The sequence below is a fragment of the Scyliorhinus torazame genome, chromosome 6 (assembly GCF_047496885.1).
Source record: "Scyliorhinus torazame isolate Kashiwa2021f chromosome 6, sScyTor2.1, whole genome shotgun sequence".
Classification (NCBI taxonomy): Eukaryota; Metazoa; Chordata; class Chondrichthyes; order Carcharhiniformes; family Scyliorhinidae; genus Scyliorhinus; species Scyliorhinus torazame.
In genome coordinates, this window is record NC_092712.1 from 241574414 (window position 1) to 241718592 (window position 144179).

General features: G+C 46.5%; 1 protein-coding gene and 1 long non-coding RNA gene across 2 annotated transcripts; both read left to right on the forward strand.

Annotated features, from left to right (window-relative positions):
• Positions 1-353: 353 nt before the first annotated feature.
• LOC140425792 (uncharacterized) lies at positions 354-2929 on the forward strand. Its single transcript, XR_011948010.1, has 3 exons — positions 354-431; positions 519-543; positions 2867-2929. It is a non-coding gene; the product is annotated as an uncharacterized lncRNA (long non-coding RNA).
• A 106-nt stretch (positions 2930-3035) lies between these two features.
• Positions 3036-114974, forward strand: LOC140425793 (synaptonemal complex protein 2-like). The gene is made up of 9 exons (XM_072510209.1): positions 3036-3120; positions 37626-37660; positions 43375-43514; positions 45116-45168; positions 68146-68191; positions 91993-92097; positions 93112-93172; positions 103376-103435; positions 114896-114974. The coding sequence occupies exons 1-8, from the start codon at positions 3053-3055 to the stop codon at positions 103402-103404; spliced, it is 537 nt and encodes a 178-aa protein (XP_072366310.1). The 5' UTR covers positions 3036-3052; the 3' UTR covers positions 103405-103435; positions 114896-114974.
• Positions 114975-144179: the final 29205 nt, after the last annotated feature.

The following is a 144179-nucleotide window of genomic DNA, read 5'->3' on the forward strand; positions in this document are numbered from 1 at the left end:
ACACCTCCCTAGGACCAGTGGTCCAGATAACGGAAACCCTCCCTCCTACACCAGCTGTTTAGCCACGTGTTTAGCTGCTCTATCTTCCTATTTCTAGCCTCACTGGCACGTGGCACAGGGAGTAATCCCGAGATTACAACCCTAGAGGTCCTGTCTTCTCGATCACTTAATCATCTACCCTCTAATACAGATCACTCATTCAGCTGAGGATTCTCTGCAATATGTTAGTGTTTGAGAATGTTCATCGGAAATGTAACTTCTTTATAATTGCCATAAACCTAGAAGTTTTGATTCCTAAATAAATAAAGCCTGTTAACTTATTTTACATGCTGCTATGGTTTGAGCGGGCTACGGAGTTTCTGAAAACTGCAGAACTGAAATCCAATGAAGCACTTATGGTTCTCGTTGAAGATATTTTTGATACTGTATTGGTAAGTGCACATTTTGTGGTAATGAAACTGAATTTTCATATTGCATCTTGAAATTTGTGCACTTATTCCATTTTTTTTAATTTTTAGGCTATAGGCAAATGCAGTAGCGAAGGTAAGATTATTCAGCACATTGGGGAATCATCAAAATTGTACAAAAGTAAACTGTGAAGGTTAGAAATCAGGATTAAAAACAGTGTTGTAACAGTTGGTCTTTTCAGATGGTCGATGTTCCATCAGAACTGAAAGGTGCTGTTACATTATAGAACGTAGAACAATACAGCGCAGTACAGGCCCTTCGGCCCACGATGTTGCACCGAAACAAAAGCCATCTAACCTACACTATGCCATTATCATCCATATGTTTATCCAATAAACTTTTAAATGCCCTCAATGTTGGCGAGTTCACTACTGTAGCAGGTAGGGCATTCCACGGCCTCACTACTCTTTGCGTAAAGAACCTACCTCTGACCTCTGTCCTATATCTGTTACCCCTCAGTTTAAAGTTATGTCCCCTCGTGCCAGCCATATCCACCCGCGGGAGAAGGCTCTCACTGTCCACCCTATCCAACCCCCTGATCATTTTGTATGCCTCTATTAAGTCTCCTCTTAACCTTCTTAACCTTATTATCTGTTACTATACACGCTAAGTGGAATTTTCTCAATTTTTGTTCATTTGCTTGTTTATAGTGCTCTATATCAGAACATCTTGATTACATTTTGGTATTTTATGAAATGTGAATGGAAAAGAAAATCAGTGGAAAAATGTACTTTTTTATTATTCAGATATTTGTACTTTTATGTGGGACTTGAAAATTGAAGTTGACTTGGAATGTATTTTGTCAGCTTCGTCCAGTACTAAAGTCTTGCTTCTCAATGTGGGTTCAAGCTTTTCCAAAGAATTCAACCAGTAATCCAAGTCAGCACTTCAGTGCAGTATTATTAGGGAAGTGCTGAACAGTTTTTTTCAGATGAAACATTAAAGCTTTGTCCTTTCATGCAAAGAGGATCCATAAGATACACATGAGATTTTGAGTCCTGGAGAAAATGTATCCCTTATCCTACGTCACAATTAACTGATCACTTATTTTCTTGTTGTTTGCCCAGGTCTGGTGTATAAATAGTCCACTTGCAGATAAGAACTCTACTTAGAAACATAAGGAGGCCATTTGGCCCATCAAATCAGCACCAACCCTCTGAAACAGGACCCTCTTGGGCCCACTCCCCTGCCCTATCCCCATAATCTCACCTAGTCTGTGGGAGGAAACTGGAGGACCCAGAGGAAACCCACGCAGACATGGAGAAAGTGCAAACTCCACACTGACAGTCACCCAAGGCTGGAATTGAATCCGAGTCTCAAAAAGATTGGTGAAAGAAGCTATGTAAAAGTAACATTTTAATTAGACTTAGTCTACCAGTTTTTCTAAATGCAGAAGATGATCTGTTTAAGAAGAATGAACTTTTATTGTAGTCCTGTGAACTGTGCGGTTGATACGGAGTAACATTTGGACAAACCATTTGTGTTCCATACTTTCGGTATTTTTGTAATTCCTAGTTTTTTTTATTATCTAGTAAAGCTTTTGATGAGAGCAATAATTATAAATGAGTATATATTTAGAAAGAATATCTTTTTTGGAATTCATTTCTCCCTAAGCCTTAAGTAAAATCTAAAATCATGGGGTTGATTTTTATCTCTAGACATGTCACAATATGTGGACATTGTAAAGCACAAAAGGTTAATGTAATGTTACTACTCTAGTCATTAGATGGCGCGATAGAGCAACCATATAAATATCACCTGCCTCCTTGACGTCTGGAAGATAGAGGAGAGAGTGGAAGAGAGCAAGACAGTAGTTGTGATATAGTTGAACTAATAATATAATTGATTGTGAAGATGTGTAGTGTAATCTTTACTTAACTAATTCTTTAGTAATATGTTTTAATCCAATTTAGTGTAGTGTAATAAATTAGCTTTTGTTTATTAAATGCAACTTGCTGTTCTTTGTTAGCACTACAACCATCCTGAAAGAACAAAAACAAAGGACACAACAGACAGGATATTGGTGTCTAGGAGTTCTTGAGTAGTAGTGTGCCCAATAAAGGAAGCCAGGTTTGCTTGAATGGTTGGATTTCAATTAATTTATTTTAAATATTTGTCTATCTGCTGGGGTGGAAATGTCCCAGGTCTGACAGGCCTTCAGAGTTAGTGAAGATAAATTATTGGGGGAGGCTGGTAAGTGGTCTGTCAATTTCAACTTTCCCAAAGGTTAGTAAAATTGAGAATATTAATCGTCATGTGTGAGAGCTATGATGGCACGTTAACTGAGCTATCCTGATCTGGAAACACTCAAACGTCCTTTAAGAGCCACCGGATAATTGGAAACATAAAATGTGACCTCTTCAAATGATCTATTGTCATTTGATTTTCTTGTAAATAGGGAGAATTCAACTTATGGATACATTTGTGTTACAATTGGGCCATGGAGTGTCTGACTTTCGTCTTAAAATTTCTATACGGCTAGAGGTAAGAATTCCACCATTCAGGTAATCATCTTCCAGTAAACTGTAAAGAAAATGACTTGTTGTTTCTCTATCCTATTTAGGCTGTAAGAACCTTCAATTCGATGCTTGACATCATCTCCCGTGAAGGGAAAATCAAATTTCACTTGTCTGAGGAAGCATATAGTCTAATGTAAGTTTAAAACACATGCATATTAATTTTAAAGTTTCTATAAATATCACAGTTACTCATTTGGTAAGGCACTTGCTTCTCAGAAGATTATGGATTCCAACCCCATTTTAAGACCCAAGCAAAGAAGCTTAGAATTCAGTGAAGTACTGGGTACGGTAATCTCTTCAATATGATACTAAGTTGTCATTTAGCTGTGGATGATTTCAGAGCACCAATTGAAGATCATTGTTCTGGCTAATATTTCCCCCTCCATGCATAGCAAGAGGATTTGCGTACAACAATAGAGATGTTTTACTGCAATTGTAGAGGGCATTGGTGAGATCGTATCTGGACTATTGTGTGCAGTTTTGGTGTCCTTATCTGAGGAAGGATGTTACTGCCATGGAGGGAGTGCAGCGAAGGTTTACCAGGCTGAACTCGGATGGTAGAACTAAGTAGAGTTAGGATTATTCATTGCAATCCAGAAGAATGAGAGGAGATTGTTGTATTACTGGCTCTAATATGTATCGTTACAGCTGTTGATGCTGATGGTCTGGTGATGTGATCCTGAAGAAACCCTGAGTCTTCAACTTAAGCAAACTAATTAATTTAAAGTAATAATTGATTATATCCGAGTTCGACACTCTACAGCACTGTCTCTAGAAATCAAGTAATTAAATATGATTGAATTAACTGATTCACAACTATAAATACTAACTATACTGAGCTATCCAAATACACAACTGCTTACTAAACACTCCTGGGTAGGAACGGACCAAGATCCTTTAGGAGCTGCTAATACTGGATCTTGTAATACCCTCTAGTGGTAGTGTTACAGCTAGATGTTCTAATTAACTCTTTAGTTATCTACACATACACATCATTACAGGGATCTCACAGAAACTTATAAAATTCTAACAGGATTAGACAGAAAGAATGTTCCTTATTGTGTGAGAGTCCAGAAATAGGGGTCATAGTTGGAGGATAAGAGGCGAGGAGAAATTTCTTCACCCAGAGAGAGGTGAATCTGAAATTCACTTCCACAAAGTAGTGCAATTTCAAGAAGGAATTAGATTTGGCTTTTGGGGCAAAAGGGATCAAGAGATATGGGGGGAAAGTGGGATCAGAATATTGAACTTGATCAGGCTCAAAGGGCTGAATGGCCTTCTCGTTCTATATTCTTTGTATGTTTCTATGGAACCCATGACTACCAAGAAACAAATTAACTCGTTATTCATTTGCTGCTTTAGATCTTGCTGTAACCTTGTCTATATTATTAAAAAGTACTGGTAGTGTAGCATTTTAGAGTATCACATATGAATGTTTGTATGTTCAATCTTTTTGCAAAAATGTTGGTCTCTGAATGAAATGAAATGAAAGAATGAAAATCGCTTATTGTCACAAGTAGGCTTCAAATGAAGTTACTGTGAAAAGCCCCTCGTCAACACATTCCGGCGCCTGTTCGGGGAGGCTGTTACGGGAATTGAACCGTGCTGCTGGCCTGCCTTGGTCTGCTTTCAAAGCCAGCGATTTAGCCCTGTGCTAAACAGTGCCTCTGGAACCAAAGTTCTAGAATAACAAGGTGACCTTGAGGGGAATTGATGGGGTGAATACAGAAAGGGGCTTTTCTTCTCATGGAGAAGTCTAAAACTAAGGGACATAGTTTAAGAATAAAAGGTCTCCATTTTCACACCGATGAAGAGAAGTTTATCTCTGCAGGCCGATATGAATTTCTAATGTGCAGAAAATAGTGGAGGATTTATCAAAGCTTAGTTAGAATAGTTTTTTTTAATGGGTAAGGGTAGGTTATGGGGAACGGACAGGACAGTGGAGTGGAGACCACAACCATTATCTTATTGAATGGTGGTGCAGACTTGAATTGCCAAATGGCCCACGTTCTATGTTCCTATGTAACATCTAAAGTGGTTATAAAAATTTTTAAAATCATATTTAGACCAGTCTTTAAATTTTTTTTAATGAGATGTCGCTGGCAAAAAGAATATTTGCTGCCCATCACTTCCCTAAAGAAGATGTTGCTGAGCTACCATGTAGGTACACACATCATACTGTTGGGGAGTCAATTCAGGTTTGTTGATCCAAAAACAGTGCAGGAATGGCTATTAAATTCTGAGTCTGAGCAGTGTGTAGCTTTTTTGGGAACTTGCTGGTGATGGTGTTTCCATGTGCCAGCTCCCTTGTCCTTCTAGGTGATTGTGGTAGCGAGCCCTCTAAGTCCATATGACTGGCTTGAGGCCTATCGTGTGAGAATGATGAGCCAAACCGACCAAGAGGGGAAAAAGCGCAGGGACCTAGGAGCAGGGGTCCGAGAAGTGTGGACACGGGAGTCGTAGAGTGAAGACTTGTTTAAAGACTCAGTGCTTGTGCATAGCTAACCTTTTTTCATTTTTATCAATAAAACCCCTTTTGGTTATATAAGTATCCTCCGCAGTAGTCGAGCCACCATATTGACGATAGCGTAAATTGGACAATGATCGCAACACCTCAGTAGTCTCAGAATTCAAGGGGGAATATCTTAGAAAATAGCAGAGAAAACAGAAAGCGTCAAAGGAATTGAAAAACAGTGAGTGAAAAACAATACCCATGATTGGGTCATTTCAACCCCAGATCCCACATTATACTAAGCTGTAAGTTCAATTCAGCTGTCATCCACCCAGAAGATTCTATCACAGCTTTCGCTGGCAGTCTCCGCCAAATAACCAAACATTGCGAATTCAGCACAGCATGGAGTGATGTTCTGCACGATCGCTCAGTATGCAGTATAAACAACATTAGTGTGCAAATTAAATTACTGGCTGAGACAAAGATTTCCCTAGATAAGGCGATCAAAATAGCCTGGGAAATGCGCTGAGAAGGGTGTGTCAGTGCTTCAAAATGTGCAAGAGGGCAAGATACGGCTGCACCGCGTGCCGCCAGATCGACAGGCAGAGAAGAATATAGGAGCAGGATTTTAGTCTCCAGCCAGGAAGGGGAATGGGTTGTCAACTTTGAAATTACGATGAATGCCACCGATGCGGGGGAGATTACCCCCAAGAAGCGGATCATTTTATTTGTTTTCGGTGCAATAGGAAGGGCCACATTCCGACATGTTGCTGCGCCAGGCAGAGCAAGCCAAATATTTTTTTTAAACTCTCCAGTGAATAAAGTGGAGAAGAACTCCGATGAAGATTCAGAAACATACAGGCTGAATGTGGTGAAAGTGAGTAAAATAACCCCAATGGAAAAGGTCCTAAGCATGAATGTCGACGCTGGCGTGTCGGCCATGGTAATGGACAAACATGCATTCAAATATCTTCGAGAAGAGAGTTCAGCCTTTGACCTAAGTATAACGCCAAGTTGGCGACTTATACAGGAGAGAACGTGAAGATTTTGGGGACACTGTAGCACAGTGGGCGGCAGGGCAGCACAGTGGGTAGCATTGTTGCTTCACACCACCAGGGTCCAGGGTTTGATTCCCGGCTTGGGTCACTGTCTGTGTGGAGTCTGCCTGTTCTCAGTGTCTGCCTGGGTTTCACTTGTCCAAGCAAGTCCCACTTGCCCAAATTTGGCCCATATACCTCTATACACACCCTGCCCGTGTAACTGCCTAACTAGTTATAGGCCAGGGTTTAGAGAATCCCAAAGTGTACCATGGAGTTCACCTGACCCACAACTTTTAATCGATTGTGGTATGGGGAGCACACGGCCCACTCTACAGGTATGGTACAGCAGAAAATGGACCAGTGGTTTTTAAAACAAAACCATGTTTATTCTATGAACTCAAGTTAACCTTTTTAAAACAACCAGTGAATATCTTAGCAACCATTAATTCAAATACACCCCCCAAAGAATAAAACACTAAGTAATCTGTATGCTGTTCTTTTAACATCCAAAAACTTAACAAACCTCTAAACAGGGGCACATCAGGGTTTACATTCAATACTGAAATCATTTATAATTCTGAATTCACCAAATGATTAAGATAATCTTTGGATGGCAGACTTCAGATGCAGCTCCCTGAAAAACACAGACACCCAAGCTCTCCTCAAACTGAAACTAAAAAGCAGAAGTGGAGCTCAGCTCCACCCACACTCTGACATCACTGTAGTAACATGAGCAGGTACATTTCTTAAAACACCCATTTCTTAAAGGGTACTCTCGCGTGACAAACTGCTTTTTTAAAGGAAAAAATTGTATCTGCCTTGACCACTGCCTCTGACAGTCTGTTCCAGATGCTCACCACCCTCTGTGAAGAAATCTCTCCTCTGGTCTCTTTTTTGTATCTCTCTCCTTTCACCTTCAACCGATACTCTCTAGTTCTAGACTCCTCCACCTTTGAGAAAAGATGTCGACTATCTACCTTGTCTATGCTCCTAATTATTTTATCGACTGCTATAAGATCACCCCTAAGCCTCCTACAATCCAAGGGTTGGCAAGTGGTACCATACGCAATTGCCCTCCGCCCACTCCCTCCACCCTCCCATGGCGGTCCACCCCTGCGGAGGGTCCCCCTCCACTCACTGAGGGTCCCCCACCACCTGCCGAGTCAAGCGCCCCTAGGTTTGCCTGTGAGCTACTGACCACCTCAGATCCTCACAGAAGCCCTTCCGGCAGGTTCACGTTTTACAAAAGGAGCGCTAATCGGTGCTGGGGAGGCCGCTGAATGAAGGGAGGCTCTTGGGGTTGCTCTTGTTAATTGTATGGAAATAGGACTAGAGTGGTTTCTCACCACGCTACGGTGAAATCCCAATTTTGTCTACGGGAATGGGGCGGGCCGTTTGGAGCCTGGAGTGGTTCTCGTTTTTGGCCCCTCCCATTATTCACCGGCCTTGTTTCGCTCGGATGAGAGCGCAACGAGGTTGGAGAATCTCGCCACCTATGACATTTTCTTTGGCCACTTGACTCATTGGGCGAGATTCTCCATTCTCTTCCATTACCCCCTCCACTGCAAGTGAGAATGGAGAATTTGAGGTTCCAGCTAAAATTCCATTCACTTTCAGCGGGACTGGCGAATCTCAGCCGCGAACAAAGATGAGGGTTTTTGGCGCTTGTCTCTTCACAATTTACTTTCTTTCTTCATATCAACTGCAAATTTGCCTACAATATAATTGATCCATTCATCCAAGTCATGGGAATCGAACCCTGGACCTTGGTGGTGTGAAGCAACAATGCTACCCACTGTGCTGCGAGTATTGGCAGGCAGAGAGATCTGAGCATGCATGTCCACCGATCACCACTGAAAGTAGCAACGCATGTGGATAAGGTGGTCAAGAAGACATACGGCATGCTGGCCTTCATCGGTCGGAGCATTGAATATAAAAATTGGCAAGTCAGTTGCAGCTGTACAGGACCTTTGTTAGGCCTCATTTGGAATGTTGCACATGATTCTGGTCACCACGCTACCAGCAGGATGTGGAAGCTTTGGAGAGGGTTCAGAAGCGGTTTTTTAGGATGTTGCCTGATATGGAGGGCATTAGCTATGAGAAGAGGTTAGATATACTCGATCTGATCTCACTGGAACGACGGAGGTCGAGAGGCGATAGAGGTCTAGAAGATTGAGGGGCATGGACAGAGCGGAGAGTCCGATGCTCTTTTCCTAAGGTAGGGAGGGTCGAGTACGAGGGAACATGATTAAGTGCGTAGGAGAAAGCTTAGAACAGATGTGTGAGGCATTTTTTTTTTATTTTTTTTTTATTTTTTATTTTTTTTTAACACTGGGTGCTAAATATATGGATGGCACTGCCTGGGGATGTGGGGGGAGCAGGTATGATAGCAGCATTTAAGGGGCATCTAGACAAATATATGAATAGAGTGGGAATGGAAGGATGCGGACTCCATAAGTGCAGAAGGTTTTAGTTTAGGCAGGTACAATGGTTGACGCAGGCTTGGAGGGCCGAAGGGCCTGTTTCCTGTGCTGCTTTGTTCTTAGTAATATAGATTGTTCATAGTTGAGGAACCAACACTGTGGCACTCCAACTTGAAAGTAATCCATTTATCCTGCCCTTGTTAGTCATTCCTCTGGAATCTGAATATATCACATCTGATGTTTCCCCTTTATCCAGACATTGACTGCTTCCCCCTTTATTCTCCCGTCCGCTGCTTCCCCCTTTATATCCACCCATCGGCTGCTTCCCCCTTTGCATCCCCCCGTCCGCTGCTTCCCCCTTTGCATCCCTCCGTCCGCTGCTTCCCCCTTTGCATCCCCCCGTCCGCTGCTTCCCCCTTTGCCTCCCCCCGTCCGCTGCTTCTCCCTTTGCATCCACCCGTCCGCTGCTTCTCCCTTTGCATCCACCCGTCCGCTGCTTCCCCCTTTACATCCACCCGTCCGCTGCTTCCCCCTTTACATCCACCCGTCCGCTGCTTCCCCTTTACATCCACCCGTCCGCTGCTTCCCCCTTTGCCTCCCCCCGTCCGCTGCTTCCCCCTTTGCATCCACCCATCCGCTGCTTCCATATTTAAAGTGCATGAGGTTACGGGTAGTGTGCAGAGATGGATAGAAAGCTTGTTGACGGGGGAAAAAGCAAAAAGTTGGAATATATGGTTCTGTTTCTGATTGGTAGGCACTGACTAGTGGGGTACTGCAGGGATCTCTGCTCGGACCCCAGCTGTTCACATTATATATTAATGGCAAGTGAGCTAACTATTAACTCCAAATTTACAGATGATACAAAGTTGGGTAGGAGGGTGAGCTGTGAGGAGGATGCAGAGATGCAGTGGGGATTCAATTCCTGTACCTGCCTCTCCGAAAAGGCGCCAGAATGTGGTGACTAGAGGCTTTTCACAGTAACTTCATTGAAGCCTACTTGTGACAATATATTATTTATTATTATGTGGGTACTCATTACCACAAAAAGCAGCTGAGGCAAAAACAGATGGAGTTAGTTATAGCTCTCTGGGCTCAGGGGATATAGGGGAAAGGCAGGTCCAGTGTATTGAACTTGACCTACACTGGGCATGATCAGAATGAGCATGCTCGAAGGGCCAAATGGCTTCCTACTGAAAATGAAATGTAAATCGCTTATTGTCACGAGTAGGCTTCAATTAAGTTACTGTGAAAAGCCCCTAGTCACCACATTCCGGCGCCTGTTCGGGGAGGCTGGTACGGGAATCGAACCGTGCTGCTGGCCTGCCTTAGTCTGCTTTCAAAGCCAGCGATTTAGCCCAGTGTGCTAAACTAGCCCCTGCTTCCTCTTTAGCCCCACATCCACTGCTTCCCCTTTTTCCTAGCAGTAGACACGTCCTCTCCATGTCCGCCTTATCCAGGCCTCTCCTGCAAGTTTCAATAAGATCCCCCCTTATCCATTTTTTATTAAATATTTTTATTAAGATATTTGAAAATGTTTATAAAAATAACATTAACAATGACCTCAACATGGTATAATCATTTCTCCCCCCCATCCCAATCTTCACACAACCCAACCATAAGACAAGAATCTTCTCCCTCCCCCCTTGGAATACTGCATCTGCTGACATTTTAATTTTCCCGAGAAAGTCGACGAATGGCTGCCACCTCTGGGTGAACCCGACCATTGACCCTCTTGAGGTGAACTTTATCTTCTCGAGACTGAGCAACCCAGCTATGTCACTAACCCAGGTCTCTACACTCGTGGGCTTTGAGTCCCTCCACATTAACAAGATCCGTCTCCGGGCTACCAGGGAGGCAAAGACCAAGACATTGGCCTCTCTTGCCCCCTGAACTCCCGACTCTTCCGACACTCCAAAGATCGCTACATCTGGACTCTGCACCACCCGTGTGTTTAGCACCGTGGACATTGCCTTAGCAAAACCCTGCCAAAACCCTCTAAGCTTCGGGCATGCCCAAAATATGTGGACATGATTTTCTGGGCTTCCCGCGCACCTAGCACACGTATCCTACCATCTACCCCGGAAAACTTACTCATCCTAGCCGCTGTAATGTGTGCCTGGCGGACTTCCTTAAATTGTATCAGACTAAGCCTGGCACATGGTGAGGATGTATTAACCCTGCTTGGGGCATCCGCCCATAGCCCCGCTTCTATCTCTCCTCCGAGCTCGTCCTCCCACTTGCCCTTAAGCTCCTTCACCGGAGTTTCCTCCCCCTCTGAAAGCTCCTGGTAAATATCTGGAACCTTCCCCTCTCCTACCCAGGTACTGGAGATTACTCTGTCCTGTATCCTCCGTGGCTGCAGCAGCGGAAAGGCCGGAACCTGCTTTCTCAGGAAGTCTCGCACCCATTCCCTGCTGGCAATTCAAATTTATCCTCCAAAGCTTTCAAGCTGGGGAAGCTCCTGTCTATAAATAGATCCCCCATCCTTCTAATTCCTGCCCTTTGCCAACTCTGGAACCCACCATCCAGCCTACCTGGTACAAACTGAATGATTATTATAAATCGGGGTCCACACCGATGCTCCCTCCACTCTCCTTTATCTCCTCCATTGCCCCCAGATTCTCAAAGCCGCCACCACCACCGGACTTGTGCAGTATCAGGTTGGCGAGAACAGAAGAGGTGCCGTTATCAGTGCTCCCAAACTGGTGTCTTTGCATGACGCCGCCTCCATCCGCTCCCATGCCGACCGACCCTCCCTCACGACCCACTTCCTAATCATGGCTATATTAGCCGCCCAGTAGTAATTGCAGAAGTTCAGCAGCGCCAACCCACCCTCCCCCGACTGCACACCAGCAACACTTTCTTCACTTTTACCCGCCCCCACACAGCCCAAAATAATCTTATTCACCTGCTTGGTAAAGGCCTTTGGGATGAAAATGGGGAGGCACTGAAAGACAAACAGAAATCTGGGGAGGACTGTCATTTTCACGGTCTGTACCCTCCCGGCCAGTGATAACGGGAGCATATCCCATCTCTTAAAGCCCCTTTCCATTTGTTCTACCAGCCGGGATAGGCTTAATTTGTGCAGTGCCTCCCATTCCCGGGCCACCTGGATTCCCAGATACCGAAAGCTCTTTCCTATCATTCTAAGCAGCAGCTCTTCCAGTCTCGTCTCTTGCCTGGATAGCGAACATCTCGCTTTTCCCCATGTTCAATTTATACCCCGAAAATTAGCAAATTACCCGAGGATCCGCATAACTTCCTCATCCCCTCCCATGGGTCTGAAATATACAAGAGCAGGTCATCTGCGTAAAGAGAGACCCGGTGTTCCACCCCCCCCCCCCCCACCCAAACCAACCCTTTCCAGTTCCCTTAACGCCATGGCCAATGGCTCTATGGCCTGAGCAAACAGTAACAGGGAGAGGGGGCCTCGTCCCTTGGTGTAGTTTAAAATACCCCGACCTCCGCCAGTTCGTACGCACACTCGCTACTGGTGCCTGATAGAGCAACCGAACCCAGTCAATAAAGCCCTCACCAAACCCAAACCTTCCCAGCACCTCCCACAGGTAATTCCACTCCACCCGATCAAAAGCCTTCTCTGCATCCATCGATACCTCCACCTCCCCTCCTTCTGAGGGCATCATAATAACATTTAACAGCCTTCGAACGTTGGCCTTGAATTGCCTGCCCTTTACTAATCCCATCTGGTCTTCCCCTGTCACCCCCGGAACACAGTCCTCTATCCTTGTGGCCAGTATCTTAGCCAGCAGTTTGGCGTCCACATTCAGTAGAGAAATTGGCCTGCGTGACCCGCCTTGCTCCGGATCCTTCTCCTGTTTCAGGATCAATGAAATCGAGACCTGCAACATTGTTGGGGGGAGGACTGACTTCTCTCTTGCTTCATTAAATGTCCTCACCAGCAGTGGGCTCAATATCTCTGAGAACTTCTCATAGAATTCCACCGGGTAGCCGTCAGGTGCTGGGGCCTTGCCCAACTCCATGCCCTCCAGCCCCTCGATTATTATCTCAATTCGGGCTCCCAGCCCTTCCACCAGATCCTCATCTACCCTCGGATCCAAAAACTGCCTCATCCCCTCCACCCCAGCCGGGGGTTCAGACTCCTATAATTTACTACAGAAGTCCTTAAACACCTCGTTCACCCCCGCTAGGTCCAGGACAGTATTCCCGCCTCTACTCTTTACTTTACCTATCTCCCTGGCCGCCTCTTTTCCTGAGCTGGTGCGCCAACATTCTGCTTGCCTTTTCCCCGTACTCCTAAATCACCCCCCTTGCCTTCCTCAACTGTTCCACTCCTTTCCCTGTGGTCAACAGGCCAAACTCCGCCTGTAACCTCCGCCACTCCCTCAGTCGCCCTGCGTCTGGGGCCTCGGAGTGTCTCCTGTCCACCTGGAGTATCTCCTCCACTAACCTGTCCCTCCCCCCCCCTCAGCCCGTTCCGCCTTTTCTTTGTGGGCCCGTATCGAGATTAATTACCCTCTGACTACTGCCTTCAAGGCTTCCCAAACCGTCGCTGCAGAGACATCCTCCGTATCATTTGTTTCCAGGTAGTTCTGGATGGATTTGTTAACTCGCCCACAGATCGCTTCGTCTGCTAACAACCCCACATCCAGTCTCCACAACGGGCGTTGTCCTCTCTCCACACTACCCCGTAGACCCACCCAATGCAGGGCATGATCCGACACTGCGATTGCCGACTACTCCGTATCCACCACCCCCGGTATTAGCGCCCTGCTCAGAACAAAAAGTTGATGCGAGAGTATACCTTGTGGACATGTGAGAAAAAGGAAAACTCCTTCGCCCTTGGCCGTGCAAACCTCTATTGGTCTATTTTCTCCCCCCCCCCCCCCCCCCCCCCCCCTCCCCCCCCCTCCCCCCCCTGTCTGTTCCATAAACTCCTTCAATTCCTTTCCCGTGGCCGGCCTCCTCCCTGTCCTGGATTTTGACCGGTCCAATTCTGAATCAATGATGTGTTAAAGTCTCCCCCATGATCAGGTTATGTGGCTCTAAGTCTGGGATCTTACCTAACACCCGCCTCATAAATTCCACATCATCCCAATTCAGAGCATATATGTTCATGAGTACCACCCGCACCCCCTCCAGCTTCCCACTCACCATTATGTACCTACCCCCCCTTGTCTGACGTGATTCCGCCTGCCTCGAATGCCACTCGTTTGTTGATCAAGATCGCTACCCCTCCTGGTCTTTGAGCCCAGCCCCGAGTGGAGTACTTGGCTAACCCACCACTTTCTCAATCTAGTTTGCTCTATAACCTTTAGGTGTGTCTCTTGTAACGTTGCCACGTCCGCCTTCAGCCCCCTCAAATGCGCAAACAGGCGAGCCCTCTTGATCGGCCCATTCAGCCCTCTGAACACCATGGAACACCATGTAATCAGCCTGTTCGGGGGGCTGCCAGCCCCCCCCTTGCCAACTGGCCATCACCCATTTTAGGCCAGCCTCTAGCTCGCGCCCTCTGCCTCCTCGAGCCCCCGCCCCCCCCTCGGGCATTCGCTGTTCCCGACTTCCCATTTGTGCCCTAGTAACAGTTCCTCCCCTGTCAGCAAAGCAGCTTTTTCTCTTCTCTTTCCACCCCCCCCCCCCCCCCCCCCCCCCCCCCCCCACCCAGGTTGCTGCTGCTGCTGACCTCCACCGAACATACCTTGAGAAAGTCGAGGAACGGTTGCCACCGCCCGAGAATCCCTGCAAGGACCCTCTCAAGGCAAACTTTATCTTCTCCAACCTAAGAAACCCTGCCATGTCGTTGACCCAAGCCTCTACGCTTGGGGGCTTCGCGTCCCTCCACATTAACAAGAGCCTTCTCCAGGAGGCTACCAAGGAGGCAATGACCAGAACTCCGGCCACTTTTGATTCCTGCACTCCTGGATCATCCGATACCCCAAATATCGCTATCCCCCAGCTCGGTTTGACCAGAGTATCCAAGACCTTGGACATAGCCATTGCGAAGCCTATCCAAAATTCCGTAAGTGCTGGGCACGCCCAGAACATATGGGCGTGGTTTGCTGGGCTCCCCGAACACCTCGCACACCTGTCCTCCACCCCAATGCACCCTGTGCACCACTTTAAACTGGATCAGGCTGAGCCATGCGCAAGATGAGGAGGAATTGACCCTGCCCAGGGTGTCAGCACACAGGCCCTCATCCAGCTCCTCCCACTTGCCCTTCAGCTCCTCCACCAAGGCTTCCTCCACCTCCTGCAGCTCCTGGTATATCTCTGATATCTTACCCTCCCCGCCCCGACCCACACGCCTGAAACCACCCTGTCCTGCATCCTCCGGGCAGGCAGCAGCGGGAATGCCCCACCTGCATTCTCATGAACGCCTGAACCTGCATATACCTGAAGGCATTTCCTGGAGGTAACCCAAATTTCTCCTCCAGCACCCTTAGACTGGCAAAAGTCCCATCGGTGAATAAATCTCCCATCCTTTTAATTGCTACCTGGTGCCAGCTTAGGAACCTACCATCTATCCTACCTGGAACAAACCTATGGTTGTCCCATATTGGAGCCGAGACTGAGGCCTCTACCTCCTCCCTATGCCGTCTCCACTGCCCCCAAATCCTCAATGTCGCCGCCACCACCGGGCTCATGGTATTCCGCGTCGGCCGCCCCCTCTCCCTCCATTACCCACTTCCAAATCATAGACACATTCGCTGCCCAGTAATAAGGCAGAGGTTCGGCAGCGCCAACCCCCCCTCCCCCGACTGCGCTCCAAGAACAGCCTCTTAACCCTCGGTCTTATTTGCCCACACAAATCCCATGTGCTCCTGTTTACCTGCTTAAAGAAGGCCTTGGGGATGAGAATAGGCAGGCACTGAAAGACAAACCGGAATCTGGGGAGGACCGTCATCTTAATGGACTGCACCCTACCCACCAGGGAGAGTGGCAACATGTCCCACCTCCTGAAGTCCTCCTCCATCTGGTCCACCAGCCGTGCCAGATTGAGCTTATGCAGGACCCCCTGAGGTACCCTCAATAATGATGCTTAGAGATTAAACTGTAAAGAAGGCTTTATTAGGCTAATAACTATGCTACAGATTTGGACGAGAGCTGACTGCTATACAGACCATGAGGCAGGCCTTTATGTATGGCTCCCAGATGGGCGGAGCCAGAGGCGGAGTCCCCAGGGTTCCAAGCCTGGTCTTAAAGGGAACATCACCTTACATGATGATAAGGCAGTAACCGTTCATCACACCCCCCAACTCTTAGCCACCTGGATACCCAAATACCGAAAACTCCTCTCCACCATCTTGAGTGGTAGCTCCTCCAACCTCTTTTCCTGGCCCCTCGCATGCACCACAAACAGCTCGCTCTTCCCCACGTTAAGCTTGTAGCCTGAGAAGTCCTCAAACTCCCTAAGTGTCTGCATGACCTCCCCCATCCCCTCCACAGGATCCGCAATGTACAGCAGCAGGTCATCCGCATCTAGTGAGACACGGTGCTCCCCCCCCCCCCCCCCCCCCGAACCAACCCCCTCCAGTTTCTGGACTCCCTCAACGCCACGGCCAGCGGTTCAATCGCCAGGGCAAAAAGCAGGGGGGACAACGGGCACCCCTGCCTCGTTCCACGGTACAACCTAAAATACCCTGACCGCAGCCGGTTCGTCGATACACACTCCACCGGGGCCTGGTACAGCAATTTAACCCACCCTATGAACTTCTCCCCGAACCCAAATCTGCCTAACACCTCCCACAGGTACTCTCACTCCACCATGTCAAAGGCCTTCTCCGCGTCCATTGCCGCTCCCACTCATATTCAGGAGCTTCCGCACGTTCGTGTTCAGCTGCCTGCCCTTCACAAACCCTGTCTGGTCCTCATTTATCACTCCCGGGACACAATCCTCAATCCTGGTGGCCAAAACCTTTGCGAACAGCTTGGCATCCACATTGAGGAGTGAAATCGGCTTATAAGAGCCACACTGCAGAGGGTCCTTATAGTGAGGATAAGCGAGATCAAAGCCTGCGACATCGTCGGGGGAAGGATTCCCTTTTCCTTCGTCTCATTAAAGGTTCTCGGCAACAACGGGCCCAACAGCTCCGAGAACTTCCTGTAGAACTCAACCGGGAGCCGATCCGGCCCCGGGGCCTTGCCCGCCTGCATACTCCCCAACCCCTTAACTAGCTCCTCCATCTCGATCGGGGCCCCCAAACCCTCTACCCGCCCTTCCTCCACCCTTGGGAACCTCAGTTGGTCCAGGAACTGCCGCATCCCCCTCCGGGGGTTCTAACTTGTACAATTTACCATAAAAGTCCCTAAAGACCTTGTTTATTTTAGCTGGACTCCGCTCCGTGTTCCTCCCTCTCTCTCTGACTCTCCCAATCCCCCTAGCCACCTCCCTCCCCCGCAGCTGATGAGTCAACCTCCGACTTGCCTTCTCCCCATACTCATACACTGTTCCCTGTACCCTCCTCCACAAGGCCTCAGCTTTTCCTGTGGTCAGCAAGTCAAACTCTGTTTGGAGGCTCCGGTGCTCCCTCAGCAGCCCCTCTTTGGGGGATTCTGCATATCTCCTATCCACCCTCCGAATCTCTCCCTCTCCATCCTTTCCCTCTTCTCCCTGTGAGCCCTGATTGAAATTAGCTCCCCACCCTGACCACTGCCTTCAGCGCCTCCCAGACCACACTCATCGACACCTCCCCATTATTATTGGCCTCCACAGATCTTTGGATGCACCCCCGAACCCGCCCACAGACCTCCTTGTCCACCAGCAGTCCCACATCCATTCGCTTCGCCGCCGCCGCGCGCGCGCCCCCCCCCCCCCCAGCAAACAAGCCCACATAAAGAAAAAACATTGTCCCATCCCACTCCCCAGCATCCCCATAACATACTACAAACCATTAATATGAGTCCAATTTCTCATTTTTGATAAAGGTCCACGCCTCATCCAGCGTATCAAAATAGTGATGATGGCCCTGATACGTGACCCACAGCCGCGCTGGCAGTAACAGCCCGAACTTCACTCCCTTTCCGTGGAGAACCGCCTTGGCCCGGTTGAATCCTGCCCGCTTCTTGGCCAGCTCTGCACTCCAGTCCTGATAGATGCGGATTTTGGCATTCTTCCACCTACTGCTCTGCTCCTTCGCCCATTGCAGGACACACTCCCTGTCGGTGAAGCGGTGGAACCTCACTGGCGCACAAAGACTCCGTGAGACGAATATAGTGAAGTCGATGAGGCTTTATTAAGCGTGTCTGTTCCCCAGCAGCCCGATAGTAAACTGGCCTGCGGGGGAAGGCACCGGCTTCTTATACTTCGCCTTCAGGGCGGAGCATGAGGTCAACGGCCAACCAGGACCCGGGATCTGTCAGCCAATGACATTAGGGCTTCCAGGCCCACATGACCCCCAATACATACTACCACACTCACCACCACGGCCCTCGGCGGATCATTCGCCCTCTGCCTCCTCGCCAGGACCCTGTGTGCCCCATCAAGCTCCAGGGGCCTCGGGAAGGCTCCCGCGCCCATCAGCGTACTCAGCATCATAGCCACATACGCCCCAGCATCCGACCTCTCCCCGCCCTTGGGAGACCCAGAATCCGCAGGTTCCTCTTCCTCGACCTGTTCTCCAGGTCCTCAAACTTTTCCTGCCACTTTTTATGCAGCGCCTCGTGCACTTCCACTTTGACAGCCAGGCCCAGGATCTCATACTCATTATCAGAGGCCTTCTGCTGCACCTCCTTTATCGCCGTTCCCTGCATCTTCTGGATCTACACCAGCCTTTCAATTGACGCCTTCATAGGGGCCAACATCTCCACCTTCAATTCCGCAAAGCAGCTTCTCAAAAACTCCTGCTGCTCCTGAGACCACTGAGCCCACGCTGCCTGGTCCCTGCCCGCTGCAATCTTGCTTTTTCGCACCCGTTCTCCTCTCTTCTCTAGTGCCACTTTTTTTTGACCGCTCCGCTCCTGGTCCACTCCATGCACTGCTGGGGAACTTCACTGCTTCCTTCCCACACCGGGAATTGTCGTCCAAGTGCCGCTGGAGCTCCTTAAAAGGGCCCAAAAGTCCGTTCTCGGCGGGAGCTGCCGACCGTGCAACCTACCCAGGCATCGCCGCAACTGGAAGTCGTCAAGCTCCAGCTTCACACCTGCTCTCTCGCACGCACGCACGCACGCACACACACACTTCCGAGAGTCAGCTGACCCATGCTGACTTGATAATGCCCGCCCCTGGCACCAAACAGTCTATCTCCCCATTGTCTCTCTCTCTTCTCTCTCCCCTCCCCCCCCCCGGGCACGTGGACAAACATATTAAAAGCATCGCATTCCCCAGTAAACGAACATCAGAAAAAAAACAAGTGAGGAAACGGCCACTTTAGAAAGAAAAACACCCAGAAAACAGAACCAACCCCAATGACCATCCCCCTCTAACCAGCTCCCGGCATGACAAAGTTACCTTTAGCCGTCCAAACAGCCCCTTATTACACATAGCACTACTTCTACTTATATAGCCCAGCACAACAAATGGCCGCCACATGGCTTCTCCAAGGCTTCAGTGTCTTTTAATTTGCCACCAGACTCTTTTCTTTATTCGTGAGGGCTCTGTGCGCTCTATCCACTTCCAGGGGCCGAGGGAACGCCACATTCCCCCATCAACTTCTCCAACATGTCCGTCACATAAGTCCTCACATCCGATCCGTCACTGCCTTCAGGAAGGCCGACAATTCTAAGATTCTGCCTCCTGGACCTATTCTCCAGGTCCTCCAGCTTCTCCTGCATTCTTTTCTGGCGATCGTTCATCATCTCCACCTTGGTCTCCAACATGGTTATGTACTCCTCGTTCTCGGACACCTTTTTCTCCCCCTCCTGGATCGCTCTCCCGTGGGTCTCTTGATTCTGCACAACTTGATCAATCGAAGCCTTAATCTGGTCCAGCATGTCCTCCTTCAGCTTGGCGAAGCAATCTTCAAAAAACTCCACCAGCTGCCCCGTCGACCACTGTACCGTCTCCCCGCGGCCCTTGCTCTCCGCCATGCTTTCCCACGTTTCCGGCTGTGCTCGCGTCTTCCTTATAGGACTTTGTCTTCTCACACGGCCACTTCTGGTCCAATTCTCCATACACCGGAGGGGGATTTCTCCTCACTGTCTCGCACTTCACCGATTTATCCCATAAAATATGGAAAAAAACAGGGGAAAAGGTCCAAAAATCCGTCACAGGCGGGAGCTATCAAATGTGCGACCGACTCCTCCGTGGCTGCCATCGGAAGTTCCCCCCCCCCCCCACCCATCCTTCTAAACTCCAACACGGACAGACCCAGAATCCTCGACCAATCCTCGACCATTCCTCATACGACAAGTTCTTCATTCTAGGGATCATTCTTGTGAACCTTCTCTGGACCCTTTCCAAGGCCAGCACATCCTTCCTTAGATACGGGGCCCAGAACTGCTCACAATACTCCAAATGGGGTCAGACCAGAGCCTTATATAGCCTCAGAAGTACATCCCTGGTCTTGTATTCTAGCCCTCTCGACATGAATGCTAACATTACATTTGCAATGTTAATTGCCAACTGAACCTGCACGTCAACTTTAAGAGAATCGTGAACAAGGCCTCTCAACTCCCTTTGTGCTTCTGATTTCCTAAGTATTTCCCCATTTAGAAAATTGTTGATGCTTCCATTTCTCCTTTCGAAGTGCATAACCTCACACTTTTCCACATTGTATTCCATCTGCCACTTCAGTGCCCACTCTCCTAGCCTGTCCAAGTCCTTCTGCAGCCCACCTGCTTCTCAATACAACCTGTCCCTCTACAGATCTTTGTATCATCTGCAAACTTAGCAACAGTGCTTTCAGTTCCTTCTTCCATATCATTAATGTATATTGTGAAAAGTTGTGGTCCCAGCACAGATCCCTGAGGCACACCACTGGTCACCAGCTGCCATCCTGAAAAAGACCCTTTTACTCTCTGCCTTCTGCCAGTCAGCCAATCCTCTATCCATGCCAGGATCGTGCCCTTAACATAATCTGATCTTGACTTTTATTTAAAAGTCTCCTATACGGCAAACTTGTCAAAAGCCTTCCGGAAATCTAAATAAATCACGTCCACTGGTTCTCCTTTGTCTCACTTCCTTGTTACCTCCTCAAAGAACTCTAACAGATCTGGCGGACATGACCTCCCCTTGACGAAGCCATGCTGACTCAGTCCTACTTTACCATGCACTTCCAAGTACTCCGCGATTTCATCTTTAATAATGGACTCTAAAATCTGACCAATGACAGAAGTCGGGCTAACCGGCCTATAATTTCCTGTCTTCTGCTACCCTCCCTTCTTGTGACCGAGCCGACTAGGGAACAGGCACTTCTGGATTTGGTGATGTACAATGAAGCAGAATTGATTTGGGAACTTAAGGTGAAGGAACCCTTAGCCACTTTCCAGTCCTCTGGGACCCTTCCTGCCTCCAGTGATCCCTGAAAGATCACCACCAATTCCTTCAGAATCTCCTCGGCTATCTCTTTTAGAACCCTGGGTGTAGTCCACCCGGTCCAGGTGATTTATCCACTTTCAGACCTTTCAGTTTCCCAGAACTTTCTCCTTCGTGATGGTCACTGCACTCCCCTCTGCCTCCTGGAGCTCTGGCATCCCATTGGTGTCTTCCACTGTGAAGACTGATGTAAAGTAACTATTCTGTTCCTCTGCCATTTCTTTGTTTCCTATTATTCTCCAGCCACATTTTTCAGTGGTCCAATGTCTATTTTCGCCTCTCTTACCATTTATATATTTAAAAATACTCTTCCTATCTTTTATATTACTAGCTACCTTGCACTCATATTTCATCTTCTCTCCCCTTATTGCTTTTTTAGTTGCCCACTGCTCTCTTTTAAAGGCTACCCAATCCTCTGGCTTCCCACTAATCCTTGCCACTTTGTATGCTTTTTCTTTTGCTTTTATGCTGTCCTTGACTTCCCTCATCAGCCATGGATGCCTTGTCCTCCTTGGGTGAATTTCTGTTGTGCCTCCAGAATAACCCCAAAAAACCTCTGCCATTGCTGTTCCACTGTCTTCCCTGCTCGTCTCCTTTTCCAATCAACTCTGGTCAGCTCCTCCCTCATGTCTTTGTAGTTACCCTTATTTAATTGTAATACCGTTACATCTGATTGTAGCTTCTCTCCCTCAAATGCAGGGTAAATTCTATCATATTGTGGTCACTGCTCCCTAGGCTTCCTTCACCTTAAGTTCCCTAATCAAGTCTGCCTCATCATCAAATCCAGAATTGCCTCTTCCCTGGTAGGCTCTGTCACAAGCTGCTCCAAAAATCATTCTCTTAGACATTCCACAAATACCTTTTCTTGGGATCCACTACCAAACTGATTTTCCCAGTCCACCAGGATATTGAAGTCCCCCATGATTATTGTAATATCCCCACATTTACTGTTTCCCTTTTTCCCCACTGCTTCCCCTTTGTCCCCCACCTCTACCGCCTCCCCTTTGTCCACTGCCTCCCCACCTCCCCTTTGCCCCCACCTCCACCGCTTCGTCATGATTTTACTTTCATGAAAGCGAGCTGACTGTGCTTCACCTCCTTAGTAATGTATGTTAGCACTTTCCAATGATGGTTGTTAAGAAACCTGCTTAAAGTTTCCTGCTTTCTGTCTCCATTGTTGCTTGAAGTGAGATATTGGGCTGAATATTCTGAGGAGTCTTATGAGCGGCACGGTAGCACAGTGGGGTAGCACTGTTGCTTCACAGCTGCAGGGTTCCAGGTTCAATTCCAGCTTGGGTCACTGTCTGAGTGGAGTCTGCACGTTCTCCCTCTGTCGGTGTGGGTTTCGTCCGGGTGTTCTGGTTTCCCCTCTGTCCAAAGATGTGCAGGTAAGTTGGATTGGCAACACTAAATTGCCCATAGTGTCCAAAGGTAAGGTGGGGTTTCGGGGATAAGGTGGAGGTGTGGAATTAAGTAGGGTGCTCTTTCCAAGGGCCGGTGTAGATTCGATGGGCTGAGTGGCCTCTTTCTGCACTGTAAATTCTATGCTTTATGATCTACGAGTGACTATCACCACTCCACTTTCTCTCCCAGATTTTAGAACACCCCCACCCCCACATTTTTTTTTGTACTGCACTCGCTGCTGTTTCCAGTGAGGGGCTGGTTTAGCACAGTGGGCGAAGACAGCTGGCTTGTAATGCAGAACAAGGCCAGCAGTGCGGGTTCAATCCTCGTTGCAGCCTCCCCGAACAGGCGCCGGAATGTGGCGACTAGGGGCTTTTCACAGTAACTTAATGGTAGCCTACTTTTAGAAATGATAGAGAGATGATAATGACAATCTTTATTCGTGTCACAAGTAGGCTTACATTAACACTGCAATGAAGTTACTGTGAAAATCTCCCAGCCGCCACACTATGGTGCCTGTTCGGGTACACAGAATTCGGGAGAATTCAGAATATCCAATTCATCTAACAGCATGTCTTTCAGGATTTGTGGAAAAGGGAAGTTGCTGCGGGGGGGGGGGGGGGGGGGGGGCAGGTTTTAGGTGTTGTATCTTTGGACTAACAGTGAAAAATAAATAAATTGCTGAAGCATATGTGTTCAATGCAAGATCAACAGAGGTTTATTGAATAGGTCTTTACTATATAAGGGGTTTAGTATTAGATTTGGCAAAGGCCCGTGAAGCAGCTGATGACATCTTGGGGTGCAATTCTCTGAAAACATTTCTAAGAGTGGTAGCGAACTGCAACTGCCGTGAGCTTCCCGGCGCTTGGCCCAGTGAGACCGGCAATGCTATTCAACATTAATTGGTCCACTTAATGAGGCCTTACGGGCTTCTCGTCGCAAATGAAGGTTCACCAGTTGATTCACTGGGACCGCACTTGCTCAGCCAACCCCAGCCAGCTCACAACCCAACACTAAGATTCGGGGAGGCTGCTAGACGCCATGGAGGCCCGGAGGGATGTCCTGTTCCCCCGAGGATTCCGGAGAGTCCTTCAGGAGCTTATGTTCCAAATCACCACTGGATCTTCTAAATTCTAATGGATACATGTCCAATCTGTATAACCGTTCCTCATAAGAGAGCTTCCCATGGGTACCTTCTCTGAACTGCTTCTAAACTCTTTACTGTCTTTTCTTAAATAATGAACCAAATTTGTACATCGTTCTCTAGATGGCCATGATAAATTGCCCTTCGTGTCCAAAACAGGTTAGATGGGGTTACGGGGATAGGTTGGAAGTGTCGACTTAAATGGGCAGCTCTTTCCCAGAGCCGGTGCAGATTCGATGGGCCAAATGGCCTCCTTCGGCACTGTAAATTCTATGTGAATCTCAGGACCCATCTGGGTCCCAGCCTGATGATCCTGTGGTACAGAGATACCTGGAGTTGATGGAAACGATAGGACCAACCTCTGCGTTCAGAGGGAGATGTCACTGTCACTCCAGCAGACCATAGTCACTTGGAGGAGTCCCAGAGGCTAGGATCAGAGGAGATGGCAGCGGTAATGAGTGCCACCGATGCCAACACTGCTAGGGTGGTGACTGCAGTGGCGAGCCTGGTGCACGACGTGCACAATGATTGAAGGTGACCAAGGCGTCGGGCAGTCGGTGACGGCCATGGTCGAGGGTCTCGGCAGAATATCTGACTCACTGGGGGATGTTACCCAGTACTAGGCCGACCTTGATGAGGTTCTGTGGAACATGTCCCACTCTCAGATGGGAATGGCCGAGGTGCTGCTTGTCCCGTCTCCGCTGCGAATGGCCGCGGTGCTGCAGAGCATGTCCAGTCCCTGAGGGCGTCGACACTGATGTGGACCATGGGGAACTCGAACCAGCTGCCTTTCCATCCCAAGATGAACCCCAGGACCCTATGTGCACCAAGTGGGAGGAGGGGGTGCTGAGTGGCAACCCAAACCCATCCCATGGAGTGGCGACAGTGGCCACTAGCTCCCCTGAGTTCCACCCCTCAAATGAAGCTGCATCTCGAGGTTAGCACCTGGGACAGGTTGGCACACCTATGCCACCAACAAGTGAGCCCTGAGGATGTCCACCAGTGGCATTGCAGGCCATGGCATGAGGTAGGCAACGGGAAGCCTCCACCTCTGACGTGCATCCTGGGGAAACACTTTGACGTAGTGGTAGAGCTAGGAGGGCAAAGCACGTTGAGGATCACGGAGGGCATCGGGGAGGGGTGGGGGTAGGTAGGGGGTGGGCTGGGGGGGGGGGTGGCACCATCCGGAGTGAGGTTTGTACAACACATTAAACACCTTTTCGCAGAATCTTTATGATGCCTCTGTCACTTTCCTTTGCCCATCTCTCCAGGTATCCATCCTCCCCATGGCATTCATCCACCCTCCAGCCATGGACATGTCCCCGGAGTTGTGTCCTATCCCCTGGGTTTTCGTGTGTTGGCTGCTGTGTGTGTGGTGTTACCTCCCGCATGTTGGCTGCTGCGTGTGATGTTACCTCCTGCAGTGTTCAGGCACAGTGTCCAGGCAATCACACGAGGTGTGATTGGGATGCTAGGCATTGACTCCCACATGCTACATGACCTGCCTACTCACGGGAATCCACTTGGGTTGTGTGAAGTGCCACTTAACCAGAATTGCCAAAAGCCTTTTGGCTAAACTATTCGCCGATGGGTGATAAGGTGATGACTTATCTTGCAGTTCACACGTATTCAAGTAGTCTTCAAAATCGTGGGCTGTAAACTGTGGCCCATTATAGCTCACTATCTGCTCTAGCTTTCCAAATCTCGCAAAGATAATATTGAGTTTCTCAATGGCTTGCTCTTCAGTCATTGGCTTCATTAAGACAACCTCTGCCACTGTGCACGTCGACATGAGTATGTTCCCATTGAATAGACCAGCAAAGTCAACGAGCAGACGCTGCCATGGCATTTTTAACCACTCCTATACATGCAATGGGGACAACGGAGGGACGTTTCTTCCCCACACACACTCCTGCTTTTTCTTCTATTTGGCCATCAATTCCTGGCCACCAAAAGTAGCTTTGTGCTAATTCCTTCATTCGCCCAATGCCTGGGTTTCCTCCTTGCAACTGCTCCAAATACTACGTCGCAAGTTTGGAGGAATAATCGCTCTCATCCCCATAACAGACATCCTCCCTGTGCTGTTAATTAGAGTCTCCTGGAAATGTACAGCTTTAATTCAGGATGTTTTCCTCCCCTTGAATAACATTTCCAGTACCTTCCCCATCGCAGGATCATTTCTGGTATGTCTTTGGACTTGAGCTGCAGTTACTGGAACATTCACAATCTGGTGAACTGTCATTGGAACGTTTGCAATCTGTTAAAAGTAAAAGAATATTATCCTGACTTGGTATTTGACCAGCTGGTAATGATCATCGTGATAATGCATCCACATTGGCATGGTTTTCAGATTGGCAGTATTTGATCTTGTAGGACGGTGCAGAGAGTACCAATGACCCTTATTGGAGTCCACTTGCAGCCAACAAAGAGATACCTTTTTGTGGTCTGAAAATAGCTGTTAAGGGCTGTCAGCAATGTGAAGTATTAGAATCCCGGACCAGATCTCAACAGTTGCTCGGGCACCGGATAGAAACTCCAATATTTTATTTGTAAGATTGTGAGGAAAGGATACTTCACTCCAGCAGTGATTTCATGTGCAAATATGAAATCACTTTAATATGGTTATTAAAATAAACTTTATTCCTAAGTTTAACATCCTAAAGACACATGATTTGATTTATTGTCACGTACCGAAGTACAGTGAAAAGTGTTTTTCTGCCACCGAGGAACGTACACTGTACGTACATAGTAGACACCAGAATAATCAACAGAGAACATTGACAAACGGTACATCGACAGAACAGTGATTGGTTACAGTGTGGAGCAAGGGGCCAAACAAAGAAAATACATGAGCAAGAGCATCATAAGGCGTCGTGAATAGTGTTTTTACAGGGAACAGATCAGTCCGAGGGGGAGTTGTTGAGGAGTCTTGTAGCTGTGGGGAAGAAGCTGTTCCTATGTCTGGATGTGCGAGTCTTTAGACTTCTGTACCTTCTGCCTGGTGGAAGGGTCTGGAAGAAGGCAATGCCTGGGTGGGAGGGGGTCTCTGATAATGCTGTCTGCCTTCCTGAGGCAGCGAGAGGTGTATACAGAATCAATGTGGGGGTGGCAAGTTTGTGTGATGCCTTGGACTGAGTTCACCACTTGAACTGTGGGTAAATGCGATACCAGCTTTAACTGTTGACCCTTGCCTAGTCCTAACCAGGTGATGCACTCAGCACATGGTGAATGTCTGTGTTGCAGGCTGGGAGCTCTGTGCTCCGAGCTGGCTGCTACTATCCTGTCCCCTGTCTTTATAGTGCGTGTGCCCTCACTGGTGATTGGCTGCGGTGTTGTGTATGGTGATTGGCCCCACTGCATGTCCATCAGTGTGTGTGTGTCTGCACCATAATATACTGGTGTATATTATGACACTATGAATATGCGGCTTTATCACGCCAGTTTTTCTGGCTTGAAAGGCCACAGTTTTATGACGGAATGGGGATATAGTCCCAAAAATAGAGAATCCAGCCCAATGTCTCATCATCTACACCCCAGGGAATGTCGAAGTATTACAAGGCTGACACAGGAGCTCTTTGATCAAGTTTTATTGACATGTGCACATGGAGGGCAAAGCCAGTGGGATGTGCTGGTATTAGTCCAAATTAATCTATAGTTTGATTAACCAATAGAATTTGTAGTTTCATTCTAATCCTTCATTTGCATGTCACACACTTATCACAGTTAAGCATTCATTTTAGACCAACGAAAGGACAGTAACTCTAGCCAATAGAAAACACGGCAAATGGAACGCTTTAATCCTTCTTTTGCATACTCCTCTCCCTTCCTGACTTGGAGGTTAGGGTAGTTTACAGAAAAGCACACCCTTGTTACGGCTACTTCCATCATTCTGTCTCCACAGACTTGCGTCATTCACTAAGAACCAGGATATTATGGATTCCATTCTAACTTGTGTCCTTTGCTAAGAAACAGTACATCATGGATTCCACAGGAACCTTCTTCATATAAACAAAATTCCAGTCGCCAAAACTTCTACGATGCTCTAATTATCCCATATAGCCAAAGTATCTGTCTTTTTAACCAGGATTTTTCAAACGATTACTGCAGCAGTCATACACACACTAACCCGTACTGGGCAATATACAGATACAATACATATCTGAAATTCTTATATTCACCACAAAAGTGATGAACTTAGAGGTATTGGTAAAATTTCCGAACACAAAATCTGATACTCTGTGTCTCCTCCCATTGAGTGCAGATTCTACACTTGTTACGATGAGATGCAAAATCTATTGGTCTGTCTTCCCCCTAAAGGTAGTATAATGTGACACCACAGCTCCAACACTACGGTGAAGCATACGCGGGTAAATTGTAATGATAACTTTGGGCTTAAATGTACCAACTTTCTGACTTTTTCAGCACTTCTTGTCCTGATTGATTTGTTTTTTCACATTCTGGTATCCATTGTCATGCCTGTTTTGTGCACAACAATGTACATCGTTTAAATAGAGTTGCCAGATTTGCCATAGTAAGTAATTGATTACCTTGGGAATTACCTAAGTTGTGACATTGATTGGACATGGAGCCTCCATTATAGCTTCCATTTTTCCTGGGTCTTTATGCAGATCCTTTCTGTCAATTACGTATCTAAGGTATTGTATAGATGTCGAAGAAAATCTCACTTGTTTTCCTGATGTGAAGCTCATGCATCTGAAGTTGCTTCAGCGTAGCTTGTAAGTGTTTTAAGTGTTCTCGGTCACTTATGCCAGTTATCAATATATAATCTAGGTAATACTGTACCTCTGGTAAACCACTAAGGGTCCCATCCATTGAGCATTGAAATAGAGCTGGTGCTGATATTCCAGAAGGCTATTTTCTGCAGTGAAAAAGGAATTTGTGAGTGATAGTGGTGAGCAGATGTTGAGATTCAGCTGCCACATTCATTTGCAGATAGGCCTGTGATAGGTCAATCTTGCTGAACCTCTGTCCTTCTGCTAAACCTGCGAACAAATCTTCAATCAATCTGCGCACAGACCAGATTGATTGTTGTCTTAAAATCTCTGCAGATACGAATCATGGCATTCTGTTTCATGTCTGGTACAACTGGGGATTGCCCAGTCACTTAGTGCTGACTGGTTCTAAAACTCCTGTTTCCACATGTCTCAGTAATTCCGGTTCTGCCTTTGCATAAAGTACAACTCGAGCCTTTAGACGCGTTGGCTGATAAATTTTCATGATGATCAGGGACACTTGTACACCTTTCATGGACCCCAATGTGTCTTCAAAAACATTGTTTTGATCCCGTTTGTTTGCAGCACGGTGGCGCAGTGGGTTAACCCTGCTGCCTCACTGCGCCGAGGTCCCAGGTTCGATCCCAGTTCTGGGTCACTGTCCATGTGGAGTTTGCACATTCTCCCTGTGTTTGCATGGGTTATGCCCCCACAACCCAAAAGTGTGCAGGCTAGGTGGATTGGCCATGTTAAATTGCCTCTTAATCGGAAAAAATGAATTGGGTACTCTAAATCATTTTTTTTTAAAGTGTTTTTCCATTATTGTCTGTAAAACCAACTTTGAATCAACTAAGCTGTTGACAACACTCCAATTAGTTTAATCCTTTCCAAGTTGGAAACCTTCTTTGCACCACATGGAGTGGTACCTCTGCAGTTTGTCTACTTAGCTCAATCTTGACTGTGATGTAACTTCTCTTCAGTATAGATCCTCGAGCTCCCATCTGGTTTTAAAGGCAGATGGTAAAGTTTCCGTTCGTAGATGGTCTGCGAAATTCGGGAGACATCAACCCTGTATTAACCTCCATTTTGATATATTGCCTATTTAGTTTTGGCACTACTCAAAGTGCCATATCACTGTGGACTGAGTAAATAGCTCATCAGAATGAATTGCTTTAATTTAATTGTGGTTGTTGGTCTTTTCTTCCACGTTGAGTTTTATTAGTTGAATTTGTCTTGTTAGTTCCTTTGCATGAATTCTGTGTCTTCCTGTTCTCCAGCTCTTGAGGTATGGCCAGTACTACCACAGTTGTTACATTGGCTGTCCCTTGCTCCAGCAATCATCCTGTGAATGGCCCGTTTTTGCACAGATACACCTGTTGCTGGGTAGACATCTGGGCAGCAGCCATTTAATGGATCCTCGTGCTTGCCCTGAATTGAAAAGCCTCTCCTAACCATTGAAATAGCAATATCTAATGCAGTCTTCAGCCTTACATTATATGTTCTGTTAATTTTTTTAAAATTTAGTGTACCCAATTATTTTTTTTCCAATTAAGGGGCTGGTTTAGCACAGTACGGCTGGTTTAGCACAGTGGGCTACAACAGCTGGCTTGTAATGCACAACCAAACCAGCAGCGCGGGTTCAATTCCCATTCCAGCCTCCCCGAACAGGCGCCGGAATGTAGCGACTAGGGACTTTTCACAGTAACTTCATTGAAGCTATTATTATTATTTTTGTTTTTATTTTATTTTATTTTTTAGTGTGGCCAATCCACCTACCCTGCACATGTTTGGGTTGTGGGGGCGAAATGCACGCAGACACGGAGGAGAATGTGCAAACTCCACACGGACAGTGGGCCGGGATCAAACCTGGGTCCGCAGCACGGTAGGCGGCAGTGCTAACCACGACACCACCGTACAACCCCTATGTTCTGTTAATAATCATCTTTTGAATGGCCTCATTTTTCAAACCACACACTAAATTGTGGCCAATGAGTTACCAAATTCACACAACTCTGCAAGTCACTTGAGAGTTGTAATGAACTACTCAAAGGTTTCCCCATCTAACTGATTCCTCAGATGGAAAAAAACCTCTTCACAATAATCAAGGTCTTTGTTGCATAGTGATCTTCTAAAATATTTATCAGTTCTTGATATGTCTTATCCCCAGGTTTCTCAGGCTAAATTAGCTGAGCAAATTAACATTTTTCTTCCTTAAGGGCAGCACGGTAGCATAGTGATTAGCACAATTGCTTCACAGCTCCAGGGTCCCAGGTTCGATTCCCGGCTTGGGTCACTGTCTGTGCGGAGTCTGCACGTTCTCCCTGTGTCTGCGTGGGGTTCCTCCGGGTGCTCCGGTTTCCTCCCACAGTCCAAAGATGTGCCCATTAGGTGGATTGGCCATGCTAAATGGCCCTTAGTGTTCAAAATTGCCCTTAGTGTTGGGCGGGGTTACTGGGTAATGGGGATAGGGTGGCAGTATGCGGTTTGGTAGGGTGCTCTTTCCAAGAGCCGGTGCAGACTCGATGGGCCGAATGGCCTCCTTCTGCACTGTAAATTCTATGAAATCTATAATCTCTTATGATATATTGTTGGCTAAAATGTCATAATGGAATCTCTCTGCATATGACTTTTAGTTCTGAGTCCTCATCAAAAGAACCCATCCTGCCTAGATCTCCTGCCATTTATCTAATTACCAGGAAGCTCTCCCACTTGCTTAATTCAGTGGTTTAGTTTGTTATCGATGGATTACCGATTTGTAACACTTTGCATATATGAATTTAAGAAAATATTTTGTTCTCCGCCCACTCTTATCTCCATGTCTTGCTGTACTGCACTTGGCGAGCCCCACAGCCTGACTCCTTGGATTGCCAGTTTAAAATACTCCTACTCATTGACTACAGCTCTGCCTTTAACACCATAATCCCAGCCAAGTTCATATCAAACCTCCAAAACCCAGGACTTGGCTCCTCCCTATATTTGGCTCCAACTCCATCTACAAGTTTGCTGATAACACGACCATTGTGGGTTGGATCTCGAATGATGAATCAGAGTACAAGAGGGAGATACAGAAACCTAGTGGTGTAATGACAACAATCTCTCCCTCAATGTCAGCAAAACTAAAGAGCTGGTCATTGACTTCAGGAAACAAAGTACTGTACACACCCCTGTCTGCATTAATGGTGCCGAAGTGGAGATGGTTGATAGCTTCAAATTTCTAGGTGTGCTCATCACCAACAATCTGTCCTGGTCCACAGATGTTGACGCTACAACCGAGAAAGCACAACAGCACCTATACTTCCTCAGGCAACTAGGGAAATTCATAATGTTCACATTGACTCTTACCAGTTTTTACAGATGCACCATAGAAAGCATCCTATCTGGCTGCACTACAGCCTGGTAGGGCAATTGTTCTGCCCAAGAACATAAACTACAGAGTCGTGAACAGCCCAGTCCATGACGCAAACCCGCCTCCCATCCATTGACTCTGTCTACACCTCCCACTGCCTTGGGAAAGCGGGCAGCATAATCAAAGACCCCTCCCACCAAGGTTATTCTCTTTTCCAACCTCTTCCGTCGGGCAGGAGATAGAAAAGTCTGAGAACACACACTAATAGATTCAAAAACAACTTCTTTCCTGCTGTTACCAGACTCCTGAATGACCCTCAATGGACTGAACTGATAACTCCACGCATCTTCTCCACTGAGTAATATTACACACTATGCTTCAACCGATGCCTGTCTACGTATTTACATTGTGTATTTATGTATGTCCTATGTTTTATCATGTATGGAACGATCTGTTTGGACTGTACACAGAACAATACATTTCACTGTACCTTGGTACAAGTGACAAATCCAGATCGGTGTGCCCTTCCTTCCAATGTTTGACTCAAAAACCTTACTGGTTCTGATCCAGGTATGATTTCCAACTTCGTGTTAATCTGCTGTTTGATGGATCAGTTGAAGCTTGTACACTCCGACGATATTTCTTGGGGGGGGGGGGGGGGGGGGGGAAACATTTTCTTCTCCTCTTCAAATCTGTTCCTTGTCAGGAACTGTAACTGTCCAAAGGAAATAGGCTGCTGAAGCACATGGATTTAATGTAAGGGCAACAGAGGTTTATTGAATAGGTCATCTTCTGGTATTGGGCTAGGCAAAAGCTTGCAAAGCAGCCAATGACATCACATTTGTCATGTGCCTGTTCTTAAAGAGGCATTGCACACAATTACAATAACCTACAAATATAACAGCAGGTAAGTAATGGGGTCAGTAATCTAGTTATTCAGGAGTTAAAACTGCTTTTAATCCTTCTAACCTTTCCTGTGTTCTGCTAAGTATGTCAACCATCCAAAACCTCCAACTTTAATGTAGAATTTCAGAGGGCTCCAGATGCAGCCTCAATGAAGAGTGCAGGCGAGCATGCCAGGAGCAACACCAGGCAAATGAGGTGAAGCTACAACACAGGACTACTTGTGTGTCAAACGGCATAAGCAGCAGGTAATAGACAAGAGCTTAGTGATTCTACAATGAGTGCATCAGATCTAAGCTCTTGCAGTCCTGATAGATCCAGCTGTGAATGGTGGTGGACAATTAAACAACTCATTGGAGGAAGACGCTCCACAAGTATCACCATCCTCAATGATGGAGGTGCCCAGCACATAGATGCAAAAGGCAAAGCTGAGAAATTTACAATAATCTTCAGCCAGAAGTGCTGAGTGGGTGATCCATCTCGGCCTCCTCTGGAGATCCCCAGCATCTCAAATGTCGCTCTTCAGCCAATACGATTCACTCCACGTGATATCAAGAAATGACTGGAGGCTATGGGCTCTGATGATATTCTGGCAATTGTACTGAAGATATGTGCTCCAGGGCTTGTGGCACGACCTGCCAAGCTGCTCCAGTGCAGCTACAACATTGGCATCAATGGCTATGCCCAGGTATGTCCTATACATGTGAAACAGGACAAATCCAACCCAGCCAATTACCTCCCTATCAGTCTACTCTCCTTCAGCAAAGTGATGGAAGGAGTCATCAGCAGTCCTATCAAGCGGCACTTACTCAGCAATAACCTGCTCCCGGACTTCCGCCAGAGTCACTCTGCTCCTGACCTCATTACAGCCTTGGTTCAAAAATGGACAAAAGAGCTGAATGCCAGGGGGGCGATGAGAGTGACTACCCTTGACATCAAGGCAGCATTTGACCGAGCATGGCATTAAGGAGCCCTGACTAAACTGGAGTCAATGGGAATCGGGGGAACTCTCCACTGGTTGGAGTCATACCTGGCACAAAGAAAGATGGCTGTGGTGGTCAGCGGTCAATCATCTCTGCTCCAGGATATCACTGCAGGAGTTCCTCCGGTTAGTGTCAAAGGCCCAATCATCTTCAGCTGCTTCATCAATGACCTCCCTTCCATCATGAGGTCAGATGTGGGGATGTTCGCAGATGACTGCAAAATGTTTACCATTCACGACTCCGATAATGAAGCAGTCCATGTCCAAATGGAGCAAGACCTGACAATACGCAGGCTTGGGCTGATGAATGCCATGTTACATTCACACCACACAAGTACATGGCAATGACCATCTCCTACAAGAGAGGATCTAACCACCGCCCCTTGCCATTCAATGGCATTACCGTCGCTGAATCCCCACAATCAACATCTTGGGGGTAACCAATGATCAGAAACTGCACTGGTCTAGCCATATTAATACTGTGGCGACCAGGGCAGGTCAAAGGCTAGGAATATGACACTGTGTAACATCACCTGGCACCCCAAAGCCTATCCACCATCTACAAGGCACAAGTCAGTGTTGTAATGGGACACTCTACTGGTCTGGATGAGTGCAGCGCCAACAAAAGTCAAGAAGCTCGACATCATCCAGTACAAAGTAGCCCGCATGTTTGCTCCCGCTTCCACAAACATTCAAACTCTCCACCACTGACTAACAGTGGCAGCTGTGCGTGCCATCTACAAGATGCACTGCAGTAACTCACCAAGGTTCCTTAGTCAGCACCTTCCAAACCCACAACCACTGCCATCTAGAAGGACAAGAGTAGCAGATAGCTGGAAACCCCACCACCTGGGAGGTTCCCCTCCCAAGTCACTCACCACCCTGACTGGGAAATATATCGCCGTTCCTTCACTGTCGCTGGGGCAAAATCCTGGAACTGTCTTCCTAACAGCACTATGGATGTGCCTACACCTCTGGGACTGCATTTGTTCAAGAAGGCAGCTCACCTAACTAGGGATGGGAAATGAATGCAGGCCTAAACATTGACCACATCCCGTAAAGAAATTTAAAAAAAGACTAGTTGCCCATTGAAGTCCAAACTTGTCACGCAGTTCCTGTGTAGTCAGGGCGTGGATACTTCCAAGGGAGTTTCCCAGCTGTCCTGCAGTGTAGGTACTGTCAGCAGAACTATAAACTACTTCTATTTTGCCATTTCTTATCCTGACCCAAAATATTCTATATTTTGATCCTTTCAACCAAGATCCTTTCTCACTACAGATTGCTTTTATCCTTTATCAACAGAGCTCCCTTCCTGGCCCTTTCTTCCTGCCTTTCCAAAATTTCAAATATTCTTGAATATTTATGTTCCAACCATGATCAATTTGCAACCATGTGTCTGTAATGGCTACTATGTCACATACTTGTTTATTTATATTTGTGTTTTTAATCCATCTATCTTGTTTTGGATGCTGCCTTGGTTTGACCACCCTCCCTGCATTCTCTATTCTAGTCCACACAATCTGCAAGAGTCTCACATGTGTTGTTTAATTCCAAGGACTGAGGTTGCCACCCTCTGGATCCCCATATCTCCCTCTCTTACGGTCACACCTATGTTCCTGACCATTAACCAAATCTCAAGTAGCAAACTGAAGGATGGGACTGTTTCCTGGAATGAAGTGTCCAGGTACCACCCCCCCCCCCACACCCACACCCACACCCAATCAGCACAAATGTCCAAAGCTCAGACTCCAGTTCATCAATCTGAGCCGAAGTTCCTCAAGCTGCAAACAGTTGCTGCAGATGCAGTTGTCATGGATCAAAATATACTGAATTACATCTTTTCTCATGAGAATTACTTTCTTTGCAGTTTCAATGTTTGTGTTCAGGAATCTACAGGCCAATGGAAGAACTGTAATAGGCATATGCCGACAACTAAACTTTGTGGCAAGGTGCACCAAAGTGCAAGGGACCATTCGAGCTGAGGGAGCTAACATGAATGTAGCATTGTATGGGACAGTAGAGTTAGGGGATAGACACTGTTCTCTGCAACTGAGCATGTGGCTCCAAAAGGTCTGTCTTATGTCAGGGGTGGAGAGGAATGGGAAGAATTCAGTTGTTGCGATCCATGTGGGTCCTCAGCAGCGGTTTGTCTGCAGTACTGCAAGGTACTGGGTTTTTTTTTTGAGGAACTGCCAATGGAGAGGGGAGCATACATTTTCCCAGCAGTGTTTTTTGGTTAAGGGCCAGCATGGTAGCACAGTGGTTAGCACAGTTGCTTCACAGCTCCAGGGTCCCAGGTTCGATTCCCAGCTTGGGTCACTATCTGTGCGGAGCCTGCACGTTCTCTCCGTGTCTGTGTGGGTTTCCTCCGGGTGCTCCGGTTTCCCCTCACAGTCCAAAGATGTGCAGGCTAGGTGGATTGGCCACAATAAAATTGCCCTCCGTGTCCAAAAAGGTTAGCTGGGGTTACTGGGTTACGGGGATAGGGTGGAGGTGTGGGCTTAAGTGGGGTGCTCCTTTCAAGGGCAGATGCAGCCTTGATGGGCCGAATGGCCTCCTTCTGCACTGTAAATTCTATGATTCTGTAAATTCTATGAATGATGTCAAAGTAGTAAATGTCAAAAAGAACCTAGAGTCTTGTACGTTGATATTGATTAACAGAACAAAAAACAACAACATTCAGTTGCAGCATGGCTCTGTAATTGGCAAGCTCATTTCAATATGGATCATTATGAAGTGGGAGATTTTATTGGGCAGAATAAAAGGGTGACATAATGTATTGATATCAATTTCAATGAGGAAGAGGAGCACAAGGATCCAGATAAATGCATTACTAAAAATGTGGTCATGAGATCATTATTTAAAAGAAAAGCGAGCAAAACACATTGGGTTTTGTTTTAGAATTATAAAAAGCAGTTGGCTGGAATTCTCTGGCCGTTCGCTGGCGGTGGGATTCCTGATCCCTCCAGAGTGCACCCCTTCCCACAGGTTTCACAGTGGTGTGGAATGACTCCAATGAGAATTCCCTTTGACAGGACCGGAACAGGTTAGCTCCGATATGGAGCAATACCAACAGCATGGATTCAACTCTTGTACCGACTGAGGTTAGTCATGAAGGCCCCATCTTCTTAACCTTGCCCCCTCGCCTGAGGTGCGGTGACCCTCTAGTTAAATCATCACAAAGCAACTGTCTCCCTCAAAGGGGAGAGTTGCTTATGGTCCTCTGGGACTATGGTGACATTTACATTTTTTAATGTGATTGTTCTGGTTTTCGGTTCAATCCCTTTAAAAATCTACCCTGAAGGATATTATTTGGTGCCTTTTAACTTTATTGTGTGAAAAAGCCTTTACAGATAAACTTGAGAAAAATCCTTTTAAATGAAAATAATTCTGTTTAGAACAAATTGAAACCCATCCTGTTGCGAACTGTATGATGTACAACTGATTCTTATTTGGGCAAAAGTTTGAGTCTAAGTTAAAATGAGATTCAATTTTTATCAGTAACTTGAAATTCTTGTATCAATTACGCCAGACCCTGTTGGTGTGCAAGTCCACATTTGAAGAAAAAACATTCAGCACATGTGTTTGATGTGTCAACTTTGATGGCACGAGTGAAAATGAAGGTGTTTCTTCTGCCGAAGGCTAAATGGAGGTTGCCCAACTCTAGCCTTAATCATACCTGACACACAAGCTTTATTAATGCTGAGTCTAGATATATATTGCTTTGAAAAAATGAATAATTTTGACATTGTTTTTACAGGCTTGATTTAGCAAGAACCATTATGGAGGTTGGTGGTAAGGATAACAATTGTTTTACATATAATCTACACTGGATGTTTTGTTTAAGGAGAGCTGAGTCAGTTTTCCTCTCCCATGCTTCAGTTCGACAGACAAATTGTTTCCAGGCTTCGTTTCTTGGTCTTGAATCAGCCATAAAATAAATTGATAGCCAAATGGTAGTTCCAATTTTTAAAAAAGATTAGTTATTTTCCTCATTTAACTAATATTGGGACATATAATCCAGAAATAAAATCTACCCATAGAAGATTCCTATTGGCCTCAAAATATTAACTCTGTCTCTCCTTTTACTGATGCTGCCAGACCTTCTGAGTTTTTCCAGCATTTTGTTTTATAATAAAGTCTAGCCCTTGGGGAAACCGTCTAAGATGACACGATCCTGACTCTCTCTTTTAACGTTCACCTGTTTGAATGTTTTATAAGGCCACAAAGGAGTTGCCTTCGTCACATGGTAGATCCCAACTGGGTCTGCCTTGGCGGTGCCTAACCGGCTAGCTTTATATATACAACAGCGATAATGGGGGAACTTGTATTTTGCAAGGTTCATGTGGAAGTTAATTTTTAAAAAAAATTAATTTATGGGATGTGAGCGTCGCTGGTTAGGCCAGCATTTATTGCACATTCCTAATTGCCCTTAAGGTGGTGGTGAGTTGCCGCCTTGAACCGCTGCAGTCCTTGAGGTATAGGTAAACACACTGTGCTGTTGGGGATGAGTTCCAGAATGTTGCACCAGTGACAGTGAAGAAATGACGATATATTTCCAAGTCAGGGAGGTGAGTGACTTGGAGGGGAATTTCCAGGTGGTGAGGTTCTGCTGCTCTTGTCCTTCTAGATGGTAGTGGTCGTGGGTTTGGAAGGTGCTGTCTAAGGAAGATTGTAGTTTAGTCGGGCAGTATGGTCGGCGCGGGCTTGGAGGGCCGAAGGGCCTGTTCCTGTGCTGTACATTTCTTTGTTCTTTGTTCTTTGTTCTTTGAACCTTGGTGAGTTACTGTAGTGCATTTTGTAGATGGTACACATGGCTGCCACTGTTCATCGGTGGTGGAGGATTTGAATGTTCGTGGAAGGGGGAGCAATCAAGCAGGCTGCATTGTCTTGGATGGTGTTGAGGATTTTGAGTATTGTTGGAGCTGCACTCATCCAGGCAAGTGGAGAATATTCCATTGCACTCCTGACTTGTGCCTTGTTTATGGTGGACAGAGGGTCAGGGGGTGACTTACTCCAAGCCTTTGACCTCCCTTGGTAGCTACAGTATTAATATGGCTAGTTCAGCTCAGTGGGTATCCCCCAGGTTGCTAATTGTGGAGGATTCAGCGATGGTAATGTCATTGCATGTCAAGGGACAATGGTTAGATCCTCCCCTGTAGGAAATGGTCATTGTGTGGCGTGAATGTAAATTGACACTTATCAGCCCAAACCTGGATATTATCCAGGTCTTGCTGCAATTGTAGTTCATTATCTGAGGAGTTGCGAATGGTGCTGAACATTGTGCAGTCATCTGCAAGCATCCCCACTTCTGACCTTATGATGGAAGGGAGGTCATTGATCATAGAATTTCCAGTGCAGAAGGTGGTAACTCAGCCCATTGAGCCTACATCGTCCCCTAAAAGAGCACCTTACCCAAGCCCACACCTTCACGCTATCCCTGTAACCCAGCAACTGCACCTAGATTTTGGACACTATGGGGCAATTTAGCTGGCCAATCCACCTAAACTGCACATCTTTGGACTGTGGGAGGAAACTGGAGCACAAGGAGGAAACCCACGCATTCACATGGAGAACGTACAGACTCCGCACAGACAGTGACCCAAACCAGGTATGGAACCCGGGTCCATAATGCTGTGAAGCAGTAGTGCTAACAATTTTCTACCGTGTTGCCCCACCGCAGCTGAAGACGGTTGGGCCTAGGGCGCTACCCTGAGGAACTCCTGCAGTGATATCCTGGAGCTGAGATGACTGATTTGCAACCACAACGATCTTCCTTTGTGCCAGGTATGACTCCAACCTGTGGAGAGTTCCCCCTGATTCCCATTGACTCCAGTTTAGCTAGGGCTCCTTGATGCCATACTCAGTCAAATGCTGCCTTGACATCAAGGGCAGTCACTCTCACCTCACCTCAAAGTCCAAAGACGTGCAGGTTAGGTGGATTGGCCATGCTAAATTGCCCTTAGTGTCCAAAAAAGGTTAGGAGGGGTTATTGGGTTATGGGGATAGGGTGGAAGTGAGGCCTTAAAGTGGGTTTGTGCAGACATGATGGGCCGAATGGCCACCTCCTGCACTGTATGTATCTATGTAAAATTGAGCTCTTTTGTCCATATTTGAACCAAGGCTGTGACCAGGTCAGAAGAAGGTGGAACCCAAACTGAGCGTCCGTGAGCTGGTTATTGCTGAGTAAGCACTGTTGATAACTCCCTCCATCACTTTGCTGATGATGGAGAGTAGACTGCTTGGTTGGGTGGTAAATTTCTGGGTTGGATTTGTCCTGTTCCTTGTGAACAGGACACACCTGTTCCCACCCCTTAAGACCCTTGAGGGTTATAACAGAATCTTTCAATTTCCACCATTGCTGTAGCACCAAATAAGCTCTAACTAAAGTCACAAATGACCTCTCCAATGATTGACTAATTGTTGGTCTTGTTAGCATTCTTTGATATAGTTGACAATACCTTCCTTCTCCATGGTCTTGCAATGAAATGCCTTAACTTGGTTCAACACTTGGCTGTTGGATAGTGTCCACAGCATTTGCAGTAATTGTTCATTTTCCTGCCAAATAAATACAGCAGGCATCACTCGAAGATCAATCCTTGGGCAATCTCTTCTGCCCCACTACATGCTTGGCTTCCTGACATAAACTGATGACAGTTCCAATTCTCCACTTTGTCTTTGGTTATCAGTCTGGCACCCAATGTTTGATCTGTGATTTCATACATTAAGCAGACTGTCTTAGACCTACTGCTAATGCCACTGATGCAATCTTCTATTTAACTACTTCTGACTAAACCAGATCTGGGTGCTCCAGTGTTCTCCCACAGTCCAAAGATGTGCTGTTTAGGTGGATTGACCATGATCAGTGCTCAGGGATAGGCAGGGGATTATGGCTAGGTAGGGTGTTCTTCCGGAGGGTCGGTGCGGTCTTGATGGGGTGAGTGACCTTCCTCATCAATAGTGATTCTATCATTTTAATGCCCACACAGTTGATCTTTAATTTGCCATTCTCCAACAAATTTGGGTATTATAAAACTCTTCTGCCTATATTTCATCACACAGCCATGTTCACAGCCTGCTCATGTCTTTGCCGACCTATATTTTCTTTTGAGTCCAAGACTGTCTCCACCTTGAAAGAAAATCTACATTTTGGCTTCTCGTTCGCCTCCCAACTCGCTTACCATCCTGACTTGGAAATATATTGCCGTTCCTTCACTACAGCTGGGTAAAAATCCTGGAACTCCCTCCTGAAGATCATTGGGTGTACCTACACCTCCGAGACTGCAGTGGTCCACGATGTGGACCAATAAATGCTGGCCTGCAACCCATAAACTAATTTTTAAAAAATATTCATTTTATAGATTGACTCTTTGCCACTTATGAAAACATTCGGTAACGCCTCTTTAAATTTCCACCCTGATCCCAAACTGATGTCTGTTCTCCTGGCCTCTTATGAGTTTCCGTTTCCTTTGTGCTACCATTTGTTTCCTTTCCTAAACCCCCATCTCTTTAAGGCTATTCTGAGTTGAGTCCAAATTTAGTTTTCAGTATTGGACCATGGTATTTGGTAATTCAGTTACCATGTTCAAGTTATATATTGTTATTTTTATATTCCCATTATAAATTTCTGTGTCTTCCTTTACAATAGAAAGACACTATGTATGCCTGTAATGTTTCAATTATAGCATTCCTCCAGCAGCAGTAAGCAGGCGTAAATTTAAATGAGTAGTTTCCACCGTAAATAGGGGAATATGCACTGGGGGATCAGTGCATATTCCCCAAAACTATTTACCATCTATACTAAGACTGAAAGGACCAAATATATGGCTTGTAAATTTGCTGATGGCACCAAGGTAGATAGGAGATTAAGTTGTGAAAAGGACATATAAATTGTGCAAAGTGATCTAGTTTGGTTATGCCAGTGTGCAAAACATTGGCCGATGGAGTATAATGTGGGAAAATGTGAACTTGTCCATTTTAGCAGGAAGAATAGAAAAACATAAAATCTTAAATGGGGAGAGAGACTGTGGAAAGAGGAATTTAGGTGTGCTGGTTAATGAATCATTTAAAAGGGTTAATATTCAGGTACAGCAAGTGATTAGGAAGGCAAATGGATTGTTGGTGTTTATTGCAAGGGGAATAGAGTATAAAAGTAGGTACGTTTTGCAACAGTTGTACAGCACATTAGTGAGACAACAGATGGACTTCTCTGGTCTCCTTACTTACTTATGAAAAGATATAAATGTAAGAGAAGCTTCATTGAACTGCTTCCTAAGGGGTTATCTAACGAGGAAAGTTTGAACAGGCCAGGCCTGTATCCATTGGAGTTTAGAAGAATGAGAGATGATCTGATTCAAATGTAGAAGATCCTGAGGGGATTTAGTGGGATGGATGCCAGAGGATGTATCCATTTGTGGGAGAGACTGTCGATCCAGGGGATGTCATTTAAAAATAAGAGGTCTCCCATTTAAGATGGAATGAGAATTTTGTTTTCTCTGACTGTCGTTTGGGAAAGGAATTCCACAGACTAGAGAACAGTGGAGGCAGGGTTGTTGAACATTTTAAAGGCTGGGTTGGTTAGATAGAGTTTTGTTTAACAGGGAAGTAGAGGGGAGAGCACAACCTGATCAGACATGATCTTATCGATTGGCCTAATCCTCCTCATTTCTATGTTCAATTTGCGTCTACATCCATAGCCATTCCAGAACTTTCAAGTAGTCTGTCCCACGTGTTCTCACTGCTCTAAACCAAGGTCCCGAAGGTAGCTACTTTGCAACTAGTTATTATGGACTCTGAAGCTTCAAACTCTACCGATCCATGTAGGTCGGCGGTATTGTTCAGTGGTGTAGGTTGGTGATGCTGTTGCTGGTCAACTTCTGAGGTTTGATTCACACTGCTTGATTGCTGTCTTCCTCGTGATTGAGATATTTGTTATGCTGAATCATGAATCTAATAATTTTGCCTGCAAAGGACATCTTGAACGTATGTTATCCAAAACATTGCTTTGCTGTTTAACTCGCATATGTTCTGAAATCAGGGCTGGGATTCTCCGTTGCAAATCCACCCTGGTACCACTGCTAACAAGGGTGGAAAATTTGACACTCTGCCAAATCTCCTATTCACTGCAGCGGGACTGCAGAATCCTGCCCATGGTCTCTGAACTGAAACATCAACTCTGCTTCTCTCCACAGATGCTGTCCTAACCTGAGTATTGCCAGCGTATTTTTATTTCACATTTTCAGCATCTGCTTTTCCACATGTTGACTCACCAGGCTAGCTTTGTGGGATAAAACTACTGTAGTTTATCTCTTCAGCTCATCTCTCTAATCATAGAACCAAATCTCAACAGTTTTACGATTTAAAAAGTTCCTGTTTATCTTTTACATGTTGCAAGTTGACCAAATGTAGTCTGATTATTTTCCACTGTGATATCGCAGCATAACTTCATGTTTCACCTCGCTTTGCCATGATTTAATTGACAGAATTTCAGATATTCTTTTCTCAATTAGACTATGAAATTCAGGTTGCCATTTCTGAAGCGTTGTGCCGAATGACTGATAGAAAGACAAGAGAGGGTCTTATTTGTAAATGGTTTGATGAACCACATGCGAATGCTTTCAAAGAGATCAAAGATTCTGAATTTGAAACAGTAAGTACATTTAAATATCGATGGGAAGATTAAGAATTTGAAGAATTTTGATTGCTTGGATGTGGGGCTGGTTACTGAGCCAGTAATTTGACTGTATAAATTTAATTTTGTTCTTCCATGCAGTGTGATTCTGTGTTGCACTAGTAGCTGAAAGCATTGGTTATAAACTGCAATATGAAATATTTAAATTGTACACCTGAAAATTGGATGTGCAGAGATTCTGCTTGATTGAAGGTTGAATACCCCAAATTAAGGTTTCAAACAACTGGTGAATTTTGAAGCCAAGTTCATATTATTTTTGCTTGCAGATCTGTGGAATTCTTAGCTGAAAATAAATACAGTTTGATGAGACCTTTTTCAAGAAGCTGATGTTGGGCAGGAAAAGTTGGTGCTGCCACATCTTAACTGCTGCTGAAGCCCTAACCTATATCTTTTGATGCCTTACTTGACTATTCCATTTTTAGCTGGCATTCTATCTTCAAATCTCGAGAAATAAACTTATCCAAAATTCTGTTGCCTGTACCTTAACTTGCACCAAGTCCCATTCACCCACAGGCCTGGGGTTACTGAGTTGTATTGGCTCCTGGTTTAGCGATTCTTCAATTTTTAAAATTTGATCTGTGTTTCCAATTTCCACCATGGCCTCAGCCCTCCATGTCTTTAACCTTCTCCATCCTTCCAGCCCTCTGAGATTGACAAATCACTCCACTATTGGCATTGCCCCTTCAACTACCGAGCTTCTGGAATTTCCCCACCACCCTCCATGCTACCTGCCTCTTTATCTCCCTTTCTTCCTTTTAAGGTGCTAATTAAAACTTCCTTTTTAAAAAACCAAGTATTTGGTCATCTACCCAAAAATTCCTTTCATGACTTGCTGTCAAATCTTGTTTTAACAGCTTTGGAGTATACTAAAGATGATATGAAAATGCAAGTTTTATCAATATTGAGCATCATTAAGGCAAACTAGTTTGATTCAGAACTTGTACTGCGTGAGGAAGACAAAAATATTGTGGTAGCGAGTGTGTGGAAGTTGGGTGGCTAGAGTGATTCTATTTGTCTTTGAAATGGTGTCTCTCCAAGTAAAGGTTATTTGGGTGTTGAGGTTATGTGCTGTTGCTTGTGTACAGGATAAACATGAATACAAGATTGGTTAAACACAAGACCAGCTTTCTCCTGTGTTATAGTTTCTATGCATCTGATAACTATGCACTCTAATCTGAATTGGGCTCCTCCTTGGTTTACTAGAAGCTGCATAATCAACTGCTTTTTAAGGATTGTTGAGCCTCAATTTGCTCCCACAGGACACCCATTTCTGTACTACCATAACAAGTTTGTCCTGTTTTTTAATCTAATGTTGACAGTTTTATGTTGTACTGAATGTAATTAAAGTGCTTTATTTAGATGCAAGTGATTCCCACTCCAAACTCTAAGCATGTGTGGCTTATCTATTTTGTCACAAGACATTCTTCAACCCTGGAGCAACCATTACCATTTCACAGTCATCTTTGATTATCAGTTTTTAATGCTCCTGCTGACTTGGGATTATGTTGTCTGAAGATGATCCTTTGGTATACACAAACATATTTTCCTTTATTTTGAAGGATTGTAGAACATTTCTCAATGCATTAAATGAAAGTCTTTGCAACAAAAGAAGGTAGGATCTTTTGCATCAAACAGTTTTAAAATCTTAGCTGTGCTGAATGTATATCTTTAATTCATATGTAAACTTTAGTCTTCGTTATCATGGCTTGCAGAGTGCCAAAATAATCAACTCAACTCAACCAAAATTGGTACATGAAGGTGTTCATTGAATGTATGTGAATCATTTCTTGGGTGCAATGTGTTTCAACCTACATTCCACTTCAGGAATATACTTGACCTCTTCACAGATGCTGGCAGATCTGCTGAGTTTTCCCAGCAGTTTGTTTCTATGCCATATACGCCTACAGGCAGCACACCAGGTAGCATTTTAAAACTAGTAATCCATCCCCTCCCTGAACACTTTAATATTTCACTGCATTCAGTGCCTTGGACAAATACACATTGCACTAAATGCAGCCAGTCATATATTTTTTGGTCAACACGTGATGGTTGGACAAATTCCTCCAGAAGGTTTGTTAATGCAACAGTTGTCATCTGAGTTGTTGTCGACATGAACAACACCATCACCGCGGTGACCCCCAAGGTTACTTCGTATTTCTCACCTTCATGCTGTCTCTCTGGGACATCACCTTAAGGCAGTTTTCACATAAACACTGATGACATCCAGTTCCACCGTACTCTGCATCTCTTGATGACTCCACCAGACAGTTTATCTGACAACCAGGACTGAATGAGGAGAAAATTCCTCCAATTGAATATTGGGAAGATTGAAACCAGTGTTTTCATTCCCACTCCAAACTCTGTTCCCTCGGTGCCAACTCTATCCCTGTCCCTTGCATAACTGGCTCAGATTAAAGCAGTCTGTTTGCAAAATTGGTGTCCTATTTGATTACAAGATGAGCTTCTGATATATTTTTGCCATGACTCAGGTCATTGATTTCCACCTTCATATCATCGTCCTTCTCTCAGCTCAACTGTTGCTGAAATTCTCACTCGTGCCTTTGTTATCTCCAGACTGACTGTAGACCGGGCGGTCACGTATATGTTGGGATGACGGAGTGCAAAAGGTATGTGTCGGGAGTGACGGAGTTCTCCCGGAGGGTGGGCAGATACACAGCATGTAGAAGCTGCTCAGTTACTGTTAATGGGCATCTACTGTTGTTGGACCCTGGTCGCAAGTTACTTGTACACGAGGCGGGATTCTTCAAAATGCGGGCGTTTCACTCTGGACTTTCTTCAAGAAAGTCCAGAGTGATTCTCCTACCTGAAGGGGGCTATCAGGGCCCCAAAGTACTCCTCGCAGCTCTGCCTGCTGATACGGGGCCCTGCACTCAGTTGGGAGTCTGCGCGTGGCGGCGGCCCCACGCAACATGGCGGACTCACAACACGGAGCAGCCCCGAAAATATAGGCACCCCTGAGATCTCGCGCACCCCTGAATCGGTGGCCCCCGATCGCTGGGGCCATCCCGGAGGCCCCGCCCAGTGAAGGATCCCCCCCGCTCCCCCCCACATGTGCGGCGCAGACTGAGTCCGCAGCCCCTGCCGACCGTTCCCGACAGGCAAAACACAGTTCGAACCACGCCATTAGGAACTCTGCCAGTTGTCATCGGTGAATTGCGGGGGGTTGGGGTGTCAATGGCTCCCTATCCGTGCCGCGTAAACCGCGATTCGTAGCAATTCTCCAGGGACCGGAGAGTCACAGGAGCGGTGTTACGCCGGTTTTCGCCATCAACGCCCATTCTCTGCCCCGCGCTGATCACGATATCGGCGCAGAGGCTCTGAGAATCCCACCCATGGTGTCAGGAATTGCAAGAATGGCACAGAGACTTTGCTGCATCGACCCGTTTGTGTTTGAGGAAAGCGTCGCAGACCTGAACGAAATTCGAAAAAGTGTAAAGTGTGGTTTGTCTACTACGGTGCTGAACGAATCAAGGATGGTATAGGCGTATACTTTCCTAAATTTAGTGGGTCTTGGAGGCGGTTGAGAAATTGAGTCCTTATTATTCAAAGGAAGATGAGAAGGATCACAAAATATTGCTGAAAAAGTTTAAATACATATGTATGTCAATAAAGAACATCATACTGGATTGGCATGAGTTCAGTATAACCAACCAAATGTTTGCGGAGTCAATTCCATCATAGGCTGACACTTTAAAACTTGTAGCAAAGAAATGCGAGTTTCCATACTGGTGTGACCATCAATTCACTCGAAGACACGTGGTTACTCCGATTTTGTGCAAAGCCTCAAAACGCTTTACTGTGAGAGCGCAATACTATTATGGAGGAAGGTGAGGTTTTCACCAGATTAACCATACCTTCCGCAAGTCAAAACTAGAAATAAAGAGGCCAAGTTTAATGCCCTGCCCCGGCAGTTGCTGTACGAAATTGACCCATACCGGGCAGCATGGTGGCACAATGGTTCGCACAGTTGCTTCACAGCTCCAGCGTCCCAAGTTCAATTCCCGGCTTGTGTCACTGTCTGTACGGAGTATGCACATTACACGGAGTATAAGGGTCTGTTTAGCACAGGGCTAAATTGCTGGCTTTGAAAGCAGACCAAGGCAGGCCAGCAGCACGGTTCGATTCCCGTAACAGCCTCCCCGAACAGGCGCTGGAATGTGGCGACTCGGGGCTTTTCACAGTAACTTCATTTGAAGCCTACTTGTGACAATAAGCGATTTTCATTTCATTTCATTTTCATTTCACATTCTCCCCGTGTCTGCGTGGGTTTCGTCCGGGTACTCCGGTTTCCTCCCACAGTCCAAAGATGTGCAGATTAGGTGGATTAGCCATGCTAAATTTCCCCTTGTATCCAAAAAGGTAAGGTGGGGTTACTGGGTTAGGGTGGAGGTGTGGTCTTGGGTAGGGTGCTCTTTCCAAGGGCCGGTGCAGACTCGATGGGCCGAATGGCCTCCTGCATTGAAACTCTATGATTCTATGCTGCACCAGATCCCAATACTCAAATGGACCTCATGGGATGTGGCGGATAAATGTTCTGCACAGAAAGTGTAGTCACCCTCCACTGCATACAGGGCAGTTTTTGGTTTCATGGTCTTGACCAATATATGAAGCTTTTGTATCTTTGGGACAGCGTCACACTGGGATTAATCCACCTTGTCCAGATGTACACATTCTGCAGCAATCGGCCCCAGAAATGATGGAATATAAAGACCTATTCAGCTGCAATGCCATCGAGAGGTTACCTATAATAACTTGCATGAGGTTACTCCACCAACAATCTAAGCTCTAAGTGTCCCTGAACGATAAAGGAAAAAGTAATTCAGCTGGATCACATGACGACGCTGTGTCAAGTCCCCATGGACAAGGCCACAGAATGGCAATAGCAACTGCTGATCCTCTGTGCTTCCCAGGGTCCTGCCCTTTATGTTGCTTTGTTTGTCCTGCCTAAGTACATCACCTCACACTTACCTGGATTGAATTCCATTTGTCACTGATTGATTAACCCATCTGACCAGCCCTTCTATTATCCTCCTGTAATCTAAAGCTAGCCTCCTCACTACTTTCCACCCCACCAATTCTTCTATCCTCCCCGAACTTGAAGTCTAAATCATTTTTATATAAACAACAAGGGTCCCAACACTGATCACTGCGGGACCAGGGTCGTACTATGCAGGAACATGATGCATGTCTTTGTCTAGTCCTCAACCGGATCAGGACCATGTAGCTAAAGCTCAACCCTGCTAAATGCAAACTCTGGATCAACCAGGTTCCTTATGTGGGTCACTTGCTTGCCGATGATGTGAGGCCAGATCCAGACAAAACGGCGACTGTATGATAGATTACAATTCCAGGACAAGCACATCCTTAGTGTGTTAAATTATCTTTCCAAGTTCTTTCCTTGCTGTCAAGTGGTCACTGGACCTCTTCTTCAGCTCCTCCATCAAGATGTGGAATGGTTTTGGCAGGAACACTGTACTATTGCATTTAACCAGCTCAAGCAGGCACACCCCGCCCTTCTGGTGCTACATATTTGACGTTTGAGCCCTTGTGCTTCTGTCAGCAGATGCCTCCCAGCACAGACTGTCAGAAATTTCATGACTTCATATATGGTCGTCCTGCAAGTGTTGTAACCGATAATGAACCACTCACCCACTATTCATAAAAATCCTCTTCACATTGCGCCTTCTCGAGCTGCAGCGCTACAATTCTACAACTTTGGTGTTGTCCACAAACGTGTAAGGAGCTGGACCTTGCTGATCCTTCTGGAGCCTTCCTAGCTACCATGGACCAAGAAGATCATGAGGAGGACATTAACATAATGACCATACGGGTCCTCTCATCTCATTGAATCGAGAAACTTGAGCGTTCCTTGAAGGCAATCTCGTATGCAGACATTCGACAAAGTCCTTATGAACAGCTGGCCAGAGCCCTCAAAGGAACTTAGCTTTGCACATTCTTCTCTATGCACGGGGAGATAACTGTACAAGACAGGCTGACATTGTGTGGTCAGCAATTCATCATACCTCTTTTGCAGAGGTACTCCTCCAAGGGCAAAGGAATCCTGATTCTGTCCATCGATATATGTAGATATGGAGATAGACGTATCCAGGTGTGGCTATGTAATCTACTCAAGCCACATCAAATCAAAGAACCATTGCACCTACGTGAGGTCCCAGATTTCCCATGGTCATTCACTGCGACTGATATTTTCAGATGCAACGGTCTTATGACTTTGCATGTGACTTTGAGCACATCATGAGTCGTTCATTGTAACCACAGTTCAATGGCCTGGCAAAAAGGGCAGTGCATTCAGCCAAGCACATGGCTGAGAAATGTGCCCGAGACTGCAGAGAGTTCGATGCTGTGCTCTTCAGCCTGTGGAATATGTCCAGACAAGATCTACCATCGTCACGCAGCATATGTTCTCTGGGCGCAACAGGATCACTATTCTCATGGCCACGTTCCCCTTGTAACCAATGGTCGAAACCAACCTTGTGAAGTGGCAGCATAGGAAAAAGAGACACCCCAAGGAGTTCAGGCTGAAGAGCTCGTCATGTTTAGTAGAGTAAGACATGGGTAGTGGGGTGAAGAAGAAGCTGCTACAATTAGTTTAGGATAGTTGTGAGAGCGTTCAAATTTGCTTAAAATTTGGCACGATGGACTCATTTGAGGAAGATTCAGGAAATCATACGCACGTCTCTCTGCTTCTGTATCTCACTTTCTGTCCCGAAGACACTCTGACCAATTACTCTGCCCGAGCCTTTGGTCATCTGACCACATCTCCTTACATGGCTCGGTGTCCATACTTTGGACATTCTGAATTCTCCCTCTGTGTACCCGAACAGGTGCCGGAATGTGGTGACTAGGGGCTTTTCACAGTACCCTCATTGCAATTATTAAGTGTTGAGGAGCTGAACTTGGACACTTAAACCATCATATTTGCTGTGAACATTTTCTTAAACAATATCAAGAGAGACCAGATCAGGAGGTTACTCAGTGATTTTTAAAAGATTCGGATCAGATACTGAGTTTTGTTTAAATGACCAACATTTGAAGCATTTAGATTCTGAAAATAAATGAAGGAAATTAAAGTTTTTTTTTTTTTTACTTCAGCAAAAAGGTTGTCTTCCCAAAGTGTTTACCAGATGATTTATAATTTGATCCAGCCTTGTCAGGAATCTTTGTGCAGAGCAATATATATCCACGATTGTTTGTAACAATCAAGTTTGATTCAGTTGAGTTTAAAAACTATGATCTGGCATCAGATATTACGTTATTTTTTTAAAAATATATATTTTATTCAAAAGTTTTGGCCAACCATAACAGTACATTGTATCTTTTACACAGTAATATAACAATATAAATAACAATGGCCAGTTTTTTTAAACAAGAAATAAATAATATATAAACAACATCAAAATTAAAAAACAAAACAAAACTAAATGGCAACTGCCTTGTCCAAAATAAATACTCTCAAAATACAATTCAGCAGTCCAGTATACAATTACCTATAACAACAACCTATACATATTATACTTATACACTAACATCCCTGAGAGTCCTTCTGGCTCTCTTCCCCCCCCCCCCCCCCCCCTGCTGGGTTGCTGCTGCTGTCTTCTTCTTTTCCATTCCCTCTATCTTTCTGCGGGGTATTCGCCGAACGGTTGCCACCGCCTGGTGAACCCCTGAGCCGATCCCCTTAGGACGAACTTAATCCGTTCCAGCTTTATAAACCCTGCCATGTCATTTATCCAGGTCTCCACACCCGGGGGCTTGGCTTCCTTCCACATCAACAGTATCCTGCGCCGGGCTACGAGGGACGCAAAGGCCAAAACATCAGCCTCTTTCGCCTCCTGCACTCCCGGCTCTTCTGCAACCCCGAATATAGCCAACCCCCAGCTTGGTTCGACCTGGACCCCCACCACCTTCGAAAGCACCTTTGTCACCCCCACCCAAAACCCCTGTAGTGCCGGACATGACCAGAACATGTGGGTGTGATTCGCTGGGCTTCTCGAGCATCTCGCACACCTATCCTCTACTCCAAAAAATTTACTGAGCCGTGCTCCAGTCATATGCGCCCTGTGTAACACCTTAAATTGAATCAGGCTTAGCCTGGCACACGAGGACGATGAGTTTACCCTACTTAGGGCATCAGCCCACAGCCCCTCCTCAATCTCCTCCCCCAGCTCTTCTTCCCATTTCCCTTTCAGCTCATCTACCATAATCTCTCCCTCGTCCCTCATTTCACTATATATGTCTGACACCTTACCGTCCCCCACCCATGTCTTTGAGATCACTCTGTCCTGCACCTCCTGCGTCGGGAGCTGCGGGAATTCCCTCACCTGGTGCCTCGCAAAAGCCCTCAGTTGCATATACCGAAATGCATTCCCTTGGGGCAACCCATATTTTTCGGTCAGCGCTCCCAGACTTGCAAACGTCCCATCTACAAACAGATCTCTCAATTGTGTTACTCCTGCTCTTTGCCATGTTCCAAATCCCCCATCCATTCTCCCGGAGCAAACCTATGGTTATTTCTTATCGGGGACCACACCGAGGCTCCCGTCTTTCCCCGATGCCGTCTCCACTGCCCCCAAATTTTCAGAGTAGCCACCACCACCGGGCTTGTGGTGTATTTCTTCGGTGAGAACGGCAATGATGCCGTCACCATAGCTTGTAGGCTAGTCCCCCTGCAGGACGCCCTCTCCAATCTGTTCCACGCCGCTCCCTCCTCTTCTCCCATCCACTTACATACCATTGAGATATTGGCAGCCCAGTAGTACTCACTTAGGCTCGGTAGTGCCAGCCCCCCCCCCTATCCCTACTACGCTGCAAAAATCCCTTCCTCACTCTCGGGGTCTTCCCGGCCCACACACAACTCATGATACTCTTCTCAATCCTTTTGAAAAAAGCCTTCGTGATCACCATCGGGAGGCACTGAAACAAAAAGAGGAATCTCGGGAGGACCACCATTTTAACCGCCTGCACCCTCCCTGCCAGTGACAGGGATGCCATGTCCCATCTCTTGAAGTCCTCCTTCATCTGTTCCACCAACCGCGTTAAATTTAACCTATGCAATGTACCCCAATTCTTGGCTATCTGGATCCCCAAGTAGCGAAAGTCCCTTGTTACCTTCCTCAGCGGTAAGTCCTCTATTTCTCTGCTCTGCTCCCCTGGATGCACCACAAACAACTCACTTTTCCCCATGTTCAATTTATATCCTGAAAATTCTCCAAACTCCCCAAGTATCCGCATTATCTCTGGCATCCCCTCCGCCGGGTCCGCCACATACAACAACAAATCGTCCGCATACAGAGATACCCGGTGTTCTTCTCCTCCCCTGAGTACTCCCCTCCACTTACTGGAACCCCTCAATGCTATTGCCAGGGACTCAATCGCCAGTGCAAACAATAATGGGGACAGAGGACATCCCTGCCTCGTCCCTCTATGGAGCCGAAAATACGCAGACCCCCGTCCATTCGTGACCACGCTCGCCATCGGGGCCCTATACAGCAGCTGTACCCATCTAATATACTCATCTCCAAAGCCAAATCTCCTCAACATCTCCCACAAATAATCCCACTCCACTCTATCAAATGCTTTCTCGGCATCCATCGCCACCACTATCTCCGCTTCCCCCTCTGGTGGGGGCATCATCATTACCCCTAGCAGCCTCCGTATATTCGTATTCAGCTGTCTCCCCTTCACAAACCCAGTTTGGTCCTCATGGACCACCCCCGGGACACAATCCTCTATCCTCATTGCCATTACCCTGGCCAGAATCTTAGCGTCTACGTTCAGGAGGGAAATAGGCCTATAGGACCCGCATTGCAGCGGGTCTTTTTCCTTCTTTAGGAGAAGCGATATCGTTGCCTCTGACATAGTCGGGGGCAGCTGTCCCCTTTCCCTCGCCTCATTAAAGGTTCTCACCAGTAGCGGTGCGAGCAAGTCCACATATTTCCTGTAAAATTCAACTGAGAATCCATCCGGTCCCGGCGCCTTCCCCGCCTGCATGCTCCTAATTCCTTTCACTACTTCCTCCATTTCGATCTGTGCTCCCAGTCCCACCCTCTCCTGCTCCTCCACCTTAGGAAATTCCAGCTGGTCCAGAAAACACATCATTCTCTCCTTCCCATCCGGGGGCTGAGTTTCATATAATCTTTCATAGAATGCCTTGAACACCCCATTCACTCTCTCCGCTCCCCGCTCCATCTCTCCCTCCTCATCCCTCACTCCCCCTATTTCCCTCGCTGCTCCCCTTTTCCTCAATTGGTGGGCCAGCAACCTGCTCGCCTTCTCCCCATATTCGTACTGTACACCCTGTGCCTTCCTCCACTGTGCCTCTGCAGTACCCGTTGTCAGCAAATCAAATTCTACGTGTAGCCTTTGCCTTTCCCTGTACAGTCCCTCCTCCGGTGCCTCCGCATATTGCCTGTCCACCCTCAGAAGTTCTTGCAGCAACCGCTCCCGTTCCCTACTCTCCTGCTTTCCTTTATGTGCCCTGATTGATATCAGCTCCCCTCTAACCACTGCCTTCAGCGCCTCCCAGACCACTCCCACCTGGACCTCCCCATTATCATTGAGTTCCAAGTACTTTTCAATACACCCCCTCACCCTTAGACACACCCCCTCATCCGCCATTAGTCCCATGTCCATTCTCCAGGGTGGACGCCGTTCTTGTTCCTCCCCTATCTCCAAGTCCACCCAGTGTGGAGCGTGATCCGAAATAGCTATAGCCGTAAACTCCGTCCCCCTCACCTTCGGGATCAACGCCCTTCCCAAAACAAAAAAGTCTATTCGCGAATAAACTTTGTGGACATAGGAGAAAAACGAAAACTCCTTGCTCCTAGGTCTGCTAAATCTCCACGGGTCTACTCCTCCCATCTGCTCCATAAAGTCTTTAAGCACCTTGGCTGCTGCCGGCCTCCTTCCAGTCCTGGACCTCGATCTGTCCAGCCCTGGTTCCAGCACCATGTTAAAATCTCCACCCATTACCAACTTCCCCACCTCTAGGTCCGGGATACGTCCTAACATGCGCCTCATAAAGTTGGCATCATCCCAGTTCGGGGCATATACGTTCACTAAGACCACCGCCTCCCCCTGTAATTTGCCACTCACCATCACGTATCTGCCCCCACTATCCGCCACTATGGTCTTTGCCTCAAACATTACCCGCTTCCCCACTAGTACAGCCACCCCCCTGTTTTTCGCATCTAGCCCCGAATGAAACAGCTGCCCCACCCATCCTTTGCGTAGTCTAACCTGGTCTATCAGTTTCAAATGCGTCTCCTGTAACATAACCACATCTGCCTTAAGTTTCTTAAGGTGTGCGAGTACCCGTGCCCTCTTTATCGGCCCGTTCAGCCCGCTCTCATTCCATGTGATCAGCCGGGTTGGGGGGATCTTTACCACCCCCCCTTGTCGATTAGCCATCCCCTTTTTATCCAGCTCCTCACCCGGTTCCCACGCAGCTGTGTCCCCCCCAGGCGGTGCCCTCCCGCCCCACCCACCCCACCCCATACCAGCTCCCCCTTCTCCCCAGCAGCAGCAACCCAGTAAATCCCCCCCCCCCCGCTAGATCCCCCACTAGCGTAGTTACACCCCCCATGTTGCTCCCAGAAGTCAGCAAACTCTGGCCGACCTCGGCTTCCCCCCGTGACCTCTGCTCGCACCGTGCGACGCCCCCCCCCCTTCCTGCTTCCCTATTCCCGCCATAATTATCATAGCGCGGGAACAAAGCCCGCGCTTCCCTTTTGGCCCCGCCCCCAATGGCCAAAGCCCCCAGCTCCTCCACCTCCCTTCCTCCCTCCCCCACAACCTGTGGAAGAGAGAAAAGTTACCGGGTCGCAGGATTAACAACATAAAAATAAAAAAACATTAAAATCATCTCTTTCCCCCCCCCCCATATTCGCCCCACCACTTTGTCTCAAAAGTTCTTTTTTAATAACCCGCTTATTCCAATTTCTCTTCAGCAATAAATATCCACGCCTCATCCGCCGTTTCAAAGTAGTGGTGCTACCCTTGATATGTGACCCACAGTCTTGCCGGCTGCAGCATTCCAAATTTAATCTTTTTATGAAGCACCGCCTTGGCCCGATTAAAGCTCGCCCTCCTTCTCGCCACCTCCGCACTCCAGTCTTGATATACACGGATCACCGCGTTCTCCCACCTACTGCTCCAAGTTTTCTTTGCCCATCTGAGGACCATCTCTCTGTCCTTAAAACGGAGGAATCTCACCACTATGGCTCTGGGAATTTCTCCTGCTCTCGGTCCTCGCGCCATCACTCGGTATGCTCCCTCCGCCTCCAACGGACCCGTCGGGGCCTCCGCTCCCATTAACGAGTGCAGCATCGTGCTCACATATGCCCCGACGTCCACCCCTTCTGCACCTTCAGGAAGACCAAGAATCCTTAAATTCTTCCTCCTCGCATCATTCTCCAGCACCTCCAGCCTTTCCACACATCGTTTATGGTGTGCCTCGTGCATCTCCGTCTTCACCACCAGGCCCTGTATATCGTCCTCGTTCTCGGCATCCTTTGCCTTCACGACCCGAAGCTCCCGCTCCTGGGTCTTTTGTTCCTCCTTTAGCCCTTCGATCACCTGTAGTATCGGGGCCAACAGCTCTTTCTTCATTTCCTTTTTGAGCTCTTCCACACAGCATTTCAAGAACTCGTGTTGTTCAGGGCCCCATATTAAACTGCCACCTTCCGACGCCATCTTGGTTTTTGCTTGCCTTCCTTGCCGCTGCTCTAAAGGATCCACCGCAATCCGGCCACTTTCCTCCTTTTTCCATCCGTATCCAGGGGGGATTCCCTTCTGGTTTACCGTACAGTACTTTAAGCTGTTAAAATTGCCGTTGGGGCTCTTATTAAGAGCCCAAAAGTCCGTTCCACCGGGAGCTGCCGAAACGTGCGACTTAGCTAGTCATCGCCGCCCACAGAAGTCAGATATTACGTTATTAATGACCGATGAATATGGTAGACGGGTGTGTGTGACATGCCATCCCCATAATACATTAACTGTGAACTGATGTTAAAAATGTAAATGGCTGTTAGAAAAATGACACATACATGGATTGAATTGGGATATGCAAGGTTCCATGCAGGCTTTGGTCATCAAAGGTGCACTCAAATGTGCCAAAGGGATTGTTTTCATCTGAACCAATTCTAATACTGCTGTTCTTTAACATGCAGTGGTATTTGCAGAGAAAAGAGTGCTTTTCTTTACCAACAGGTTTAATTAGTTCAAATCTGCCATGCAGCTAATGTGTAATAGTAAATGTATAATTAAAATGTTGATCTTGGAAGGGTTAAAGCAAAGACTGGCGGGAATTATATCTAAAGGGTTTAAATTGCAGGTAGCATAGATTAGGTTTGTATTATCATGTGCATAGAAGATCAAGGGGTCATTTAATTGAAGAATTTAAGATGATTAAATCATTTGATCAAGTAGATATGAAGAAACTGTGGGCTCGACTCCACTCCACTAATTGGGAACAAAGTCCAATAGCAAGCGTGTTTAGTCATGGTGTTTCCCGGCGCTCGTGTTGTATAAGGGGCCTGCTGCTGTTTTTCCCACCCAGTGATGCCAATAATGTTGCTCTGTTTCGGTCCCAACAGCGTCGCCAATACTGTGGGTATTTCTATTTATCTTAGTGAATCACAAGCCTTCCCTTGTATCGATCAAATGACCACATGACCAATTAGTTAGTTCAAAAGATTGTTTATTTACATACAGAAAAGTTATCTCAACATGCAAACACCACATCTACTCCGAGTTAAACTACACCTATCAGCTACAGTAACCTATACTTGACTTCAGGCTGACCAGTGAGCTTTGTCTATTTCTGGTGGGTTGGGGAAGTTATCCTTTCCCACCAGATTGCCGAGCATTTGGGCCACATGGTCTGTGGGGTCCCTGCCTTCAATCCCTTCCAGCAGCCCCACTGTCCATAGGCTTTGGTGCCATGACCGGTTCTCCTGATCCTCTATCTACCCTTCAGACTCCCCTGTATTGTGACCAACTTCACTATTTCCTTCTCCAGGGTGGCGATCCAGTCACTCTGGTCAGTTGTTCCCCTGGACCTTCAATCGCCTCTCTGCCTTGTCCAGAGCCACCTGCATGGTTTCCACAGCTTCCCCGGCCGCCACCCTGACCGCAGCCTGAATACCGGTCTTCATCTCCTCTCTATGATCTTAGTTACCTTGAGAGAAACATCCTCCATCCACCCTCTCGTGAGGGGAGGTTCCTCGTGCGGCGGGTCGGTCCTTCTCGTTCTGGCGTGGCCGGCGCTTTGTTGCTTTGTGTGTCTGTCGGCTCGGCATTTGCTTCTCCTGGCTTTTCAAAATTGGAGAATCCAGCTCCTTGAGTAAATTAAGGATGTAAATTCCATCCAAGTTATTTCCATCTCTGATTTATGGATTTGCATTTAGCACTGGTAATTGAATAAGAGACTCCTTTCTCTGTTTTATTATCTTAACCCAATTTTTCATGTACAATTGTTACTAACTTGGAAATTCTACTCAGGACCTAATATAAGTGTGGAAATGATGCATCTGGCAGTTCGGGTAGTTGCTGACATTGAGTAGGATCGGTATCCTTCGGTTTCTGGCTAACCCACACCTCACTCCATCTCTTGATTCTAATACTAGATACAAAAAAATGTTGTGCTCATAATCTCCAACTCCGTGGCCAGAAATTTTCAGATCATCCAAGGAGATGGTGGTGAACACATGAATGCCAATACTCGGGAGGCAGTGGCAGAGTGGTATTATCGTTGGGCTAGAAATCTAGAGACTCAGAGTCATGGGTTTGAATCCCACCATGGCAGATGGGGAAATTTGAATTCACTAAAAATCTGGAATTAGATGTCTCAGGGTGACCATTGTCGATTGTTGTAAAAACCCATCTGGTTCACTAATGTCCTTTAGGGAAGGAAACCTGGTCTGGCCTACATGTGACTCCAGATCCACAGCAATGTGCAACTTTTAAATGTCCTCAGTGATGGGCAGTAAATGTTGGCCCAACCAATGATTCCCACATCCCTTGAATGAACAAAAATAACCTCCTCTGCTTTGCAGCCAGCTTACTGGTCACTTGTGAGGTCCCTTACAGTCAGAAACAGGCGATTTTATAATGGGAAACAAAGAAATGGCTGACCAAAGAAATACATACTTTGGCCAATAAACCCCTAGGGCCCGATAACCTACATCCCAGAGTATTTAAGGAAGTGGACCAAGAAATAGTGAATATATTGGCGGTCACCTTTCAAGGGTCCCGTGCTCAGTCTGGAACAGTTCATATGGATTGGAGGGTAGCTAATTTAATTCCACTATTTAAAAAGGGAGGTAGAGAGAAAACAGGGAATTATAGACCAGTCAGCCTGACATTAGTAGTGGGGAAAATACTAGTCCATTCTAAATAATTTAATAGCAGAGCACTTGGATCAGAGTCAGCATGGATTTATGGAAAGGAAATCCTGCTTGACAAATCTACAGCAATTCTTCAAGGGCGTAACCATTAGAGTTGATGAGGGGAAGCCAGTGGATGTGGTTTGTTTGATTTTTAAGAAGGTTTTCGACACGTTTCGACATGAGATTTGGGGTAGTGCATTGAGATGGATAGAAAACTGCCTGGCAGACAGGAAAGAAGGAGTATAAATAAATTTGTCTTTTTCCAAGTAGCAGGCAGTGCTAATGGGTACCACAGGGATCAGTGCGATGACCCCAGCTATTCACAATATATATTAATGATTTATATGAGAGAACAAAATGTAATATCTCCAAATTTGCAGATGACACAAAGTTAGGTGGGAGGGTGAGTTGTGAGGAGGATGTATAAATGCTTCAGTGTGATTTGGACAAGTTGAATGAGTGGGCAAATGCAGTATAATGTAGATAACAGCGCGGTAGCAGAGAGAGCCGGGACAGCGAAAACAGTGCGGGAGCAGAGAGAGCCGGGACAGCGAAAACAGCGCCGGAGGAGAGAGCCGGGAGATTTAAAAAGCGCGGGAGGAGAGAGCCGGGACAGCGAAAACAACGCCAGAGGAGAGAGCCGGGACAGTGCTGGGAGAGGTGAGTGCACAAATGATGTGGCAGGAGTGCCTTTAGTCACGGAGTGCTGATTGGAACAGAGTGCATCTGAGTTTAGGTGAGTGACTGAGTGCTGATTGGAACAGAGTGCATCTGAGTTTAGGTGAGTGACTGAGTGCTGATTGGAACAGAGTGCATCTGAGTTTAGGTGAGTGACTGAGTTCGGGTGAGTGGTGAGAGAGGGCTGTGTTTTTTGTTGGTGTTCGGGTTTATCCTTGAGGTTATATAAAAAAATGTTTTTAAAAAAGATTTAAATTAATTAACTAGTTGAATATGGCTGGACAGGTGATGTGCTGTTGCTGTATGATGATGGAACTGGTGGATCCCATTGAGACCGTCAGTGACCACATCTGCAGCAAGTGTTGGCTGCTCGAGGAATTTCGGCACAGAATTGATGAGCTGGAGACCGAGCTGCACACACTGCGGCACATCAGGGAGGGGGAACATTACCTGGCGCTTTGTTTCAGGAGGCAGTCACACCCGGTAGAATCAGTACTGTTAATTCGGACAGTGGTCAGGGACAGAGTGGTGTGACTGCAAGGGAGGCAGGTAGGGGGATCCTGAGTTTAGGAGTTGAGGAGCCTCAGCCCTTGACCTTGTCCAACAGGTATGAGACACTTACTCCCTGTGTGGATGAGGAAGAGGGCTGCAGGGAGGATGTGTTGACTGACCACTGCACCATGGTACAGGAAGCCATTCAAGAGGGGGGAGCAAAAAGACAAGTGGTAGTTGTAGGGGATTCTATAATTAGGGGGAGTGATGGCATCCTTTGTAAGCCAGATCGAGAGTCCCGCATGGTATGTTGCCTGCCCAGTGCCAGGGTGAGGGACATCTCTGATCGGCTTGAAAGGATTTTGGAGAGGGAGGGGAAGGATCCAGTTGTTGTGGTCCACGTTGGGACTAACAATATAGGTAAGACTAGGAAAGAGGACCTGTTTGGGGATTATCAAACACTAGGGACTAAATTAAAGAGCAGGTCCTCCAGGGTTATAATCTTTGGATAACTACCCGAGCCACGTGCCAATTGGCATAGGGTTGAGAAAATTAGAGAAGTTAACACGTGGCTAAAGGAGTGGTGCGGGAAAGAGGGATTCCATTTCATGGGGCATTGGCATCAGTACTGGGGCAGGAGGGACCTGTACCGTTGGGACGGTCCTCACCTGAACCATTCTGGGACCAGTGTTCTCGCGAATAGGATAAATAGGTTGGTCACAAGGACTTTAAACTAGCAAGTTGGGGGCAAGGGAAGTGTAAAGCCATGGACAATATAATGGTTAATGGAGATCAAGGCAGCAGGTTACGTGCCAGGTTATTATGTCGAGATATGGGTTCAAAGACCAGGAAAATTAGGAGAAAGGGTAAGAGGAAAAATAAATTGCGAAGAGTTACAGATCAAGGTGTTAGGATTCATAACAAAGACACAAAAAACAGTATAAATGTACTTTACCTGAATGCTCGTAGTATACAAAATAAGGTAAATGAGTTGATGGCGCAAATCATCGTGAATGACTGTGATTTAGTGGCCATTACTGAAACATGGTTAAAAGATGGTCATGACTGGGAGTTAAATATCCAAGGGTATCAGACTATACAAAGAACAAAGAAATGTACAGCCCGGGAACAGGCCCTTCGGCCCTCCAAGCCCGTGCCGCCCATGCTGCCCGACTGAACTACAATCTTCTACACTTCCTGGGTCCGTATCCTTCTATTCCCATCCTATTCATGTATTTGTCAAGATGCCCCTTAAATGTCACTATCGTCCCTGCTTCCACCACCTCCTCCGGTAACTAGTTCCAGGCACCCACTACCCTCTGCGTAAAAAAACTTGCCTCGTACATCTACTCTAAACCTTGCCCCTCTCACCTTAAACCTATGCCCCCTAGTAATTGACTCCTCTACCCCGGGGAAAAGCCTCTGACTATCCACTCTGTCTATGCCCCTCATAATTTTGTAGACCTCTATCAGGCCGCCCCTCAACCTCCTTCGTTCCAGTGAGAACAAACCGAGTTTATGCAACCGCTCCTCATAGCTAATGCCCTCCATACCAGGCAACATTCTGGTAAATCTCTTCTGCACCCTCTCTAAAGCCTCCACATCCTTCTGGTAGTGTGGCGACCAGAATTGAACACTATATTCCAAGTGTGGCCTAACTAAGGTTCTATACAGCTGCAACATGACTTGCCAATTCTTATACTCAATGCCCCGGCCAATGAAGGCAAGCATGCCGTATGCGTTCTTGACTACCTTCTCCACCTGTGTTGCCCCTTTCAGTGACCTGTGGACATGTACTCCTAGATCTCTTTGACTTTCAATACTCTTGAGGGTTCTACCATTCACTGTATATTCCCGACCTGCATTCGACCTTCCAAAATGCATTACCTCACATTTGTCCGGATTAAACTCCATCTGCCATCTCTCCGCCCAAGTCTCCAAACAATCTAAATCCTGCTGTATCCTCTGTCAGTCCTCATCGCTATCTGCAATTCCACCAACCTTTGTGTCGTCTGCAAACTTACTAATCAGACCAGTTACGTTTTCCTCCAAATCATTTATATATACTCCAAACAGCAAAGGTCCCAGCACTGATCCCTGTGGAACACCACTGGTCACAGCCCTCCAATTAGAAAAGCATCCTTCCATTGCTACTCTCTGCCTTATATGACCTAGCCAGTTCTGTATCCACCTTGCCAGCTCACCCCTGATCCCATGGTAGACTTCGCCTTTTGTGCTAGTCTACCATGAGGGACCTTGTCAAAGGCCTTACTGAAGTCCATATAGACAACATCCACTGCCCTACCTGCATCAATCATCTTAGTGACCTCCTCGAAAAACTCTATCAAGTTAGTGAGACACGACCTCCCCTTCACAAAACCATGCTGCCTCTCACTAATACGTCCATTTGCTTCCAAATGGGAGTAGATCCTGTCATGAAGAATTCTCTCCAGTTATTTCCCTACCACTGAAGTAAGGCTCACCGGCCTGTAGTTCCCTGAATTATCCTTGCTACCCTTCTTAAACAGAGGAACAACATTGGCTATTCTCCAGTCCTCCGGGACATCACCTGAAGACAGTGAGGATCCAAAGATTTCTGTCAAGGCCTCAGCAATTTCCTCTCCAGCCTCCTTCAGTATTCTGGGGTAGATCCCATCAGGCCCTGGGGACTTATCTACCTTAATATTTTTTAACACACCCAACACCTCGTCTTTTTGGATCTCAATGTGACCCAGGCTATCTTCACGCCCTTCTCCAGACTCAACATCTACCAATTTCTTCTCTTTGGTGAATACTGATGCAAAGTATTCATTTAGTACCTCACCCATTTCCTCTGGCTCCACACATAGATTCCCTTGCCTATCCTTCAGTGGGCCAACCCTTTCTTTTTATGTACGTGTAAAAAGCCTTGGGATTTTCCTTAACCCTATTTGTCAATGACTTTTCGTGACCCCTTCTAGCCCTCCTGACTCCTTGCTTAAGTTCCTTCCTACTTTCCTTATATTCCTCACAGGCTTTGTCTGTTCCCAGCCTTTTAGCCCTGACAAATGCCTCCTTTTTCTTTTTGACGAGGCCTACAATATCTCTCATTATCCAAGGTTCCCGAAAATTGCCGTATTTATCCTTCTTCCTCACAGGAACATGCCGGTCCTGAATTCCTTTCAACTGACACTTGAAAGCCTCCCACATGTCAGATGTTGATTTGCCCTCAAACATCCGCCCCCAATCTATGTTCTTCAGTTCCTGCCTAATATTGTTAAAATGAGCCTTCCCCCAATTTAGCACATTCATCCTAGGACCACTCTTATCCTTGTCCACCAGCACTTTAAAACTTACTGAATTGTGGTCACTGTTCCCGAAATGCTCCCCTGCTGAAACATCTACCACCTGGCCGGGCTCATTCCCCAATACCAGGTCCAGTACCGCCCCTTCCCTAGTTGGACTGTCCACATATTGTTTTAAGAAGCCCTCCTGGATGCTCCTTACAAACTCTGCCCCGTCTAAGCCCCTGGCACTAAGTGAGTCCCAGTCAATATTGGGGAAGTTGAAGTCTCCTATCACCACAACCCTGTTGTTTTTACACTCTTCCAAAATCTGTCTACCTATCTGCTCCTCTATCTCCCGCTGGCTGTTGGGAGGCCTGTAGTAAACCCCCAACATTGAGACTGCACCCTTCTTATTCCTGATCTCTACCCATATTGCCTCACTGCCCTCTGAGGTGTCCTCCCGCAGTACAGCTGTGATATTCTCCCTAACCAGTAGCGCAACTCCGCCACCCCTTTTACATCCCCCTCTATCCCGCCTGAAACATCTAAATCCTGGAACGTTTAGCTGCCAATCCTGCCCTTCCCTCAACCAGGTCTCTGTAATGGCAACAACATAATAGTTCCAAGTACTAATCCAAGCTCTAAGTTCATCTGCCTTACCCGTAATACTTCTTGCATTAAACCATATGCACTTCAGGCCACCAGACCCGCTGTGTTCAGCAACTTCTCCCTGTCTGCTCTGCCTCAGAGCCCCACTGTCCCTATTCCCTAGTTCTCCCTCAGTGCTCTCACCTTCTGACCTATTGCTCCCGTGCCCACCCCCCTGCCGTATTAGTTTAAACCCTCCCATGTGACACTAGCAAACCTCGCGGCCAGGATATTTATGCCTCTCCAGTTTAGATGCAACCCGTCCTTGTATAGGTCACACCTGCCCCGGAAGAGCTCCCAGTTGTCCAGATAACGGAAACCCTCCCTCCTCCACCAGCTGTTTAGCCACGTGTTTAGCTGCTCTATCTTCCTATTTCTAGCCTCACTGGCACGTGGCACAGGGAGTAATCCCGAGATTACAACCCTAGAGGTCCTGTCTTTTAACTTTCTGCCTCGCTCCCTGAACTCCTGATGCAGGACCTCATGCCCCTTCCTGCCTATGTCGTTAGTACCAAAATGTACAACGCCCTCTGCCTGTTTGCCCTCCCCTTCAGGATGCCCTCTACCCGTTCGGAGACATCCTGGACCCTGGCACCAGGGAGGCAACATACCATCCTGGAGTCTCTTTCACGTCCACAGAAGCGCCTATCTGTGCCCCTGACTATAGAGTCCCCTATTACTATTGCTCTTCTGCGCTTTGACCCTCCCTTCTGAACATCAGAGCCAGCCGTGGTGCCACTGCTCTGGCTGCTGTTGTTTTCCCCTGATAGGCTATCCCCCCCCCCCCGACAGTATCCAAAGGGGTATACCTGTTCGAGAGGGGGACAACCACAGGGGATTCCTGCACTGACTGCCTGCCCTTTCTGGTGGTCACCCATTTCTCTGCCTGCACCTTGGGTGTGACCACATTTATATAACTGATCTATGACGCTTTCCGCCACCTGCCTGCTCCTAAGTGCATCCAATTGCTGCTCCAACCGAACCATGCGGTCTGTGAGGAGCTCCAGTTGGGTGCACTTTCTGCAGATGAAGCCATCCAGGACGCTGGAAGCCTCCCGGACCTGCCACATCTCACAGTCAGAGCACTGCACCCCTCTAACTGACATAGCGTCAATTAATTAAAATTAAAAGTTTTTTTAAAAATGTTTTAATATATATATTTTTAAAAGTTACTGTTAACTATCTGTCTCCTAGCACTAGATTTCTAATATAAATGCGACGAAAGGATAGAATGGACGGCAAGGGCGGTGGTTTAGCTTGGTTGTTTAAGGATGGCATCCGGACAATAGTAAGGGATGATATTGGTGCTATGGAGGACAAGGTTGAATCAATTTGGGTGGAAATCAGGAATAGTAAGGCGAAAAGGTCACTGATGGGAGTAATCTATAGGCCACCAAATAGTAACCGGATGGTAGGGCAGGCAATAAGCAAAGAAATAACGGATGCATGTAGAAATGGTACAGCGGTTATCATGGGAGATTTTAATGCATATCGATTGGTTTAACCAGGTTGGTAAAGGCAGCCTTGAGGAGGAGTTTATAGAATGTGCCCGGGATAATTTCCTGGAACAGTATGTAATGGAACCTACAAGGGAACAAGCGGTCCTCGATCTGGTCCTGTGCAATGAGGCAGGATTGATTCAGGATCTCATAGTTCGGGATCCTCTTGGAAGGAGCAACCACAATATGGTGGAATTTAAAATACAGTTGGAGGATGACGAGGTAAAATCAAACGCTAGTGTTTTGTGCTTAAACAAAGGAGATTACAATGGGATGAGAGAAGAACTAGCTAATGTAGACTGGGAGCAAAGACTTCATGGTGAAGCAGTTGAGGAACAGTGGAGAACCTTCCAAGCGATCTTTCACAGTGTTCAGAAAAGGTTCATACCGACAAAAAAGAAAGACGGTAGAAAGGGGAAAAATCCACCGTGGATATCTAAGGAGGTGAGGGAGTATCAAATTGAAGGAAAAAACATACAAAGTAGCAAAGATCAGTGGGAGACTAGAGGACTGGGAAGTCTTTAGAGGACAACAGAAAGCTACTAAAAAAGCCATAAAGAAGAGTAAGGTAGACTATGAAAGTAAACTGGCTCAGAACATAAAAGCAGATGGTAAAAGCTTCTACAAATATATAAGACAAAAAAGAGTGGCTAAGGTAAATATTGGTCCTTTGGAAGATGAGAAGGGAGATTTAATAATAGGAGACGGGGAAATGGCTGAGGAGCTGAACAGGTTTTTTGGGTCAGTCTTCACAGTGGAGGACACAAATAACATGCCAGTGACTGATGGAAATAAGGATATGATAGGGGAGTACCTTGAGATGATTGTAATCACGAAGGAGGTAGTATTGGGCAAGCTAATGGGGCTAAAGGTAGACTCGTCTCCTGGCCCTGATGGGATGCATCCCAGAGTGTTAAAAGAGATGGCTAGGGAAATTGTAAACGCACTAGTGATAATTTATCAAAATTCACTAGACTCTGGGGTGGTCCCAGAGGATTGGAAAGTAGCAAACGTGACACCACTGTTTAAAAAAAGGAGGTCGGCAGAAAGCGGGTAATTACAGGCCGGTAAGCTTAACTTCGGTTGTAGGGAAAATGCTGGAATCTATCATTAAGGAGGAAATAGCGGGGCACCTGGAGGGAAATTGTCCCATTGGGCAGACGCAGCATGGGTTCACAAAGGGTAGGTCGTGTCTGACTAATTTGGTAGAATTTTTTGAGGACGTTACCAGTGCAGTAGATAACGGGGAGCCAATGGATGTGGTATATCTGGATTTCCAGAAAGCTTTTGACAAGCTGTCACACAAAAGGTTGCTGCATAAACTAAAGATGCATGGCATTGAGGGTAAAGTGGTAGCATGGGTAGAGGATTGGTTAACTAACAGAAAGCAGAGAGTGGGGATAAATGGGTGTTTCTCTGGTTGGCAACCTTTAACTAGTGGGGTCCCTCAAGGATCAGTGTTGGGCCCGGAGTTGGTCACAATTTACATAGACGATTTGGAGTTTGGGGCCAAGTGCAATGTGTCAAAGTTTGCAGACGACACTAAGATGAGTGGTAAAGCAAAAAGGGCAGAGGATACCGCAAGTCTGCAGAAGGATTTGGCTAGGTTAGGTGAATGGGCTAGGGTCTGGCAGATGGAATTCAATGTTGCCAAGTGTGAGGCTATCCATTTTGGGGGGAATAACAGCAGAATGGATTATTATTTAAACGGTAAGATGTAAAAACATGCTGCTGTGCAGAGGGACCTGGGTGTGCTGGTGCACGAGTCGTAAAAAGTTGGTGTGCAGGTGCAACAGGTGATTAAGAAGGTTAATCGAGTTTTGTCTTTCATTGCTAGAGGGATGGAGTTCAAGACTAGTGAGGTTATGCTGCAATTGTATAGGGTGTTGGTGAGACCGCATCTGGAGTATTGTGTTCAGTTTTGGTTTCCTTACCTGAGAAAGGACATGTTGGCACTGGAGGGAGTGCAGAGGAGATCCCAGAGTTGAGGGGATTAGATTATGACGAGAGGTTGAGTAGACTGGGACTGTACTCATTGGAGTTTAGAAGGGTGCTGGAGGATCTTATTGAGACATATAAAATTATGAAGGGAATAGATAGAATAGATGTGGGCAGGTTGTTTCCACTGGTCGGGGAAAGCAGAACTAGGGGGCAGAGCCTCAAAATAAGGGGAGGTAGATTTAGGACGGAGTGTAGGAGGAACTTCTTCACCCAAAGGGTTGTGAATCTCTGGGATTCCTTGCCCAGTGAAGCAGTTGAGGCTCCTTCTTTAAACGTTTTTAAGAAAAAGATAGATGCCTTTCTAAAGAATAAAGGGATTCGGGGATATGGTGAGCGGGCTGGAGAGTGGAGCTGAGTCCACAAAGATCAGCCATGATCTCATTAAATGGCGGAGCAGGCTCGAGGGGCCAGATGACCTACTCCTGTTCCTAGTTCTTATATGACAACTGAAATATAACCTAGACATATTGTTTAATCTTAAACATTTCATATCCCTTTTTATCTTAATATATATAATTCAATGGATTTCATTTAAATTTAAGACTTTATTCATTTAATCTTCTCATTCTTGCAGGGTTTATACCTATCCATGTAATTCCGCATTTCTTGATCTGAATGAGGTAAGTCTGGAAGAAACCAGTTAAGTTTTATAAAAAAAAAAAAAAAAATTTTTTTTTTAAATTAAAAAATTAATTGAAAGTGTTTCTGGAATCTTGTGTGTTCGTTCAAGCTATGTGATAATTTGAATATCTGTTCAGCACTAAATGACTGCTTTGTCTTCAAATTAAATATTTTCTAAGGCACAAAACATTGATTTATCAGAGATAGTGATTTTTTTTTTAAGATTGGAGTACATATTAATGCTGTCATTAAGTTGTGTATTTTTGCTAAGAGGTTGTATATTATCTTGCGGCTTAATTAAAAGAATTTTTACTTTTTTTTGAAGAGCTATTTGGTCAATTGCAGTTTTTGATTCCGAACTTTCCCATTAGAGAATCCCAACTTTCTGAAAATTCTTCAAAGCTGTGGCCCAGATTCCCCTGGGTGTATGTGTCACTGCAACACACTGAGAAAGAAATTACGGGTTTGCATTATTAGTGTACCGAATTGTAAGGTTCAGAAGGAGGCCATTTTGTCCATCATGCCTGCACTGGCTTGCCAAATGAGCATCATGACATGTTCCATTCTCCTTTGTTTTCCCCGTAGCCCCTGCACATTGTTTCTATTCAAATAATGATCTATTGCCCGATTTAATTCCTCAAATGAACCTGCCTCCACCACGGTGTATTCCAGATCCAAACCACTCGTTTTGCAGAAACATTTTTTCTATTGTCACATTTGCATCTTTTGCAAAGCACTTTAAATCTGTGCCCTCTCGTTCTTCATCCTTTTTCAAAACGGAACAGTTTCTCCCTATCTACTCTCCGACCCCCCCCCCCCCCCCCCCCATTATCATAGAAGGATCATAGAATCACTACAATGGAGAAGGAGGCTGTTTGGCCATCGTGTTCTGCACCGACGCTCCAAAGGAGCATCCTACCTACACCCCCGTCCCACCCCCGCAATCCCACCTAACTTTTTTTTAAGAATATTTTATTGGAAATTTTTGGTCAACCATCACAGTACATTGTGTATCCTTTACACAATAATATAACAGTATAAATAACACTGACCTGTTTTATAAACAAAGAATAAATAATATATAACTAAAACTAAAACTAAATGGCAACTGACTTGTCTCAGATAAACACTCTCCAAGAATATGGTTTAACAATCCAGTATACAATTATTTATAGCAACGACCTATACATATTATACATATATATTAATAACCCTGAGACTCCTTCTGGTTCCTTTCCCCCCCCCCCCCCCCCTCCCCCCTGGGCTGCTGCTGCTGCCTTCTTTTCCATTCCCTCTATCTTTCTGTGAGGTATTCGACGAACGGTTGCCACCGCCTGGTGAACCCTTGAGCCGATCCCCTTAGGACGAACTTAATCCGTTCCAGCTTTATAAACCCTGCCATGTCATTTATCTAGGTCTCTGCCCCCGGGGGTTTGGCTTCCTTCCACATCAACAGTATCCTGCGCCGGGCTACTAGGGACGCAAAGGCCAAAACATCGGCCTCTCTCGCCTCCTGCACTCCCGGCTCTTGTGGAACCCCAAATATAGCCAACCCCCAGCTTGGTTCGACCTGGACCCCCACTACTTTCGAAAGCACCTTTGTCACCCCCACCCAGAACCCCTGTAGTGCCGGACATGACCAGAACATGTGGGTGTGATTCGCTGGGCTTCTCGAGCATCTCGCACACCTATCCTCTACCCCAAAAAATTTACTGAGCCGTGCTCCAGTCATATGCGCCCTGTGTAACACCTTAAATTGTATCAGGCTTAGCCTGGCACACGAGGACGATGAGTTTACCCTGCTTAGGGCATCAGCCCACAGCCCCTCCTCGATCTCCTCCCCCAGCTCTTCTTCCCATTTCCCTTTCAGCTCATCTACCACAATCTCCCCCTCGTCCCTCATTTCCCTATATATATCTGACACCTTACCGTCCCCCACCCATGTCTTTGAGATTACTCTGTCCTGCACCTCATGCGTCGGGAGCTGTGAGAATTCCCTCACCTGCTGCCTCGCAAAAGCCCTCAGTTGCATATACCGGAATGCATTCCCTTGGGGCAACCCATATTTCTCGGTCAGCGCTCCCAGACTTGCGAACTTCCCATCCACAAACAGATCTTTCAGTTGCGTTACTCCTGCTCTTTGCCATATTCCAAATCCCCCATCCATTCTCCCCGGGGCAAACCTATGGTTGTTTCTTATCGGGGACCCCACCAAGGCTCCCGTCTTTCCCCTATGCCGTCTCCACTGCCCCCAAATCTTCAGAGTAGCCACCACCACCGGGCTTGTGGTGTATTTCTTCGGTGAGAACTGCAATGGGGCCGTCACCATAGCTTGTAGGCTAGTCCCCCTACAGGACGCCCTCTCCAATCTCTTCCACGCCGCTCCCTCCTCTTCCCCCATCCACTTACTCACCATTGAGATATTGGCGGCCCAGTAGTACTCACTTAGGCTCGGTAGTGCCAGCCCCCCCCTATCCCTACTACGCTGTAAGAATCCCTTCCTCACTCTTGGGGTCTTCCCGGCCCACACACAACTCATGATACTCTTTTCGATCCTTTTGAAAAAAGCCTTCGTGATCACCACCGGGAGGCACTGAAACACAGAGGAATCTCGGGAGGACTACCATTTTAACTGCCTGCACCCTCCCTGCCAGTGACAGGGATACCATGTCCCATCTCTTGAAGTCCTCCTCCATTTGTTCCACCAATCGCGTTAAATTTAACCTATGCAATGTACCCCAATCCTTGGCTATCTGGATCCCCAAGTAACGAAAGTCCCTTGTTACCTTCCTCAGCGGAAAGTCCTCTATTTCTCTGCTCTGCTCCCCTGGATGCACCACAAACAACTCACTTTTCCCCATGTTCAGTTTATATCCTGAGAATTCTCCAAACTCCCGAAGTGTCCGCATTATCTCTGGCATCCCCTCCGCCGGGTCCGCTACATATGACAAGAAATCATCCGCATACAGAGATACCCGGTGTTCTTCTCCTCCCCTGAGTACTCCCCTCCACTTCTTGGCACCCCTCAATGCTATTGCCAGTGGCTCAATCGCCAGTGCAAACAGTAATCGGGACAGAGGGTATCCCTGCCTTGTCCCTCTATGGAGCCGAAAGTATACAGATCCCCGTCCATTCGTGACCACACTCGCCACTGGGGCCCGATACAACAGCTGCACCCATCCAACATACTCATCTCCAAAACCAAATCTCCTCAGCACCTCCCACAAATAATCCCACTCCACTCTATCAAATGGTTTCTCGGCATCCATCGCCACTACTATCTCCGTTTCTCCCTCTGGTGGGGCCATCATCATTACCCCTAGCAGCCTCCGTATATTCGTATTCAGCTGTCTCCCTTTCACAAACCCAGTTTGGTCCTCATGGACCACCCTCGGGACACAATCCTCTATCCTCATTGCCATTACCTTGGCCAGAATCTTAGCGTCTACATTTAGGAGGGAAATAGGTCTATAGGACCCGCATTGCAGCGGGTCCTTTTCCTTCTTTAGGAGAAGCGATATCGTTGCCTCAGACATAGTCGGGGGCAGCTGTCCCCTTTCCTTTGCCTCATTAAAGGTCCTCATCAGTAGCGGGGCGAGCAAGTCCACATATTTCCTGTAAAATTCAACTGGGAATCCATCCGGTCCCGGAGCCTTCCCCGCCTGCATGCTCCTAATTCCTTTCACTACTTCCTCTATTTCAATCTGTGCTCCCAGTCCCACCCTTTCCTGCTCTTCCACCTTGGGAAATTCCAGCCGGTCCAGAAAGCCCATCATTCTCTCCCTCCCATCCGGGGGTTGAGCTTCGTATAATTTTTTATAAAATGCCTTGAACACTCCATTCACTCTCTCTGCTCCCCGCTCCATCTCTCCTTCCTCATCCCTCACTCCCCCTATTTCCCTCGCTGCTCCCCTTTTCCTCAATTGGTGGGCCAGCAACCTGCTCGCCTTCTCCCCATATTCGTTCTGTACACCCTGTGCCTTCCTCCACTGTGCCTCTGCAGTACCCGTTGTCAGCAAGTCAAATTCTACGTGTAGCCTTTCCCTGTACAGTCCCTCCTCCGGTGCCTCCGCATATTGCCTGTCCACCCTCCGAAATTCTTGCAGCAACCACTCCCGTTCCCTACTCTCCTGCTTTCCTTTATGTGCCCTTATTGATATCAGCTCCCCTCTAACCACTGCCTTCAGCGCCTCCCAGGCCACTCCCACCTGGATCTCGCCATTGTCATTGAGTTCCAAGTACTTTTCAATGCACCCCCTCACCCTTAGACACACCCCCTCATCTGCCATTAGTCCCATGTCCATTCTCCAGGGTGGGCGCCCTTCTGTTTCCTCCCCTATCTCTAAGTCCACCCAATGTGGAGCGTGATCCGAAATGGCTATAGCCGTATACTCCGTTCCCCTCACCTTCGGGATCAACGCCCTTCCCAAAACAAAAAAGTCTATTCGCGAATAGACTTTGTGGACATAGGAGAAAAACGAAAACTCCTTACTCCTTGGTCTGCTAAATCTCCACGGGTCTACTCCTCCCATCTGCTCCATAAAATCTTTAAGCACCTTGGCTGCTGCCGGCCTCCTTCCAGTCCTGGACCTCGATCTGTCCAGCCCTGGTTCCAACACCGTATTGAAATCTCCCCCCATTGCCAACTTTCCCACCTCTAGGTCCGGGATGCGTCCTAGCATACGCCTCATAAAATTGGCATCATCCCAGTTCGGGGCATATACGTTTACCAAAACCACCGTCTCCCCCTGTAGTTTGCCACTCACCATCACGTATCTGCCCCCGCTATCCGCCACTATAGTCTTTGCCTCAAACATTACCCGCTTCCCCACTGATATAGCCACCCCCCTGTTTTTCGCATCTAGCCCCGAATGGAACACCTGCCCCACCCAACCTTTGCGCAGTCTCACCTGGTCTATCAGTTTCAAGTGCGTTTCCTGTAACATAACCACATCTGCCTTAAGTTTCTTAAGGTGTGCGAGTACCCGTGCCCTCTTTATCGGCCCGTTCAGCCCTCTCACGTTCCACGTGATCAGCCGGGTTGGGGGGCTTTTTACCCCCCCCCTTGTTGATTAGCCATCCCCTTTTTCCAGCTCCTCACCCGGTTCCCACGCAGCTGTGTCCCCCCCCCCCCCCCCCCCAGGCGGTGCCCCCCCGCCCATACCAGCTCCCCCCTCTCCCCAGCAGCAGCAGCCCAATAATTCCCCCCTCCCACCCCCCCCCCCCCCCCCCCCCCACCCCCGCTAGATCCCCCACTAGCGTAGTTACACCCCCCATGTTGCTCCCAGAAGTCAGCAAACTCTGGCCGACCTCGGCCTCCCCCCGTGACCTCGGCTCACACCGTGCGATGCCCCCTCCTTCCTGCTTCCCTATTCCCGCCATGATTATCGTAGCGCGGGAACCGAGCCCGCGCTTCCCCCTTGGCCCCGCCCCCAATGGCCAACGCCCCATCTCTTCCACCTCCTTTCCTCCCCCCACCACTTCCTGTGGAAGAGAGAAAAGTTACCACATCGCAGGATTAATAACATAAAACTCCTCTTTCCCCCCTTCTTCGCCCCCCGTACTCGCCCCACCACTTTGTTTGAAACGTTCTTTTTTTTAATAACCCGCTCATTCCAATTTTTCTTCCACGATAAAAGTCCACGCCTCATCCGCCGTCTCAAAGTAGTGGTGCCTCCCTTGGTATGTGACCCACAGTCTTGCCGGTTGCAGCATTCCAAATTTTATCTTCTTTTTATGAAGCACCGCCTTGGCCCGATTAAAGCTCGCCCTCCTTCTCGCCACCTCCGCACTCCAGTCTTGATAAACGCGGATCACCGCGTTCTCCCATTTACTGCTCCGAGTTTTCTTTGCCCATCTAAGGACCATCTCTCTGTCCTTAAAACGGAGGAATCTCACCACTATGGCTCTAGGAATTTCTCCTGCTCTCGGTCCTCGCGCCATCACTCGGTATGCTCCCTCCACCTCCAGCGGACCCGCCGGGGCCTCCGCTCCCATTAACGAGTGCAGCATCGTGCTCACATATGCCCCGACGTCCGCTCCCTCTGCACCTTCAGGAAGGCCAAGAATCCTTAGGTTGTTCCTCCTCGCGTTGTTCTCCAGCGCCTCCAGCCTTTCCACACATCGTTTATGGTGTGCCTCGTGCATCTCCGTCTTCACCACCAGGCCCTGTATGTCGTCCTCATTCTCGGCAGCCTTTGCCTTCACGACCCGAAGCTCCCGCTCCTGGGTCTTTTGCTCCTCCTTTAGCCCTTCGATCGCCTGTAATATCGGGGCCAACAGCTCCTTCTTCTTTTCCTTTTTGAGTTCTTCCACGCAGCGTTTCAAAAACTCGTGTTGTTCAGGACCCCATATTAAACAGCCACCTTCCGACGCCATCTTGGTTTTTGCTTGCCTTCCTTGCCGCTGCTCTAAAGGATCCACCTCAATCCGGCCACCTTCCTCTCCTTTTTCCATCCGTATCCAGGGGGGATTCCCTTCTGGTTCACCGCACAGTACTTTTAGCCGTTAAAATTGCCGTTGGGGCTCTTATTAAGAGCCCAAAAGTCTGTTACACCGGGAGCTGCCGAAACGTGCGACTCAGCTGGTCATCGCCGCACCCGGAAGTCCGCTCACCTAACCTTTTAGACATTAAGACGCAATTAAGCATGGCCAATTCACCTAAACTGCAGATCTTTGGATGGTGGGGGAAACCAGAGCATCCAGAGGAAACCCACACAGCCACTGGGAGAGCATACAAACCCGAATACAGGAGCAGGGATGCAGTTATACAGGGCCTTCATGAGGCCACACGTGGAATATTGTGTGCTGTTTCGGTCTGCTTATCTGAGGAAGGATGTACTTGTTATGGAGCGAGTGCAGCCAAGGTTTACCCAACTGATTCCTGTGATGGTGGGATGGACATAAAGAGTCGGTTAGGGTGATATTCACTGGAGTTTAGAAGAATGAGGGGGTAATCTCACAGAAACGTATAAAATTCTAACAGGACTAGACAGTGTAGATGCAGGAACGATGTTGCCGATGGCTGGGCGAGTCCAGAACCAGATGTCACAATCTAAGGATACAGGGTAAACCATTTAAGATCGAGATTAGGAGAAATCTCTTCACCCAGTGAGTTGTGAGCCTGTGGAATTCGGTACCACACAAAATGGGTGAGGCCAAAACATTATATGTTTTCAAGAAAGTGTTGGATATAGCTCTTGTGGCAAAAGGATCAAAGGATATGGGGAAGTAGGGACAGGTTACTGAGTTGGATACTTAGCCATGATCATAATGAATTGTGGAGCAGCCTCGACGGGCTGAATGGTCATCTCCTATTTTCTATGTTTCTATGTAAATCCACCACAGAATATCAGCCTAAGTAGAGGAGTCTCCAAATTATAGCCATTTTCTTTATAAGATCAGAGACCTTGAATGTGGAAGGAATTATGTTGGCTACCGTAAATTCTGCTCCTGTATTTCTAAAGCATATCACTGAAATCCTTTCACTTTTGAGATCATTTTTCAAATCAGTCTATCTGTAAACCAGTAATCCAACTAAAAACTCTAACTTGCTTATCTAACTAAACCTTTAAAATGTCTTCACTCAAAGCTGTGATTGTCGTGTTGGGTACACTGGTCTAACACTGGCTGCAACTGGGTGCAGCTTAGATCAGAAAGATACTCCAGACCTTGAAGTTAGCTCAATCAAGTTATTGAACTAATAGCACAGTTCTCTGTGAGCTCGACTCTCTGCTAACTTAAGTGTGGTTACTCTGTCTGACTGAACCAGACTAGCTCTTAGCTACGTGGTGGAGGTGTGAGATTGTAACAACACCCTTGACTAACTCTCTAGATGTTCATCAATGGAAAGAGGCGGAGTGTGAGAGCCTAGTGTCTTTTTAGTCCGATCCCACCCCTGAGTGTCCTGCCTGCTTATTGGTCACGTCCTGTTCTCTGTGTCCATTAGCTGCTTGTCTGTATATCATTATGTGTGCGTGTCTGCATATCATGACAGTGATGATTGGACCTTCTAACTGGCATGTTTAGTTCTTGTCGTCCCTCTCTGCACCCTCTGTGGTACTCATTCCTCAATAGCCTGGCAACGACAGTACTAAACATTCACTGTTGTATCCAGTGCAGTGTTAAATTTTAACATAACCAGTCAACTAATGTTATTATACCACTGTATCTTGATATGTTTGGTTCTGACGTTGCGACATGTTCACCTAGATAATCCTGGTGCTATTCATTTCATTTGTACCTATATCTCTCACTTGGTCCAAGACTCAGTTTTTTTTTTGTTATTTGAAGGCATCTGTTTTCTTATTTGCTTACTTAAGTCCCTAACAATAGCTTGGGTTGCTGTAGAAGTTACCACAATCCCAGAGGACTATTGGCTGCTCTCCCTTTTCAGAGCTGACTGGTGGTGATTTAACTAAGGTCACCACACCTCGGGTGAGAGACATGGGTAAGAAGGAAAGGATGTAATAATCTCAGTCCGTATGGGAATTGAACCCACGCTGTTGGTGTCATTCTGTATCATGAACCAGCTGTCCAGCCAACTGAGGTAGCCAACCTCCATTTTGTGGTTAGTGGCAAAGGACCAGTGCTCACGATTAGACATATCATGACTTTTGAGTGGGTAATTGGAAATCATTTTCAGTGCAGCACTCTCTCCATTGGGGTTCTGTGGAATGTGTGAACAGAATATGCATGTGTTCCTTTAACCAGTCAGATTGATAAATGTTCATTGAGATAACTAAGTAATATCAATTAAGAATGTAAATGTGCAGAAAGTGAAATAGGTGGGATTGAGAAAGATGAGACACAAATAAAAATTGAAGTCCTTCTATAAACTTCTGTACAATAATTTGATTCTGAAGGGATGTGAGTCTACTCTTGTAAAATGAAATTTGCAATGCCAAAAAAGTTGCTTGGCAGAAGTTGATTATATTAAAAACAAAAACCTTAATTAACCGGTCCTAACTTTCTCTGACACATTTAGTCGGTAGATGCGTCAATTTCATAAAAACAAATCACTGCGGATGCTGGAATCTGAAACCAAAGAGAAAATGTTGGAAAATCTCAGCAGGTCTGGCAGCATCTGTAGGGAGAGAAAAGAGCTAATGTTTCGAGTCCAAATGACCCTTTGTCAGTGCTTTGACAAAGGGTCATCTGGACTCAACATTGGCTCTTTTCTCTCCCTACAGATGCTGCCAGACCTGCTGAGAGTTTGCAGCAGTTTCTCTTCCTCAATTTCATGCTGTTCGTGCTGTTTATGTATTTTAAGGTATTTCAGTAAGGTACTGAAGCTTGTGGAGAAGCAATGGAAATTAGACGGCACCTTCCAGAGTTCAGCATTTGGCTGCGTGCGTGGTCACACAAATCTTTATCTGATTTATTCCATAATAGCCTCGCTGTTAATTGGATTAGTGTTTGAACTGTGACCAGATGGCTAGATACAAATCACTGTGCAATATCACCTGACACCTCAAAGGAGTAGCAACATATTCCCAAGTGTGAGATTTGGAAGCATGGTATGTTGCCTGCCCGGTGCTAGGGTGCGGGACATCTCTGACCATCTTGAAAGGATACTGGAGAGGGAGGGGGAGGATCCAGTTGTTGTGGTCCATGTCGGTACCAACAACATCGGCAAGTCTAGGAAAGAGGACCTGTTTAGAGATTATAAAGAGCTAGGATTCAAATTTAAAAAAAAAAAAAACAGGTCCTCAAGGTTCATAATCTCCGGATTACTGCCGAGCCACGTGCAAATTGGCATAGGGAGGCAAGAATCAGGGAAGTTAACCCGTGGCTGAGAGTGGTGTGGGAAAGAGGGGTTCCTTTTCATGGGACACTAGCATCAGTTTTGGGACAGGGGGGACCTATACCGTTGGGATGGTCTCCACCTGAACCGAGCTGGGACCAGTGTTCTGGCGAAAAGAATAAATAGGGTGGTCAATAGGACTTTAAACTAGAGATTGGGGGGAAGGGAAAGTCAGGGAACCAATAGGTGAAGTAATCAGTGGGAAGCGTAGCTGCTTAGGAATACAAAAAAGCACGAAAAGACAAAACTCAGGAGAGGTTACGATAGTCCCCATCCCACAAAATATGACAGTGTATGGAAAGGCTCAGTAAACCAAGGTCCACCACACTAAGAAAACAAAAAGGGACGGTCAATAGAGAATTAAAGGTGCTATATTTAAATGCGCGCAGTGTACGGAACAAGGTAGATTAGCTTGTGGCCCAGATTGTGACTGGTAGGTATGATGTGGTAGGCATCACAGAGACATGGTTGCAGGGGGTTCAGGACTGGCATTTAAACATCCAGGGATTCACAACCTATCGAAAAGACTGAGGTGGGCAGAGGGGGCGGGGTTGCCTTGTTAATTAGGAATGAAATTAAATCAATAGCACTAAATGACACAGGGTCAGATGATGTGGAGTCTGTGTGGGTAGAGTTGAGGAACCACAAAGGCAAAAAAACCATAATGGGAGTTGTGTACAGGCCTCCTAACAGTGGCCAGGACCGGGGGCACAAAATGCACCACAAAATAGAAAGTGCATGTCAGAAAGGCAAGGTCACAGTGATCATGGGGGACTTCAATATGCAGGTGGACTGGGTAAATAATGCTGCCAGTGGACCCAAAGAAAGGGAATTCATTGAATGTTTACAGGAGGGCTTTTTGGAACAGCTTGTGATGGAGCCCACAAGGGAACAGGCCATTCTGGACTGAGTGTTATGTAATGAGCCAGACTTGATTAAAGATCTTAAAGTAAGGGAGCACTTAGGAGGCAGTGATCATAATATGGTAGAATTCAATCTCCAATTTGAAAGAAAGAAGGTAGAATCAGATGTAAAGGTGTTACAGTTAAATAAAGGTAACTACAGGGGCATGAGGGAGGAACTGACGGAAATCGACTGGGAGCAGAGCCTAGTGGGAAAGACAGAACAGCAATGGCAGGAGTTTCTGGGAGTAATTGAGGACACAGTACAGAGGTTCATCCCAAAGAAAAGAAAGGTTATCAGAGGGGGGATTTGGCAGCCATGGCTGACCAAGGAAGTTAGGGAATGCATCAAAGCAAAAGAGAAAGCCTATAATGTGGCAAAGAGTAGTGGGAAGTCAGAAGATTGGGAAGGCTACAAAAACAAACGGAGGATAACAAAGAGAGAAATAAGGAAAGAGAGGATCAAATATGAAGGTAGGCTAGCCAGTAACATTAGGAATAATAGTAAAAGTTTCTTTAAATACATTAAAAACAAACGGGAGGTAAAAGTTGACATTTGGCCGCTCCAACATGACGCTGGTAATTTTGTGATGGGAGACCAGGAAATAGCTGAGGAACTAAATAAGTACTTTGCGTCAGTCTTCACAGTAGAAGACATGAGTAATACCCCAACAATTCCGGAGAGTCAGGTGGCAGAGTTGAATATGGTAGCCATCACAAAGGAGAAAGTGCTAGAGAAACTAGGAGGTCTAAAAATTGATAAATCTCCGGGCCCAGATGAACTACATCCTAGAGTTCCAATGGAGATAGCTGAAGAAATAGTGGAGGCATTAGTTATGATCTTTCAAAAGTCACTGGAGTCGGAAAGTCCCAGAGGATTGGAAAATCGCTGTTGTAACCCCCCTGTTCAAGAAGGGAACAAGGAAAAAGATGGAAAATTATAGGCCAATTCGCCTAACCTCGGTTGTTGGCAAGATTCTAGAATCCATTGTTAAGGATGAGATTTCTAAATTCTTGGAAGTGCAGGGTCAGATTAGGACAAGTCAGCATGGATTTAGTAAGGGGAGGCCGTGCCTGACAAACCTGTTCGAGTTCTTTGAAGAGATAACAAATAGGTTAGACCAAGGAGAGCCAATGGATGTTATCTACCTTGACTTCCAAAAGGCCTTTGATAAGGTGCCTCACGGGAGACTGCTGAGTAAAATAAGTACTATTGTGGAAGGTAAAGTACTAACCTGGATTGACGACTGGCTGTCAGGCAGAAGGCAGAGAGTTGGGATAAAAGGTTCTTTTTCGGAATGGCAACCGGTGACGAGTGGTGTCCCGCAGGGTTCAGTGTTGGGGCCACAGCTGTTCTCTTTATATATTAACGATCTAGATGACGGGACTGGGGGCATTCTGGCTAAGTTTGCCGATGATACAAAGATAGGTGGAGGGGCAGGTAGTATGGAGGAGGTGGGGAGGCTGCAGAAAGATTTAGACAGTTTAGGAGAGTGGTCCAAGAAATGGCTGATGAAATTCAACGTGGGCAAGTGCGAGGTCTTGCACTTTGGAAAAAAGAATAGAGGCATGGACTATTTTCTAAACGGTGACAAAATTCATAATGCTGAAGTGCAAAGGGACTTGGGAGTCCTAGTCCAGGATTCTCTAAAGGTAAACTTGCAGGTTGAGTCCGTAATTAAGAAAGCAAATGCAATGTAGTCATTTATCTCAAGAGGCTTGGAATATAAAAGCAGGGATGTACTTCTGAAGCTTTATAAAGCATTAGTTAGGCCCCATTTAGAATACTGTGAGCAATTTTGGGCCCCACACCTCAGGAAGGACATACTGGCACTGGAGCGGGTCCAGCGGAGATTCACACGGATGATCCCAGGAATGGTAGGCCTAGCATACGATGAACGTCTGAGGATCCTGGGATTATATTCATTGGAGTTTAGGAGGTTGAGGGGAGATCTAATAGAAACTTACAAGATAATGAATGGCTTAAGTAGGGTGGATGTAGGGAAGTTGTTTCCATTAGCAGGGCAGACTAGGACCCGGGGGCACAGCCTTAGAATAAAAGGGAGTCACTTTAGAACAGAGATGAGAAATTTCTTCAGCCAGAGAGTGGTGGGTCTGTGGAATTCATTGCCACAGAGGGCGGTGGAGGCCGGGACGTTGAGTGTCTTTAAGACAGAAGTTGATAAATTCTTGATTTCTCAAGGAATTAAGGGCTATGGAGAGAGGGCGGGTAAATGGAGTTGAAATCAGCCATGATTGAATGGTGGAGTGGACTCGCTGGGCCGAATGGCCTTACTTAGAACATAGAACAATACAGCGCAGTACAGGCCTTTCGGCCCACGATGTTGCACCGAAGCAAAAGCCATCTAACCTACACTATGCCATTATCATCCATATGTTTATCCAATAAACTTTTAAATGCCCTCAATGTTGGCGAGTTCACTACTGTAGCAGGTAGGGCATTCCACGGCCTCTCTACTCTTTGCGTAAAGAACCTACCTCTGACCTCTGTCCTATATCTATTACCCCTCAGTTTAAAGTTATGTCCCTTCGTGCCAGCAATTTCCATCCGCGGGAGAAGGCTCTCACTGTCCACCCTATCCAACCCCCTGATCATTTTGTATGCCTCGAAGTCTCCTCTTAACCTTCTTCTCTCCAACGAAAACAACCTCCAGTCCATCAGCCTTTCCCTCATAAGATTTTCCCTCCATACCAGGCAACAACCAGGTAAATCTCCTCTGCACCCGCTCCAAAGCCTCCACGTCCTTCCTATAATGCGGTGACCAGAACTGTACGCAATACTCCAAATGCGGCCGTACCAGAGTTCTGTACAGCTGCAACATGACCTCCTGACTCCGGAACTCAATCCCTCTACCAATAAAGGCCAACACTCCATAGGCCTTCTTCACAACCATATCAACCTGGGTGGCAACTTTCAGGGATCGATGTACATGGACACCTAGATCCCTCTGCTCATCCACACTTTCAAGAACTTTACCATTAGCCAAATATTCTGCATTCCTGTTATTCCTTCCAAAGTGAATCACCTCACACTTCTCTACATTAAACTCCATTTGCCACCTCTCAGCCCAGCTCTGCAGCTTATCTATATCCCTCTGTAACCTGCTGCATCCTTCCACACTATCGACAACACCACCGACTTTAGTATCGTCTGCAAATTTACTCACCCACCCTTCTGCGCCTTCCTCTAGGTCATTGATAAAAATGACAAACCGCAACGGCCCCAGAACAGATCCTTGTGGTACTCCACTTGTAACTGAACTCCATTCTGAACATTTCCCATCAACCACCACCCTCTGTCTTCTTTCAGCTAGCCAATTTCTGATCCACATCTCTAAATCACCCTCAATCCCCAGCCTCCGTATTTTCTGCAATAGCCTACCGTGGGGAACCTTAGCAAACGCTTTGCTGAAATCCATATACACCACATCAACTGCTCTACCCTCGTCTACCTGTTCAGTCACCTTCTCAAAGTACTCAATAAGGTTTGTGAGGCATGACCTACCCTTCACAAAGCCATGCTGACTATCCCTGATCATATTATTCCTATCTAGATGATTATAAATCTTGTCTCTTATAATCCCCTCCAAGACTATACCCACTACAGACGTGAGGCTCACCGGTCTATAGTTGCCGGGGTTGTCTCTGCTCCCCTTTTTGAACAAAGGGACCACATTTGCTATCCTCCAGTCCTCTGGCACTATTCCTGTAGCCAATGATGACATAAAAATCAAAGCCAAAGGTCCAGCAATCTCTTCCCTGGCCTCCCAGAGAATCCTAGGATAAATCCCATCAGGCCCCGGGGACTTATCTATTTTCAGCCTGTCCAGAATTGCCAACACCTCTTCCCTACGTACCTCAATGCCATCTATTCTAATAGCCTGGGTCTCAGCATTCTCCTCCACAACATTCTCTTTTACCTGAGTGAATACTGACGAAAAATATTCATTTAGTATCTCGCCTATCTCTTCAGACTCCACACACAACTTCCCATCCCTGTCCTTGACTGGTCCTACTCTTTCCCTCGTCATTCGCTTATTCCTGACATACCTGTAGAAAGCTTTTGGGTTTTCCTTGATCCTTCCTGCCAAATACTTCTCATGTCCCCTCCTTGCTCGTCTTAGCTCTCTCTTTAGATCCTTCCTCGCTACCTTGTAACTATCCATCGCCCCAACTGAAACTTCACACCTCATCTTCACATAGGCCTCCTTCTTCCTCTTAACAAGAGATTCCACTTCTTTGGTAAACCATGGTTCCCTCATTCGACGCCTTCCTCCCTGCCTGACCGGTACGTACTTATCAAGAACACGCAGTACCTGCTTCCTGAATTACTAATGCTCTGCTCCTCTTCCCCCCCTTCCCTTCTGAGCAACAGGGACAGACTCCGTGCCAGAGGCCCGTACCCCATGGCTTACCCCCTGGTAAGTCATCCCCCCCCCCCCCACAAGTATCCAAAGCGGTATACTTGTTTCTCAGGGGAACGACCGCAGGGGATCCCTGCACTGACTGCTTTTTCCCAGTCCCTCTTGCAGTTACCCATCTATCTCCAATCTTTGGTGTAACTAATTCCCTGAAGCTGCTATCTATGACCCCCCTCTGCCTCCCGAATGATCCGAAGTTCTTCCAACTCCAGTTCCCTAACTCGGTCTTGGAGGAGCTGGAGATGGCAGCACTTCCTGCAGGTAAAATCAGCAAGGACACTAACTGCATCCCTCACCTTAAACATCCTGCAGGAGGAACATTGCACTCCCTTCCCTGCCATTCCTCTAACTTTCTACCAAGATCTGGCTAACAACTAAATTACTTTTTTTTTTTATTTAAAAAAAAAAAATAAAATAAAATATGGTACTTGCCTCACACCAATGGGTTTTATTATTCGGCTAGAGGAGGAGGGCGGGTGGGAGACACTACACGTGTAGTGTCTCGGGTTTCCTCTCCACCAGAATTTATTGGTGAGGGTCTTCCCAGAAGTCCGCGGATCGACTTCCTGTTCCCGCCTTAAACACTAAAATTAAAAAAAAAAAACAACAGCAAAGAGGGACCGAAAACGGGACCAGGTAAGTGTTTTTAAAGGAGAGACTTACCTCCCAGAAATCACTTCCGCACTGCCCCCGCTGAAATGGACTAGCTCCGCTCCTGCTGAAATCGACTGGGCCTGCAAGGTAAGGAAGTTGTTAATCAGTACTTACCTCACCCAGGCAGCGACCTTTTAAACTGTCCGCTCTGCCTCGCAGCTCCCGCGCTTTTTCAAACTCCCGCGCTGTTTCTAAGGTCCCGGCTCTCTCTCTCTCCCTAACTAACAGCTGACCTGCAAGGTAAGGAAGTTGTTAATCCGCTCCTATGTCTTATGGTCTTATGGAAGGGAACTTGGAGATGGTAGATTTCCCACATACAGGAATTCCTCCTGAAGCTCTCTTCCCTGCTAACTCTTGACCCCACCCCCTTTTAATAAGCGTGTTAAAAGGTTAGTGAAAAAAGTAGTTTTGTTATCTTCCTTAATCTTCCCTTTTGTGACATTTGCAGATTTTGATAATGCTCTTCTGATGTGCCTTTTGATTATATTAAAGGGCCTAGAGTCATAGAAGTTTACAGCATGAAAACAAGCCTGTCAGACCAACTTGTCCATGCCGCCCAGTTTTTACCACTAAGATAGACCCAATTGCCCGCATTTGGCCCATATCTCTCTCTACCCAGCTTTCCCATATAATGTCTAAATGCTTTTTAAAAGAGAAAATTGTAGCCGCCTCTACTACTGCCTCTGGCAGCTCGTTCCAGACATTGAAAATATTGCCCCTCTGGACCCTTTTGTATCTCTCCCATCACCTTAAACCCATGTCCTCCAGTTTTAGACTCCCCTACCTTTGGAAAAAGATGTTGATTATCTACCTCATCTAGACCTCCACAAGATCACCCCCTAAGCCTCCTACGCTCCAGGGAAAAAAGTCCCAGTCTATCCAGCCTCTCCTTATAACTTAAACCATCAAGTCCCGGTAGCATCCTAGTAAATCTTTTCTGCACTCTTTCTAGTTTAATAATATCCTTTCTATAATAGGATGATCAGAAATGTACACAGTATTCCAAGTGTGGCCTTACAACTTCAGCAAGACGTCCCAACTCCTGTATTCAACGTTCTGACCAATGAAGCCAAGCATGCCGAATGCCGCCTTCGCCATCTTATCCACTGTGACTCCACTTTCAAGGTCTATAAACCTGTACCCCTAAATCTTTGTTCTATAACTCTCCCCAACTCCCGACCATTAACGGAGTAGATCCTGCCCCAATTCAATCTACCAAAATACATCACCTCACATTCATCCAAAGAAAACTCCATCTATTCCTCATCGGCCCACTGCCCCAACTGACCAAGATCCCGTTGCAATCCTTTTTTAAAAATAATTTTTATTGAAGGTTTTCATAAAATATCAATAACAAAATGAGAAAGAAAAAAGAACCCAACAGGGTCAAGTACAAAACACAACTTAAAAAAAGCAACCCCCCCCCCTCCCCCTGTACATAAATAATAAATTAACATTAACACCCCAACTTAACACAACAGGTGTATACACCCCCTCAAACCCTCCAGTGTAAATAACATAAACAAAAATAAAGTAACCCCCCCGAGCTGCTGCTGCCATTGACCAATGTCTATCGTTCTGCCAGAAAGTCTAAGAACAGTTGCCACCCCTTAAAGAACCCTTGTACCGACCCTCTCAAGGCGAATTTCACCCTCTCCAATTTAATGAACCCTGCCATATCGCTGATCCAGGATTCCACGCTTGGGGGGCCTCGCATCTTTCCACTGAAGGAGAATCCTTCGCCAGGCTACTAGGGTCGCAAAGGCCAGAATTCCGGCCTCTTTCGCCTCCTGCACTCCCGGCTCCCCTGCCACCCCAAATATTGCGAGCCCTCAGCCCGGTTTGACCCTGGATCCTACCACCCTTGACACCGTCCTCGCTACGCCCTTCCAAAATTCCTTCAGTGCTGGGCATGCCCAGAACATATGGGTGTGATTTTCTGGGCTCCCTGAGCACCTAACGCCTGTCCTCACCCCCAAAGAACCGGCTCATCCTTGTCCCGGCCATGTGTGCCCTGTGCAGCACCTTAAACTGTATGAGGCTGAGCCTCGCGCACGAAGAGGAAGTGTTCACCCTCCCTGGGGCATCTGCCCACGTCCCCTCTTCGATCTCCTCTCCCAACTCCTCCTGCCACTTGCCTTTCAACTCCACCACCGAGGTCTCCTCCTCCTCCTGCATCACCTGGTAAGTTTCCGAGATCTTCCCCACTCCCACCCACCCCCCGAGAGCACCCTGTCCTGTACTGTGTGTGGCGGTAGCCGCGGGAATTCCACCACTTGCCGTTTGGCAAACGCCCTTACCTGTAAATACCTGAAGGTGTTCCCGGCGGGAGCCCGTACTTCTCCTCCAGCTCACCCAAGCTCGCGAACTTCCCATCCACAAACCGGTCCCCAAACTTTCGTATCCCTACCCTGTGCCACCCCGGAAATCCTCCACCTGTTCTTCCTGGGGCGAACCGGTGGTTCCCCCGTAATGGGGTCCACGCCGAGGCCCCAACTCCTCCTTCCCCCCCCCCCCCCCCAATGCCGCCTCCACTGCCCCCAAATTTTGAGGGCTGCCACCACCACCGGGCTCGTGGTATACCTCCTTGGAGGGAGCGGCAGTGGCGCCATTGCCAGCACCCCCAGACTCGTGCCCACACAGGACGCCGTCTCCAGCCTCTTCCATGCAGCCCCCTCCCCCTCCATCACCCACTTGCACACCATCGTCGCATTGGCGGCCCAGTAGTACCCACAGAGGTTGGGCAGCGCCAGCCCCCCCTCTCTCTACTCCGCTCCAGGAGCACCCTTCTCACCCTCGGAGTCCCTCGCGCCCACACAAACCCCATTATACTCCTGTTAACCGGCCTGAAAAAAGCCTTCGGGATAAACACTGGGAGGCACTGGAACAGGAACAAAAATCTTGGGAGCACCGTCATTTTGATTGACTGCACCCTACCCGCCAAGGACAGCGGCAACGCGTCCCACCTCTTGAACTCCTCCTCCGTTTGCTCCACCAGCCTAGTAAAGTTAAGCCTATACAGGGCCCCCCAACTCCTGGCCACCTGGACCCCCAAATATCTGAAGCTCTTCTCCGCCCTTTTTAGTCGGAGCTCGCAATCCCCCTCTCCTGATCCCCTAGCTGAACTACGAACAGCTCGCTCTTCCCCATATTGAGCTTGTACCCCGAAAAGTCCCTGAATTCCCTAAGGATCTTCATTACCTCTGGCATTCCTCCCACCGGGTCCGCCACACACAGCAGCAGGTCGTCTGCATAAAGCGACACCCTATGCTCCTCCCCACCCCGCACCAACCCCCTCCAGTTCCTCTACTCTCTCAGTGCCATAGCCAGGTGTTCAATCGCCAGTGCGAAGAGCAGGGGGGACAGGGGACACCCCTGTCTCGTCCCTCGGTGCAACCGAAAGTACTCGGACCTCCTTCTATTTGCGGCCGCACTCTCCATCGGAACCTCATACAACAGCCTAACCCACCTGACAAATCCCTCCCCAAACCCGAACCTCTTCAGCACCTCCCACAGGTACCCCCACTCTACCCTATCAAAGGCTTTCTCAGCGTCCATTGCCACCATTATCTCCGCCTCCCCCTCTCTCGCCGGCATCATGATAACGTTCAAAAGCCTCCGCACATTTACGTTCAACTGTCTCCTCTTAACAAACCCCGTCTGGTCTTCATGGATGATCTGCGGCGCACAATCCTCAATCCTCATGGCCAAGACCTTCACCAGCACCTTGGGAATTCCAAGGAAATTTAGCAAGGAAATCGGTCTGTAAGACCCACATTGCAGGGGATCTTTGTCCCGCTTCAGGATCAAGGAGATCAGTGCCCGGGACATTGTCGGGGGTAAAGCCCACCCCCCTCCCTTGCCTCCTTAAAGGTCCTAACTAACAGCCGGCCCAACAGGTCCATATATTTTTTTTATAGAACCTGACAGGGAAACTGTCCGGCCCCGGTGCCTTCCCCGCCTGCATGCTTCCTATCCCTTTGATCAGCTCCTCCAGCCCAATCGGGGCCCCCAGTCCCGCCACCAGTCCCTCTTCCACCTTTGGAAACCTCAATTGGTCCAGGAAACGGCCCATCCCTCCCTCCTCCTGTGGGGGCTCGGATCGGTACAATTCCTCATAGAAGTCCTTGAAGACTCCATTGGTGCCAACCCCACTCCGCACCACGCTCCCTCCCCTGTCCTTAACTTCCCCGATCTCCCTAGCTGCATCCCGCTTCCGAAGCTGATGCACCAGCATCCGGCTTGCCTTTTCCCCATACTCGTAAACCGCCCCCTGGGCCTTCCTCCACTGCACCTCTGCCTTCCTGGTGGTCACCAGGTCGAATTCGGCCTGGAGGCTGCGCCTCTTCCTCAACAATCCTTCCTCGGGCTCTTCCGCATACCTCCTGTCTACCCCCACCAGCCTCTCCCTCTCCCCCCGCTCCCTCTGCTCCTTGTGGGCCCTAATGGAGATCAGCTCTCCCCTCACCACTGCCTTCACTGCCTCCCATACCATCCCCACTCGGACCTCCCCGTTGTCGTTGGTCTCCAAGCACCTATCTACTGCCTCGGACCAGCTCGCTCACCTACTCGTCCGCCAACAGCCCCACCTCCAAGCCCACAGCGGGCGCTGGTCCCTCTCCTCCCCCATCTCCAAGTCCACCCAATGCGGGGCGTGTCCGAAATGGCTATTGCCGAATACTCGGTATCCTCTACTCTCGTTATCAGCGCCCTACTCAAAATGAAAAAGTCGATTTGAGAATAAGCCTTATGGACATGAGAAGAGATCCCGTTGCAATCCTAGATAACCTTCTTCACTGTCCACTATGCCACCAATCTTGGTGTCATCTGCCCACTTACTAACTTCCGAAATTCTCATCTATGTCAAGACAAGTTGACAGTGCCAGCATATTGCCCGAGCAACGACTGTAGAAACATTGAAAATAGGAGCAGGAGTCGCCCATTCGTACATTTTGAGCCTGCTCCACCATTCATTACATGTATGGCTGATCATCCAACTTACCCTACCTAATCCTATCCTCCTGCGCTAGGTTCATAGCCTTCACATCATTGGCTCTTACCTGGGCTGAGATGATTGCACTCCAATGACCATACCTGTTTTCATTTTGAGTGAATTTTGAGTTAGCAGATGCAGATCCCCCACCTTTAATTTTAACAGGGTTGCTTGATGTCACGCTCAGCTAATGCTTTCCTGATATCCAAGGCAGAATTCAGTTGTTTTGTCATTGTTGGGGCCAAAGTTGTATTGGGCCCTGGAGCAAAATGATCCTGGCAGTACCCAAACTAGGTATAATCAATTGGTTATTGGTCAGTGAGCATCATTTTGAAAGTGTCATCTTCCATCACTTTGCTAATTGAGAGTAGGCCTGTGGGGCAGCAATTGGCCAGAGTGGAATTGTTCTTTTCGTGGATACCTTTTTCCCCACTTGGGGTAGATGTGGGTGCTGTAGCTGTATTGGGATGGTTTGGTTAGGGATGCTGCTTATTCTGGAGCACTTATCTTCAGTAAGTCAGATGGGGTTTGGCCGTGGACTTGGTCTTTGGCGTATCTTCTATGCAAAGACATTTTCTTTATCATATTAACTGAACTGAATTGGCTGAAGACTGGTTTCTCAGATGGGAGGGACATAAGGAGCAGGAGGAGACGGGTCCTCTACTAATTTTGACTCCACTGTCATGATCCTGTATAAAGAACAAAATCCTTTAGTATGACTGAATCTGTGATGATATTCTGTTGTTGTGGATTAGTTTGACAGTGTTCTAGATCTACCATTTACATACCTGGTATATATTTCTACCATTATCCGAGTCATCTCCTTCCAAGGCTGCAATATCCTAATCTCATATTTCATAATTTAATCCTGATGGTAATAACCGGTCTTTTGGTTCAGGTAATATTCAAGATAATCTGCCATATTCTCACTGCATCTTGTAAGGATCATTCCTGTTGGTTTACTTTTTGAACCTTGGATATTTAATAGACATGTACCTTTAAACAGAGTAGAGGAAGTGAGGAGCTCCAAAAGTTACAAAATAGTACACTGTGCTTTGGAGGTTTAGATTTGGACAGAAGAGCTCCAACTTTCTGGCACCTGAAAGTTTGATTGGTTGGCTGGTGGCCAATGGATTGGCGAAAGACCTGTATTTTGCCCGGTGATGGTCAGTGATTGTGTTCTGTCAGGTGCAGAGAACCCAGGAAGCAAAATGCATCTGGCCGCTGAGAGAAGAAGCTGTGAGTTGTGCTCTCTCTTTCTCTCTGTCTCCAATAATGCTTCCTGCCTGTGGTTTCATAGAATTTACAGTGCAGAAGGAGGCCATTCAGCCCATCAAGTCTACACTGGCTCTTGGAAAGAGCACCCTACCCAAGCCCACACCTCCACCCTATCCCCATAACCCAGGAACCCAACCCAACACTAAGGGCCATTTTGGACACTAAGGGCAATTTAGCATGGCCAATCCACCTAACCCGCACATCTTTGGACTGTGGGAGGAAACCAGAGCACCCGGAGGAAACCCACGCACACACAGGGAGGACGTGCAGACTCCGCACAGACAATGACCCAAGCCAGGAATCGAACCTGGGACCCTGGAGCTGTGAAGCAATTGTGCTAACCACCATGCTACCCTCCATGCTACTGTGCTGCCCTAACTGAATCAGCAGAGAAGTTTTGAGATCCTGATGAATCTACAGTGGAAACCATTACAGACGGAAAGCAGGAACACCCCAACTGGAGGCCTCGACTTAAAAAAAAAAAAACTGGAAGATGTCTATCTGAAACAATGGGCGAAATTCTCCCCCAACGGCGCGATGTCCGCCGACTGGCTCCGCATCTTTGGGGGCCGAGCCCCAACATTGAGGGGCTAGGCCGGCGCCGGAGGGATTTCCGCCCCGCCAGCTGGCGGAAATGGCGTTTGGTGCCCCGCCAGCTGGCGCGGAAATACGGCGCATGCGTGGGAGCGTCAGCGGCTGCCGACAGTTTCCCGCGCATGCGCAGTGGGGAGAGTCTCTTCCGCCTCCGCCATGGTGGAGGCCGTGGCGGAGGCGGAAGGGAAAGAGTGCCCCATGGCACAGGCCCGCCCGCGGATCGGTGGGCCCCGATCGCGGGCCAGGCCACCGTGGGGACTCCCCCCGGGGTCGGATCGCCCCCCGCCCCCCCCCCCCCCCCCCCCAGGACCCCGGAGCCCGCCCACACCGCCTGGTCCCGCCGGTAAATACCAGCTTTGATTTACGCCGGCGGGACAGGCAATTTCTGGGCGGGACTTCGGCCCATCCGTGCCGGAGAATTGAGTGGGGGGTCCTGCCAACCGGCGCGGCCCGATTCCCGCCCCCGCCCAATCTCCGGTACCGGAGACTTCGGCGGGGGCGGGATTCACGGCGGCCAACGGCCATTCTCCGACCCGGCGGGGGGTCGGAGAATGACGCCCAATGACTTTCATCTTTTCATATTATTTTCCTTTACACCCCTTTTTCCCCTGTGTTCGTCTGTTTTGTGTATGTGTGTATGTATATAGAGAGGATAGGGCAAGTTAAGAGGCTGTTGGGAATTCGATAATTGCTAACCAGTTGTATTTGCTGCATATTTAATTTTTATTAATAACAATAACTATAAATTGTTTACATTACCAACCTGGTGAGTGTAGTTATTGGGCAACCAAAGACTTTCGGGTGCTTAGTCAAATTAATAATTAATTTCAATTATGTTACGACTCCAGGGACTGGAATTGACAGCGCACGATCCCAGGATGGCGTAACAATGTATATAGATGAATTTCTGACTGATCATATGTCCATTCTCAATTCTCAATCTGTGTTTACAGTTTAACTGCCTAATCATGCCGTTATGTTTATTGGAAATCTGTTCAATCTGGGTATATACGTGTATACAGAGAGTGGGAGGGGGGGGTAAATACATATTTTTAAAATGTGCAATATGAAAGTAAGGATATCAAATGGATGAGATGTAATACTATGTATTTGTCATTTTGTTGTCTTGCAGTTAAAAATACCAGCTGATGATAAATTGGAGAAGTTTTGGATTGATTTCAATCTCGGAAGCCGCAGTATAACTTTTTTTATTAAAGATGATAGTCAAGACAGTGAGGTAATAATATTTATTGTCACAAGTAGGCTTACATTAAACACTGCAATGAAATTATTATGAAAATCCCCTAGTCGACACATTCCGGCGCCTGTTCGGGTACAGAGAGGGAGAATTCAGAATGTGCAAATTACCTAACAGCATGTCTTTTGGGACTTGTGGGAGGAAACCGGAGCACCCGGAGGAAACCCACACAGACGCCGGGAGAACGTGCAGACTCCACACAGACAGTGACCCAAGCTGGGAATCGAACCTGGGACCTTGGTGCTGTGAAGCAACAGTGCTAACCACTGCGCTACCGTGCTGCCCAAAGAAAGTGGCTGCACTGTCCAAAGTCATTTACTTTCTACATTAAAAGAGATTTAAATGTGCATACATCAAAACTAAATTGGTAATACTTATTCCAAAATTGTGAATCTTGGTCCAGTAACATCTTGCCTTGAAAAGTTTAATCTGTTTAAGTTGTTTAGTTTTAGACTGTCATCTCCACACTTGTTTACTGTCGTTCAGCGGCAGAAATAATTCATTGAATCCTTACAGTGCAGAGGAGGCCATTTGGCTCATTGAACCTGCACCGACCCTCTGAAAGAGCCCCCCGCCCCGCCCTATCTCCATAACCCCATCTAAACTGCATGTTTTGTGATCTCGGCTGACTAAATGTCAGTTTTTTCCAAGATCAGCATCTTCGAGTCCGAGTTTTACAGCATAAAAAGAGGCCCTTTGGCCCAACATATGCGCCATCAAGCACCTGTCTGTTCTAATCCCATTTTCCAGCACTTAGTCCATGTCCTTGCATGCTATGACATTTTCAAGTGCTCATCTTAAATACTAAAATGTTGTGGAAAGCCGCCTCTACCACCCTATTCAGGCTGTCTGTTCCAGATTCTCCTCGGTTCCTCAACTCCCCTCTAAATCTCCTGCCCCTGAACTACAGTAGGTGAGCATCTAACTATGGGAACATACTTATGCTTTTGTACTTGGGAGATTGGTTTGAATTGTAAGTCTTTTTCTTGATAGGTGGACCTCTGGGAGACTGTCAGTTTGGTGCAAGATGGAGTCAAAAGTTTCAGTGTTCAAGGTGATGATACACAATGCAGTTTTAGTTAAAACAGTTGGTTGCTATCTTATCAGCTCTTTTCTTGCCTTTCTAAATCTCAATAATTATGAACACCTGTGGGATGGTCACAAGAATAAACTAAAAAAAAAGAATAAAGTGCCCAAAGTGAGTGCATTGATTAAGAAGGGCTACGAGGAATACAATAACCAGTTTAGAATTCTTGTTTCTCAACCCACAAAGTGTGGTGAATATGATTGGATCTACAAATACAAGTAGACATGTGTGAATATCATGTACTGACAATAATGGTCACAATGTTCAAAATGTTGAGAGACGCGTGTGACGTTCACCACAGTGTTTTAATATGCAGTGTTCAGAAAAGATGGGGAAGGGAGGTGGGAAGGCTGCACTGATCAGAGCAGACACTGCAGTACAGTAAAGGGTGCATGTCCTTGATGGAAAAAGGTCACAGTCCATTCGGTTAGAGATGAGAAGTCAAAAGGGTAAGATCATTATTGCAAACTATTGCACTATTGCAAACTAGGGTACCAATAGTGATATATCACCATGAGATATATGAGCAGAATTAGGCCATTGCGCCCATCGAGTCTGCTCCGCCATTCTATCATGGCTGATAATGTTCCTGATCTGTTACCTAGAATGCTACAGACCAAGAGCTGGATTGCAAAATCAGCAGATCATCATCTCCCTAGAACACATGACCTCGGAGCAGGAGTAGGCAATTTAGCCTCCCGAGCCTAACACCCTCAATGTGATCATGGGCTGGTCCCATCATGGCCTCTACTCCACTGTCCTGCCCATTGTCCAGAACCCTTCAACCCATGACCAATTAAAAATCTGTCTAACTCCTCAAATTTACTCACTATCCCAGCATCCACCCCACTCTGGGGTAATGAATTCCACAGATTCACAACTCTGTGTGGAGTCTGCACGTTCTCCCGGTGTCTGCGTGGGTTTCCTCCGGGTGCTCCGGTTTCCTCCCACAAGTCCCAAAAGACATGCTGTTAGGTAATTTGCACATTGTGTGGAATATAAGGAAAGTAGGAAGGAACTTAAGCAAGGAGTCAGGAGGGCTAGAAGGGGTCACGAAAAGTCATTGGCAAATAGGGTTAAGGAAAATCCCAAGGCTTTTTACACGTACATAAAAAGCAAGAGGGTAGCCAGGGAAAGGGTTGGCCCACTGAAGGATAGGCAAGGGAATCTATGTGTGGAGCCAGAGGAAATGGGCGAGGTACTAAATGATTACTTTGCATCAGTATTCACCAAAGAGAAGAAATTGGTAGATGTTGAGGCTGGAGAAGGGTGTGTAGATAGAACATAGAACAATACAGTGCAGTACAGGCCCTTCGGCCCAGGATGTTGCACCAAAACAAAAGCCATCTAACCTACACTATGCCATTATCATCCATATGTTTATCCAATAAACTTTTAAATGCCCTCAATGTTGGCGAGTTCACTACTGTAGCAGGTAGGGCATTCCACGGCCTCACTACTCTTTGCGTAAAGAACCTACCTCTGACCTCTGTCCTATATCTATTACCCCTCAGTTTAAAGTTATGTCCCTTCGTGCCAGCCATTTCCATCCGCAGGAGAAGGCTCTCACTGTCCACCCTATCCAACCCCCTGATCATTTTGTATGCCTCTATTAAGTCTCCCCTTAACCTTCTTCTCTCCAACGAAAACAACCTCAAGTCCATCAGCCTTTCCTCATAAGATTTTCCCTCCATACCAGGCAACATCCTGGTAAATCTCCTCTGCACCCGCTCCAAAGCCTCCACGTCCTTCCTATAATGCGGTGACCAGAACTGTACGCAATACTCCAAATGCGGCCATACCAGAGTTCTGTACAGCTGCAACATGACCTCCCGACACCGGAACTCAATCCCTCTACCAATAAAGGCCAACACTCCATAGGCCTTCTTCACAACCCTATCAACCTGGGTGGCAACTTTCAGGGATCTATGTACATGGACACCTAGATCCCTCTGCTCATCCACACTTTCAAGAACTTTACCATTAGCCAAATATTCCGCATTCCTGTTATTCCTTCCAAAGTGAATCACCTCACACTTCTCTACATTAAACTCAATTTGCCACCTCTCAGCCCAGCTCTGCAGCTTATCTATATCCCTCTGTAACCTGCTACATCCTTCCACACTATCGACAACACCGACTTTAGTATCGTCTGCAAATTTACTCACCCACCCTTCTGCGCCTTCCTCTAGGTCATTGATAAAAATGACAAACAGCAACGGCCCCAGAACAGATACTTGTGGTACTCCACTTGTGACTGTACTCCATTCTGAACATTTCCCATCAACCAACACCCTCTGTCTTCTTTCAGCTAGCCAATTTCTGATCCACATCTCTAAATCACCCTCAATCCCCAGCCTCCGTATTTTTTGCAATAGCCTACCGTGGGGAACCTTATCAAACGCTTTGCTGAAATCCATATACACCACATCAACTGCTCTACCCTCGACTACCTGTTCAGTCACCTTCTCAAAGAACTCGATAAGGTTTGTGAGGCATGACCTACCCTTCACAAAGCCATGCTGACTATCCCTGATCATATTATTCCTATCTAGATGATTATAAATCTTGTCTCTTATAAGACTTTACCCACTACAGACGTGAGGCTCACCGGTCTATAGTTGCCGGGGTTGTCTCTGCTCCCCTTTTTGAACAAAGGGACCACATTTGCTGTCCTCCAGTCCTCTGGCACTATTCCTGTAGCCAATGATGACATAAAAATCAAAGCCAAAGGTCCAGCAATCTCTTCCCTGGCCTCCCAGAGAATCCTAGGATAAATCCCATCAGGTCCTGGGGACTTATCTATTTTCAGCCTGTCCAGAATTGCCAACACCTCTTCCCCTACGTACCTCAATGCCATCTATTCTATTAGCCTGGGGCTCAGCATTCTCCTCCACAACATTATCTTTTTCCTGAGTGAATACTGACGAAAAATATTCATTTAGTATCTCGCCTATCTCTTCAGACTCCACACACAATTTCCCATCCCTGTCCTTGACTGGTCCTACTCTTTCCCTAGTCATTCGCTTATTCCTGACATACCTATAGAAAGCTTTTGGGTTTTCCTTGATCCTTCCTGCCAAATACTTCTCATGTCCCCTCCTTGCTCGTCTTAGCTCTCTCTTTAGATCCTTCCTCGCTACCTTGTAACTATCCATCGCCCCAACCGAAACTTCACACTTCATCTTCACATAGGCCTCCTCCTTCCTCTTAACAAGAGATTCCACTTCCTTGGTAAACCACGGTTCCCTCGCTCGACGCCTTCCTCCCTGTCTGACCGGTACATACTTATCAAGAACACGCAGTAGCTGATCCTTGAACAAGCCCCACTTATCCAGTGTGCCCAACACTTGCAGCCTACTTCTCCACCTTATCCCCCCCAAGTCACGTCTAATGGCATCATATTGCCCTTCCCCCAGCTATAACTCTTGCCCTGCGGTGTATACTTATCCCTTTCCATCATTAACGTAAACGTCACCGAATTGTGGTCACTGTCCCCAAAGTGCTCTCCTACCTCCAAATCCAACACCTGGCCTGGTTCATTACCCAAAACCAAATCCAACGTGGCCTCGCCTCTTGTTGGCCTGTCAACATATTGTTTCAGGAAACCCTCCTGCACACACTGTACAAAAAACGACCCATCTATTGTACTCAAACTACATCTTTTCCAGTCAATATTTGGAAAGTTAAAGTCTCCCATAATAACTACCCTGTTACTTTCGCTCATATCCAGAATCATCTTCGCCATCCTTTCCTCTACATCCCTAGAACTATTAGGAGGCCTATAAAAAAACTCCCAACAGGGTGACCTCTCCTTTCCTGTTTCTAACTTCAGCCCATACTACCTCGGAAGATGAGTCCCCATCTAGCATCCTCTCCGCCACCGTAATACTGCTCTTGACTAGCAGCGCCACACCTCCCCCTCTTTTGCCTCCTTCTCTGAGCTTACTAAAACACCTTAACCCCGGAACCTGCAACATCCATTCCTGTCCCTGCTCTATCCATGTCTCCGAAATGGCCACAACATCGAAGTCCCAGGTACCAACCCATGCTGCCAGTTCCCCTACCTTGTTTCGTATACTCCTGGCATTGAAGTAGACACACTTCAAACCACCTACCTGAACACTGGCCCCCTCCTGCGACGTCAAATCTGTGCTCCTGACCTCTATACTCTCATTCTCCCTTACCCTAAAACTACAATCCAGGTTCCCATGCCCCTGCTGCATTAGTTTAAACCCCCCCAAAGAGCACTAACAAATCTCCCCCCCAGGATATTTGTGCCCCTCAGGTTCAGATGTAGACCATCCTGTCTGTAGAGGTCCCACCTTCCCCAGAAAGAGCCCCAGTTATCCAAAAATCTGAATCCCTTCCGCCTGCACCATCCCTGTAGCCACGTGTTTAAATGCTCTCCCTCCCTATTCCTCATCTCACTATCACGTGGCACGGGCAACAACCCAGAGATAACAACTCTGTTTGTTCTAGTTCTGAGCTTCCATCCTAGCTCCCTGAAAGCCTGCCTGACATCCTTGTCCCCTTTCCTACCTATGTCGTTAGTGCCAATGTGGACCACGACTTGGGGCTGCTCCCCCTCCCCCCTAAGGACCCGGAAAACACGATCCGAGACATCATGTACCCTTGCACCTGGGAGGCAACATACCAAACGTGAGTCTCTCACGCTCCCACAAAATCTCCTATCTGTGCTCCTGACTATCGAGTCCCCAATTACTAATGCTCTGCTCCTCTCCCCCCTTCCCTTCTGAGCAACAGGGACAGACTCCGTGCCAGAGGCCCGTACCCCATGGCTTACCCCTGGTAAGTCCCCCCCCCCCCCCCCCCACAAGTATCCAAAGCGGTATACTTGTTTCTCAGGGGAACGACCGCAGGGGATCCCTGCACTGACTGCTTCTTCCCAGTCCCTCTTACAGTTACCCACCTATCTCCAATCTTTGGTGTAACTAATTCCCTGAAGCTGCTATCTATGACCCCTTCTGCCTCCCGAATGATCCGAAGTTCTTCCAACTCCAGCTCCAGTTCCCTCACTCGGTCTTGGAGGAGCTGGAGATGGCAGCACTTCCTGCAGATAAAATCAGCAGGTACACTAACTGCATCCCTCACCTCAAACATCCTGCAGGAGGAACATTGCACTCCCTTCCCTGCCATTCCTCTAACTTTCTACCAAGATCTGGCTAACAACTAAATTAAATTTTTATAAAAAATAATAATATAATATATGGTACTTACCTCAGACCAATGGGTTTTATTATTAGGTTAGAGGAGGAGGGCGGGTGGGAGACACTACACGTGTAGTGTCTCGGGTTTCCTCTCCACCAGAATTTATTGGTGAGGGTCTTCCCAGACGTCCACGGGTCGACTTCCTGTTCCCGCCTAAAAAACTAATTTAAAAAAAAAAAGAAAAATTCTCAGCTCCTGCTGAAATTGACTAACCAGCCAGCTCCACTCCCGCCGAAATCGACTGGCCTGCCCCTGCAAAGACAAATGCTTTTAAAGGTTGACTTGCCTCCCAGCAACCTCCTTCCGCAATGCTCCCGCTGAAACTGACTCACCAGCTGTTCTCACGCCGAAATCGACTGGCCTGCCCCTGCAAAGACAAGTGCTTTTAAAGGTTGACTTACCTCTCAGCAACCTCCTTCCGCAATGCTCCCGCTGAAACTGACTCACCAGCTGTTCTCACGCCGAAATCGACTGGCCTGCCCCTGCAAAGACAAGTGCTTTTAAAACATCTTCGAAGAACTCGAGCAAATTACTCAAGCATGATTTTCCCTCCTTAAAACCATGCTGACTCTGATGGATAGCACTTTGGCTTTCCAAATGTCCTGATAATACACCCTTGATGATTGATTTCTAACAATTTTCCAACAACGGATGCTAAACTAACGGGTCTATAATTTCCCACATTCTGCCTTCCTCCTTTTTTGAATAAAGGAGGAATAACATTATAACATTATGATTTCTCCAATCCATTGGAACCTTTTCCGGGTCCAGAGAATTTTGGAATATTATAACCAATGGATCCACTATCTTTGCTGCTACTTCCTTTAACTCCCTAGGGACTTGTCTGCCCTCAATCCCAAGAGTTTGTTGAGTACCGTTTCCCTATTGATGCTGATTATTCCAAGTTCCACCCTTTCTATTGCCTCTGAATTGCCTGTTCTTTCAGCACTGATGTGTCAAAGTCCTGGAACTCCCTCTCTAACAGCACTACGATGGTTCAAAGTGATGTGCTGCTGCCTTTTCAGGGCAAGTTAGGGGCATGTGATAGATTTTGACCTTGCCAGTGACGCCCACATCCCTTGAAGCGATAAAAGAAAATTGGAGGAGCAATGACATTTCAGAGCTTTGTGGAGATGGTGGAGGTAAGAGGTGGGAATGGTAAAAGCCATTGAGATATTTGAAAATCAAGAAAAGAATTTCAAAATCTAAGATATTGCTTAAATGGGAATCAGTAAGCATGGATGAATGGGTCTTGGTACAAGTAAGGGCATGGGCAGTAGAGCTTTAGATTACCTCCAGTTTATATGGAGTAGAATGGAAGACAGGCCAGGAATACATTGGGATAGTCAATAATAGAGGTAATAAAGACACATACCAACAACTGTGCAGTTCGTTCCTATGTTGACCACAACAGTAGGCGACCATATCTTGCAACCTATTCTGCTCCTTGGAAAAAGTTCTTCAACTATGAGGAGATGCCCTTAACTGTAGCATTGGGCAAACAACATGGCCTTTAGGACTGTAAGTTGAGGCTGTAGAGAGCAATATCTACCTCCCAACAATATTAGCCCCAATCGCTTTCTCATTCCTTTTTGCTTCCTCTGATTGAGTAGTCTCTTGTACCATGAAATGTGATTATTTTTCCCATCCTCCCTGCTTTTGTTCTCATCTATACCAGTAACATTGTTGGACCATGGAAAAGGCTGAGGCTCCTTCGCTTCTGCATCAATGATGTTATGACTCCATGGGCTACTGTGGGTCAATTCCAACACCACCTTGACCTGGAACTATTGAATTAACCAATAATTCTTAGAAAAATACCCTATTTTGGCCCTTGGCTGCCTAATAATTACAGTGACCAGGTTTGTAAATTTAAACACAATAACATTTTATTAATAAAAGAACTATAATGAAATATGCAGCAAATACAACTGGCTAAATATCATCTAATTCTTAATCTCCCACTTTATCTTGCCTCCACCCTCTATATGCACACACAAGGTAGACAAACACAGAGGAGGAGGGGGAAATAATAAGTAAAAGGAAAAACAAGTATTTGTTTCAGATGGTTGTTGTAAGCTCGCTGTCCTTCAAACCTGGCTTTCAGGTTGAGATTTCTACTTTCCAGTCTGTAGTGGTTTTCACTGTAGATTCATTGTTTAGCACAGGGTTAAATTGCTGGCTTTGAAAGCAGACCAAGGCAGGCCAGCAGCACGGTTCAATTCCCGTAACAGCCTCCCCGAACAGGCGCTGGAATGTGGCGACTAGGGGCTTTTCACAGTAACTTCATTTGAAGCCTACTTGTGATGAGCGATTTTCATTTAATTTCATTTTCAGGTCCATGTAGTTTCAGAAATATTGCAGCTCACAGCATTTCCGGGGAAAACACAAGGGAGAGAGAACAGGTCTTTTCTCGGTGTCCAGGATTTAAACTCTACTTTTATTCGATCTCTGAAAGTCATCCCACTCGGGCAGAATCCAATCACCACCTGCTACTGGGCAGAATATGGCCTTGTGGTCAAATCATTGGCCAATCAGTCCCAACCTATCCCTCGGATGTCTCAAAGTCTGCATCTTGCTGTCTAAAGCTAGCAGCACCATAATACTGTGTTGGAACTTCTTGAATTCCTCATTCTCTCTCTGCTGCTTGACTTAAAGATATGTCCATTAAACATCCATGGATCAAAATGCTAACAGCAAAAAATAAAGAAAGGGGAACGAAGGGAATCAACAGGAAGCACCTTTACAATGTCCTTGCATGTACCTGCTTGTGTCATAGTCACAAGCTTCTGCTCCTGACAACTAATCAAATTGAAACCATGACTTAGCTCAAAGGATGTGACTATTTGCTGGTTGAAAAGCCCTATTCTCCCTCTTTCCCCATCCTGGCTTCCTTAGGCCTCAGATGGACACCACTAGATAAATTAGACAATAGTCATGAATGACAACCATCAAGTATTTGAATACGAGAGGAATATTCTTTCCTTGAAAATAATTCTTAGATGTCTGTAAACCTCACCTGAGTCTTGAGAAAAATTGGACCACAAGTTGGAACTAATGAAACCGAGATCCAGAAATCATTCGGAGCAATTATCATTCTGCTCTTTGGGTTTTTCAAGGGATCTGATTAATCCATGAAAGTGAGAATGAGACTATAGAGCAGTGAAGTTGACATCCTTGATATTAACGTCAGGTGACTTATGGAATGCACAAAAGACCTTTTGTAACAATTTGCAAACCGATTTGAAATCCTCTTTCTGTTGCTCCTTTGTTTGCATTCAAAGCTTCTAACTCTTTTCTCCAGAACTCTGTGGCTGATTAGGAATTGATGGCTAATCTACAAATGTGGCTATGGTGACACCATTTTAGTCACATGCAATTTTAGGAGAAAACGGTTTACAGACAATACAAGAAAATGCATGTCAAGTCATATGTACAGTAAACAAATATCTACCACCTTACAGTGTAAACTTTCAATTTATTTTTCCTCAAAGTTTGTAATTCTGACATGAATTTATTAGACACAGCACATCTTAAAACCATGTCCAGGTTTTTGTCCAGTAGTTATCTCTAATGTGGGTGTTGGAAATATTGATATGTTACAACCTGGCTGTGCACTCCATCAAGAATGTGGTTGGTTACTGTCTGTTCACTGGCATGGTCTGGTTGATCTGATTAATTATTATTTGGGCTTGCTTGTTTTTGCTAGCCTGGTGCAGTTCTTAGATTTATCGAACTGTTAAAAATAGTACCTCCCTTCTCTTTAGTGTTGCTAATGTTTCCATGGTGCTGAAGTCTGGTGTCTTTATCCATGTTGCAGAACACTTAACCAGTTCACCAATTAGCATCAGCCAAGGAAGTAAAGAACATCTCAATCAAAATAGACTTGTATCATGTTCAAATGAAGTACTTTGAGATGTATTCCCAGGCATGGTTTTCAATAAGCAATGGCCTTGTTGAATTTTCTGGCCTTTAAGGAACATGCATTGGGATCTTTATAAGTCTTGGTGTCAGTGCAAGGGAGGAAATTTATCTTATGCTATCATTACTAGGTCAATTACTGGGGGGCATTGGTTTAAGGTGAGAGGGGCAAGGTTTAGAGTAGATGTACAAGGCAAGTTTTTTACGCAGAGGGTAGTGGGTGCCTGGAACTCGCTACCGGAGGAGGTGGTGGAAGCAGGGACGACAATGACATTTAAGGGGCATCTTGACAAATACATGAATAGGATGGGAATAGAGGGATACGGACCCAGGAAGTGTAGAAGATTGTAGTTTAGTCGGGCAGCATGGTCGGCACGGGCTTGGAAGGCCAAAGGGCCTGTTCCTGTGCTGTACATTTCTTTGTTCTTTGTTCTTGTTCTATTAAGGTTGTAATATTTTTAGCTGTATTTGATCAAGCTTCCCATCTTCTCTATAAAGTCATCCTGTCACTGGGGGATGGAAATTTAGAAAAAGACAAGAAATTAAGGAATATCCCAGTTGCATTCTTTTCACCCAAGGAGGAAATATCCGACAGTATGTGTGTCTCTGGTTGATCCTACATGATTGTGCTAAAGATTATGCTAATGTTGCGATACAGGCTGATGTTTTCAGTGGAGTACAGTGACATGGACCTTTACACTTCTGTTTTTAAAAATATCCTCTCAAATTGACAGAAGTTAACACAACTGCAATCCTCATTATAAACCTAAAAGGACTACTGTCAGTCAGTAAAAAGAAGGGGAAAAAGGTGAAAATATATTTCGACTGTGCATTTGATATCCTGACCACAACCAAGTTGGTGTATGGCGATGACAAACTGCTGGCAAGTTTTCAAGATTTTCACATGGTTCTCAATGAACTTCATGGTGTGGTGATGGGAGATGAGAATTTCGTAAATTTCATATCAGTTCCTATATCTGTAAAACTCATGCTGTTCTAAAAATGCTTGAATTATAGAACTTGCCGTGCCCTCCAATGGAATCTGAACTGAAGACCACAGGCTTGGTCTCAAATGAGGTATGGGCAGCACTATTAAATTTCATTGTGATCATGTGAGGACAGTCATTTCAATGTAATTTAATGTTTCATTGGAGAATAAGGAGGAGAGCAGAGATTGGATTGTGGCTTCTATGGAAACATGAGCCGAATGACTGATTTTAATATTCATGAGAGAAGATGTTTTGACTTTTCACAATTACGTCAATTTCCATCACTGTGTTTAGCCCTTTATTTTTAACAAATCGAAACTTTGCTACAGTAATACATTTGTATGTTCAGTAGCTGTTTTTTTAATTCATTTCTATGATGTGGAGCTTGCTGGCAAGGCCAATGCTTATTTTCATCCTTAGGTTCATCCGTAATGCTGTTATATTTAATCCGTAATGCTGTTATATTTCAGGACATAGGTTTCAGTGTGAATGATCTATTTCCAAGGCAAGATGGTATGATTTGGAAAAAGGTTGAGGCTGTCTGGTGCCTGCAGTCCCTCTCTTACAAGGTTGTAGTGGTAGCAGGAGGTGCTAAAGGAGAAGTTGTTGTAGTGCATGTGGTACACATGGCAGCTATGTTGCACTGGTAATGGAGGGAGTGAATGTTCCAGCTGATGGATGGGGTGCCAATTAAATTTGTTGTTTTTTTCCTAGATGTTGGTAAGCTTCTTGAGTGTTGGAGCTGACTCTCACAGATAAATGGAACAATACCATCTCACTCCTGTCCTGTACTTTGTAGGTTGTGGAAATGTTGTGGGGAGTCAGCAGACTCCTTAGCAAATTAATGTTGCTTGTCAATTTTATCAGTCAAGACAGAAGGTTGTCCTGGTTTTGTTGGATGTGGGCATGGACTGTTTTGTATTCTGAGGATTTGCAAATTGATCGGGATGCTGCTATAATCAGTGAATCTCCCATCTTCTGATCATATGATGGAGGGGAGGTCACTGAAGCAACCAAAGACGATTGGGCCTAGATCACTGATCTGACAGTTTTTCCTTTTTCTGTGCACAGTCGCGAAGGGTAGTTGGACAGACACTGCCGCGCAATGTGCTGTTATTTTGAATGCAAACTACGAACCTGTCACTTTAGTACTTGACGTACTGTTGTTCCTGGATAACTTGAGACATTTAAATCTTCATGAAATAACTGATAAGCACCAACACCAGGAATATTCAGTTGATAATTTAATCTCCCAATTCCAGAGCCTTCACTGAACTGATATCTAGTTACTTTCTAGATTCATCAGTCTTCTGCTTTGGTATTCATTAAGAACTCAATCATTTTGGGTGTAATATACCTTGGTAAATTTTTCCTCCTGCTTTCTGAACTCGCTAGGCAAGAAAAGGGAGATAACGCTTTCATTGGGATCTAAAACGTTGTTGCTCCATCATATCTCCTGGGTCTGTAGAGAGCCAACTGCTGAATAAAGAGATATAAAATGAATTGTTGTGTTCAGCATCACCATTCGGGCGAAAGTTTTGTTCAGCTCCCTGAAACTTGCTGCTCATTGCTTGGATCTTGCTGCTGTCAAATGTCTAGAAGATGAGCACTTTCGAAGCTAAAATTTCTTGTTGTTCTGCAGTTTTCATGCCCTGTGATATCCTTGTGCCGTGTTGCTTCTCTCTGAATTGTTTTCTGGGCTTAAGACTGGGTGTTTAAAACTACATTTCAGTACTCTCGGTATAACCTTAGGACAATGGTGTACAATCTGAACATGGTTCTGTCTGGATGTACTGTACAGTACTATATGATAAAGCAGTAGAATCTTACAGTTCTGAAGGAAGGCATTTGACCCATCATGCTGGTACCAACTCATCGATTATCATCAAATTTATTTACAGTGCAGAAGGAGGCCATTCGGCCCATCGGGTCCGCACCGGCTCTTGGAAAGAGCACCCCACCCAAGTTCAACACCTCCACCCTATCCCCATAACCCAGCAACCCCACCCAAGTGAGAACTCTTTTGTCACTTCATGCATTTATCTAACTAACTTATATAAATTACTTTTAAATCTTTTTCTACCACTCTTCAGGCAGTGCATTCCAGATTATTACAACTTGCATATTCTTATTTTGCCACCTGACTTTATTTTGCCCTCTCCTGACTTTTCCCAATTATATTCTATAACTAACCTCTGCAAGTCAAAACTGATGTTGTGGTCTTTGATCCCTGCCAGCTGCTTCAATCCATAATTACCAACTCCATCCCTCCCCTAGCAACTGAATTAGACTATACACAATCTTGGTGAATTATTTGGTCCCAAGATGAGCTTCTCTATGTGCATCCAAGTTAAAACAAAATCACCAATTTCCACCTTAGATTCCACCTCTGCTTTCCTCAACTGCTGTTGAAACTGTCAATCAAGCTTCTGTTCTCGACTTAAATATGCCAACACATTCCTGGCCAGCTTCACATTTTTCATCCTTCATAAACATAAACTCAAGTGCACAGATCTTTGAAAGTGATATCACAAGTAATCAAGGCAGTCAAGAAAGCATAGGGAATGCTTGCCTTCATTGGATGGGGCATAGAGTATAAAAACTGGCAAGTCATGCTGCAGTTGTATAGAACCTTGGTTCGGCTGCACTTATAATATTGCGCAGAATTCTGGTCATTTCACTACCAGAAGGATGTGGAGGCTTTGGAGCGGGTGCAGAGGAGGTTTACCAGGATGTTGTCTGGTTTGGATGGTGTTAGCTATGTGGAGAGGCTGAATAGACTCTGACTGTTTTCATTATAACGATGGAGGTTGAGGGGTGACCTGATAGAGGTCTACATGATTGAGGGGCATACTAATTATCTTTATTATTGTCACAGTAGGCTTACATTAACACTGCAATAAAGTTACTGTGAAAATCCCCTAGTCGCCACACTATGGCACCTGTTCAGGTAAACGGGGGGAATTTAATGTCCAATTCACCGAACAAGCAAGTCTTTTGGGACCTGTGGGAGGAAATCGGAGAAACTGGAGGAAACCCACCCAGACACTGGGAGAACGGGCACACTCCATACAGACAGTGACCCAAGCAGGAATCGAACCTGGGACCCTGGAGCTGTGACGCAACAGTGCTAACCACTGCTACTGTGCCGCCATGGACAGTGGATGGGCAAATCACTTTCCCAGGGTGGAGGGGTCAGTCACCAGGGGGCATAGGTTTTAAGGTACATGAGGCAAAGTTTAGAGGAGATGTGCGATGTTAAGTAACATTGCAATTAGTTGTCTCATTTATGTTAAGTAACCATTAATTATTCGAACTGATGACAAAAGTTTTACAAAGGTTTCTGGGGAAACATTTGATTCCGATGGCTCTGATGACCCAAATAGGTCAGCCTGCAATAAGGCAGAATATGGAAGATACAATTTTGCCACCTTGTTACTAGTGTATGGCTACGAACAGGGCTCAAAGACTATAGACTGAGACAGAGACAAGGAAATTATGAAGACAGAAACCCAGTTAGAACCTACAATAGGAAGATGCACCCCAGAAATGCACGGGGTATGACAAATCGATGTTTCCGATGTGACTCTCAATACCATTATGCTTTCAACTGTCCAACTCGTTATGATAATGTTTGAAGCGACACATGACATGGAAGAGTCAGAAGAGGAAAAAGATAGTGACCAGAAAGATGGCATTGTCCTATTGACAAGCAGTTTTACGCCGGTAATGAGGGTGTTGGTTGCAGAATCTTCAACTGTGCTGTATTGGACAGTGGCTGCACATCTACTGTGTGTGGAATTGACTGGTTAAAATGTTACCTGGACTCTTTGAATGCTGAAAATCGTAACAAGGTTAAGGAATTTGAAAGTTCCACAAGTTCCAGGTTTGGGGATGATAATACTCTGAAGTCGCTGAAAAGATTGGTGATCCCTTGCAATATTGCCGGAGTGAATCATTTCATTAGCACAAATGTTGTATCACGTGAGATACCTTTGCTTCTGAGCAGACCGTCGATGAAGAAAGCACACATGAAACTGGATATGGAACAGGATAAGGCAACAGTTTTTGGAAAGATGGTGCACTTACAATTTACACAGTTGGGACACTATTGTATTCCATTACTGACAAATAATTTTTCAAGTAGAGTGGTTAAGGATGTGTTAATGGCAGTTGAAAATGGAACTTTAGCTGATAAAAAGCTTGTATTAAAACTGCACAGGCAATTTGCACATCCGTCTCCTCGGGGGCTGAAACATTTATTAAAGGATGCAGGGGTAAGGGATGAAGACTATACTAAACTGATAGAACAGGTTAGTGACCGCTGTGAAGTTTGTAGGAAGTACAGAAGGACACCAGCACGACCGATCGTAACCCTACCTTTGGCCAGGGATTTTAACGACATTGTGGCCATGGACCTTAAGATCTGGGATAAAGCAGATAGTATATTTATTTTGCATTTTGTAGATTTATCAATCAGATTTAGTCAATCAACGATTGTACGAAGTGAAGAAAAGAGGGGAATTATGGATCAAATCGTGGAAAAATGGATAGGGACAGGAATGGGTCCACCGGCAAAATTCCTTGGGGACAATGGGGGAGAATTTGCTAATGATGAGTTTGGGGATATGTGTGAAAACATGAATGTCAGAGTTATGAATATGGCTGCAGAAAGCCCATTTAGTAATGGTGTCTGTGAAAGAAATCGTGCTGTCATCGATGACATGCTTCGGAAAATTTTGGCAGATCGACCAAATTGCAGGCTAAATTCAGCTTTAGCATGGGCAGTACATGCAAAGAATTCATTGCAGATGGTTGGGGGCTATAGTCCTTATCAATTAGTGTTTGGTAGAAATCCTAAAATTCCGTCCATTTTGAATGACCAGCCTCCAGCTTGGGAGGGGACTACAATTAGCTCTGGTTTTGCTGAACATTTAAATGCATTACATAGCAGTAGAAAAGCTTTTTTGGAAGCAGAATTCTCTGAAAGAATTCGCAGAGCTTTAAGACACAACGTACGGCCATCCGATGCCGTTTTTCAGCAAGGAGGCGTGGTTTACTGTAAGAGAGACAATTCTAATGAATGGAAAGGCCCAGGGAAGATCATAGGCGTAGATGGCAAAACAATTATTTTGCAACATGGTAATCAAACTGTTAGGGTTCATTCATCAAGGTACAGATTACAAATTTTCAAATTTAGACCGAGCAGACGGACATGATGAGGAACCAGAGTCATCTGGGACGCATGTGTTACAGAACTATGAGGACCAATTAACTGATATAGACAGGGTTTCTGTGGAGGAACGCAACACTTCTGGTGAATTAAAACAGGCCATTTTTCCAAAAGGGCAACTGCCAAAAGTTGGTACAAAAGTGACATACTTGCCTGAAGGGTCTAGTCTATGGAAGGATGCAACTGTTATTAGTAGAGCAGGGAAGGCCACTGGAAAGTATAAACATTGGTTGAATGTACATCATTCAGGGGAGGGAGTCAAGACAATGGTTTGGGAAAACAAAGTTCAAAAATGGAGGGCTCAGAAACGCAGTGCCAGTTCAGATACTACATCGGATAGTGAACAGGTCCGCAGGAGAAGGTCGAGAACTATTGATAGGACATCCCACAGCAGAAGGGAAAGAACAAGCAGTAGCAGTACAGAACGAGATACCAGGCGGGAGAGGGGACGTAGTTTGTCAAGATCTCGGAACATGACTAAGACTACGAATACAAATAGGAGTAGAAGCCCACATGCACGTGAGATTTTGGTGGCTTCAAATACGATAGATGAAAAAGTTATTAATGAAGCTAAACAGCAAGAATTGCATAGTTGGAGTGAATTTGGGGTATACATGGAAGTACCGGATAGGGGACAAAGAGCTCTATCCCACAGATGGATTTGCACGGAAAAGGTTCTTCCGGATGGAACTTACAAGGCAAAGGCCAGGCTCGTGGCAAGGGGATTTGAAGAAAACTTAGAAGATCAGGATTTAAGGGTCGATTCACCTATAGCAGGAAAGGTTATTTTAAAGATCATCTTGGCTCTATTAGCCACAAAGGAATGCAAATCTATAGATATAAAAGCTGCCTTTTTGCAGGGGCATCAGCTCCAGAGAGACATTTTTCTCCGTCCTCCTAAAGAAGCAGCCAACAGAGAAGGGGTACTCTGGAAGTTGAACAAATGTGTATATGGATTAAATGATGCATCTAGAGTCTGGTATTTTTCAGTAAGGTCAGTTTTGTTAAAGTTAGGCTGTTGCCAGTTGAAAGCAGATCCTGCAATGTTTCACTAGCACTATAAAGGAAATCTTTCTGGCATTTTTATGATGCATGTCGATGATTTTTTGTGGGATGGGACTAGTGATTTTGAAGCTATTGTAATCTCTGGTTTGAGGAAAGAATTTGGGGTTGGAGGTCAGGCTTCTGGTGCATTTAAATTTATTGGACTGGAAATTGGACAGACTAAATTAGGGGCAACTTGACGTCAGCAATCTTATTTGGAAAGCATCACCCCAATAGCAATTAGTCGTGGCCGAGTTTCACAAAAAGACGCAATGGTTTCAAAGATAGAAAAAGAGCAACTGCGAAGTTTAATTGGGCAACTGAACTGGTTAGGTAGACAGACTAGACTGGACGTGAGTTTTGATGTCTTTGAGTTGAGTACAAAAATGAATGATCCCAAAGTGGAAGACCTAATAATAAGAGCAAATAAAGCGTTGGCCAAACTAAAAATGCAGCAGTGTGTTTTGAAGTTCCCGGTTTTAGGTGACCTTAAGCACTTGAAACTCATAGTTTATCGTGATGCGTCCTACGCAAATTTATGTGATGGGGTTTCAAGCGCAGGAGGTTTTATAATTTTCCTTTTGGGGAACAATGGTAAATGTTGCCCACTTGTGTGGGAAACAGAAAATAAGGAGAGTGGTAAAAAGCACTTTGGCTGCTGAGACGTTAAGCCTTGTAGAGGCGGTGGATATGGCTTTTTATATAAGTATGATATTGACAGAAATTTTGGAATTAGGGAATTTGGGTAATATACCTATTGACTGTCACATTGACAAAATCTCTGTGGGAAAATGTGCACTCTACAAAAAGTGTCAATGAAAAGAGGTTACGGATAGACATCGCAAGTTTGAAGCAGATGTTGGACAGAGGGGAAATAACAAAAATTCAATGGGTCGACAGGAGCTACCAACTGTCAGACTGTTTTACGAAAAGAGGGGCGAGTTCACAGAAACTTTTGGATATTGTTAATGAAGGGCGCTTGTTTCTGTGACTTTTTTTTCTTTCTTGTCCAAACAATAAAAAGGGGGTTTGAGTTTCTTGAAATTGTTTTCACCTAATTTTTTTTTCTCCAAGGAAGAGGAGACTTAAGTAATGGGTTAAGACATTGCAATTAGTTGTCTCATTTATGTTAAGTATCCATTAATTGACACTGATATGTAAAGGGGCTTCAGGTGGCCTCTGTGAGGTGATGTGTAGTTAGAGGTTTGAGCACAGTCTGTTGGACTGAAATAAATGTGTGTTGGTGAAAAAGGAGCAGAACTTTAGACTCTTCATTTCACAGTAACTAAAACGTCTAACATGCGAGGCAGGTTTTATACACCGAGGCTGGAACGCGTTGCCAGGGGAGGTTGTGGATACATTAACTACGTTCAAAAAGCATCTCGTCAGTACATGGATTGGATGAGTATAGATGGATTCGGCATTACGAAGTGCTGAGGGTTTTGGCCAAGAGTGGTAATCATGACTGGTACAGGCTTGGAGAGCCAAAAAGGGCCTGTTCCTGTGCTGTATTCTTTGTTCGTCCACAACTCTAACTCCTATCAAATCCTATTCACCCCTATATTTCTGATCTATGATTTTTATTTAAGCAATAGTTTGATTTTTAAAATTCACTTCCTTGATTTCTAATCCCTTAAATGCCAGATAATCATCATTAACAACATAATGCTATTAAGTGTCCATTTCTCAGCCCAACCTGGACATTATGCAAGTTGAGCTGTAAGCTGGGATGGCCTGCTTTGTTATTTGCATTGTAAAAAGAACTGAGCATTGTGGAACAACCAGCAAACAACACCACTCCTTATATTTTAAGATGAAGAAAAGGTCATTGAGGGAGCATCCTCCACTCCATCAATGAACAACAGCAACACAATTTTACCTAGCATCTTTTTCATGTGTTAAAATATTGCAAGGTGCTTCATGGGAGCACTATCAGCCAAAATTGACATCCTGCCATATATTGGGACAACCAAGGGCTTGGCCACAGCTTTGCCAAGTCTTGAGGTAATCGACAGTCCTACAAGCCTCATTTCTGCATTTTCCAAATCTGGCCTCTTTCATATCTCTGAATTTAATCATTGAACCATTGGCAGAATGTTTTCACCTATGAGCCCCAAGGCCTGGAATTCCATCCCTCAACCTCTCAGCCTCTACATTTCATGCCTCCTTTAAACCTAACTCGGACCCAAGCTTTTGGTCAAATTTCTGCCCAAATATCTCCCCTCAGTTTGGTGTGAGATTTTAATAGTGTGCCTGTGAAGACCTTTGGCATTTTAAAGAAATAAATGCATCCTGTCTGTGCGTGCATCCCTTACTTCAGCGAAGGTATTGGTGGGTAGGTTGGAGGAGTGCTTCCCGAAGGTGATAGGGGAGATCAGACAGGGTCTGTGTCGGGGAGGCAGCTCTTCTCAAATATTGGGAGTATATTGAATGTGGTTATGGCACCGGCGGAGGGGAGGGAGACAGAAGTGGTTGTGGCATTGGACGCCCAGAAGGCAGTTGACCGAGTAGAGGGGGGTATTTCATGGCAGTTCTGGAGTGGTTTGGGATTGGGCCACGATTTGTAGATTGGATAAGGCTGCTCTATAGGGAGCCGAGGGCGGGTGTCCGCACGAATCGCATAAATTTGGGATATTTTGCTCTGCACCGTGGGACCAGTGTAGCCATCTGGGATGGCCACTTACAAAGGATCCTGGGAAATATGGCCACCTGCAAAGGACAATAGGAAATATGGTTAACCCAGGACTCAGATGCTCAGAGCTTATGTATATTTGCAACTCTGATAACTAGACGCTATTGAAACCCCCAGCTACTTTGCATTCTAATAGCCCATTTTCCCAGAACAAAAGACCTGTACTCTGGTAACAGATACAGAAACAGACTCATCGGCGCCACTCCCTTTGCTCGGGGAGCCCAAAAAGCCAAGGTCAGTGCCCTCTCAGGACGAGCCCCGCCATCAAGCCACCCGCCCCTTTATTAGCCAAAATCGAAGGCAGTAATCGAAGCCTGACGAATTATTGGGTCCAAAGCTAAGGACCGTCCAAAAGAGCGCGAAACCCCAGAAGGATAAAGAGACATGCTGCCATGTTCAGTCTCTCTTGGCCCCGGCGCTCGGGCTCTCTTGGCCACGACCTACGCCTACAACCAAGTGTAGCATCACAACCAGAAAACAAGTTCAAGACCAACGATCGCTACCAGATGAATGAACCACGCAGAAACAAAGTCATTTCTCCAGACCCAGCCACGCAAGATCCGAACAAAAGCCTTGTTCCAAAAGCATAAAGTTGGGTGCCTGAAGTTAAGTACAGGTTGTTGTAGTGTTGGGTGTAATTTAGCTTGTAGTGTTTTATGTTGCATGTCAAAGTAAATCTCGTGTGTAAATAAACTATCATTGAACTTGAACTAGCTAATTGGTTGTTTGGTTTTTGATCGATATCCGGTAAAACCTTGTGGTGGTATCATTTGACACCTGGCAACTCAGAAAAGCAATATCATCATTAATAACAGTCATATCAGTATTCAGTTAAAAAGAGCAACATTATTGGCGTCTCCGGTGCTGATTGGCAACACCAAGCAGGAATGTCCTATCCCCCCACCCCCGCTGTTGTTCGTGCTTGAGATTGAGACATTGGCCATCGTGTTGAGGAGTTCGGAGGTGTGGAAAGGGGACCTTTGTATGCGGACAACTTGCTCTTGTATGTATCGGCACCGAGTGGGTCACTGGGAGCATATTGGAGTTGCTTCAAGTATTTGGTCTCTTTCGGGATATAAACTAAATTTAGATAAGTGTCTCATTCATTTTGGCAGTATTTCAGTAGTGTAAGTAGTGTTATGGACAGGTGAGGTGGTGATTTCTCCTCTCGTCACTTGTAAACAGAAAAGTGTTTTGATTTGCATTCCTTTCATAAACGGTGGTGTATTTCCCAAACCCTCCGTTTTGGTGTGATCCAACTTCCATTTATAGCCCCACAGCAAACGTTGGATATGATGAACTCCTATATGTACGTACACGAACATGGGAGGAGGGTAGCAGCATTGCTTCCTTTTCATCCATATAATGAAAAAGAGGTAAAGAAAGATTCACAGAGAAGACAACAGAGAAACGAATAATTTTTTTCACGCGAGTCCAGATTAAAGGCCAATGGTGAATTCCTCCAGAATTCAGCAGGCTGAACTGATGCTGGATAATTCACTTTTCCAGTAGAGTTGACTTCTGCAATGAGGTATGCAAAGATGAATCAGTCTTGTAGGCATTGGTTCAGAATTTCCAATAAAAACAGCATAGATGGGAACAGGCTTCAAACCTGGCTAAAGCCTGTTTTCTGCTCTGTTGCTAGGTAGATGGAAATGGGGCATTATTTCGGCTGCACAGGGCAATGTTGCTGGTTCCACTAGCCATGGATTCATGTCACAGGAAGTCCACCTCTCCACTTTGGCTTGAACAAAGCGTGTGCATACCTTTGACTGGGTCCCTGAGATGGTTAATGTTCCAGCCACCGGGTTAAAGTGGGTTGTTACCGGGTCCTTTATCCTAGCAGACAAATTGGCTCATTTGGCCAGGCGTGGCTTTTGAAATGTAGATGGGCATTGTATAATTCTCTTTGCAGTTAGTCTCTGCAGGCCACGGGAGCGATAATGAGGTACAAATTTTGATATTGCCAAATCATCCCTTCTGTTCAGGGTCACCGACATAGCTTCACCTATTTCAAAATAAAAAGGGCCTCTGTAAAATTTTGAAATTAGCCAGCCGAATACATATTGTATAAAAAAAAATATAGCATGAACTCTTACCCCCTGACAGTAGAATGCTTTCTATTTATTTTTTCTATTTTTAAAAACTCTCTTGGATAAGAATTTTTTCCAATCAAGATTGAATGAAGACATTTACCCATGCAGATATTATATATGTATGTAGATCTGGTGTAAACATAGAATTCCTATTCCCCTTGTAACACCTGCTATCATTAATATGGTTAGGTGTCGGTGTTTCATTTCTCAACGTTATTGGAGAATTTGTGTGACTTCTTGCTGAGGATTCTATTCCTTTTTGTAACTTAGCACACTTTGTATTTGAAATGAAATACTTAAAATCCACAGTGGAGTAACTTGATGGCGAGACACGAGGCATTTTGCTCCCATTTCCTAGTTCCAGTAGTTTTGGATTTTCAGGATTTACCGCTTTTTGATCTATTACTTTGTGATCTATTACTTTGTGAAGGGTTGATGTGCTGAAAAGATTGTCTTCATTCTACAGATTTTCTGTTTTTGTAGGTGACAGTCCTCGGCAGCCAACATCCAAATTCAGACAGGTCTGAAACAAAACACCCAGCCAGTGATGGTGAGCTTGACAGAAGGCTTGACTCAACACAATCTGAAGAGCAAAGATATTACAGTGATACAGAAAGACATCACCGTAAATCAGTAAAAGTGTGCATTACCTTTTTAAGTGTCTTATTAACCAGTCTGTTCCACATTGTTCCATATTTTAATTTATTGCAAGAAAATAATTCTCCCCGTTTAACTCCGCCCAGCCCCTTGTTTCATTGTTTTCTCCGCTTATTCATATTTTTCTTAATTGCATGAACATTGAGCCCGTTCTGAAACATAGGATTTTGAATTGTATTGGTATTGTTGCTCGAAGCTTTTCAACTTGCATGCATTAAGACAATTCTGAAGAATAATAAATTTAAAGGGAGAGTACTGTTTGATTGGCAAGTGGAATTTCGTAGAGGTGTTGCCATGGAGAATTTGCCCATTAACTGATTAACAGACATTAATTGCTGAGCTTTATATAAATTCAAACCAGGCAGGTTGACTCCGATCGGTCGGGCCATTGCCCTGAGGATTGAACCAGAGAATGACTGTTGTCTATTTTGTTTAGTTGAAACCAGCACAATGTATGTACATGTTATTTTTGTCTGCAATACGTAGTTTCCGGCACACAAAAGTGAGCCACACTGTGGTCCAACTGATGATCTTGATTTGGTTGTTAATGTAATTCTCAGCAGGCAGCACGGTGGCGCAGTGGTTAGCACTGATGTCTCACGGCGCCGAGGTCCCAGGTTTGATCCCGGCTCTGGGTCTCTGTCCGTGTGGAGTCTGCATGTTCTCCCTGTATTTGCATGGGTTTCGCCCCCACAACCCAAAGATGTGCAAGGTGGGTGGATTGGCCATATTAAATTGCCCCTTAATTGGAAAAAATTAATTGGCCACTCAATTTATTTTTAAAAATATGTAATTCTCAGCACACTCAGGATTGTTCAACAAATGTTGTCAAACTGTGGAATCACATCTAATATTCGCTGTCTAGATTCAAATGACACCAGGATATTAAAATCACAGATGTTTCTTTGTTGCCAAGATTGCAGGCTGACCAATAATTAAAATATGCCCAACTTATTTTTGGAATCTTATTTCTACTTTTATTTAGTGAATTATTTTAATTGTAAAGCATTTTGTTTAATTTGGTCACAGAGATTTCTCAGCCTGATAAATCCAATCAGTAAGCCCAAAATAATTGCCCAAAATAATGTAACGAATATTTTTTTGCACCCTTTCAGGTAACCAGTAAACTGAAAAACACAACGGCCTTGGGGTCCAGCAAAAGTAGATTTCAGAGATTTTCAGCCATTTGTAAGTGATGAAATTGCATGTACCATTGCTGAATGTGCAAAATAGATCTGAATTGTGTTTTAGGTTTGGATGTGCTGTTCTTAAAAATGTATTTCATAACAAATGTAAATCAGCTATCACATGCTCAATTGCCTTGTTGGATATTGATGACTATTGCATCTTTAATACATTTAAGAAAAAAGCTGTGCGTTATTTCAGTATACCATACTTTAATGCCTCCAGTGTTTAGTTAACATTTGTAGAATTTTTATCAACTACAAACATAAATTAACTGTTCCAATTCAATAACAAGATCCCATAAACCAAAAACCCCTTTTTACCAAAACAGTAGGTAACTATAATAATTGGGTTTCTTCCTTGGAATAACTCTTTAATGTTGAAAATAGAGAGACAGGGCACAATACTCACTTTGAGTCTACAGCAGCCAAATGTGAAAACAAAAGGAAAAAAAACTCAGAGCCACAAACCAGCTATTCTGTAGTGTGGGGGTGTGTTAGTGTGTTGGTGGGGTCTGTAAATGTCACCGCACTCGAAGCAAAAGTTAAAAACTCTCAGAGCCGCAGCCCAGCTCCATCCACACAATGACATCACAAGTCATGTGACAAGACAAAAACCTTTCTTGAAGAGCCACTCCCATGACACGTCTCATGAAAACAGCTGCCTGCCTGTATCCTGTTAGGCCTCCCAATGTTGCGTCATACCAGCAGGAAATCATCTCAATGTCAAACTTGATTGATAAGTGTAAAAGGTGGCCCTCAGTTCACCAGGGACTTGAGGTGAGTGCAGCAGAGTCTACCTACCATAGTTTGCACCTTTCCTGATGTGCTGAAATCCATACTGCTGAACTGGTCTTCATGGATCCCATGGACCTGCCTCGGATCAGTACTTCATTGGAAAGTACAGGTACCTCCTCTCCCCACCCCCCCGGTGCCATACACCAGTGTCTATCTGGACAACACTCTGCTCCACTGTGTGTGGAAGGAGGGCAAAGCAAGAAGGGGGAGTGGGGAAAGGGCAGACTCTTGCGGGCAATGTGGAAGGAGGGCAGTTCAAGAAGGGTGAGGATTCACTGTGGCAGGCAGAGGGATGAGGAGGTGGATAAAGAGGTCGAACAATGGAAAGGGGTGGAAAGCCAGACCCAAACATGGCTGCATGAAACGTAAACAAAAACGGAGTGCATATATTGCTGGAAGGGGATGAATGCAGACTGAAAATTATAGGGTGGGTGTGTGTTAGCATGTTGGTGGGGTCTGTAAATGTCACCGCACTTGTCGTCCCGCACTTGTCGTCCCCCACCAGTCCAGCCCTACCATTGTGTCCCAGGGTGTGTCTGGGTTGCTGGTAGAACGATCGTGTTTCCTTGGAGAAAGTCGTGCAGCAGGAACCTGAGCTCCTTCCCTTTCTGGAGTTGGAGCTTCTATGAACGTTCCCCCCAGGATCACCAGTCTACCGTCCACATTACAGGCCCTTTACTCTGTGTCCCCTGTCCTATCTCCATGTCCCAAATGTGGCGTCCATCTTTGCTAGCGTGAACCTATGGTTGTAATGGATGGGGGGTGCTCTATAGACCTATCACCAAACAAGTGGAGCTTGAACTGTTTCTAGGTCTTTAGTGTGGCCACTATCACCAGGCTCCTGAGTGTGTGTGTGGGAGCCAGTTGTCAAGGAGAGCATAAAGGCCAAAGAAAAAGCAAAAAAAGTGGCGAGGATTAGTGGGAAACCAGAGGATGGGGAAGCCTTTAAAATTGAGCAGAGGACAACTAAAAAAGCAATAAGGGGGGGGGGGAGAAGATAAAGTACGAGTGCAAGCTAGCTAGTAATATAAAGGAAGCTAGGAAGATATTTTTTTCAATATATAAAAGGTAAGAGAGAGGCAAAAATAGACATTGGACCACTAGAAAATGTGGCTGGAGAAGTAGTAATAGGAAACAAAGAAATGGCAGACAAACTGAATAGTTACTTTGCATCAGTCTTCACGGTGGAAGACACCAGTGGGATGCCAGAGAACCAGGGGGCAGAGGTGAGTGCAGTGACCATTACTAAGGAGAAGGTTCTGGGGAAACTGAAAGGTCTGAAGGTGGATACGTCACCTGGACCAGATGGACTACACCCCAGGATCCTAAAAGAGATAGCTGAGGAAATTGTGGAGGCTTTGGTGGTGATCTTTCAGGAATCACTGGAGGCAGGAAGGGTCCCAGAGGACTGGAAGGTAGCTAATGTAACACGACTGTTTCAGGAGGGAGGGTGGCAGAAGACTGGAAAATATAGGACAGTTAGCCTGACTTCGGTCATTGGTAAGATTTTGGAGTCTGTTATTAAAGATGAGATCGCGAAGCACTTGGAAGTGCATGGTAAAATAGGACTGAGTCAAAGGGATGTCGTGTCTAACACATCTGTTAGAATTCTTTGAGGAGGTAACAAGCAAGTTAGACCAAGGAGAACCAGTGGGCGTGATTTATTTAGATTTCCAGAAGGCCTTTGACAAGTTGCCACATAGGACACTGTTAAATAAGTTAAGAGCCCATGGTGTTCAGGGTAAAATGCTGGCATGGATAGAGGATTGGCTGACTGGCAGAAGGCGGAGAGTGGGGATAAGGGGTCTTTTTCATGATGGCAGCCGGTGATCTGTAGAGGGACAGGTAGTATTGAGGAAGCAAGGGGGCTGCAGAAGGATGTGGACAAGCTAGGAGAGTGGGCAATGAAGTGTCAAATGAAATACAATGTGGAAAAGTGAGGTTATGCATTTTAGAAGGAGGAATTTAGGCATAGACTATTTTCTAAATGGGGACATGCTTCGGAAAGCAGCAGCACAAAGAGACTTGGGAGTCCTTATTCACGATTCTCTTGAGGTTAATGTGCAGATTCAGTCGGCAGTTAAGAAGGCAAAGGCAATGTTAGCATTCATGTCAAGAGGGCTAGAATACAAGACCAGGGATGTACTTCTGAGGCTATATAAGGCTCTGGTCTGACCCCATTTGAAGTATTGTGAGCGGTTCTGGTCCCCGTATCTACGGAAGGATGTGTTAGCCTTGGAAAGGGTCCAGAGGAGGTTCACAATAATGATCCCTGGAATGAAGAACTTGTCGTATGAGGAATGTTTGAGGACTCTGGGTCTGTACTCGTTGGAGTTTAGAAGGATGAGGGGGGATCTTATTGAAATTTACAGGATACTGCGAGGCCTGGATACAGTGGACGTGGAGAGGATGCTTCCACTTGTTGGAAAAACTAGAACCAGAGGGCACCATCTCAGGCTAAAGGGACGATCTTTTAAAACAGATGAGGAGGAATTTCTTCAGCCAGAGGGTGGTGAATCTGTGGAACTCTTTGCCGCAGAAGGCTGTGGAGGCCAAATCACTGAGTGTCTTTTTTAGACAGAGATAGATAGGTCCTTGATTAATAACGGGATCGGGGGTTATGAGGAGCAGGCAGGAGAATGGGGATGAGAAAATATCAGCCATGATTGAATGGCAGAGCAGACTCGATGGGCCAAGCGGCCTAATTCTGCTCCTATGTCTTATGCGGTGCTGACCTAATCTGGAAAGGCAGGTCCTCCTCCGTCTTAATATTGTCTCACTAAGTCTTCATTGCAGCTTTCAATGATCACCTAATGTCTGTTGTTGAATCTTGCAGGTTGGATGGGAAACATGTTGTGATAGACGGGATGGATGTAGTGAGGAAGATGGAAAAATTGGGAAGCGAAAGTGGCAAAACCAGCAAGAAAATTACCATCTCTGATTGTGGGCAGCTGAACTAATTGTATTTGCAAATAGAATTGTACAATTTAAATAAAATATGAGGGCAGCACGGTAGCATTGTGGATAGCACAATTGCTTCACAGCTCCAGGGTCCCAGGTTCGATTCCGGCTTGGGTCACTGTCTGTGCAGAGTCTACACATTCTCCCCGTGTCTGCGTGGGTTTCCACCGGGTGCTCCGGTTTCCTCCCACAGTCCAAAGATGTGCAGGTTAGGTGGATTGGCCATGATAAATTGCCCTTAGTGTCCAAAATTGCCCTTAGTGTTTGGTGGGGTTACTGGGATAGGGTGGAGGTGTTGACCTTGGGTAGGGTGCTCTCTCCAAGAGCCAGTGCATACTCGATGGGCCGAATGGCCTCCTTCGGCACTGTAAATTCTATGAATTTGCACTTCTATGAATTTCAGACCCAGTCAACCTCTGGCTTCTTCACCCATCCCTTCACCCTCTGTGTTTGCCGCTGCCCAGTGGTAGAATAGAAGATTAGGTAGGGCAGGCCTCCCACATGTCAGCCTCACTGTAAGATGGTCTTGCGTATCCGAGGCCCCCCCCCCCGAAGACACAGGCCAGGGTTTGTTGACCCTGGTGAAGAAGGATTTGGGGATAAAGATCGGGAGCGATCTTCAATACGAAGTGGAACCTAGGTAGCACCTTCGTTTTGACCATCCGTACTCTTCCTGTTAGCAAAAGAGGGACCAAGTCCCATTTTTGCAGGTCCCTCTTCACATCCTCCACCAGGCTGGCGAGGTTCCACTTGTGGAGACTCGTCCAGGTGTAGGCCACTTGGATCCCCAGGTATCTGGACTTGGTTTGGGCTACTTTAAACAGTAGTCCTTCCAGTTCAACTCCTCCCTCTCAAGTGTTCATTGGGATGATTTCGCTCTTCTCCAGATTGAGTTTGTAACCGGTGAAGGCACTGGACTCCAAGGAGCCTGGTTATCTTTCCCATGCTGGCCAGGGGATTTGAAATGTCGAGGAACAGGTCACCTGCATAGAGCAAGACTCTCTGCTCCTTGCCCCCCTCTGAATGCCCATCCACCACTCTGCCTATCTAAGGGCAGTGGCCAGTGGCTCGATTGCCAGTGTGAAAAGAAGCAAGGATAGCAGGCACCCCTGCCTCGTTATTCTATGCAGCTGAAAGTAGTTGGAGCTGCTGGTGTTCATCCGTATGCTCGCCATAGGAGCGCTGTACAAGAGCTTCACCCACACCATGAACCCTGTTCCAAACCCAAACCGTTCAAGTACCTCCCATGAGGTACCTTCATTCTACTCAATCAAAGATTTTCTCAGTGTCCAGGGGGACGATCACCTCTGGTGTCCCCTCCCCGGATCGGGTCATTATTACATTCATCAAACGTCTGACGTCAGTGGTTAGCACTGTTGCTTCACACCGCCAGGGACCTGAGTTCGATCCCCAGCTTGGCTGACTGTCTGTGCGGAGTCTGCATGTTCTCCCCTTGTCTGCGTGGGTTCCCGCCGGGTGCTCCGGTTTCCTCCCACAGTCCGAAGATGTGTGGGTTAGGTGTATGGGTCACGCTACGTTGCCCTTAGTGTCCAAATGTTAGGTGGGGTTGCTGGACTACGGGATAGAGTGGAGGTGTGGGCTTAGGTAGGGTGCTTCTTCAGGGAGCCAGTGTAGACTCGATAGGCCAAATGGCCTCCTTTGCACTGTACATTTGCACTGTAAATTCTATGATTCTATGTTCGCTGTTAGCTGTCTGCCCTTGAAAAACCTGGTCTGATCTTCCACGATCACTTCTGTTGGGAAGCTCTCTAGGTGCCTCGCCAGAGCTTTCGCTAGAATTTGCACAAATGTGTTTGAGCGATGAATCTGTATGATCCACACGCTGTCAGGTGTTTGTCCTTTTTGGGGGTCAGTGAGATCAAAGCCTAGGCCAGAGTCAGTGGCAGGGCCCACTTCAGAGAATTGTTGACCATCTCCTGCAAATGTGGGGCCAGTGCTACTGCCAACATACTTTGTCTGGAACCCATCTGGTCACTGTGCTTTCCCTGACTGCATGGAATTAATATATTCAACTATTTTGCTGAGCCCTTGCGATGCTTCCAGCCCGTTTCCTGTCCTCTTCCACCACCGATATTTCCAGTCTGTTGAGGAATTTGTTCATCTCAGACGGCCCCTCCGGCGGTTCGGAGATATACAGACCTCGGTAAAAGTTTGCAAAGACCTTGTTCTCGTCGTTTGGGTCTGCCACCATCCTACCAGCTCTTTTGCTCAGCTTGTTTCTTAGCTGGTGTACCAGCATGCAACTGGCCTTGTCTCCATGTTTGTAGAAGGCCCCCCATGCCTGGTGGAGCTGGTGGACTGCCTTGCCTGTGGAGGGCAGGTCAAATTCCATCTGCAGCTTTTTCCTCTCTGCCAGCAGATCCACGGTTTGGGCATGTGGAGTACTGCCGATCCACCTCCAGTATGGAGTCGATCACCCGCTGCTTGGCAGCCCTGTCTTTCCTGTCCCTAAGGACCCTATATGCTATGATTTTTTTTTTTTTTCCCCTCCTTATTGCAGGTTGTGTAATTGATGGCTTGGGATATTTTCGAGCAGCATTCCCTATTGGCGAGGAGAGCTGTTTCCAGTCTCCCATGGAGGGTGTTGGATCTGGCCTGTCTCCAACCTTGCGACCATGTAATGTGGCGCATAGTCAGATTACAATCACTGAGTATTCTACTTTTGTTACCGCTGGAAGCAAGTAGGCCATGCACACCTTGGAGCAAACGGAGAATTCTTTCTCTCTCAGATGGTTGAACCTCTACAGGCCCTCCTCCCCCCCCCCCCATTTGCTCCATGAAGCTGTTTAACTCTCGAGCCATTCCTGTTATGGCTCTCACCCTTGAGTTAGATTTGTCCATTGTCGGGTCCTGTACGCAGTTAAAGACTCCTATGATGAGTCGGTGAGTATCTAGGTCAGGGATTCCAACCATTGTTTTTTGACACATTCTGCGTCGTCCCCATTTGGGGCATTTATATTTACCAAGACTACTGGGGCCCCTTCCAGGGTCCTGCTGACCATAACAAATCACTCCCCTGGGTCTGTCACTGTGCTTGTCACCGTGAATGAAACTAGTATAGTCACCCCTCCTTTGCCCTAAAGCCGAAGCACACATAAAACGCTTGTCCCACTAAGCCCTTCCTTACCTGCAGGCGGTCCCTCTGCCTTGCATGTGTCTCCTGTCGGAGCGCTACAAAGAACAATGCAGCACAGGAACAGGCCCTTCGGCCCACCAAGCCTGTACTGGTCATGATACCAACCTTTGCCAAAACCCTCAGCATTTACACAACCTACCCTGGCAGCACATTCCAGGCACTCCCCACCCTCTGCATAAAAAATAAAACCTGCCTCTCACATCTCCTCTAAACTTTGCCCCACGGACCTTAAACCTATGCCCCCTGGTGGCTGACCCCTTCACCCTGGGAAAGAGAGCTACGCCTACCTTCGTACTCTTGAGATGGGTGAGGACTCTGGATATTTTCACCTGCCCGATGAGGCCTTGTACATTCTATGTTACTAAGCCAGATTGGGGGAGGCACCGTCTCCACCCCCCCCCCCCCCCCCTGTTTGTATAAACCATACACCATACTCTCCCTGAGGGCCTGGCACTATTCTTCCAGGCCTGTCCTTATTTACAGGCCATTCTAGATGGCCGCTGACAACTTCCTCTTTCGCCATCTCCACATGCCGCTCGCATTCTCCCTCCCCCTTCCCCGTGCTCTGCTGTTCCTCCTGTACCCCTCTACACTTGTGCTCCCCCCTCGGCTTTGCCACTATCTCTACCCCAACTCCCCTAAACTCCTTGTTTCCCCTGAAATTCTGGAATCTCCATCTCGCTTGCGCCCTCTCGCACTCTTCGCCCACCTCAGGACCTGCTTTTTATCTTGGTATCTGTGGAGCTTTGTGATTATCGCCCATGGTGGTTCCCCAGCCCTGTGCTACTGCCAGAGTGACCTGTGGGTGCGATCTACCGCCAGGAGCTTGATGAATCCTTCCTTGCTGACCAACTTGTTGAGCATCTCTGCGATGTATTCTGTGGGATTTCTCCCCTCTGTTCCCTCCGGCACCCCCACAATCCAAGTTTGTTGATGCAACCGGTTTTCTTGGAGTCAACCTTTGTCCTTTAACCCTTTCTGGGCCTTAACCAACCTTGGCTTCGAGTGTCGTAATGCGGTCCCCTTCGGCCATGGTGGCCTTTTCGAGGACCTCTGTCGTCGATTTCTGGATGTCTAGCCGGTGCTCCATTTTGTCCATTGACCCTTTGTGAGGGCTGTTGCAGCCTCCACTGCCGTCTAGATGACTGCCAAGAGGTATTTTTCCATCTCCTCCGTGTTTCTGGAGCTTGGAGGTAATAAAGCACTTCATTTGTCCCGTCAGTGCCTGGGTCTGTGCTGGGAAATCTGTGGGGTTGATCCTCGCCGGTTCTGTGCCTCCACAAGTACTTCCCCATTCCGAGGCTGAGGTGTCCTTCCCCTCATCTGTCTTTTCGGCTGTATGGCTGGTTCTTTCCTACCATAGATGCCAGTGTGATCCATGAGGGTTAATTTGGGGGATTGTCTACACTTTTGGTGCCCGTTTGCTGTGGTTAAAAGGCCTTCGTCGATGTTCTTGAACGAGAGCACCCTTTTGTGTGACTGCTCAGCTCATGACTGCCACCAGACGCCACCCACTCGGGATTCTATGGATAACTAAATAGCCTTGCGTCAAAATTGGAAAAGCTCCATATTGGAAGATAGTAATGCAGCCTTGGAGAGTGAAGGTTAAAGTGAAGATGGTACAGCTGCATCAATTCTGCCATCCCATCAGTGAAGAGGAGTCATGGATTAGCAGTTAAGGCCATTCATCAATGGCCAAGCAGATTCCATTCGTACACCATGAGCAAACAAGTGCTCATAGTTTGCTATGTGTTGAGGTCAGGGCCATAATAATTCAATAATATAAATCTGAAATCTCACCCCCCACAGGGCTCCAGATGTCACATCAATGGAATGCTGATGGTGGCATGGGGAACTGTACAATCTAAGGTCCCAAAGTCCAACTTCTCCCAAGGTCTGGTATTCATACCTTTGTACTCAGCACCCTTCACCATTCTGGTCTTCAATAGCCCTTTTCAGAGAGGAGGCAAAAGTGAGCATGGATCCAGTGGGCTAAATACCTTTTATGCAAATTCTTATTTGAGGCCGAGGTAGAAGCAAAGGTGTCTGGATATGCAGCTCCAGCAGGCCATGGGAGTGAGAGCATCAACAGTGCTGAGGAGCAGAAACCCAGACTATGGAGATGATTTAACACAAGGGTCTTTCGTTTATCGGTGTCCTTTCTACAAATGAGTGAGAGATGAGTGAGAGGCAGTGCAGGGCAATACATGTCACATGCCACCTGATGCCATGCGGGTGTGTAGTCTTCCTCCAGCCAGTGTCCCTGAAGTTGATGACAGCACTTAACTTCTTTGCTTCTGGGTTTTTCCAGGGAGTAACTGGCAACCAATACAGCATTTTGGTCAGATACGCATTCAGGAGGTAACCAATACCCTTTTCAGGAGGGCTCATCATGAACTTGCTCTGGACAAGGACAGCAAGGCTCAGTTTTGTGAGCTTTGCAGCTGTATCTGTTCTCAAGAAAGTGGGAGGAACAGACTGCACTCACATGGCTGTAAGCACACCCTCGCAGCAGCCTTTGAGATACATCAAGCGTAAAGGCTTCCATTGATTGCTGTTCAACCAGCGAAAGCACATCCTGCATGTTTGTTCTCTGGGAGTTGCCATGACTCCTACATCCTCAATCACTCCCAGGTGCCTGGGATCTGCAAGGGGCCAGAATGTCTGGAGGGATGGTCATGACTCCAGTGCGTTGCCCTGTGGCTGCAGCCGAGGGAAGGTACAACGCTGCACACACCACCATTCGCTCTCTCATAGGGCAGTTCATAGGACTGGTGAAGATGCGATTCAGACATCTGGATTACTTGGTTGTCTCTCTGCGATACACACCGGAGAGGGTTTGCCACATCATTGCAGTTTGCTGTGCCCCTTATGATTTGGCTATGCAGAGAGATGAGGTCCGACTGAAGGAGGTGGAGCCCCCTAGGGAGGTGAAAATAAGGAGGCTCAGGAAGTTCTGGAGGAAGCTGAGGGACAACGCCGTGTCCTGATGTCATGAAGGAGGGGAAATATGTGAGGCATGCCCATCATACCATCATATCTGAAAGGTTTCAAGAGGAGTGAAACAAAGTCCAATCATCAGGAGATATCACTAGTTCTCCAAGTAATTTTGTGTCTTCTGAGGAAATAGCCAAACTATCGCTGAGAAGATGGGTCCTGCATCCAGACCTGGGGCCTCAAGTTGTCATGATTCACTAGGATCAGATCTTGACTGTGTTCATCCGTAACCTAGTAATGTGCTCACTCTATCAACTTAAGCCGAGCAAGGAAGAACAGTAATGTGAGTGGAGGCTGGAAATTTCCCATGCCATGGATGCAAACACTGACATAAAGGAAGTATGGATAGATGTACAGAGAGTAACATACCTGATGAGCCCTCAGCAGTCATTGTTATTCCTTGAAGAATAATGATTGCTAACTCGCCCATCATATACTCCGAATAAAGAAGTGTACACACCTACCTGACAACACACCCGTACCAAGTGGCAATGAGGTTGACATCACTTGAGTCTTAATCTTAAAGAGGGGACACTGAGTGTGAAAAAGTTGGATCTCCGAATGACAGGATTGCAAAATGCTTTCATCTGAACGTTGCATTCACAGACCCATGGAATGGTTTTCAAAAAGTGTAATTTATTCAGAGATGAGTCGCTGACGTGACATCAAACTTTCCTAACCCTACCACCATGCCTTGGTGCAGCCCTGACATCTGAAGCAGGGGTGAAGGCAGTCTGCTGACTGGTATGTCCTGATAGCTGTGATGACCTTGTCAGATATCCTCTGGAGGCCTGAGCCCTGGAGGACCCGGTCTCATAAGGGTCACCTGCTCAGGAGCAGAAGAACTCTTCGCGGCTTGCCCTGCTGGAGTTGGTGCAGGTATAGGCAGAGTGGGCTCTGGGCACACTATTGAAGTATCCTGAGTGTAGGCCCCTGGGGTGTCCGACTAATGTTCATCCTTCCTGTAGGTGCCAGAGGGACTGGCATGACTCCTGGAGGAGATGAGGCACATGGAGGAAGGATATGGCCTACACCTTGATGGTCACCACCAAGGTGTGTGGCCATGGAATGCAGGACCAAGCACACACCCAGCAAGACCTGCTAGGCCAAGGTCACCATGGTAGTTGCCAACCCCCCCATGGAGGCTTCAATGTGCTCACATGCTGGATCAACAACATCAGACAGAATGCGGAGGGATCCTCCATCGTGCGCTCCACTCTGGCGAGTGACTGTCGAAGCTCTGTCCGATGTTTTGCAGCCTATTGCATCTCTACCAGTGAGCTGATCATGCTGCCAGAGCTCATCCTCTGACGGGGACTGAACAGTTGGCTGGTCTTCAGCAGTTCTCAGTGTCTGAGACCTGGCCTGTTCCTGCCTCTGACAGCTGTAGGAACGTGTCTGTGAGGTGTTCCCCAGAAAGTGACCCTGATTCTAACCGAGTTATGCCCCATTGATAAAGAACAAAGAAAAGTACAGCACAGGAACAGGCCCTTCGGCCCTCCAAGCCTTCTCTGACCATGCTGCCCGATTTAACCTTCTACACCCCTGTGGCACCCACCATCCTGTGTATTAAAAAGAAAAACCTTCCCTCTCACCTTAAACACATGTCCCCTAGCAATTGACTCTTCCACCCTGGTAAAAAGCCTCTGACTATCTACTCTGTCCAAGCCCCTCATAATTTTGTAGACCTCGATCACGTCGCTCCTCAACCTTCTTTGTTCCAGTGAGAACAGGAACAAACGAGTTTATCCAATCTCTCCTGATAGCTAATGCCCTTCATACCGGGCAACATCCTGGTAAACCTCTTCTGCACCCTCTCCAAAGTCTCAACATCCTTCTGGAAGTGTGGCGACCAGAATTGAACACTATACTCCAAGTGTGGCCTAACTAAGGTTCTATACAGCTGCAACATGACTTGCCAATTCTTATACTCAATGCCCCGGCCAATGAAGGCAAGCATGCCGTATGCCTTCTTGACTACCTTCTCCACCTGTGTTGCCCCTTTCAGTGACCTGTGTACCTGTACACACAGATCCCTCTGTCTGTCAATACTTGAGGTACCCTCAATAATGATGCTTAGAGATTAAACTGTAAAGAAGGCTTTATTAGGCTAATAACTATGCTACAGATTTGGACGAGAGCTGACTGCTATACAGAGCATGAGGCAGCCCCTTATATAGGGCTCACAGATGGGCAGAGCCAGAGGCGGAGTCCCCAGGGTTCCAAGCCCGGTCTTAAAGGGGACATCACCTTACATGATGATAAGGCAGTAACCGTTCATCACATTCACCCCCTGTTTAAAAAGGAGTCCGGCGGGGGTGAAGTGCCATCATAGGTCCATCCGTCTCGGCGGCCGGATCGTCGTCCTCGATCTCCTCAATTCGGGCGGTGGTGCGGCGGGCACGGACGTCCCGGTTGAGGGCACATCCGGGAGCACAGCGGTTGGAGCTTCGGTCCGGGTCGGGGCAGAGGAACTAGGCAGGGCCGGGGGTAGCGGAGCCGGCGCGGGCGGGGTGTGTAAAGGGGGGGCGCACGGTAGGAGCTCACCAACGGGTGGTAGGGCCGGAAGGGGGTGTGTTGTAGGGGGCGACGGGTCCTGCAGGGGAGTGGCGCGGGAAGGGGCGTCTGTGGTGGAGGATCCAGCGGGCGCCAGATCCCGGAGGGAAACCGTATCTTGCCTGCCGTCGGAGTACTCCACGTAGGCGTAACTGGGGTTGGCGTGGAGTAGTCGGACCTTTTCAACTAGGGGGTCCGTTTTATGGCTCCTCGCGTCCCTCCGGAGAAGAACAGGTCCCGGAGCCGTCAGCCAAGGTGGAAGCGAGACCCCGGAGGTAGACTTCCTGGGGAAGAGAAACAATCGCTCATGAGGGGTCTCATTTGTGGCCGTGCAGAGGAGTGACCTAATGGAGTGTAGGGAATCGGGTAGGATCTCCTGCCAGCGGGTGGTTGGGAGATTTCTCGACCGCAGGGCCAGAAGGACAGCCTTCCACACGGTTGCGTTCTCCCTCTCCACCTGCCCGTTTCCCCGTGGGTTATAGCTGGTCGTTCTGCTCGAGGCGATGCCTTTGCTGAGGAGATACTGACGCAGTTCATCGCTCATGAACGATGTACCCCGGTCGCTGTGGATATAAGCAGGGAAACCAAACTGGGTGAAGATACTGTGCAGTGCCTTAATCACCGTGGCTGAGGTCATGTCGGTGCAGGGAATGGCGAATGGGAAACGGGAGAACTCATCGATCACGGTGAGGAAATAGGCATAACGGTTGGTGGACGGGAGGGGCCCCTTGAAGTCCACGCTCAGTCGCTCAAAGGGGCCCGAGGCCTTCACGAGCCGAACCTTGTCTGGCCGATAGAAGTGCGGTTTGCACTCCGCACAGACCTGGCAGGCCCTGACCATGGCCTTGACCTCCTTGGTTGAGTAAGGTAGGTTGCGGGACTTGATGAAATGGACGAGCCGGGTAACCCCCGGGTGGCAGAGGTCATTGTGGATGGCTTGCAGGCGGTCCTCCTGCGCGTTGGCGCATGTGCCGCGGGACAGGGCATCTGGGGGCTCGTTGAGCTCCCCTGGACGATACTTGATATCGTACGAGTAGGTGGAGAGTTCGATCCTCCATCTCAAAATTTTATCGTTTTTTATTTTGCCCCGTTGTGTGTTATTGAACATATAGGCGACCGACCGTTGGTCGGTGACGAGGGTAAACCTCCTACCGGCGAGGTAGTCTCTCCAGCACCGCACAGCCTCCACAATGGCTTGTGCCTCCTTTTCGACTGCAGAGTGTCGAATCTCGGAGGCGGTGAGGGTTCGGGAGAAGAAAGCTACTGGTCTGCCTCCTTGATTGAGGGTAGCAGCCAGGGCGATGTCTGATGCATCGCTCTCTACCTGGAAAGGGATGGTTTCGTCCACCGCGTGCATGGCGGCCTTGATGATGTCGTCCTTGATGCGGTTGAAGGCCAATTGAGCCTCAGCCGAGAGGGGAAAAGTGGTGGTCTTTAGGAGTGGGCGGGCTTTGTCCGCATACTTAGGGACCCACTGGGCGTAATAGGAGAAAAGCCCCAAGCGCCGTTTGAGGGCCTTGAGGCTGCGGGGGAGAGGGAGTTCCTTAAGGGGGCGCATGCGGTCGGGGTCGGGACCTATGTCTTCCACGACATAGCCGAGGATGGCCAGCCGGGTGGTGTGGAAAACGCATTTGCCCTCGTTATAGGTCAGGTTAAGGGCTCGGGCAGTCTGGAGGAACTTTTTGAGGTTAGCGTCATGGTCCTGCTGATCATGGCCGCAGATGGTGACATTGTCCAAGTACGGGTATGTAGCCCGCAAACCGTACTGGTCCACCATTTGGTCCATCGCCCTTTGAAAGACGGAGACCCCATTTGTGACCCCAAAGGGGACCCTGAGGAAGTGGAAGAGCCGGCCGGCTGCTTCGAAGGCAGTATAGAGGCGGTCTTTTGGTTGGTTGGGGAGCTGGTGGTAGGCAGATTTGAGGTCGACCGTGGAAAAGACTCGGTATTGGGCGATCCGATTTACCATTTCCGCGATGCGAGGAAGGGGGTACGCATCAAGCTGCGTGAATCGGTTTATGGTCTGGCTATAATCCACGACCATCCGTTTCTTCTCCCCGGACCGGACTACCACCACTTGCGCTCTCCAAGGCCTGTTGCTAGCCTCGATGACCCCCCTCTCCCAGTAAACGCTGGACCTCTGACTTGATAAAAGCCATATCTTGGGCACTGTAGCGCCGGCTCCTGGTGGCGACGGGCTTACAGTCGGGAGTGAGGTTAGCGAATAGCGAGGGGGGTGCGGCTTTCAGTGTCGCAAGGCAGCACACCGTGAGGGGGGGCAAGGGTCCGCCGAACTTCAGTGTCAGGCTTCGGTGGCTGCACTGGAAATCCAGTCCGAGCAGCAGAGGGGCATCGAGGTGAGGGAGGATATAAAATTTGAAACGGGTGTATTTGGCACCCTGGATCGAGAGATCCGCAATACAGTACCCCGTGATTTGTACCGAGTGGGACCCAGATGCGAGGGCTATGGTTTGGGATGTGGGATGGGTGCGTAGGGAGCAGCGCCTTACCGTTTCAGGGTGGATAAAGCTCTCCGTGCTCCCGGAGTCAAAGAGGCATGCAGTGTCGTGCCCGTTGACCTGGACCTGCACCATGGAGTTCTGCAGGTGTTTTGGCCGAGTTTGATCGAGGGTGATCGCACTCAGTCTTTCAGGAAAAGAGCTTCCACAGACAGTGTTTCGATACAGGAATTTATTTAATTTCCTTTATAAGGACCAAGGTTAGCGTCATGGTCCTGCTGATCATGGCCGCAGATGGTGACATTGTCCAAGTACGGGTATGTAGCCCGCAAACCGTACTGGTCCACCATTTGGTCCATCGCCCTTTGAAAGACGGAGACCCCATTTGTGACACCAAAGGGGACCCTGAGGAAGTGGAAGAGCCGGCCGGCTGCTTCGAAGGCAGTATAGGGGCGGCCGTTGGTCGCTGCCGTTTGTCGCACGTGTCGGGTCGAGAAGATGGCCGCCGACCAGATGGCCGCTCCCATGATTCGCACGAGGCTGATGACGCGTCAGAAGAGGACGTGTCGGGTCGGTGCGCAGCAGCATTGCGAGGCCTGAGAGCGTGATTTTCGGGCCGGCTGTTCTTTGTTTTTCTGGCCCCTGGGTCTGGCCAGGCAGACCCTCGCAAAGTGCCCTTTCTTCCCGCAGTCGCTGCAGATCGCGGAGCGGGCTGGGCAGCGTGGGCGTGGGTGCTGGCCCTGCCTGCAGAAGTAGCAAGGTGTGCCCCCATGGTGAGCGGGTCGCCGCGTGGCGCAGGCCTGTAATACGGGCGAGTCTGAGGAAGTCCATGGGGGGCTGGCAGAGTCCGCGGGGTACGTACCCAAGTTATGTCGGGCCACCTCCAGCGATGAGGCGAGCGTTAGCGTCTCCTGGAGGTCTTTTGCCCCGTTTTCGAGCAGTCGCTGCCGGATGTAGGTCGAGCAGATGCCGGACACGAAAGAATCTCTGATGTGCAGGTTCATATGGACTTCCCCTGTCAGATCCTGATGGTCACAGTCCCTGGCCAGCGCGGTGAGTTTCTCAACAAACTCGTCGAGCGATTTCCCCCGAGCGCTGCCGGCAGGTAGAGAGCAGATGCCGGGCGTGCACCTCATTGACGGGTTTGACAAACCGCTTGCGGAGCAACTCAATCGCTTCCTCATAAATCGTCGCCTTTTCGAGCGTGGCGGAGATTTTGTGACTCACCCGGGCGTGGAGTAGACTCGGCTTGCGTGGCCCCAGGATGGGAATCTCTGCGGAGTCCAGGTAGGCCTCGAAGCACCGCAGCCAGTATTTAAAAATTTCCTTTGCCTCCGGCGTTCGTGCTTCCAGATTGAGCTTCTCTGGTTTTAGGCCTGCGTCCATCCTGAATCTAGTTTAGTCTAATAAATTGAGGTACCCTCAATAATGATGCTTAGAGATTAAACTGTAAAGAAGGCTTTATTAGGCTAATAACTATGCTACAGATTTGGATGAGAGCTGACTGCTATACAGACCATGAGGCAGGCCTTTATGTATGGCTCCCAGATGGGCGGAGCCAGAGGCGGAGTCCCCAGGGTTCCAAGCCTGGTCTTAAAGGGGACATCACCTTACATGATGATAAGGCAGTAACCGTTCATCACAATACTCTTAATGGTCCTGCCATTTACTGTGCATTTCCCACCTGTATGTGGCTTTGTGCTGTTGGAGAATGCAGTGAGCGCTGTGATGATTCTTCCAGAGCCCCCTCATCCTCTGACGTGCACCAGGAGCTCGGAGAGCTACCTGGTTGGCCATCTGCTGTACCTGCAAAGGACAAAAGGAAGTTTTAATGGATGAACTGAAGCTAATTCAGAGTTCATAGCATTCAGCGGGAATTGCAGGATTGGGTGAAGTGATGGAGCTGAGATCCAGACTAGGTTATTGCGGGAGGCCAAGCTCTGCATCTCCACAGGAGCGATCCTTTGTCCTCAAAGGCTAGCTCTGCAGCAGCCTTCTAACTCGTGAGACCACTGATCTCTGCTGTCCCTCCCCCAGCCTGGGCTCACTCACTCTTTTGTTTTGGTCTGTGAGCAATAAGACAGATGGGATGGTGCTGTGAAAATCTTCATGAGTGAGTGTTGATTATGTGTCTTCCTCCAACTGAAGAAGAAGGGTGAAAAAGTCCAACTGCAGTAACTACAAATATATTTTCCTGCTGTCAGGAAAGACTCCTCCTTATTCGCCTGCTCCCTATGGCTGAAGAGCTCCTCGCAGAGTCGCAGTGAGAAATTCTGCCCAGTAAGAGGCAAAATGGACATGATCTTCACCCTGCAGCACCTACAAGAAAAATGCAGGGAACGGAGCTAATCCTTGTACATGGCCTTCTTTGACCTCACAAAAGTCTTCCACAAGGGTTGTCTGTCACCACTTCAGCTGCACCCAAAGGTTTGCCACCATCCTCTGCCTGCTCCATGACGACCTGCAAGCTGTGATTTTGGCCAACAAATGCACTACAGACCCAATTCACATAGGGACTGGAGTCAAGTAAGGTTGTGTCATCCCACTGACGCTCTTCTGTATCTTCCTTCCTGTGATTCTCCATCTCGCCCTCAGCAAACGTCCTGCTTGAGTGAAGTTAATCTGCAGAAAAAATGGGAATCTGTTCATCGCTGCCATATGCAGGCCAGATCCAAGGTCGCACTCTGACAAGGTTCAAGACCCACTACAATGTGCTAGCGCAGCCATCAGTTGGTCACTTGAAGTGTATTTGAAGTCCAGGACCTCGGATGCAGCTCATGGTCGACAGAGCAGTAGTAATACCCTGCCTCCTATATGACTGAGACATTGACTATGTACAGCAGGCACCCCGAGAAATATCGTCAGCATTGCCTCTACAAGTTTCAGCAAATTTCTGCAGGATAGGTGCACCAACGTCAGTGTTCTCGCTCGGGTCAATATCCCCAGCATTGACTACAGTCGATCAGCTCCGCTAGGCAGGACACATTTTCCTAATGCCTGACCCAAGACTCTTGAAACAAACACTGTACTTAAAGCTTCAACATGGCAAATACGAGAGGCAACACTTGAAGGATGCCCTCATCGCTGCCTCAAACTGCAACATCCCCACTGTCATGTGAGCGTGCCTTTAAGAAATGGATATTTACCTTTAAGAAATGCAGTGATGTCAGAGTGTGGGTGCTGCTGGGCTTTAGATCAGCCATTTTGCAGTTTTTTAGTTTCAGTTTTGGGAGAACAGCTAAAAGGTGCCTGGCTGGTTTGGTAATGAGATGTTTGAAAGGAAAAAGCCTGTTTGAGGAGAAAGCTGGGAGTCCCTGTGTGCTGATTGAAAGGAGAAAAGCCACTTTGAGGAGAAAGCTGGTAATGGCTGTGTGCCGCTTGATAGAAGAAAACTAAGTTTGAAAAGAGCTTGTGTGTGTGGGTTTGCAGTGAGCTGGATCTGCTGTGATCTCAGCCATGAAAGACTATCTCTGGATCATTTGGGTGATTTAAACTCCTAAAAGTAATGCCTTTAACCTGATGTGATTCTGTTTAAAGGTGTTAAGTCTCTTGGATGTTGAAAGGAATAACTGAAGGATTATTTAGTGTTGTATTATTTTCGGGGTTATCTTTGAAGTGAGGGGTGTTAAGTGATCCAATGTTTATTTCAAAGGTTAAGTTGAGTTCATGGAATAAAGATTGTTTTGTGTTTAAAAACCCACGTGTCCATAATTGTAATCCCACACCTGGAGAACAAGCCGTGTGCTCGGAAAAGCAACAATACATTAAAGAGGTAGGTTGCTAGAACTCCCTGATACATTTTTGTGTTCTGAGAACGCCTCTCCAATAACAATTGGGGGCTCAAGGAGGATAAAAATCTATCTATTGGCTTGGCCTTTGTGAACTTAAAGACAGGAAGGATTGTTGCTTTTCCGGTGTGGTATTTTAGTTTAAGCGGGGAGAGTGTTGTGAACAATGGCTCTTTCAGAGGCTCAGAAGTTTTTGAGGGTGGAGACTGTCACACGCAGTACCTTACGGACAGAGATTAAAAGCAGACTGTTGGGTCTGGCAAAAAACATTGCAGTTAACATTACCTTACAAAATGCGAAAAGATGAGGTAATTATGGCGGTGGTTAAGCATTTAAAGTTGCCTGAGATACAGTCTGACTCATTGGAATTGGCAAAAATTCAGTGGCAAATTAAATAAATGGAACATGAGAAAGAATTAAAGCGGCTTGAATACGAGAGAGAGGAAAAAGAGAGAGGAAACAGAAAAGGAGAGAGAAGAAAGGAGAAAAGAAAGAATAGCCCGAGCAGAAGAAAAAGAAAGGGAGATACAGATCAGGGAAAAAGATAAAGAGGGAGTTTGAACTTCAGAAACTGGCCATGAAACATGACAGTCAATTAAAATTAGCAGACGTAAAGGGAAATGTACAGTTGGATGATGGTGGGAAAGAGCGTCATAGTCGAAGGCTTGGTGGGAATCTATTTAAAATGTCCAAGCATTGCCAAGGTTTGACGAGAAGAAATTGGAAGCCTTTTTCATTTCATTTGAGAAGGTAGCTAAACAAATGAAATGGCCACAGGACATGTGGGTATTACTGATTCAAACAAAGCTGGTAGATAGAGCTAGTGAAGTGTTTGCATCACTGCCGGAGGAGGTATCTGGAACGTATGAGGTGGTGAAGAAATCCATCTTGGATGCATATGAGCTAGTGCCTGAAGCTTACAGACAAAAGTTTAGAAATTTAAGGAAAGAATTTGGTCAAACATAATTGGAGTTTGAAAGGCTCAAACAGAGTAATTTTGATAGGTTGATAAGAGCTTTGAAAATAGATCAAACATATGAAGCTCTCAGAGAAATTATACTTTTGGAGGAGTTTAAAAATTCAATTCCTGATGTAGTGAGAACCCGTGTGGAAGAACAGAGGGTTAAAACTGCGAGATTAGCAGCGGAAATGGCAGATGATTATGAATTAGTTCATAAATCAAAGATTGGTTTCCTACATCATTTTCAGCCTGTGAGGGATAGAAACTGGGGACATGAGAAATACTCAAGTGGTAAAGGTAAAGATAATCTGATGGGAGGCAATAAAGAGAGTGTACCTCAGATTTCAAAAAATCCAGGAGGGTGGAAAAGGAGATGAAAAGTTTCAAATGTTTTCACTGTAATAAACTAGGCCATGTAAAGTCACAGTGTTGGTGGCTGAAGGTTGATGTGGTAAAACAGGATAAGATAGTGGGGTTTGTTAGTGGTAAAGGAAAGCCCAAGGGAAGCAAAGGAGATGCAAACGATTGTACAGCCTGTTCAAGAAGTAATTGTTAAGAACATGCCAGATATCTTTAAAGAATTTACTTGTGTGGGTAAAGTTTACTCGTGTATCAGGAGGAGCAGGTAAAGAAGTCACAATTTTAAGAGATACAGGGGCTAGTCAATCTTTAATGGTAAGAGATGAGGAATTATGTAGTTTGGGAAGAATGTTGCCAGAAAAGGTGGTGATATGTGGAATTCAGGGTGAGAGGAGTAGCGTTCCATTATATAAGGTGCAGTTGGAAAGTTCAGTGAAGAGGGATGAAGTGGTAGTAGGAGTAATAGATAAACTATCTCGTCCAGGAATACTTGGATAATGATATAGCTGGATCGCAGGTGGGATTGATGCCTACTGTGGTTGATAAGCCAGTGGAAAATCAGACAACTGAAGGGTTGAAGGACGAATATCCTGGGATTTTTCCGGATTGTGTAGTAACCCGGTCGCAAAGTCACAGGTTAAGACTAGGAGAAATCAAAGAGTGAAGATGAAGTTGAAGTGCAATTATCAGAAACTATTTTTGATCAGATGGTTGAAAAAGAACAGGTGGAGGATGAGGCAGATATTTTTAATTTAGGAAAATTGGCTGAGTTACAACAGAAAGATGTAGAAATAAAACGGATATATCAGAAAGCGTATACGGAAGAGGAATCTGAGAGTATACCAGAGTGTTATTACCGTAAAAGTGATTTCTTGATGAGAAGATGGAGACCTATCCATATGCAGGCGGAGGAAAAGTGGGCAGAAGTTCATCAAGTAGCATTGCCGGTAGGGTATAGAAAGGAGGTTTTACGAGTTGCACATGAGGTACCAGTGGGAGGTCATTTGGGAATAAGGAAAACTCAAGCTAAAATCCAGAAACACTTTTATTGGCCTGGGCTTCATAAAGATGTAGTTAAATGTTGTCAATCATGTCACACATGCCAAGTGATAGGGAAACCTCAAGCAGTGATAAAACCAGCATCCTTAATACCCATTCCAGCATTTGAGGAACCTTTTATGAGGGTCCTAATTGATTTGTGTAGGACCGTTTCCTAAAACAAAAAGTGGGAATCAATATCTTTTGACTATAATGGATGTGTCTACTAGGTTTCCAGAGGCCATTCCAGTATGTAATATTACAGCTAAAAGGACTGTGGAGGAGTTACTTAAATTCTTTACTAAATATGGACTACCCACAGAAATACAATCGGATCAAGGATCGAATTTTACTTATTCAAAGTTATTCAAAGAAGTTATGGATAGCTTAGGAATAAAACAATTTAAATCAACTGCACACCATCCAGAATTGCAGGGAATGTTAGGAAGGTGTCTTTAATGTCTGATGCCAATGTTAAGGGCGTATTGTCAAGATTATCCGGAGGATTGGGATAAAGGAACTCCATTCATATTGTTTGCAATTAGGGATGCACCTAATGAGTCTACCAAATTTAGTCCTTTTGAACTAATTTTTGGTCGAGGTAAGAGGACCACTTAAATTGATTGATTGGTGGGTGAGAAATCGGAAATTACACTATTGGATTACGTGTCAAATTTTAGGGAACGATTAAATAGAGCAGGTGAATTGGCTAGACAACATTTGAAAGTTGCACAAAATGTGATGAAACGGGTAGCGGACAAGAAATCCAAAGTTCGTAGTTTTGTCGGTGGGGATAAAGTTTTAATGTTGTTACCCGTGGTAGATGAGCCTTTAGAAACTAGGTTTTGTGGACCATATCAGATTGAAAGGAAATTAAGTGAGGTGAATTATGTGGTAAAAACACCAGATAGAAGGAAGACTCACCGAGCGTGTCATGTGAATATGCTTAAAAGGTACTTTGAAAGGGAAGGAGAGAAAAAGGAGGTTTTAATGATTCTAACTCAAAAGTGACGAATCCAGATGACTGTGAATTTGACATACCTCAAATTAAATAGGAAAATGGGGATGTTCTTAAAAATTGGGATGAATTGTTAAGTTACCTTCCAGAGGAAAAACAAACTGGGCAAGTTTGTAGAGATAAATTGGGAAGTACTAAAATGGCTATACATGATGTAGATGTGGCAAATACTGTTCCTATCAAACAACATCCATATAGACTTTATCCATATAGACTAATCCTTTAAAATTGGCACAGGTTAACAGAGATTGAGAGTATGCTGAAAAATGGCATAATTGACGTGGGTTGCAGCCAATGGAGCTCACCCATAGTGATGGTACCTAACCCAGACAGTACCCAACGGTTGTGTGTGGACTATCGAAAGGTGAATGCAGTTACAAGAACAGACTCTTATCCTATCCCACGTTTGAAGGATTGCATTGAGAAAGTGGGACAATCTGCTTTTATTTCCAACTTCCAGACATGGAAAGAACATTTAAAACATCGTATGGAGTTCTTCGATCTACTTCAGGCGGCGGGTTTGGTGATGAACCTAGCCAAAAGTGAATTTGGAGAAGCCCGAATCTCTTTCCTTGCGGAGTTTCCGATACCCTCAAGATGACGGGAAATAATGCGATTTCTTAACATGAATGAATTTGATCGAACATTTGTGCAAAAGCTTTGTAGCGTGATTACTCCACTGATGGACTTGCTAAAGAAACGTCAAAAATGTCAGTGGACAGCGGACTTTCAACAGGCATTTGACTGCCTGAAAGCGGTGGTAGCCAATGTTCCTGTATTGGAGAATTTCAAGGGGCTCTGTGGTCAGATTGAACTAAATTATCTGATTCTGAAGAGAAATGCCGAGGAGTAGAGGAATCGATGGATCGTGAAGAGACTTTGTTCCAAGATACTGTCAATTGAGAAAAAATTCGGTTGGAGGAAGAAGAACAAAGAAAATTGGACTAGCTTATTATACCTGTTTGCGTGTGGTGTTTTTTTTTTTAAAAACGAAAAGGTATATTTACTGTGTACGTTTCTTAGTGGATGGTGCAAAAGTGAAAAATGAAACCATCTTGAAGTTGATGTTTTTTGTTTTTTTTCTTGGGGTCGGGGGGGGGAGGTGTCATGTGAGAGTGCCTTTAAGAAATGGATGTTTAAGCCATGTACCTTTAAGAAATTCAGTAATTTCAGAGTGTAAGGTGGAGCTGGGCTTTACATCAGCCATTTTGCAGTTTTTTAGTTTCAGTTTTGGGAGAGCAGCTAAAAGGTGCCTGGCTGATTTGCTGTGAGATGCTTGAAAGGAAAAAAACAGTTTGAGGAGAGAGCTGGGAGTGGCTATGTGCTGCTTGAAAGAAGAAAGCTAAGTTTGAAAAGAGCTTGGGTATGTGTCTGTGTTTGCAGTGAGCTGGATCTGCTGTGATCTCAGCCATGAAAGACTATCTCTGGATCATTTGGGTGATTTAAACTCCTAAAAGTAATGCCTTTAACCTGATGTGATTCTGTTTAAAGGTGTTAAGTCTCTTGGATGTTGAAAGGAATAACTGAAGGATTATTTAGTGTTGTATTATTTTTGGGGTTATCTTTGAAGTGAGGGGTGTTAAGTGATCCAATGTTTATTTCAAAGGTTAAGTTGAGTTCATGGAATAAAGATTGTTTTGTATTTAAAAACCCACGTGTCCATAATTGTAATCCCACACCTGGAGAACAAGCTGTGTGCTCAGAGAAGCAACAATACATTAAAGGGGGAGGTTGGTTGAACTCCATGATACATTTTGGGATTCTGAAAAAGCCTCTCCCATAAAACCTGGGTATCCCTGGCACAAGACTGTCCGAAATGAGGAGGAGTTGAACACCTCATGACTCATCACCAAGAGCAAGATTAAGTCAAGCATCAACATTGAGAAGAGCGCGTGGTAACCCGGCACCCCACCCACTTCTCGAACCACCTATGACAGACTGTAGGCCGCGTATTGAACTCCTCAGTCGCCTGATAACTCATTTTTAGTGTGAAAGAAATCATCCTCGACTAAGATGAGGAGATCCTGGGGGTGGCATGGTGGCGCAGTGGTTAGCACTGCTGCCTCACAGCACCAGGGTCCCGGGTTCGATTCCGACCTCGGGTGACTGTCTGTGTGGAGTTTGCACTTTCTCCCCTGTGTCAGCATGTGTTTCCCCCGGGTACTCGCGCTTCCTCCCAAAGTTCAAAGATGTGCAGGATAGGTGTATTGACCACAATAAATTGCCCCTATAGTGTCCAACGCTTAGGTGGGGTTAAAGGTGGGGGGGGTGCGCTTTCTGAAGTTTGGTGGAGACTCAATAAGCCGATTGGCCACCTGCTCTGTAGGGATTATATGATCCAGGCAGAGAATAGCCATTTGAGTACATTATGCCATGCTGAGTGTTTGATAGCGAAGAAATAAAATCAATGCATCCGCTTCCTGCACTAGATGGCACTATGGGCAGGTGACGGCCATAGTAGCCTCTCGGGTCAGAGAGGCAAGGTTGGTGTGCTTATTTCAGCTGTCCCTGGGTTGGGGAAACAAGGGAATCAACAGGAAGGTGAAATTACTGGGCTCGACTAATAATATAATTAAGAATTAATTTATTCCGCCAGATATTAGCAAGGATGCATTGCCAGTGCAAAAAGAAAGTGTTCAGAACAATGAAGGTGCACAAAGTTTGGACCCTGAAGAAGTGCAGAGGTTTGATGACATTTCCATCAGGATCCCATCTCATCTGCCGAGCACAAAGGTAGTTTCCTAAATGGTTGACTGTCCTCTGTTGCCTTCAACTAGACACAAGCTGGTGTCACTGTAGTTGGTCAATCATTTTATTTAAAAGCTGTTGGATCACTGTTCTAATTATGCTCCTGAAATGTGGCCAATGTTCTCCGGTAAAGGAGATTAATTTTGGCCTTGGGTATTTTGTTGCCTGGTGTTCTGTGCATGTTCCCCATATTTTAGCATAATTTTATTTTACCGTTTGCATGTACACGTGTTGTCTGATGAAACATACTTCACATAAGATAGCTAATTCAGTTTTTGCACAATTATAAAGGTTTATCTGGAAATTTTTTCCAGATAACTGTCAGAAAAACTGTAGGAAAAAGGGATCTTGAACCTTTTTACAGAGCTCTCTGTGAATCTGATTTTGTATAGCACATGGAGATTTTATTTTCATAGGATTACAGAATGTTTACAGCTGAGAAGGCGATGACTTCCATAGTGTACATGCTGGTTCTGCATGGGCAAGTCAGCTCGTCTTAGACCATAAGCAGCACGGTAGCATTGTGGATAGCACAATTGCTTCACAGCTCCAGGGTCCCAGGTTCGATTCCGGCTTGGGTCACTGTCTGTGCGGAGTCTGCACATCCTCCCCGTGTGTGCGTGGGTTTCCTCCGGGTGCTCCGGTTTCCTCCCACAGTCCAAAGATGTGCAGGTTAGGTGGATTGGCCATGATAAATTGCCCTTAGTGTCCAAAATTTCCCTTAGTGTTGGGTGGGGTTACTGGGTTATGGGGATAGGGTGGAGGTGTTGGCCTTGGGTAGGGTGCTCTTTCCAAGAGCCGGTACAGACTCGATGGGCTGAATGGCCTCCTTCTGCACTGTAAATTCTATGATAAGACATGGGAGCAGAATTAGGCCGCTCCGCCATTTAATCATGGCTGATATTTTTCTCATCCCATTCTCCTGCCTTCTCCCTGATCCCTTTATTAATCAAAAACCTACCCATCTCTGTCTTAAAAGACACTTAGTGATTTGGCCTCCACAGCCATCTATGGCAAAAAGTTCCACAGATTCACCACCAACTGGCTAAAGAAATTCCTCCTCGCCTCTGTTTTAAAGGATCGTCCCTTTAGTCTGAGATTGTGCCCTCTGGTTCTAGTTTTTCCTACAAGTGGAAACATCCTCTTCGCACCCACTTTATCCAGGCCTTGCAGTATCCTGTAAGTTTCAATCCTTCTAACCTCCAACAATTACAGACCCAAAGTCCTCAACCGTTCCTCATCCAGCTAGCTCTTCATTCCAGGGGTATTCTTGTGAACCTCCTCTGGACCCTTTCCAAGGCCAGCACATGCTTCCTTAGATACGGTGCCCAAAACTTCTCACAATACTCAAATGGGGTCTGACCATCACCTGAAACAGCCTCCACCAATCTCCCCATCTGTGCTATCCAGCCCCCTCATCATTTTGAGCACCTCCATCAATCTCCTCGTAATCTTCTCTAAGGAGAACAATCTCAGTTTCTCCAATCTATTCATGTAACTGAAATCCCTTTTCCATGGGACCATCACATTCCTGAAAGTGTGGTGCTCAGGACTACAGTCACTGTTTGTCGATGTACCGTTTGTCAATGTTCTCTGTCGATTATTCTTTTTTTGTCTACTATGTACATACTGTGTATGTTCCCTTGGCCGCATAAAAATACGTTTTCACTGTACTTCGCTACATGTGACAACTCATCACTATTCCAGTTAAGGTTAAACATGTATGTTATGAAGGCACATCATAACTTTATGCCTCTATTTAAGAAGGTGATGATCCCATTTGCTTTATTAACCGTTTTCTCAAATTCATGTGCACGCAGGTCCCTGTACACCTGCACCGCCTTAGAATGAGCTTTTGTACAAACACAACCATTCATCATGATCCCCCGTCACTGGGCCAACCTCCTATCCATTTGCTGCTATTCCTTTTATTCCATGGGCTTCAATTTTGATGACAATCCTATTATGTGTATGTATTTCAAAATTAATTTTGAAATACATACATTCCTGCACCTAGGGGCACACTAAGGCAGACCTTTGCCTGTTTCCATAGCCAGTTATTCCTGAAGAAGGTCACGAGTCCAGGGGCTTGTAACTTGAGGGGCACCACTCTACATCAAGTGTGGCTGACCAGGATTGTCTCCTTTTACCACCAGCTATTGGAGGGCACTCAATGGATTTGGCCATCAAGTCCTGGGTGGGACCTAAACCTGGAGCTTCTGGCTCAGAGGCAGGGGTGCTACCACAAGACCGCCTAAATACATATCTACCACAGTGCTACTTTTGCACAAGTCCATACCCCCACCCATACCAATAATTGTGCAATACGGTAACCGTTCACATCTATGTAGCAATCCAAAATGACTGGGAATGTTTTAATTTAATTCTCTCATCCCTTTTATTGAATTTTACAGTATTCAAGTGTTTTGTGAGAAGTTGTTATCTCACCTAAACAGCAAATTACATGCATGCAATAATCCCATCCATTGTTTTGTTAAACGCATTCTTTGCAATGTTACTACTGATTCATAGTATGCACTTTGGGATGTTTTGAATTCTTAAAGATACCACTTTAGAGAAATTAAGGCTGGGATCCTTTGGCCCTTTCTGTTTGTGGGACGTTCCAGTCCTGCTGAAGGTAACCCTCACAGCAGTTTCCCCGGTGGCATGGCAGCAAGCAATCCAAATGGCCATTGACTTCAGCGGGACCAGGAGATTCTGCTGGCAGTCAGTGGCGAGGCCACCTCCACTGCCGGGTGACCCACCGCCTGGGGGCCAGAAAATCTCTGCCTAAACCTTGTGACAACTTCTTTACTGAATCTGGGTAACTTCACTTTTTTTTGCTAGTTTGTCTTAAATACTTCACCCTTTTCTGAGCTTAGAAATGTGTTTTAACTGACTTGAAATAAGTTTGAAAATCTTTTAACAGAAAATCCATCCCCCGGAGATGACAGAACCGAAGCAAAATGTAAATGCAGAGGACACAGGTTGGCATCTTTAAGCTTGGTGTTTTGCCTGCCTACTGTAAAAGACAAGGTGGTTTATTTTTATATTCTGCTCTTATTTGTTAAGTAGGGATGGAGAC

Bases quoted from the DNA above. Each gene is read 5' to 3' on its own strand.
- LOC140425793 (XM_072510209.1), top strand. From the start codon at position 3,053: ATGCTTGACATCATCTCCCGTGAAGGGAAAATCAAATTTCACTTGTCT. The intron at 3,121-37,625 runs GTAAGTTTAAAA...TTGTTTTTACAG, and splicing joins GAGGAAGCATATAGTCTAAT to GCTTGATTTAGCAAGAACCA. The intron at 93,173-103,375 runs GTGATGATACAC...CTTGAATTATAG, and splicing joins CAAAAGTTTCAGTGTTCAAG to AACTTGCCGTGCCCTCCAAT.